At 48.6% G+C, this 141,756-nt stretch overlaps 3 protein-coding genes and 1 long non-coding RNA gene across 7 annotated transcripts in view; 2 read left to right on the top strand and 2 right to left on the bottom strand.

Annotated features, from left to right (window-relative positions):
• Nucleotides 1-1,400: 1,400 nt before the first annotated feature.
• Nucleotides 1,401-117,795, top strand: Adcy1 (adenylate cyclase 1). Its single transcript, XM_038310528.1, has 20 exons — nucleotides 1,401-2,036; nucleotides 15,429-15,578; nucleotides 32,397-32,515; nucleotides 41,324-41,435; nucleotides 60,080-60,207; nucleotides 67,723-67,881; nucleotides 68,732-68,873; nucleotides 69,986-70,141; nucleotides 77,089-77,283; nucleotides 77,412-77,509; nucleotides 79,055-79,139; nucleotides 85,879-85,968; nucleotides 86,310-86,563; nucleotides 87,011-87,137; nucleotides 95,968-96,084; nucleotides 96,541-96,687; nucleotides 97,128-97,226; nucleotides 101,059-101,173; nucleotides 103,929-104,053; nucleotides 108,963-117,795. The coding sequence occupies exons 1-20, from the start codon at nucleotides 1,401-1,403 to the stop codon at nucleotides 109,263-109,265; spliced, it is 3,357 nt and encodes a 1,118-aa protein (XP_038166456.1). The 3' UTR covers nucleotides 109,266-117,795.
• Nucleotides 71,990-87,938, bottom strand: LOC119800373. Of its 4 annotated transcripts, none has more exons than XR_005283011.1 (4): nucleotides 87,531-87,938; nucleotides 80,439-80,711; nucleotides 76,982-78,521; nucleotides 71,990-76,600 (listed from the first exon to the last, which is right to left on the bottom strand). It is a non-coding gene; the product is annotated as an uncharacterized LOC119800373 (long non-coding RNA). The 4 variants fall into 4 exon arrangements; XR_005283010.1 differs by having other exon boundaries at nucleotides 71,990-74,552; nucleotides 87,531-87,937; XR_005283014.2 differs by having other exon boundaries at nucleotides 71,990-78,309; nucleotides 78,465-78,521; nucleotides 87,531-87,933.
• Nucleotides 117,796-119,827: 2,032 nt separating the features above from the next.
• On the bottom strand, nucleotides 119,828-125,808 carry LOC119810836 (coiled-coil domain-containing protein 201-like). The gene is made up of 4 exons (XM_038324537.2): nucleotides 125,716-125,808; nucleotides 124,898-125,338; nucleotides 123,421-123,564; nucleotides 119,828-120,019 (listed from the first exon to the last, which is right to left on the bottom strand). The coding sequence occupies exons 2-4, from the start codon at nucleotides 125,279-125,281 to the stop codon at nucleotides 119,828-119,830; spliced, it is 720 nt and encodes a 239-aa protein (XP_038180465.2). The 5' UTR covers nucleotides 125,282-125,338; nucleotides 125,716-125,808.
• An 11,861-nt stretch (nucleotides 125,809-137,669) lies between these two features.
• The window catches only part of Igfbp1 (insulin like growth factor binding protein 1), a 4,648-nt gene continuing 561 nt past the window's right edge, over nucleotides 137,670-141,756 (top strand). Inside the window, exons 1-4 of the mRNA XM_038332387.1 lie at nucleotides 137,670-138,243; nucleotides 139,615-139,799; nucleotides 140,719-140,847; nucleotides 141,667-141,756. The exon at nucleotides 141,667-141,756 is cut by the window's right edge and continues 561 nt beyond it. Coding sequence (XP_038188315.1) covers nucleotides 137,865-138,243; nucleotides 139,615-139,799; nucleotides 140,719-140,847; nucleotides 141,667-141,756 — 783 coding nt within the window. The 5' untranslated portion in view covers nucleotides 137,670-137,864. The remainder of the gene's footprint in view (nucleotides 138,244-139,614; nucleotides 139,800-140,718; nucleotides 140,848-141,666) is intronic.

Raw genomic sequence — 141,756 nt, forward strand, 5'->3', positions numbered from 1 at the left:
CAGGCTGGTGCCAGGCAGGCTCTGCACTGGGGGTGTCTTCCTCGGGAGTCTGCTCTAAGCAGAGGGATTAGTAGGCAATCAAGTGATTCCAGAAGACCTTGGTTGTCAACTATTGGAAAGGTTGAGTGGAACATGTAAAAATGACGGTTTCATGTGGCTCAAACCAATACTAATTCCAAATGAAAACCGGAACACCTCAAATTCTAATCCTTGCACCCATAGAATAGGAGGGCAGTCGCTCTTACCCCGAGAATTCCCGGGGTCCTCTAAAATGGAGTAGAGTTTGAGCAGGATAGATTGAAACTGAGCATTTGGAAATAGGGCCTCCTGTAGGAGGATCAATGTCTGGGTTGCAAAATTTCGTGAGAGACATAGATCCTGTGCACCCATAAGATCCAGAGGTGGCAAGGGCTCCTCTCATCTTTTCTAATGTCTGGGTCCTCTGGGACCCTCTCTAAAGGGGAAGAGAGGCAGCGACCTCAGGGGTCCATCCTGAGCACCAGATGAAATTCTGTAAGGTCCCTTCCGTTAGTGAGTGGATGTCACGAGGGTGCAAACTAGGCATCAGCGGTGGATCTGTCCCTGCCACTTGTTCCGCAGAAAGAAAACGTCTTGCCATCATTTGCATGGCTAGCTCCTATTTAGGGAGTCAGCGGAGCTGTTTTATCTCTCCTTCCTGCCCTCACCCATCCCTAAACCTATACCTCACAGCTTCCCTGGACATTGCAGCGCTCTATTCTTGTTTAGGTCAACAGACAGAGCTACCACCACCCACCCAGGCGGTGGGCAAACCAGACACTTAGAGCTCCCTGCATGTGTGACCAGGGATCCACGGGGCTTCTCGGTGGGCATTGACTGAGTCTAAAGCGGAGTAAGAGCTCCTCTCCGGTGACCTGGTTCTGTATGGGGAGGGGACATACACCTGGCAGGGCTGTTCCTCTCTACTGGGAATTTCGGCTTTTTTTTTAAACGCCTCAAGAGACTCCTGGGGGTGGGGATGGGTGGGCTCCGCTGTGCATAGGTGGGGAAATCGAGGCTCGGAAAGGCAAGAGTGGTACCCAAGGTCACGTGGCCCCTCGGGCGAGTGAGACGTGGGGCGCAGAGTTGGGCGCGGACTCTGCCCGCCCAGGACCTGGGCTCGTAGGGCTCGCTTGTCGCAGCGCGGTCGCCGCGGAGGACCACTGCCGGGGCGCGGGCGGGCGCCAGTGCGCAGGCGCGGCGGGCGGGAGGGGACGCGCTCGGGGCGCGCGCGCTGGGCAGCCGGCGCCCCAACTCCGCCCGCCCCGCGCCCCGGCGCCTCGCCGCCCGCCGCCCGCCCGCCCCGGCGCCGCCGCCCGCGCCCCGGCGCCCCGGGCCGGCGAGGGGCGCGCCCGTGGCCGCGGCCGCTGCATGGCGCTGAGATGGCGGGGGCGCCGCGCGGCCAAGGCGGCGGCGGAGGCGCGGGCGAGCCCGGGGGCGCAGAGCGGGCGGCCGGGCCGGGCGGCCGGCGCGGGCTCCGGGCGTGTGGCGAGGAGTTCGCGTGCCCCGAGCTGGAGGCGCTGTTCCGCGGCTACACGCTGCGGCTGGAGCAGGCGGCCACGCTGAAGGCGCTGGCAGTGCTTAGCCTGCTGGCGGGCTCCCTGGCGCTTGCTGAACTGCTGGGCGCGCCGGGTCCCGCGCCTGGCCTCGCCAAGGGGTCTCACCCCGTGCACTGCATCCTCTTTCTGGCGCTGTTCGTGGTCACCAATGTCCGATCCCTGCAGGTGTCCCAGCTGCAGCAGGTCGGTCAGCTGGCGCTGTTCTTCAGCCTCACCTTCGCGCTACTCTGCTGCCCCTTCGCGCTGGGTGGCCCGGCGAGGGGTTCTGCGGGAGGCGCAGTGGGAGCCGCGGTTGCTGAGCAGGGAGTTTGGCAAATCCTTTTGATCACCTTCGTGTCCTATGCCTTGCTGCCCGTGCGCAGCCTACTGGTCATCGGCTTCGGGCTTGTGGTGGCTGCCTCTCACTTACTGGTCACAGCCGCCTTGGTCCCTGCCAAGCGCCCACGTCTCTGGAGGACGGTAAGTGCCATCACGCGCCCTCCATTGGGTTGGAGACACACCTGCCAGCGGGACTGGTGGTGCCAGGAGTTTAACATTCTTCTTTCTATGGGGAGGGTGGGGAAACTGAGGTTCTGAAGAGAGATACAAGTGTTCAAGGTCACTCAGCAAGCTGGGAATGCAGTCAGTGTTAGCACTTGGGATTTCTTCCGAGATAAGAGTCCACAGTGTCTTTAGGGTGGAGACGCGAGACCGTGTGTGTGTGTGTGTGTGTGTGTGTGTGTGTGTGTGTGTGTGTGTGTTAGTAACGCCCAAGGTCAGGCAGTATTTGTGTGACCAAGCGGGAGCCTAAGCCTGACCCACTGCTTTGGGTTGCACCCATCTCCGTTGAGGGATGAAAAGTGGGAGGATGCGCGGTCTCGAGGCTAGGCTTCTAGTCTGGCGGAGCGCTCAGTCCCTGGGCTCCTCTCCAGTTCACCTAGAGCAGCGTCGTCTGGGGCTTGCTTCTCAAATCAGCAGACCCGAGAGAGCAGTCAGTGGGAGGGAATGGACTTTGAACCCCTCCTATATCTCTAACCATCTTAACTCCTGCCCCAAAGGAGAGGAGTTTTCCAAGGTCACTCACAATCTGATCTTCACCATCGCTGCTCCTAGAAGCCTTGACCATTGTTCCACAAAGCCTAGAACTTTGTCTCTTTCAACTTGGGCGGGTGAGGTGGCTACTGGGACAAGGGCATAGGATTCCTCTTGAGGCTCCTCCTGGACTCCGGAGGTCCCTGTTCTCCCAGACCACCATTCCCAGACACGTGGGGGTGGGGATGGTGGACCAGGAGACAGTTCCCAGGAGTTTGGTACCTTCCTCTGCACTGGTCCTGCCCAGGATTGGCAGTTGAGGGAGGGTTGTGTTTTTAGATCTAGCTACAGAACAGCAGGAGAGAGATGAGAGGCAGATAGGTGGGGGAGCCCATATAAGGAAAGAAGGTAGCCTTAGGAGCACATGGGAAGTTGTGGGGGGCTGGGCTGCGCCATGGATCCAAATTGGGGGAGGATGGCTGGTGTGTGTGTGTGTGTGTGTGTGTGAGAGAGAGAGAGAGAGAGAGAGAGAGGGGGGGGGTTGTCAGGTGTACCTGGCGACTATAGGATGCACACCCCATCCTGATGTCAGGGAGCAGTACATGGTCCCAGAGGCCGTGATGACAGGTCTCATGCTCAGCATGTATTGTAGGGCTAGTGAGAGACATGGGCTCAGGTCCATGGTGGGTTCTCTAGGTGCCTTAAAAGGCTGTGTTGTTACCTTTTTAAACTGGTAATTTTTCTCCCTACACAGCCCCTAGGCATTCCTTTTAGAGCAAAGATGTAAAAGGCGAAAGGGAGGAGTCTACGAAGGTGCCACTGCCCCTCCCTCTGGGAGAGAGGAGCCCTTGTTACTCCAGTGCAGGAAGGAAGCTCACATGAAAACAAGGATTCTTAGGTAGCTGGTACCCAGGTTTCCCAGTGACTGACCTCCAATTTGATGTAAATCTCCCACCCCTCACTGAACTCAGCCATGCCCCTGCCCACAGGGGAAGATTCTGCTTCCACAGAGGCAGTGTGAATGTAAAATGTCCATAAGGAAAGCATGTGTTGAAAATCTTCTTCCATTTCGAAAGCATTTTATCCTCTATGATATTTGTATTCAAGTCTCATATTGACACCTAAATGGGGATCAAGGTAGGGAAACCTGTAGTGAAGGGAAGCCGGTAGTCCACAAAGGTTTCAAACATCTTCCCCTTATAGAATTCCAAGCACCCTACAGTCTGTCAGTGAACTCTGCCCCTCAGCGTTTGAGATGCCCGAAGAAGGTGGCACTTGCTTTAGGAAGTGGTGGTGTACTTCGCCGCCTTTCTGCCACCTCCCTTCAGCCCTTGTTACTTCTGCTGTGCAGCCTTCTGCTGATGGCGCTGCCTCCTCGCCTCCTAATTCTAGGCAGGCGGTAACGGGGAAGAAGGCTCGGAGTAGCTATGCAGAAGAATCTGAGAGAATGAGTCACGGTGGAAACCGTGCAGGTTGGCCCTTGCTGCACACACAGGGGATGCTGCTTTGGGGTGTTAGTTCCACACGGGAGTCCTTTGGAGCTGAGTCCTAGGAAACCTGCAGAGTCAGGTGCACCCCAACTTCAGACCTTCCGGCCAAGGGTAGAGACTCCGAGCAAACCTGCATTTTGCACAGAGGTTTGGGCTCCAGATCCTGTGCTGGGAAGAAGGTCCCTTTCAGAACCACTGCCCATCTTCAGAAAGGTTTTGAGAGCCATGGGGATGTAAGGCAGAAGAGCAGAAGGCCCCTGCCTTGGAGTGCTACTGAGGGGAGGAGGTTCTTGGGAAAAGTGGGCCTGGGCCGATCTAGCCAGTGGCTCAAGGCCTCCATCCACGGTGGTCTCCTGCCATCCCTTTCTGAGCCTGGGGTAAACGACACAGACAGGCTTGTGCCCACTGGCTCTAAGCTTTACCTAGTGTTTTTCATAGACCCCATGCACTTGCTTTTTGCCCCATATGAGTCTGTATTACTGTTATTATCTTTTTTCTCTTTGAAGTAACCCAGGTCTAATGAACTTGCGTACACTGTGTGTTTTCAACTAGGCTGCCTATCAGGGTAGAGGAAATGGACTTCAGTTTCTGTCGGTTGCCTGTGATGGAGATCAGGGTTGTTAAGGAATATGTCTGCTCTTGTTTCTGTCTATCGCCCAAGCAGTGGGCAGTGCCCTCTGGGGTTCCGATGGCTTCCCGTGTACTCTCTTTCCTTTAACATCCTTGCCGTCTCTGGGGTAAGGGCTGAGCTCCTTGGGTGCACGGGACTGTGTGCACAGAGCAGGGTGGCCCAGGTGCTGACTTATGTGGGTGCAGGTGGGCTCATGAGTGAGGGGTTTCCAGCACTTCAGGGGTGCTTGCAAAATCCCGTGAGCTGGGGTGTGGGAGGATCTCTGTGCCTCGGTTCTCCCACTGTCAATGGGACCAGTGTCATAAGGACAGCTGCGTTTTCTGGGTACCATGTGTAGACGGTGTCTGGCAGGCATTCCCTGTCCTGTCAACCTTCTGAAATCGGTGATGTGGATGCTGCCACATTAGACAGATGAGTGAAGTCAGTGATGTACTAGTTTCTCTCTGGCTGTGCGAGCCACACTTAGCCCGAGGTGCTTTCAGTGTGTTGAGATCGCCCATGGAAAGGGGCTCCTAGGATATGATGACAGGACACTCTGCCTGTCCTCTTCCTACTGCAGTGGCCCAAGCTGAGTGTGGTCAGAAGGGCCCCGTGGCTGTGGTGGGTGGTGTCCCTGTGACCCAGGGCCTTGTGCCTTCCCCTTGCTTGCAGGCCCTATGGAACCAGGACTGACAGCCTAGGAGGTTGCAGGAGTGGGACCCAAGCCTCAGTTTGGACAGGACTAGCAGAGGGGCGGTGCAGGGAGACTGCTCTATTCGCTCTGGGCACTTGTCTTCATCTCGGGACGAATGAGGCGAGGAAAGAACTCTGCTCTATAGGACACTGTTTTACTGTGTCTGGGGACATGAGTCATACCTGCCCCTCCTCTGTTCACCCTCACGTGCAAGCACACATGCCCGCTCAGAAGCACACTCACCCACTCCCATGCAGGCACCTACACAAATGCTTCACGTGCATCCGGCCATATTCTCCCACTTGCTCACTTGTGTTTGCATGTAGACACACCCATGATCCTATATGCCCTCCCACACATCCACACAAATACACCTCCACGCATACTCAAGCTCACCGTCGCCTTTGCATCCGTGCAGATGCGCATGGAAACACAAACACAAATCAGTGCACACTCAAGACACTTGATGGACATTCACATCCGCCTGTATATACTCTTATACCCATTTTCATGCTTGTGCCCACACACCAGTACATACATGTTCACCTGCACTTAAAACCTCATGTCTTCTTGTGCACACACAAAACATACACACATTTAGGAATGGATATACTCTTACACACACGTGTGTCACTCGTTTGTGCAAGTTCATAGACACTCAAGCCACAGGGATGTTCCAGTATATTTTCTTTGGGGTAGATGCGTCAGTGGGGGGAGATGTAGTCTCAAGGACAGTAACCTGGACAGAGTCCCAGCAGTACCTGGACAGTGTCCTGCACCCTTGCTTCTATGACCTTGGGTCACTTCATCGTCTTGACTGTAGAATGAGGAGTCCAAGCTCAGACCTTGTCTGGATCAGTGAGATTATGTGTTCCCCACTTCCCTTCTCTGGGACTTGTCCTCTGTTGTCCTCTGATTTTTTTTCTGAGACAGGGTTTCTCTGTGTAGCTTTGGTGCCTGTCCTGGAACGAGTCCTTGTAGACCAGGTTGGCCTTGAACTTACAGAGATCCTCCTCCTGCCTCTGTCTCTCGAGTGCTAGGATTTAAGCTTTGTGCCACCACCGCCCAGCTGTCCTCTGATCTTTTCAACATCTCCGTTGTGCTGGGACCTACTGAGTTCTTATGCTAAGGTGCCCCACCCTCTTACCATGTGCTGTGCTGAGACACCAGCCTCACTAGGAGGGTGGCAGTCAGCGTAGACCCTGAATGATTGGCCCTTGAATTGGAGAAAGACAGGGCCTGATTCGATGTCCAAGTTGGGTGTTTGCTCTGCCTTTAGTTGGGAATAAGAAGAAAGCTTGGAGTCATGCTGCTTGAAGCCCAGGGTTCAGAACGGAGGAGACCCTGGATGCCGCACTATGGGGATCAACCCCAATGTGGCCACCTTCATGTGTGTGCACACTCAGGTGTGTATTCATGTCTGTGTGTACATAGGTCACACACAGGTGCACACTCTTTTCTGTGCATGTATCCATGCTTTGGTGTGCATGTTTGTTCAGAGGCGTTGGCAGCATCCAGAAGATGAGACAGGGGAACAGGAAGCCACCTGTAGTGTGACAGGGCCCTGTGGTGTCCCTGTTTCAGCCTCCGAGCTGCAGATCCTCTGAGCAACATGTTGTGGATCTGAATACAGAGTTTACCTTTACTCCAAGAACACAGGACAGCTCACAGCCCTAGGACAGTGTTTCTGAAAGAGGTGCTCTGGCCTTCGGGAGTGGCCTCAGCCTAGAGCCGTGCTCGTACACAGTGCGGGGCTGGCCTGGTTCCCAAGTGCTTGCACCGCTCGAGTGTCCTCAGCATCGTGCCTCATCTGATTGCCCTCATGGCACATGCTGTGTGGCGCTCGTTCGCCTGCTGTTTTGTTCTCGGCTTTCCTGGAGCACTGATGATGCTTCTGATGGATGGGAGGGATGTTTTTGCACACACAGTAGTCTCCAAGTAAGGAGGTGTGGAGTGTGCATCTTGAACAGGAAACATGGCCAGTTCAGGGCTTCTGGTCACCTTCTGCTGTCTGTACATTATCATGGTCCTAGGTCAGCACTAGACCACCAGTCCCCAGGGTCCACTGGACCTTTTAACCCTGCATAGAGTCCTTTTGGTGCTGTTCCCCAGCAACAGACCTGAGTGCTCTTCATAAACATATATATATATATATATATATATATATATATATATATATATATATTTAATTCTTTGGAAGGTGTCTTCCCTCCTCTACTCATCAGCGTGATACAGAGCTCAATCTAGAGCTCTTAGCCTGTGGCTGGCAGCCAGCTCTTCCATGAGAGTTATTACTGTAAGATACTGCCCTGTCCACCTGCCTGTGCAGCCCAGGGTCATCTGTGGGATCCTCCCAATGACCGTGTAACCCTAGAAGAAGCTTTCTCTTGCTGGCTGTGCATTTGGTGGAGTCTCCTCAAGAGGGTATGGGCAAGTTCAAGACTCTGGAAAGTGGCAGGTGGAGAGAACCAGATGCAGGGGTTGCCCATTCCAGAACGTTCTACCCCTGCAGGGGAAAATTATGTCATCTGCCTTCTGATTGGTCATGTTGGAGGTGTGGTGGGCACCTGTGAGCATGAGGATGGTGCATTGAGGTTGCATGTGGCGTGTCATTCCCGGAATGCTTAGTATGCTTCGTGTCTTGTCTTCAGCCATGCCCTTCTCACAGGAGGGAGGTATGTCTGTTTGGGAGGATGGTTGGTTGCTGTCTGAAGCAATGCAGCCCCCAAAGGGCTGGAAAACTCAACCCTTGAACCATGGCAGGTGTTTTTCCAGCATTATACTCCCTGTGGTATGAGGGGTTAATTGAGTGATCGTGTATTAGGAATCATTGGTTGAGCCTAAAATAATACTTCACTGGTGTATACTTCAGAATGCTTCCTGAGAACTGTAGAGTGAGTGCCAGGCAGGGTCTCATCCAAAGATCAAGACTGGGCACTTAGCCAGCCATGTTCTCTCTGAACGACTTCTGCTGATGTTCAGGTCAGAGGTGCAGAGACATTCCAGGTACTAGGGGTGAGGATTGGGCAAGCCTGAAGTGGGGTTCTGGGGATCCAGTGGGTGAACTCGAGCCTCCCCTCTGGAAGGCTTAGATGGCCACTGTGGTGTTGTTCCCTGATCCTCTAAGCAGGGTGTCTGGGGCTGGGTGCTGTCTATGTTGAGAGCTGTCACTGCCATGTCAGCTCGGGCCTCACATCTGGCTCCTTACCTTCTACCTTTCACTCACAGAGTTCTTGTTGGTCCTGTGTTGGTCTTTCTTGCCTCCCTTATCGTCACATGGTATATGTGGTCTGGGAGGAGAGGCCCCACTTGCTTGGAGATGGGGACTGTGGGGGTGACTAAGTTCAGCTTCTATGTGGGTCCCTAAGACCCCCGAGAGCCTTTTGGCATTGAGCGACAAAGAGTTAAACAAGAAACACCAAGGATCATGCTTCTGAGGTCCCAGCAAGAGCCATTTCCTGGGCTGGTGACGACAGCTTTATTAGTTGGAAACTAGGTGAACAGAGCTTGTGTGGACTCACCATATCCTTGTTTTTAAGCTTGTTTTTATTTTAATCATGGAAAATTCAGACACGCCCAGAAGTAGAGACGGGTACCATGATCCCTAGATTGCCATCACTGCCTCCAGCCGAGATCAGCATTCTGCTGGTTCCCTTTCAAATGATGCTAATTCCGAAGCGTTTACTAATTCAGAACCAGAGAGCGAACAAGCAATTACATTAATTTAAAAACATACTTGTGTGTGGTGTTGAAAATGCAACCATGGTTGGAAGAAAGTGACATGCAATCCCCATCCAGGCCCTGTGGACACCCATAGGCAGGGACGGATCAGTGTCTAGCTAAGGATCCCCAGAAGGCAGGCGCCTAGAGGCTGACCAACCCCCACAGCCTGACCTGTGGGGATGCTGTACTAGGTGATGGCTGCCTGTGGATTTGCCACTAACTGTGTGGGATTCAGTTTCTTCTCTGGAATGGCAAAGATGCTGTAAACTAAAGTGAGGGAAAATGCAGAGCCGGCTCACGCCTCGCACGTCCTTGTGGCTCAGGCTGCCTGTAGGACTCTTCTGCTCCGACAGACAGTTTGAATGATGCCTGGGCTTGGTACTTGCTGCAGGGCAGCCCGGAACACCACGGCTTGACAGCTGGGGCAAATTCAATTGTCAGGTCTGCATACTAAATAGGGATGCGGATAAATATGGGGACTACAGGATGACAGAGGATCACTCAACCCCATTTAGGGGTCAGAAAGGCCTCCAGGTCATGGCTGCAGCTAGGGGAGCAGTCCTGAGAATGCGAGCTGCTTAGAGCCGTATGCTGCCCACGCGCCAGGACATGCATTGTGTCTTTGATGCTCACCGTAAGACACTGGGAAGTAGGTCTGGGCCAGGTCAGCCTCCAGCATGATGGCATTTTAAGGCTCTTTATAGAGCGTAAGATGTCGGGAGGGTCTTTTGAGAGACTGGTTCCAGTTAGCATAGGATATACTTGTGGTGGGGGTAGATAGAGATGGAAGGCCTAGAGCCCTAAGGGACAGAAATTGCTGAGATGAGGGGCAAGAGGGGACTCACAGCCTCTGGTCTTGACAGGGCCACCTGTGGCCCAGGGAGAGAGGCAAGTGCCTGGGAATGCAGGATAATGATGTCAGGTTGGGAGGTCCTTTCTTCAGGATGGTGGGATGAGGGGTGGCCAAGGCCAGGGCTTCCCAGGTGTGACTATAGTGACTTCCTGGCATCTATCCTGTGCCCATCCAGCTCTGATGATTTTTCCCATCTGTGGGGTACTGGGTTTTCAGCAGCAAGTGCTTCACCTCTGGGGAGGGGGAGCGTGGCTTGTCACTGCCAAGCTGCTGTTACTGTCTTGCTGAGAGGTGTTGCTGAGTGCCCTCCTCAGTCTCCCCATCAAGTAACCCTTTTCTGTATTCTTTGTTCTTGTACTCTTGGGGGGGGCACTTCCTCCCTTATCTGGGGAGCGGGGAATTTACCTTCCAAAGTGCAGGGTAGCTGTGAGTGGCTGGAAATGTTGCCAGTGTCTCCTGTCCCCCACATCCTGTTTTACTTAGCCATTGATTTCTGTCAGTATGACTCTTTTTACACTTGGCTGGCAACTAACTCAATACCACTTGGTTTTGATGCTCAGGTGGTCCTGGCATGGCTACTTGCAGCCTTTTCACGTGCTTTTGTGTGCTCTGATGTAGCCCCACCCCTCTGACCCTTAACACACCTCTTTCTTACTCTGTGACATGTAGGAATGCACCAGACTCATTACTATGTATTCCATTCCAGTCTGAGAATCATCCTTTTCATCCAGGGTCCTTTCTTGTTGTTTGACATAGGGTCTCACTATAGCCTGGATTGGCCTTGAATTACCGTCCTCCTGCCTCAGTCTCCTGAATGTGGGTGTATACCACCACACCTGACTAAGGCCTAGTTTCTCTCGGAGGTTCTCATTCGAAACCACCGTCTGGGCTCTGGGTACCCTTGTTGTTCCTGGGACCCCGCTGCTTCTGTCAGCAGTGCCAACAGATTCACAAGTGTACACATTCCTGTAAATATTGTATTCGAGCCCATCTGCTTCTGAGTTAAGCTGAACACAAGTTCATCCCGATATCTCTGACTCTAGTGTGTCACCCCAACTCTTTTGCTGAGACATAACCCCCTCCTGTACTGAGAGCTGGCTCTGGTGATGTTTTGAGCATGCTGGGAAAGCATATGGAGATGTTGCTCCTGGTCTCTTTCTTGGAACCTGCTGCATGTGTGGAATGTTCGAGGGATCCTGGGTCCCTGGGAGATCCTTCTGCTTTGGGTTCCACCTGGCCAATCAGGGACCATAGAGGGGTCATGAACTGATTTTCAGCTGGTCCTCTGGGTTTGATGCCAGTCTACCTTGCATTTTGATGGGGAGGTGAGTGATTCCTTGCTGCTAGTTTGCTTCTGATTTCTGTGAGGTGGACACTGGTTTGGATGCAGGGTCTGCCCCCACCACTGGGACGTCATTCAGGCAGGGGCCACTGCAGGGGATTGTGCACGTGTTGTCATCCCTGGGAAGCCCTTTTTTCTTCCTTGCCCTTATTGTTTCTGACTGAAGAACGGGGTCAGTGGCACAGAGTGAGCTGGAGATACAAGGATAATATGGAGCAGTTATTGGTGCTGGCCCTGTTCCCACAGACCCTGTTAGCTCTGCCGTGCCATGCACGGATGTCTGCCTGACAGGGTGGGGCATATGAGGAGTATTGATGACATTCTGTGAGATTAGCATGATCATTGTGTGTGGTGTGGAGTGTGCATGTGTGTATGGCAAGATTGGGGCTTTTGGAAGCATGAGACTAGTTGCGAGGCCTTGGGTGCTGCACCCACCCTTGCCACACCCACTCCCGAAAGAGCTGTGGAGCCCAGCATCAAGACCCAGAATCTTAGAGGGGATCAGAAGGGAAACAGTTACAGCTGAAGAGCAGAAAAGGTATAATTTAAGAGAGCACACATGACTGGGAGGAAGGCCAGAGAGAACACACAAAGACCAGGAGCCTGGGCCATATGCTGCCTCAGACCACCGTGGTCAGTGGCGGCTGTAGGCCAGGATGCCATCGGGAGTATGGAGGTAGAATGGGAGCTGGTCCTCTCCCCTGTGGAGATCCGGTAGCCTGTGGTCCTCTGGTCAGCTCATGATGACCCTAAACCACCTTCCTCTTACCATTATGAGCAGGCACTCAGCCACATCGTCAGCTTCATGTACTGGAGAATGTGTTTCCGCTTTGGCCAGAAATTGAGAGAGTTTCATGGGGAGAATTGAGAATCACTACCCATGGATAACATGGGTGGTGGGTTTGCGTTATTGAATGCTTTTGTATTTTGTAGCAGGAGTTCAAGGGTTAGCTAGGTGGGGCAGACCTGGGCAGGTGAGAGGTATTTATTGGATGTCCCTTACTCTTTCTGAGGGGCCACTTCCCCATCCCCCACACAACAAACCCTCTCCACAGTGCTGTCTGTGGGGGACAGGCTTGTTTGATCCACTGATATTTTCCCTTGGAGGGGCTCGCAGGAGGACGGCATCTTGTAGAATTTCGACTTCACTGAGGACGCAGCCTTTTTAGATGTCCTCAGGGTAGCTGGATATTACTCCTCTTCTGGAACGGGCAGACTTTTAGCTAGTGGACATGGAGAGGGGAGCTTCTCACTTGTGACCAGGGATTCCGAGAAGCGGGGGGATCGCAGGGCTACCCCTGTGCTTCGTGGAGATGGGCAGCCAGCCTGTCTAACAGCCCCCACAGCCTTCCCACTCCATATACTGTTCAGGGACTGGTGAGATCTTCCATTAGTGTCCAGCGTGCTATGTTGTCCTGAAAGATGCCCACCTGCCTGGTCTCTCAACCCTTCAGCCTTGGCTTTTGTTCTCTGTTGAGGGCAAGGGGAGGGAGAGGCTGTACCATTGATATCTCCATGTGGCCTTGAGAATCTCATACAGAGTCACCTTTGTAATGGCTGTGATGTCCAACCCAGTATGTGCTGAGGGTCCAGTCTGCCCAGTGTCCAGATCTAGAGATGGTGACTGTAACCCTGAGCTGGGTGTCTAGTTTTGCTTTTGGGACCCAGTGTCTGGTGGCTTTAGAAGGTTTGATAGACAGTGACAGGCCTTGCTCAGGGTTCTGCAAGCCCTACAAACAGCAGGCCTGGATCTTAGACTGAAGTAACCATGAGCCCTGTACCATTGGTTCCTACAGTATGTGTTTTCAGAGAACTCTACTGCCCTCTCTGGGAGGTGCTGGCGCTAGTTGTCTTTGTTGTTCATGTCATGTGACTTCACATGCTTTGCACATATTCTGCTGTGGCCTCTGTCTTCCAACTCCTGGAGCACCACCTGCTCGAACAATCGCCCAGTGTGCTTAACGACAGTGAAATAACTGGAATAGCCTGTAGCGCTCAGCACATGGTCCAGTGGGTCCAGTTACGCCAAGAGGAAGTAACACACAGCGGGGTGAGGGTTGAGGTTAGCGACTGAGGACAAGGAGGGACTCACTTGTTCACATCCTTTGTGAGTTCCATGATGTCCGGGTCACAGTGAGACCCTTTGGAGTCACGTGGTGAAGTCAGGGATGCTCTCCTCGATGTGTTTCTAGGGTACAGGTGACCACTACTGGTTTAAACGACTTTGAGATGAAAAATTTTGTTTATGACAGATGGGATTCATGAAGTTCGTGGTAGGTACCAAACCAGAAGGGGTCTAGTGTTGGATGACAAAGCCTGGAGTGTTGGTAGTCAAAGGATGATGGCAAAAGCAAATTAGAGAACTTGCCTGGCCACAATCCCACCATCACCTTCATAGATGCGACCCCTGGAAGGTCCCTGCAGCAACCTCTGAATAAACAGCTGCTTCCATTGCTTGAGCTTTGGCTCTAGTTTCCATCAGTGAAGGCTTTTGCAAGAAACACCTCAGCTTCAGGCTTGCCCGTGCTAGCACATCAAGTCAAGGTTAAGTCTACTCGTGAGACCCGGGAGCTTTGTTCCCAGAGTCCCCAGGTCTGGTCCTCGTTTCAATTGACTTTAAAAGAGGTCATCTCACACAACCTGAGTTTGAAGATGCCCAGAACCCTGTCTGATGCCCAGATCTGTCCCCTATGGTTTCCCAGGCTGGATCTCCCACCTATTACTAAGTCAGCATTCGGGAGTGTCTTGTCCCAAGGTTGTCTCAGGCCCACTCCTGGTTAGGACCTCTTCCCAGTCTCTCCTGGCAGCTGTAAGGAGATGCTTGCTCCAGCTTTTGATGTGCTTACTGACCTTGCTTTCCGTGTGTAGAGTGTAGCACAGCCATGTCTGGACTCTTCGGGGATAATCTCTGAGGAGCAGGAACACTCCAAGTCTGCATTCTCCCCCCTCATGTAGAAGTGGGAATGCCTTGTTTAATCAGACAGAAATTCCACACCTTGGCCGCCGACAGACCCACATTTCCTTGGGTTAGATGAGTGTCCCCTGTTCTAGGGGGGGGGCTGCCATGATGTGTGACTCATGGCAAACGCCTCTGTCCAACTCTGGTCCTGTGGTCCGCTAGGCTCTGGGACAAGAAGGGGGTAGAGACCTTTAGGAGGAAGTACTCACAGCTGATGTCTTTGGTCTGAGCTGAGTTCTTTGGCCATGGCCAGTCTTTGTTAAAGTCTTCTATTCCTTTGGGGTCTTGACTAGAACTGGGTCAGGGCCACAAGCTAAGTTCCCGCAAGTCTATCTAACCAAACAGATAGCGTCCTTCCGGCCTTTAGAAAAGGTTTAAGCGTCTGGGCTCCCCGCAGGCCCCCTCCTCAGCCTGGCAAGCGTGGTGGAAGAGGTTGTTACAGAGCGGAGCCTACTCTGCTTGTGCTACAGTTTACGCTGTGCCTGAATCAATGACATGAGTTTTATTTTTGTCTCCTTACCTCCTCTGAATCTTTCTAGGGTGTTCCATGTAGTATTGGAAGCAGCTGTTTCATATTCTTATGTTGTAGGTGTGTTGTTTGTACGGGACTGTCATAACAGAGTGCCACAGAGTGGGGGAAAATGGTTTATATAACAGAAATGTCTTTTCTCGTGGTGCTGGAGGCTGGGATCTACAGTCTGGGTGGGGACAGGGCTGGCTTCTTGGGGTCTCACACAGTCCTGCATCCTGGTCTCCTCTTATTGGCCAGGCTGGATTGGAGCTCACCCTAATGATCTCATTTTACTTTAATTACCTCTTTTAATAACCTGTTTCTAAATACAACTACATCCTGATGTCTTCCAGGCTCAATGTTTTGACATACAAAATTGGGAGGAAATAAAATTCAGCCCAGGGTATAGATGCAGCTCTCCCTGAATCCCATGACATGCTGTGGCATCGCTGTCTGATGGGAGGGCAGAGGTGTGTTTCTGCCACGTGTGACTCCTACGGTGTTTCACTGCAGGTCTGGGCAGGGCTTGAATGGCCCTGGGTGGCTATGAGTCTGGAGCTGGCTGAGGGGTTGACAGAGAGTCCCTTGGTGGCTTCTGTGGTGACCCGGGCCCTGACTGGTCTGAACTCAACACTCTGCCACTGTTCTCTCCCTACAGCTCGGTGCCAATGCCCTGCTCTTCGTGGGTGTGAACATGTATGGCGTCTTCGTGCGCATCTTGACGGAGCGCTCACAGAGGAAGGCCTTTCTGCAGGCTCGGAGCTGCATCGAGGACCGACTGCGGCTGGAGGATGAGAACGAGAAGCAGGTCAGTGTGTCCAGGCTGAGGTGGTCCTTCGGTCACCTCTGCCTCTTTCCCAGCTGTGCTGGGTTTCGCCATTTTCTGATGAAGGGCAGTTGTGGCTGTAGGGTGCCTTCCTTTTCTCTCCGTGAGCCTCAGTCGACCCTTTAAGGGCAAGGCTGTAATGCTCAGGGTTTCGTGGTAGTATCTGGGGAAGAGAGGATGTGATGGGCAGACAGCTGGGGCTTGCTTCTCTGAAGCAGCTGAACTACTTGTAAACCGTGGATGGCCACGGGGTGGCACGTGGGCGTCTCTTAACTTTCTGATGTGCCTGTAGTGTGTTGAGCCAGGCTTGGGAGGGTGAGCTGGGTCCTGGGCACACCTCAGCTGAATATGAATGTGCAGCTGGCCCTGACCCTCTGCTCCTAGGCATTCATCTTCCTTCCTGTGAGGCAGTGTAACTGTCACCCTCTTCTGCAGATGAAATAGGCTAGGAGGGTTCCCCACATCAGCCCCTTTGTCTCCTGTGGTTTGTCACCTGTGTGTCCTTGTCTGGTGGAGGGAGGAAACTGAGCCCATTGGGTGAGTCAGAGTGACCCAAGGAAGCCTAGGAGTGAGGCTTATTACACCAAGGGTGCCTTTGCTAGAAGAATCCAGAATCTTATCCAGGCTCGGGGCTCACAGGCACTCTGCGTACCTCTTGCTAAAGTCTCATATTGCATGTCCAGGCTGTGGACAGAGTACTCATTTCTCAACCGTTCTTTCCTTCCTTATCAGTAAAAGATATTATTATACCCACTGTTAATTTTAAAACATTTCTTTGAATGTCTAGACACTGTAATGCAATGTAGTATTTATAGCAAAGTTTGGATCTAATTGAAGAATAAATCACATAAGTATTTTTAGACCGTGTGTGTGCTAATGAGTGCACGGACACATGGATGGGCATAGTGGAGGGTGGTGTGTGTTTGTGTGCATGGGTGTGTCCATACCTGTAGAAATGTATAGATGAATGTCTGTGCATTTGCATTTGTACACATGGGTACATATGGGGCTGTGGGAATGTCTGTGTGTGTGTATGTGTTTGTGTGTGTATCCATGTGTAGGCATTTGTGCATGCACGTGTGTATGTCCATGTGCACACGGATATTGTTGTATGCCATATGTACGAATATGTGGATCAGACATCTTCACAGGCTTTTCCCTTGGCTTTTAGAGTCATCACACTGGTATTGAGAGTTCCATAGTGTTTTGTAAGAATTTCTTGAATGTGGCTTTTTTTTTTACCTTGGATACAGGATCTCGCTATGTAGCCCAAGCTAGCCTTGAGCTTGTCATCTCCCAGCCTCGGCCTCCCAGATGCTGGCAGCGTAGTCATGCACCGCTGTGCCCAGCTTGCCCTTGGCTTTATTAGCTTCACAAGGTCGAGAAGTGAATCTTTAGAAAATCTTCTTGTCTCAGAGCTAGAAGTATCCCGCAGGGCTGGAGCAGCAGGCTTCAGTGTGGGCCGTGCTCGTGTGTGTTTGTGAAGAAGCCCGTGGCTGACTCTCGGTTTTGTCTTCTGCTCCATGTTTCCCTACGTCCTTGGCTTTTGTCTGATTTCATTTCTCTCTTATCTTCCCTGCATTTTCTATTGATCCCCGTGCTTATAGCCTTTTTCCTTTCCTAGTTTTTCTTTAGGGCTATGGAGGTAATTTTATTTTTACTTACCTTTAATTTTATTTTGATTAGTATGTATCAATCAGGTATGCTGATTTAAGAAGTGCAGTGTGATATTTCAGCATGCACATGCAGTTTGCACCAATCAGGTCAAGACAGTTAACATTTCCTTCCTGGCCATTTTTTTTTATCCCATAGCCCCTTGCACTCTTTTCTGCTAGTTTTTCCTAAAGTGCAGTAGGTTGTGATAAAGCCACTCTACCCTGCTGGGACACCAGAATATACTCCTTGTTGTGCTTCGGAACCTACTACCCAACCTTCAGCTGTAACCCCATTCCCACACTCTGGCCATCGCTATTCTACACTGTGTTGGCTTGTTTTAGCTTCTGTGTATGAGCACGAACATACAGTATATAGTCTTCCGGTGTCTGGCACGGGTCTATTTAACTCAACCTCATGTCCTTTGGTTCCATTCATTTTGCAGATAGCATGATTGTGTCCTACTCCATGGCCGAATAATATTCATATTCCTCCAGCCACTGGCAGTCACTGAGGCTGCTTTCCTGTCTTAGCTCTTGTGACTAGTGTCGCTGCTTGAGTGTATCACCTCTCTTGGTTTTGTAGCAGCCTCAGGATCAAGGCCGTTTGCAGCCCTATGGATGAGGAAGGCAGACAAGGGGACCTCCAGTCTCCATGGACTGGATGGTGGTGGTGGTAGGTGGTTCTGTATCATCTGTAGGGAATGGTAGAAGAGCATTCAGAGGGTGTGAGCTGGTGGAACCTCGGGAGGAGCATAGGCAAGGACAGCAGTGGGTCACCACAGTGTTTACGACTTATTAAGACCTCCTGTGTTCTCAGCTCAGGGTAGATCAAGAGGCTGAACTGTTCCTGCCTGGCTGCTCGGGGAGGGTCTTGAGCCACACCAAGCATGAGGACCAGAAAGCCAAGGTCCCTGGCACAAGTAGGAGACACGGGTTAGGTAAGGGAGATCAGTGTCCAGGCAAGTTCTGGACGCAGTGGGGTGAGCTACCAGGGATTTGGAGGTCTTGGTTTCTCTCTTCCCTGGGAAAGAGGCTGTAAGTGAGGGTGCCAGGCAGGGGGAAGCCTGGGCTCAGTTCTCAGAGCAGGTGCTGCACTCAGGAGACCCAGGCATGTTGTGGCTGCCAGATGTACTGTGTGTCTGTGGTCCACCCTGGCCCGCTGGGTCTGTAAAGGGCGGAGCAGTGGGCTGATCTAAGACACAAACCTCCGCATGATTCTCCCTCATCACCATCCTCATCACCATCCTCTCTCCATTTGTCCCAGGGACTCCTGGGGCAGACAGAAATCACCAAGACAGTAGGACCATGCCCCAGGAGAATGCTGAGGGCTATGGCGCCTCATTCCATTTCCACTGTTTGCAGTTTGGTGGTCTTGACCCTGTTGCCATAGCTGTTCTTGTCCAAGTTCAGTTCTCTACTGTTCTGGCAGTGTGTGCGGCCCCTGCATCTTGAATGTCCTGGGTATTGGTACCATGTGAGAATGTGCTATTGACCACCGAGGTATTTGGTACCTCTTACAATGTGTTTTGGTCCCAACCTCATGAAGTAGGACTATTAACTACAACCACCGAAAACCTGTGCCCATTGTGACAGGGCTGTACTGGCATCTAGTTATGCTTCTGCTGCTGCTTCAAGCCTGACTCCTCACATTATTTTAGGCTGTGAGGCCTCCGTCACCTGAATCAGCAGAACTTATTTCACTCTTGCTTTAAAGGGAGTAAGAACATAGTTTATTTTGGGGCAAAGATGAGTGACCAAGGTCAAGATGGGATTCACTATGGAATGACCTGCTCCATCATGAGAGAGAGTACATGCACTGGTATTGCCAAAGGGCAACAAAGAGCCATTCATCAGTGATTCAGCAAATCAGTTGTGGACTGTCAGGTAGGTGGGCAACAGGCAATGGGGAAGGAAGTCTATCTAGCGGTTTCAGACATTCGTAGAGTATGCTTAGCGTTCAGGTTGATGGAAGCTAAGCTGCTAAACTTAGCAATACCTTCTGAGAGGTTTGTCTAACAATCATGAGTGTGTTAGTCCATACACAAGGTTAAAGGTAAGTTGCCATTTATCTAAAGAACCTGATAGTCCAGAGTAATTTGGCTTTCATTCTGCAGCATTCCAGCTCCCCATCACAATGCTCTGTAGTCTCTAACAGAGAAGCAGCAGCTTTGGAAAGCTTCAGCCCCATATGGAAGAATGTGCTAAGAGCTATTCCTGCCTTCTCTGAATCCTCCTTAGGGCGTGTGTGTGTGCACGCATGCACATGCATGTGCATACATACATGTGTGTGAGGGAGAGAGCATGTGTGTGAGAGTGTGTATGTGACTGTGTGCGTGCACATGTGTGAGCGCATGTGTGTGTGCATGTGTGTGAGAGAGAGCATGTGTGCATGTGAGAGTATGTATGTATGAGTGTGTGTACGTGTGTGAGAGCATGTGTGTGTGAGTGTATGTATGAATATGTGTGTGAGAGAGAATGTGTGTGTGAGTGTGTACGTATGAGTGTGTGTGTGTGTGTGTGTGTGTGTAGTATGCCTGAGGTTTATTATTTGGGGACGATTTCAGATGTAGTAAATGACCCATCTTCCTTAAAAAACAAATTGGGACCAAAACAAGAGGAAGTCTTGTCCTGTGGGATCTGCGAGGAATAGGAAGCCTGCTGTACTTGTTCATCCTGTAGAGAAGACAGAAGTTAAATCCATTTAAAATTCAGAGCTGTCTGCAGAGTGGCCTCAGCCGCATCGGCCTGTGGTGCTGCTTCTGTTTGATTAACCCAAGACCCGGGTCTCAGAGATTTTAAACAGCTTGGGGACGAGGGCAGAACCCTGGCCAAACAGAGCATCTCTTACCCGAGGGAGCCTTGGCCACTCCCTTCCTCCTGTCACTTTTGGCTTGCTCATGTGTTCACAGAAGTGCATGTTCACAGAGGACCGAGATGAATTGCTCCGAGGCTAGAACAGAGGCGTCAAAGTTTATTCTTTGAAGTAGAAAAATCTGAGAGAGATGGAGCAAGAAGAAAGACGCGCGTGAGGCCCGTGAGGCCTGGAAATGTGGTTACAGACAAAACAGCCAACCAAAATAGAAACCTGGGGCACACAGGGATCATTTGATGCCTGTGAGAACTTGAAAACTTCAATAGATAAAACAGGCCAATTCCTAGAAAAGCACCGATAACCAGAGGTGATCCTAGAAAGAGAGCTGAAACCCATGCAGCCGTGAAAATACCCATCAGAAATGTATTTATTTATTGTTATATTGTCACATTGTGTTTTTCTTACCTTGCAAGGCTGGGGATTGAACCCAGGACTGCACATGGCAGGGAAGTGCTCTCCCACTGAGCTGTGCCCTAATCCCCAAATGAGTGCAGAGGTTTGCAGATGAGTTCTCTGTATCAGCCAGGAAGTTAACAGCTGAACTTGGCAAGTGTGTATTCTTTGGGATTAGCCCTTCCTGGTGATTACACTGGGCCAAGCTCCAAGCTCTGAGGCTCAGCTAGGACAGGTGGGTTAGGGATGACTGTGGAAGCCTGTTTCCCTGTCTAGTTTTCATTAGCGACTCTTTAGGGGCCTTTGTGATTCTGGTTCCTTAGTAGACTGGAAAGGCGTTTATTGGCTGCTTGTCCTTTTGTGGTATCATTGTTAATACATGGGGTTCTAGGCAGGAGGCCAGTATGCTTATTGTTGGAGCGACCTGACTGTTAAGAGTTCTTTGTTTAACAGTAGCCAGGGCACCTGGCAAATGGAACAGAGACCTGAGTGGTTGCCCTGGCTTGGGTCAGCTTCAGTTCCTCCTGTCTTATGGTCAGATACTGGGCAGGGGAAGTGATCATTTCTCTCTCTCCCTCCCTCCCTCCCTCCCTCCCTCCCTCCCTCCCTCCCTCCCTCCCTCCCTCCCTTCTTCCCCCTCCCTTCTTCCCTTCCTCCCTTCCTTCTTCTCTCCCTTCCTCCCAGCCCCTTGGACTTGGACTTGGATAGTCAGCTGGGGTGTGGTGGATACCAGTTCCAGCCTGGATGCTGCCTGTTTATGCACATTGTGGCAGGCATGTTATATGGGGCTCTGCCAGACTCCTAGCTCTGTGATCAAGTCCACCCATGCTGTTTGTCCCCACGTGCTCCAGCATTTGGGCAGCAGAAGCCACAGGGTCCAGTGTCTCCCGTTTGTTTTTCTGTGGTGGTTCTCAGCATTGACAGGAAGGATTCAGTGCTAGTTAGATCCACTCTCTGGGAAGGAAGCTTCACAGCATAGCCCAGGAACCTCAAGAGGTGTATGTGGACCTTAGATTCCTGACTCAGCTGTTTTGTTTCTCATCTGCCTTAAGTCTGCATGACATTTGGTGATTTTGGCCAATGTGCTATCCCTGGACAAGCTAGTCCCCTTGGTTCCCCTGATGATAGTATCTAAGCATGGTAGCCACTGATAGCATATTGTAAAACTCTCGGGTGTGTCTGGTGAGGAAGGGACTCTTGATCCCACTGGGACCTCCTGCCCTGTAGGCGAGAATTGGGTGTGTTGTTTTGAGAGTACCCGGTGATCTGGAGGGAGTTGTCAGGTCTATGGCTGCAAGCCTAGGGTCTGCTGCATGACTTGCAGAGACTGGACAACCAGTCCCGGCTGTGTTCAGTATTTATGTGAAGTAACTCGTGGAAGGGGCATGGGGTCGAGAGACTACTGGCAGGTAAGGAGTAGGTAACACAGCTTCTGGGAATGACTGCAATTTCACAATGATTAGGGAAGAGCTGGAGAAATAGGAATAGGTATTAGGAACAGGGATCTCTCCAGGCCTGAGGATAGCTACCTTCTAGCTGTGTCTTGCTGTGGCTGTCCTTCTGTGCATGCACCTCTGGTGTCTTATGTTCTCAAATCTCTTCTAAGGACACCAGTCAGAGTAGAGTAGGACCCCCACCCCAGTGACTTTGTTTTAACTTAATCACTCTTTTTTTAAAAAAAAAATAGAGCTTTTTATTTTTTCATTTTTATTAGCATTTATTTTATTAACATTTATTACAAAATAATAGATTTCACGATGGCATCTCATCCATGTATATGTTTTGGTCGTCTTTCGCCCCTATTATCAGCATCCCTTCCCAGTGCCCCAGAGTTTCCCTTCCTGTCTCCAAGCCCTCCTTCCACTTTCATGTACATCTTGATTGTTCCTTTTCTTTTAGTCATTATTGTTGCATGTATACATATGTATAAATATGGAAACACAACCTTCTGAGTCCATTGAGTGTTGTTCATATGTAATACGTGTTTAGGGTTGACCACTTGGTATTGGGCATTCAGTTAGGGAGCTCATCCCCGGGAAATACTAGCTCTCCCTCTCTCGGCAGTCATTAACTGTCTGTAGCCCTTCATCTAGGAGTAGGGTCTTGTGAGATCCCCCCTCCTTCTACGTTGGCGTGTTAACTGGTGTTTTGTTCAGGTCTTGTTTAGGTGGCTCTAATGTTGAGATTTCATAGATGCAGCTTCCCGATCCTATATAGAAGATAGAGATTCTCAGCTTTGTAGAGCCTGATCTTCAAGTAAAGTCCCATTAGGGGTCAGGATTTTACCTATGCATGTTGTGGGGGACACAGTTCCATCCGTACTCGGCAGCAAGAACAAGTCAAGTGTGTGATTCAAGAATGGGGAAAGGGTGGCTGTGAGCCTGGGTGGGTGTGTATTAGGTGGAAGGTACCCATCTTCCCCCCTCTAGAAAGCCAGGCACAAGGAGAAGAAGCAAGCCTAGACTCCCATGGAGCTGGTGGAGAAGCAGCCCGGACTGGAAATTGGCCTCTCCCTGCTGGTTCTTGCCTCTCCCTTTGGTTCTGATCAGTGTTGCACAGCAGCCTGGGAGCAGAGCCCAAGCAGGCTCACCACCCACTCTGGCTCGTGGTGGCTGCAGGTAGTTCATTAGCTGTCTCTGGCTTGGGATGCACTACATTTGGGGATAATTGCAGGTTGGGTGTACTGGGTCCTCCTCTCAGCCAGATGTTGCACACCATCAGTTGGTCATTCTAAGGGTGATCCATCCCCACCAGGGAAACTGGTCTTTCTCAGCACTCTCATGACTGCAGAAAAAGTGAGTCTTTGGTGTTTCTTAGTGTGGATTCTACCACCCCCACATAGTGACCAGCAGAGGTGGCATCTCTAGTCCTCACTAAGAAATGGATTGTAAACAGATATGATGATAAGGAAGGAAGAGAGTTCTTCTTCTGGTCTTCTTTGTCCTCTCTGCTTTCAGATTCCATGTGCAAGCTGATGACCTCAGCAGTGAACCTGAGATGCTCAGGGTGAGGACAGTGGGAGACAGACCTTGAAATGAAGACAGGAGAGTCTGACTTGGGGTTAATGAGAAGGGATGGGCATGGTGTCAGCTAGTGGGGTGAGTGGGGCATCACTGCTGAGGGTGCTCTCCAGGCCTGGGCAGTCTGGAGGGCACTGGCTGGTTGCTACAGCTATGAAGATGCTTCCACAAATGGCCAGTTGTGGAGCTCAGGAAGGCTCTAACCTCATCAGGGAGGAGAAAAGTCAATCCTGTTTGTAGGATGTGTACGGTGTGTGGGCAGCCCTTGGGCACATAGGTGGCCAGTTGGCTCAAAGGACTCCCTACATTGTAGTGGACAGAGGGCCAAGTGCCCAGCCATTGAGATCACTGGAAGGGAAGATAGGCCGTGTTGTACTGCCGACCTATGGTGACAGGGAAGCTGTGTCCGGAGCCCATGTCCTTTATGTCTCTGCATCTGGTTCTTGCCTGTCACATCACCTTCCTTCCAGTTTCAAGGGAGCTTTGAGCTTACAGCCTTGCCCTGGACCGCAACCTTGGAGTTTCTACCAGTCATAGCTGGAGAACACAGGACAAGAGGCACCTGAAGATCACTGTCATCGCCTGGGTCTTCTTCCTGGTGCCCACACAATCCACCCAGAAAGGCACTCTCGAGCCCAGCTTCCCTTCTGAGATGTAGCCACTGGTTCCCAAGGGCCCTTCTTGCTCCTCAGATGCCACTACTCAATCAGAACCCTCCAGAAACGTGTAGCTATTTAAAGCGCATTCAATTTGTTATCTTAACAAGGTAAATGGAACAATCGAGTTCTTGGTATGTGGGAAAATTTATCAAGAAAAAGGATACATTATTTTCAATAATATAGTCTGGAGTTTTAGTTTAATTTAGTCAATTTTCTTTTTATTGAGATGGGGTCTCATGCATGCTAGGCTCACCTTAAACTTGCTATGTGGCTGAGGATAACCTTGAACTTGTGATCCTCCTGCCTCCACTTCCTGAGAGCTGGGATCACAGGCCTGCAGTATTATGTGGTTCTGAGGGTGGAACCCAGTACTCTTTGTGGCTACTAGACAAGCCCTTTGCCCACTGAGCGGCATCCCCAGGCCTCAGACAGAGTTTTAAATAGACTGATTTAGTCTCACTGCACTTCTCAAACCACTACAGTTGTTATATGAAGATTAACTGAGAGTTGAAAACAATTAAATGGTTTCTTCAGTATTCATACAATTATTTTTGTTACATGGAATTATGTCTTAATGCCGTAGGTTAATGTTATTTAATATGTTTATTATAACCTTAACCTTACATATTAACTTCACTTGACATGTGCATTAAGTGTGAATTAAATTAGCCTCAATAGTATTAGTATAGAATTATGATACACTTTAATTTTGGAATTTTTTTCTTACTTCTCCAAATACCTTTCTGCCCATTAGCAGTCACACCTGTTCCAGTCCACCTGTCCCTCCACCAGATGTAGATACATTATGAATCTACTTTCTGTCTTTATGGCTTTAACTATTCTGGGCATTTCATACAAATGGAGCTGTATAGAATATGACCCTTTGTCAGGGATCAGCCCGGACCTAAACCTTTTCTCTTACCAGAGTGGAGGGGTGGAAATAAATGAGGCACAGTTTACACAACAATATTGGGAGGCAATTCGGCCCCTACAACCCTTTGTGAATGACTGCGCACCCCCAGTGTGAGGTTTTCAAGGTATGTCTAGTTGGTTATATCTTACCAGTACTACATTGCTTTTCATGGACCATGTTCTACTCCTTTGTAAAGATGATGTGGAGGGGATGGGAGGATAGATCACATTTTTATTTAATTTAATTAAAAAAAATGAGATAGGGTCTCACATAGCTCAGGCTGGACTTGAACTCATTATGTAACTGAGACTGACTTTAAACTCCTGATCCTCCTGCCTCAACCTCTTGAATGCTTGGATTGCAGGTGTGTGCCTCTATGCCTGGGCATTTCAGTTGTCCCCTCACATCTGGCAAATAGTTGGGTTGTTTCCAGGCTTTGGTTGTATTGTAAATAATAGTGCTATGCACATTGTTTAGACCTTTGTGTAGACACACCTTGTTTCTCTTGGGAAAGTGGTAGGGAAATTCTAGCCCTGTGCTAACTAGCATTTTGAGGAACTGCCAGTTTCTTTTCCAGAGTGTCCGGCCATTTCCTGTTCCCACCCGGAATGTGTGAATACACCACTTCCTCCAAGCTAGAATCTGGTTTGTCTCATTTTATTATCACGAGTGTTTATGTGCACCATGTGTGTGCCTGGTGCCTGGAGAGGTCAGCAGAGCACATTGGCTGCCTTGGAACTGTAGTTACAGATGATTGTGACCACCATGTGGATACTAGAAACAGAATTCCGATCCTCTGCAAGAGCCATGCGAGCTCTTTGCCACTGAGCTGTCTCTCCCGCCCTGTTTTAGTTTAGTGCTTTGTTTTGCTTTGTTGTTCTTTTCAAGCTGCTTTTAGATTCATGTGTAATCAAGACAGAAGACAGAGATCTTATGTGGTTTTTTCCCTTATTTCCCGATGGCACTGTTTTACTGAACTAGTACAGTGTTACAGTGGAAATGTGCCTTCAGCCACAGGCTCAAGGACCCCTCCAGAGCTACACCACCCACATTCTCAGGCTGGTACCAGGAACCTAGTCTCTATTTCTATAAATTTGTAATGTCATTGTAAAGGAAGCATCTGGTTTATGTATTCTTTTATACTGAACATAATTCTCTGGAGATTCATTTAGGTTGTTGATTATATCAGTAGTTTATTGCTAAATGGTATTCCACAGTGTGGCTGTTACCACAGTGTGTTTAACCATTCTGTCTGTGAAGGACATCCTGGTAGCATTCAGTTTATGATGATTATGTTTTGAAGACCCTGTATAAGTTTTATATGAGCATAAATATTAATTTCTCCTAGAAATAGTGCTGAGGGATGTGGTATTTACAAAAAAATATTGAAATATATCAAAAACTGTTTTCCAAAGTGGTTGAACCATAGAACGGGAAGGTTTTCAAAGTGGTGGTCTCTGAGGTAACTCTAAATGGGCTGCATACTGGTCCTTCACTAGACGTGTGACTTGCAAATATTTTCTCTTAGACTGTGGCTTGTCTTCTCATCATCTCAAGAGACTTTTGTTTTGTTTTGCTAGTGAGCAAACGTTTTACCTTTTGATAATATTAATTTATCATTTTTTCCTTGTTTTCTGGCCCATTCAAGTTCTTGACTCGATCAAAGTTTCTTTTCTTTTATTGTTCTAAGTCAAGTCTAAGAACTCTGAGCTTAGCCCTGATTCCTGAAGGTTGTCTCTGTTTTTCCAACAGACTTTCAGTTTTAGAATTAATAGATAAACCTGTGACATGTATTTCAAGGTGATATTTAAACAAGGTATGAGGGCACTTTCTTGGTTATGGGATGGCTGCTTTGCGGTTTATTAAAAACATTATCTTTTGGATTTTTGTAAACATAATCTCGGTATACTTGTTCACTTCTGGATCTTGGACTTTATTACATCATCATCAGTATTCATTCTTTCCTGGACTTTATCTTGAGTATTCTTTCTTTGTAGTAAGTCTTGGGATTGGGTAGACTAACTGATTCTATTTTTTGGTCTTTTTTCAAATGTCAGCAGTTACTTTCCTTTTGTTATCCCTACCAGTTTTGGAATGATCTCGCCTTTGTCTCCTGTAAACATCGCTTGGCTTTTGACAGCATTGGTACTGTCGTCTAGAGAGAATTTGCATCCTTACAGGGTTGAGTCTTCCCTTAAGGAGTGAAGATTGTGACTCCATTTACTTAGCTCTTCTTTGATTCTTTACTCAGAGCCTTGATTTTCAGAATACAAACTTTATTAGCTTTACATCGTGAGATTTTCCTTTTGAGCACTTGTAAGTGGTATGTGTGCACGTGTTCATTGTTACTGTGTGGAAATGTGGGAGGTTCTTGAAGCTTGGTTTGCCTATGTGACTCTTTGACATTGGTTATTTGTCCTAGGCGTATTGGTTCTGTTTTTATAGATGAGACCACCATATACTGGTGCTCCTTCTTCTATCCTTTTCTTACCTCCCCATGCTGACTAGCTTGCCAGGTGTGACGTCAGATGCAAGTAATGAGAGTCACTGCCCGATTCCTTGTTTCGGTGGAAGCGTCTGAAGTTCTCCCATTAAGTGTGGTGTGAACTGTAGGCTTTCTGGGGCTTTCCTTTGTCAATATGAGGAAGTTTTTGGCTTCTCCTTTATAAAGATTTTCACCGTAGGTAAGAGCTACATTTCATTGTTTCCTTTATCAGTACAATCTGCTATTTTCTTTCTTATCCCAGTATAGCACTGATATTTTAGTACTGAACTAGCATCTCATTCTCGGATTAGATTTCATTTGGTAGGAAATGCAGTTCGTTTATGGGTTGGAAATTGCTTGCCTCTTGGTAAGGATTCTATCCATCTCTTTTCATTTTTATTGTGTGCTTATGGCATGTGTATGTGTGTGCGTGTGTACTGCACATACCTGTGTGTGCGTGTGTACTGCACACACCTGTGCGTGTGCATGTGGAGGCCAGAGATCAATGTGTCTTTCCTCTATTGCTTTCCAATTTTGATTTTTATGTTTTAAAAAAGTAAATTATTAATTTCATTATTTTATCTTCAATTCCTCCCCTAGCCCCCTCACCAGTATTTCCCCTTTTTTGTATTTGTTTTTGCTTTTGTTTTAAATGCGCTGAGTCCGGTGCAGCTGGCATGTGTATAGGGGTGGGGCTGTCTTCTGAAACATGGGTAGTCTTCAGTCCACATCCCTGAAGAAAATTGACTCTTGCTCTCCAGCAGCCATCAATTGCCAATAGTCCCTCAGCTAAGGGTGGGACTTCATAGGTCCCTCTTCTATCCATGCTGGGATTTGGTTGCTTGATCTGTGTAGGTCTTGTGTATGCAGTCATAGCCCTTGTGAGTCCGTGTGTGTAACACCCCATGTTCAGAAAACACGATTTCTTTGCAGTCTTCCGCTCCTTCTGGTTCTGCTGTCTTTCTGCCTCCTCTTAATGATCGCCACCAACTTGAGAGGAAGGGGGTGATATAGATGTCTCATTTAGGCCTGAGAATTTTGCAGTCTCTTAGTCTTGCATGCTGACCAGTTATGAATCTCTGTAATAATAACCATATGCTGGAAAGATAGCCTTCTGTGATGAAGGCTGAGAGATGCACTAATCTATGAGTATGAAAATAAGTACTTAGGGGGCAGTTTAATTCTATTTTCATTTAGCAAATAGCAATAAGCTCTACCCTAGAGACTGATCTACTAGTCACAGATTCTTGGCCTACTTCATGGTACCAGATATGAGTTTTGTCTTGTGAAGCAGGACTTCATTCCAAGCAAAAAAAAAAAAAAAAAAAAAAATGGTTGGTTACTCCCAGGACATTCATGCCACTATTGAACCAGTGGGTGTATCATGCCAGGCCAGTCATTATCATATCTTTCAGGGTTCAAAGCCAGGTGAGATTGCCTTTCTCCCCTGGCTGCATGGAGGATGAAGCTCTCATTTCAGAAATGTATTGATTTCTCCATGTTCTGTGACTCACGTGTGTGCGATCTTCAGCACTGGGGTGTCACCATCAAGTTCTGGAGGTTAACCAAAAACAAGGGCATTAGCCTATAGTGTTTGGGGGCATCTATGGAACCTCATTGTCCCCAAAAAGAGGTATCCTAGAGCTGGCACTGGGCTTTTTATTGGACAGCCTATGATATATTTTCTCCCTGTTATGGGGAACTCCCTTTAAACTATTCTTGTATGTGTGTATATTTTAGGAAACTCCTACAGAGTATAGTTCCCTATGGCTTTTTCAAAGGGCTTTCCTGTTATACCTCTGTAGACTCCCTCGTCTCCTGACCCTCCCCCACCCTTTAATCCTTCCTGCTCCATTATTCTCCTTCCTCCCTTTTGCCACCTTAGTTCTCTCCCCGCCCCGCCCTTGAAACCTACCACCGTGGGCCCTTACCATTTTTATTTTTACTTCTGTAGATATTTCAGTTTAAATGCACATATCTAAAGGTTTGCAGCTAGCATCTCCATAGGAGAGAGAACATATGGCATTTGCCTTTCTGAGTCTCTGTTCCTTCGCTCCGAGTGGTTATTTCCAGCTCCATAGATTTGTCTGAGAAGTTCGTAATTTCGTTTTTCTTTACAGCTGAATAGCATTCCATTGTGTATCTGTGCGGCGTTTTCATCGCCCATTCACTAGTTGATGGGAATCTGGGCTTTCCATTTCCTGTCTCTTGGGAATACAGCAACAGCGAGCAAGGGTGGGCAAGTGTCTTTGTAGTAGGAGAAGAGACCCGGGAGTTGTCTAACTAGATCATATGATAGATCAATTTTTAACATTCTGAGGAACATCCACACTGATTCCCACAGCGGCTGCATTAGTCTGTGCTCCATCAGTTTGTGTTCTGAAGTTTTTATTCTGAGTCAGAATTATATCTACTTGTCCACATCTAGCTGCTTGGGAGGTTGGAAAACCCTGGCAGCCAAAAATCCTGGTGAAAATAATGCGAGCAGCGGAGCAGGTGTAACAGGGACAATCAAATGGCCACTGACGGCCAAAATTACTTCTTGCGGCCACCATGCCATGGCTCAGCGTCCTGTGTGAAGGGTTTCACGGTTCCATGCTAGAGGCCGTGTGCTGGGTCCAGCAGCTTTTCTCTCTTCCTTCCCTCTTGGTTGACACGCGTGGCCCTGGTCCACCCAGTTCCCTGGAGGGCGGTATCCCTGTGTCTGACTGCTCCAGTCCTTCGGCCTGCAAGTCTGTACTGGCAGCAACTGCAGGCAGCATAATAGTGGTCTAAGGCCTCCCTGTGGGTTTGTGGTGAGAGTGTTGTGGGACTTTTAGGGGGGGATGTGGGAGAGGGTTAACTGTGAAAGAAGGGAGTGAATGTGAGCAAGCAGCCTGCCTCTGCGTCGTCAGCTCAAGGAGTCCTCCATTTCCCCCCATGCCTCTGGGGTGCCCCGAAGAGAACAGAATCTTCCCTTTTGGGGAGCCTTTCCCATAGCCTTCTGAGTGTGCTTGTTATCTGTGTTCCCACTTGGCCTGTGCTTTTGGATCTCCGGAAGGTCCAAGATTGGTGTATTGTTACTTTCTGACATACCAATGAATATGACCCCCAGAGGTTCCTTTCAAGCCAGCCCAGTTGGTGACTGGCAGCTGCCACATCTTTGGCTGCACCCCTAGAGGGCTGTAGTGTAGGAAGGGACCTGACGACTCCTCATCATGCTCTGCCTTCTGTTCTCTAAGCAAGACGCCTTTCTGTCCCCGAGAGTAGCCTGGGCAGTGTCCTCTTTCTTTGTGACCCAACTTGTAAACAGGTGATCCTGCCTTCTCCAGCCTACCTGTCTGTGTCTGGGTCCATCAGCAAGGAGATGCATGGGAACTGGTGTGGGCTGGTGTGGGGCTGCTGCGGGTAGGTTTCTAGACAACACTAGACCGTGCTTATACATGTGGTGTTGGGTCAGGACCCTGGTGGCTTCCCTCAGATGCACAGATTAGCCCTAATCATCCTCCAGTGATGCACCTGGTTTTCTTCCTTTCACCTAACTTAAGCTTGCTTGTATTAGCAGCTTTCCGGGGTTTTCCCAGTGTACCCATTGTGCTCTGTATTCATAGGATGAGCTATGCAAATTCAATACTGTCTATTGTGTGCAACAGAAGGGCGGGACTCTTACATTACTTCCTGGAATCTTTAGGCTCTCAGGGACTGTGGCTGCCTCTTAGCTATTGCCCTGATAGTCTCTGTGGACACAGAGGCTTAGGTCCTTGAGAAAGTCACCAGGGTTGCAGTTGCCTATAGTCAGAGATGTGGTCTCTCATAGTCACCGTAGGCCGTGGTCCAGGACAGACTCAGAGATTGTCAGGGAAGGAATGCACCCCATGGCATGACTGCTACAGCTCCCCAGAAGGAGGATGGCCAGGACACTGGGCCAGACTGGAGGAGTCAGGGGTCTGCAGAAAAGCCTGCAGCCAGTCAGAGCAGGGATTGAGCCTCCTCCCTCAACCTTGTCTTCCACAGTCACAGATTGTTCTTCCCCATTCTTGTGATTTAAAGACCTTTTTCTTGGTCTTCCTTTGCAAGGCAACATGGGATAGGGCTTGAGAGGCCTGAGGAAAAAGGGGGCCTTTACACTTCAGATCCAGCACACAGCAGCACAGGCCTGGCGGGTCAGAACAAGCTGGGGCTGAGATCAGGGCAGGTCACATCTGGAAGGTGAGAGACAGAGGCCAGCTCACAGACAGGAATCCAAAGCCAGGGAGGGTGCTGGTGGGTTCGCCAGGGTGCTTCGTCCCTTCAAAACAAACCATACGCTCATTCTTTTCTCTTGGGGAGAGAAAGAAAATGCTTACCCTACACAGATCAGGGAGGCATGAGAAGACAATGGCCAAGAGAAAGGGTCAGCTTGTCTCTGAGGCTTTATCTTCCTGTAACAAGGGGTCAGACTTTATATAGACCAGTCTTAAGGACTATTTCTGGATCCTGTTGGACCAGTAGAGGGAAGGGAAGGGGACCTAGTGGGGTCTTGGTAGGAGAAGGTGCTCAAGGTGTAGGTTGGAAGAGGGCTTGGAAACGTGTCTGTGAGGTAAGGCCCATCTGTGCTGGCTTAGGCTTCTGGAGTCAATTGCTTGCTCCGTGGAAGTCCATGTTTGAGTATCGGTCCATGGGACTCCAGGGTCTGGGCAGTGCCTGCAGGCCTGGACGTGTGCTGGCTTGCCTGAGCAGGTTCCGTGGACCCCCCCCCCCACCCGCACTTAACAGTGTCTCTCCTGGGCTAGCAGGAATGGGGGATGTCCTTGCTGTCTAACAAATGATGTTTCTCCTACTCAGGAGCGGCTGCTCATGAGCCTCTTGCCCCGGAATGTCGCCATGGAGATGAAGGAAGACTTCCTAAAGCCCCCTGAGAGGATTTTCCACAAGATTTACATCCAGAGGCATGACAACGTGAGGTAGGAATGGCACGTTCAGCAGCTTACTGGGAGGGTGATAAGGTGTGTTTGGGGTGGGGATAGAGGAGCTGGGAAGTGAATGAAGAGGTGGGGAGGGAGAGAGGAGGAGGAGGAGGACAGAGGAACTAGAATATCTCTGTAGTTTAGGGGGAGAGAAGCAATATGGTTGAGAAGCGATGGGTGGGTGTCCAACAAGGAAGCTGGTCCCATGTAGAGGAGGCTGTGGCTTCTTAGGTGGCATATGCCAGTTTTCTTTCACATTTCTTCTGCCAGTACTCACACTTCCTACATTGACAGGGAGACAGAACTTCGTCCAAAGAGTGGTTTTTTTTTTTTTTTTTTTTTTTTTTTTAATCGTGGACTGGTGATTCTCCATTTCTGAATCATGGCGGAGTGTTTCTCGAGATGGGGGTCTTACCCTTCTCTTTCTTCTTCTCATCACCCCTAAGAGGTCGGAAGTGTTGTTTGTATTTTACAGGACAGGAACCCGAGCCTTCCATGTGAACCAATGTGTGTGATACGTTGGCTGAAGTTTGCTTGCCTGCTTAGAGCGATTCTGTTGAAACCGTCTGTCTTAGCGTGCTGTTTGGGATTGCCACCTTGTGAATGGCACTGGGAAGTTGGGGTGGACACACAGCACTTTCTCTTCACTTCTTCTGTACCCTTCTGGGTTTTGGTGCCCCCTGAAGACACAAAACCATGCTGAAAAACTCTCTTACAAACGTAAGAGCACAGGCCTGCTCATCCCAGATTAGTTAAGGCGTGTGAACGCATCAAGGTACAGAGCGCCTGTGGCTAATCAGCTCACAGCTCTTACTCTGTGCATACCTGTGAATTCTTTCGCTCCCTGTTGTTGTGTGGTTTTCTAGGGACAAGTGCCTTCCTCCCTCCCGCAGAGGAGGATGCTGAAGTGGTGTGGAATGGGGGCCCAGCTGTTTGGAGAGTAGCCACAGAGCCAGCATGTGAACTCTGATGGCCCCAGAATTAGGACTCAGACGCTCCTGGCTCAGTTCCTGGCTGTTTGCTATCCTCTCCCTCCCGTGAGCAGCTGGCATCACTGCCTGCCTTGTGGGAATCAGGAAATTGAGATTCAGCCATGTGAAACGAATGTGCAGGATGCCCTGGGTAGGGGGTGGAGGGCTGGACGCAGGATTAGCTGCCATTCACATTTGATGTACTTCCCTTATCGCACCTGCTGCTCCTTGTTAGAAGGAAGAGACAGAATTCAGTACCCCAGCGGCTTGCCCTGGAGGCGCGCTGGCCACCAGAACCTGGGTGGCACAGTTGAGAGCCTTCTGGTAACTTGAGGGAGTAGGCAGCCTTAGCCTTCTGCTTGCTCAACAGAGCAGAGATAAACAAATACACAAACTAGCTTTGCAGCCTCCCCGTGTCTTAGTTAAGTTTCTATCACTGTGATGAACGCCATGCCCAAAAGCTAGTTGTGGAGGATAGGGTTTGTTTGCCTTACACCTCCACCATGTAATCCATCACTGAAGGAAGTCAGGGCAAGGAGCTGATGCCGAGGCCGTGGAGAGGCGCTGCTTACTGGCCTGCTCCCCATGGCTTGCTCAACCAAGACCACAGCCCAAGAGTGGCTCTACCCACGAAGGGTTGGACCTTCCCCTTTAATCACTAATTTGGAAAATGCCCTACAGGCATGCCTGTAGCTCCATCTTATTGGGATCATTTTCTTAGTTGAGATTCCCTCCTCTCAGATGGCATTAGCTTGGGTCAAGTTGACATAAAACTGTCTTTTGTTTTTGTTTTTGTTTTATTTAGAAAAACTATCTTTTTTCATTTTATATACCAATCCCAGTTCTCACTCCCTCCCCTCCTCCCATTCCCTCTACTTTCCTCCCACCCCACCCCCATATACTCCTCGGAGAGGGTAAGGCACATTGCTTTAAGGAAGGACCAAGGCCCTCCCTACTATATCTAGGTTGAGCAAGGTGTCCATCCAAAGAGAATGAGTTCTAAAACGCCAGTACAAGCAGTAGGGATTAATCCTGGTCCCACTGCCAGCGGCCTCTCAGTCTGCTCCAGCCATATAACTGTCACCCACATTCAGAGGGACTAGTTTTGTTTTCTGTTGTTTCCTTCCCTGTCAGGCCAGAGTTGGTGAGCTCCCATTAGCTTAGGTAAGCTGTTTCAATGGGTATTCCCATCATGGTCTTGACCTTTTTGTTCAAATTCTCACTCCTCCCACTCTTCGACTGGACTCTGGGAACTCAGCCCAGTGCTTCGCTGTGGGTCTCTGCCTCTGCTTCCACCAGCTGCTGGATGAAGGTTCTATGGTGACATTTAAGATGTTCATCAATCTGACTACAGGGCAAGGCCAGTTCAGGCACCCTCTCCACTATTGCTTAGGGTTTTAGCTGGGGTCATCCTTGTGGATTCCTGGGAATTTCTCTAGTGCCAGGTTTCTTGCTAGTCCCATAATGGCTCCCTCAATCAAGATAACTCTTTCCTTGCTCTCCGTCTCTGTCGTTCCCCCATTTCGATTATCCTGTTCCCTCAAGTTCTCCTCCATCCTCCCCTTCTCCTATCCACATGCTGGGAGGGAGAAACTTCATCAGTGTGACCAGTTCCCCAGCTGCTCTGGGGCTGCCCAAACAACCGGCATCTGCAGTTCAGTCCTCAATTTCCAAGAGGTCTAACATAGTCTTGGTTTGCTGGGAAAACAGGTGGAGTTTGAGCTGGAAAATGCCACAGCTCTCATGCATGTGTCCCCTGCTCAGGACAGAATGGACCCACAGCTGCCTACTGGGGACACAGAGAGCGTCTTGACTAGAATAAGTGATGTGGTTGCTCTCTTTTGTGAGACTGCTCTCTAAAGGTTGGGAAAGAAGAGACAAGCAAAGGCGTCCCAAACAAAGGAGGAAGGTAGACCTGCAGACACACTTCTGAGAAAATGCACTTACATGGATTGCTTCACAAGAGAATAAAAATAGCTCTCATGAAGATAGAAAAGAATTGTGCACGAGGAAAATGAGAATTTCAGCAAGGAAATAGAAGCACCAAGGAGTACAAAGTCAGAAAGCTTAAGACCGTAGCGACCGAATATAAAATTCCCTAGAGAATAGGGACTCAGGCAGAAAAAAAAGATTGGTGAACTGGAAGACAGGTCCCTGGGAAGTACCAGGCAGAGGGTCAGAAAGAGGAAAGAGAATGGGAAGGAATGGAGGAAGGTTAAGGGGACTTGAGACGCCAGCGTTGGACCAAAGCACATAGGGAAGGAGAAGAGTGGTAGAGGGGACCAAAGCTTTTGTTGTTTGTTCTTTTTCTTTCTTCCCCCTCTTTTAAAGACAGAGTTTCTCTGTGTAGCCCTGATTTTCCTTGAAATCAGATTAAAGGTTTGTCCCCATCACTTTCCAGACCATAAAGCTTTTATAAAATCTTTTCTGATAGACATTTGGAGACAGAAATGGGCTTCCAGAAATAGGAAACATATATGACACCAAATATATACAGATGAACTTAAAGAAATTTACATGGTAAAATTCTGTACAGTTGAGGCAAAGTGAGAATTTTGAAAACAGCAGCAGGAAGTGCCTTCCTGTAAATAACAGAATCCCCATCAGGTTGTCTGTGGATCTTTAGGCAGAAACCGTGCAGGGCAGAGAGTGTAAGTGACATATTCCAAATATTTAAAGCACATGGCAGAAACTCCATAGACCAGAGGTGCTGCAGGCCCCCAGAAACTTGTGGTAGACAGGCAAACATGTGACACAACAGGTAAACAAATGTGAAAAAGTTTAAAGTCAGAGGTTTTTAAATAACTGTAATGGGAAAATAATATGCGATACAAGTACATGTAAATTGTGGCGAGCAGATTATGGAAGAGGTGTTAAAATGTACATTTTCTTCTGGGTGACTGAAGAGCAGTATGATATCAAGAAGTTAACCGAAACAAAAAAAAGAGAAAATAATTGCAGCATTCTAATCCAGAAAACCAACAAACAGCAGCTGAACACATAAGAGAATGCAAACAAAAGGTCCACTGGCCCAAGAGGCAGTGTGAGCCCTTCTCCATCAGTACTCTATATGTAGCTGGGGTAAAATCCCCCATCACTCAAAAGACAGAATGGTTGATGGGAACATCATCGGTCAAACAGACACAAGTCAAACCAATGACCGAGCAGTCTTACTGTACCTCGTGTGCAGGAAGCTTGCTTCATGAGGAAGCACCTCCAGCTGGAGGGGACGAGGTGGAGAAGAGCGTCTGTGTGAACGAGAACCAGGGGAGAGCAAGGGTGGCCTTGCCCTCATCAGCTCAAGTACACTCATGCCAACATGGTCAGAAGAGATGGCATTTCATCATGGTTGAGGAGCCAGTTTACAATAACAGTCATAAAAGCACACACCCAACACAAGAACACTGAAATATGCAAAGCAAGCATCCGTAGACCTGAAAGGGGAGTTGTCCGTCAAATCAATAGTAATCCACTTTCTCTGATGATAAGCAGAGCGTTCAGACAGATGGGTAAAGAGAGAGAGGAAGACGATGATAACACTGTAGATTTGGTGCCAGTAGATGAAACAGACCGGACCATCCCACTCAACAGTAGAATCTACATTCTTCTCAAGTGCCTGTGACTCTTTCTCTATCACAGAACACACAAGGTCACATAAAAAATCCCAATGAATTAGAGAGGAGTAAATCATACTTTGTTTTCTGATCTAAAAGCACTGGATTTCTTGACTACAAATTATACCACAAAGCTGTCATGATTGAAACGGTATGGCATGAAAACAAAAACTTAGACAGGATGAAATAGAATAAGGAACCCAGACGACATGTACCCAACCAGTCCTCAAGAGTGGCAAACGTGAAATAAGGGAAGGATTATCCTCAGTAGACAGTGCTCAAAAAGCCAAACATCCACACATGGAACAAGGAAATTGGGCCTTCATCTGATACCATATACACACTCAACTAAAATTGATTAGAACCTGAAATGTATAAAATCCTAGAAAGAAAAATGGGCTGAGTTCTATGACATTGTTTTTGGCAATGATTTCATAGCGGCAAGCGCAGGAGTAACTGGAATTAGATCCAGCTTGGTGATTCATCAAACTCCTGCAATCACCCAGGAGTGTGTCCTTGGGAGAAACCGCTGGGCATCAAGACTGGGACTCTCTGGCTTCAGCACCCATCCCCCGCTCTTTCTCCTTAGTTCCACAGCCTCTGGAGGCTGAGAATGTGCCCCTTCAAAGCTCTGCTGTCAGAATTGTCAGGGTAGGCTGACCTGGGGATTCCCAGGGAAGCCCTCTCATTGGCCTTTGCCAGCAGCCCTGACTCAGCCCTGCCTCAGCCACAGCCTCAGCAGCTCAGCGCCTTTGTTGGAAACAGCCCGGGGTGAACCTTCAGCATTGCAGCTGCTTCCAGCAGTGGTGACAGTTGAGGCAGGCAGGAATGTGACTGGAAACAATGAAAGGGACAGCTGGGCACTGAATGAACATGGGGTCCTGTGCAAAGGTGGGAATTTCAGAAGACCAAGCCTATGCAGAATTAGTTCGCAGATCCCCAAAGAGCATCCAAACCAGTCGTAACTGGGGCCCTCAGATGGGGATGGGTGAGACTCATTTCTAGAGTTGCTGTCTTGTGCTCTCAAATATATGGGATATGCTGCAAAAAGAATGTATGGCTCATACATGAGCAAAACAAGCAGTCAGCAGAAACTGCCCCCAAGGAAGCCTAGACATTGGGATTCTTAGATGAACACTTGAAGTCAGCGATTTTAAATGTGTTCAAAGAACAAACTGTCTGTGCAATTAAAGGACGCCATGGCGATGTTTCCTCACCAAACAGAGGATACCAACAGTGCAGACTTTTTAAAAATAACCAAATCAAATAGAACTTCTAAATTTAAGATATACAAGTGAAGTGAACATTTTCTGGAGGGGTTCAGCGGCTGACTTGAGCAGGCAGCAGGAGAATAAGAGAGCTTAATGGTAGAGCCAGGAGCGTTGCCAGGCAGCAGGAGGGTGGGGGAAAATGGAGAAATAGGAAGGGTTTCAGAGCACTGTGAGGCTTATCAACACACACGTGTTGAGATTCCCTAGACAAGGGAAAATGACAGGACCTTTGAAAGAACAATGACTAAAAATATTCCTTAAAACAACAACAACATCCCCCACCATATTAATCTATTTATCCCAGAAGCTTGATGTGTTTTAAAGTAGATAAACTCAGAGACCCACACCAAGGCATATCCTGGTCAAAGTGATGTCAGCCAGGGATGCAGGCAGAATCTGGAAGCAACAGGAGAGAGAGGGCTATCTAGAATCTTGAGTGAGATGAAGCCAGCAGGAAGGTACGTTCAAAGGCTGGAGTAAAAAGAGAATTCTGTGTCCTCCGGGACACGGGAGCAGCAGCACTGCCCCTCCGCAGGAGCCCCATTCGCTCCGTGGCTCCTTAGCGCCCTGCTCTCTTCTCACCAGGCAAAGCCGGTCCACTCATAGCTGGCAGGACGGGCTCCTCAGCCATCTCCTCGTGTGTTTCCAACACAGATAAATGAAATGCCTTGACATATTTCAAATGTCCCCTTCCCCTGGCCAGAAAGAATCCTGAGGGCAGAGATATTTATTGGAATCTCCTGTTTATGGTCCATCCCAAGCACCTGTCCAGCATAGCTAGCCCTTAGTGAGCAGCCGGCAAGTCAATAACACTTCAGATGAGTGTGGGTGGGGGATCAGGAGGAAACAGCCGTTTTCCAGGCGCAACAGGACTGATGCCCAATTGAACTCAGACTGTGACACCACAGCAAGACCTGCACAGCCTCAAGCCACACGAAATCCCAGCAGGGGGAGGGGAAGTGGACTCGAAGTCTAAAAGATGCTAGGAGAGGGAAAATCAGTTTTCTTCAGTAGAGAGCCCAGCCTCGTGCTCGGAAGTATTTGACCAACACAAAATAGACTTCATGCATGTTTTGTTTTGTTTTTTGTTTGATTGTGGTGTGTGTGTGTGTTTGTGTGTGTGTGTGTGTGTGTGTGTGTGTGCATTCGTGCTTGAATTTTTTCTAAAAAAATTAGGTTTGGTGTTAGTTTTGGGTTTTGCATTTGTTCTTAAAGAGAGAGAAGGGACATGAAGTTAGGTAGATGGGTTGAGGGAGGAGCTTGGAGAGGGGAAGAATGTGATTAGAATATACTGTATGAAAGAATTTAAAAACAGAAGTGATAAAAATATTGTACATGGTTATGGACATGTGCACACTCATGTCCGCATCACAGATGAGAAGTGGGTACGAGGAAGGGCGGACAGTCTCTTCGCTGTAGCCGGTGGAGTGGAGCTGTCCTGCCAGAGCCCAGTGCTAACCCTGCTCCCCTCCAGTACTGTCCAGCCTGCCTTGTCCTTGGCGACACCTTCTGTTGTCCACAAGAGCGCTCACTTCTCTTTGTCTCACATTTGTGGCTCCCACAGAGGGGTGCAGGGGTGGAGCATCTCGCTTCTGGAAGTCATGAAATTATGGGAAAGCTCTGAATATTTGAGCAGCATATTTAAAGAGAGGCCTTAAAGCTAAACAATGTTTAAAGACAAATAATATATGACTTTCCATCTCTCATATATTTGCAGAATATTTTTTCGTTTTAAAAGAGAAAATAACAGGAAATACCTTTTAGAATCTTATCTTCTGTAGAAAATTGAGCAGGTGCCGTGTTCTAGAGGCTGACCCCCAGTTCTGCAATAAATAGCCACCTAATACTTGGGGGGTGTCATGTGGAGCTGTGGACCTTCAACACCAGTGGTTCTCAACTTTCCAAATGCTTTAATATATATCCTTTCTCGTGTGTGGTGACCCCAACCATAAAATTATTTTTATTGCTACTTCATAACTGTAATTTTGCTACTGTTAGGAATCGTAATGTAAATATCCATATTTCTGATGGTCTTAGGTGAGCCCTGTGAAAAGGTTATTCAACCCCCCCCCCCAACACACAGAGGAGTCACAACTCACAGGTTAAGAACCGCTGCTCTACACGGTGATTTAGGGCTTTGGCTCTGACACTCTGATGGGCACATGCATCCAGGTAGCAGAAGGGGAAGAAGATGGTTGGTGGGAATGGAGCATTCCTTTCTTAAAAGCTAGCCACTCTACTTCCTGCCCCTGGCCCCAGTGTAGATGCCCATGGTGAGCTCCCTGGAAGGGAGCTGGTCTATTGGGAAGCTAGTAAGAGCTCCCTATATGGGGTGAGGGGTCAGCATGAGGGATGGCAAGCTCAAGTGGCCCAGCAACTAACTAATCCCTCTGTGACCAAGAGGTGTGCCTTGCAGCTGTCCTAAGCTCAGGTCCTTTTGCCTATAAAAGAAATAAGAAATGCTGTGGGATAATGCTTTTGTACACTATAAAGGTTTGTCATTCATATTGGTTTAATAAAACATTGATTGGCCAGTAGCTAATCAGGACATATAGGCTGGGCAGTCAGACTAGGAGAATTCTGGGAAGAGGAAAGACACAGTTGGCAGCCAGATCCAGAGGAAGCAAGATGAGAATGCCTTACTCAGAAAAGCTACCAAGCCATGTGGCTGAACATAGATAAGAATTATGGGTTAATATAAGTTGTAAGAGCTGGTTAGTAATAAGCCTGAGCAATAGGCCAAACAGTTTATAACTTATATAAGCCTCTGTGTGTTTATTTGGGACTGAATGACTGTGGGGCCTGGCAGGATAGAAACTTCCATGTACAAGGAAGTCTATAAGTCAGCTTTGAGGAGTAAGCAAGGGATGGAAAAGGCTATGCAACTCTTAGCTCATGATTTCCTAAGTGACCAAGAAGAGGTGACCCTGGATCCCCTTCCTCTTGCAGCATCCTGTTTGCAGACATTGTGGGGTTCACAGGTCTGGCATCCCAGTGCACGGCCCAGGAGCTGGTGAAACTGCTCAACGAACTCTTCGGCAAGTTTGACGAGTTAGCCACGGTAAGCACAGTGTTTGCTGTTGTTCTCTTGATTAAGCCAGAGTGCTTCTGGAGTGGTGCTCTGCCCAGCCAGCCTCTGTATCTTCAGTACAGGGGCCTCACTGGTCAGTGGTTCTATGTTAGGCCTAAGTTTGGCACCTGCACTTCACAAGTTCCACTGGCTCCTTCCAAGAGGCGTTCAGATGGAATCGTGTCCTGCAGGCTGTACTTGGCCCTGGCCAGCCTGGTACTGTGCACCTGGGAATCACAGCCCCCTCTCTACCTGTGCCTCTTCTGGAGCTGGCCTTGCTCTGGGGTTGCCCTCCTTCTGAGCTGGAAAATGCCTGCTACCTCTTCCCCCAGTCCCTGCTGAAGCCCCTGCTCCTGGTGATTCTACTGCAGACTCCTCACTTCCCCAACCCCCGCTGATGCTAGGAATGTTGGGGATGCTCACCAGGCTTTCTGCTGAAATTCTTAACATTTGGCACTTGTGGTAGGTAAGCCTTGCTGAAGGGTGGCATTGTCCTTGGGCTCCATGTCTCTGTGTGAGAGCCTAGTGTATGGTCTTAGGAGACCTAGGAGACCGTGTAGGCTGAAATCCCCGTAGCTCACCAGTCTTGTAGATGGACGCTGATCCTGGCTCCCAGCCTGTGTAGGCAGGGGCAACTTACACAGTGCACCAGCTGTACCTGAGGAAGAGTGGGAACCACTGACAGTGGGAGGGAGGGAGCAGAAGGCAGAGGTGGGAACACTTGAGCGTGTAATTTATTGGGGTGCTACTGCCTGTCTTACATTCTAACCATCTTTACCCTTCAAGGTGATGAAGGGGTTTGTGTTGTGGAGTCACACTCTCTTTTTCCCAGCCTTTGCCCTGGTGGGGCATGGGTTCTGGGAAACTGAGGGGCATGGGTAGCCATTTCCTTGGTGAAGGTGGCAGGGAAGTTTCTTAGTGAAGTGAGTTGGGCAGCCAGGGCTGGTGAGACTTGTCAGAGTGGGGTGCAGGCTGGGTAAGGAGACTCAATGGGCATGGGTTAGGCCATTAGCAGACACCAGACAGCAGGTTTAATGTTTGACTGCAGGTGGAGTAGCCCCAAGATGGGCAGAGAGGAGATTAAGGTGGGATGGAGGGCAGCAAGGATTTTAGACAGTACTCCCTTATCTTAGTTATGGATGCCATTGTTGTAGTGAACACCAGAACCTAAAGCAAGTTGGGGAAGTCAGGGCAGGAACTCAAGCAAGACAGGAACCTAGAGGCAGGAATTGATGCTGAAGACATGGAGGGGTGCTTCTTAGTGGCTTGCTCCTTATGACTTGCTCAGTCTGCTTTCTTTTAGAACACTGGACTATCAGTCCAGGGATGGCCTCACTCACAGTGGGCTGAGCCCTCCCCCATTAGTCACTAATTAAAAAAAATGTCCTACAGACTTGCCTGTAGCCCCATCTTACAGAGGCATTTTCTCAACTGAGCATCCCTCCTCTCGGATGACTTTAGCTTGTGTCAAGCTGACCTAAAACTATCCCCATGACCCCTTTATGTAGTCTCATGTAACGTTGCTGGAAAAACATCTCGGAATTGGATGGTGAAGTTGCCGTCTGTCTAACGATCTTCTGGGAAAACCCCTCCTGGGGTACCCAAGGATGCTATAAAACCCCTAACTGGGAAAGGCTTGTCCTCCGTCTGCTATTTGTGTTGGACACTGGGCTGCCTGTCTGTGAGGTCTCTGCAGCCTTGTCTTGCCCCTGGGTCCTGTCCCTCTGAGTGTGGCTGTGCCTGTCCTCATGTGAGCTTCCCTTGCACTCTGAGGTGAGTCCCTGGATCTTGCTGTGGTGTAAAGGATTTCTGGCCTCACATGATGGAGGGCTGTTGTGGGGAGAGGAGAGCAGGTGGCATGGACAGCGTGCAGCTCACTAAGGCGAGGGCAGGTCTGAAGCCCTTCAGCGTCTGGGTCAGAAAGCACATTTTGACAAGGCACGACGTAGCTCTGAGGAGACTGCAGCCCGAGCTGTCACAGACGTAGCCAGTGGTGTTCCTAGGTCTGTCCTGACTTCTGCTCTTTACTAGGGAGCTCATTCTTCAGAGGCTTCTGATCAGAGGATCAAAGTTGACCCTACCAGGGCCCCCCTTTATTCCTTTCTTGTGCCCTGAGCTTGTGCCACCTAAAAGTTGGTGTGTGTGGGGGTCCACCATCCCCATCATGCAGTTCTTCCCGGAAGTCCCGAGGCCAGCATCTTCCCCCAGAAGAGCCACTTTCCAGAACTTGTATAGTCTCCTACAAGGACTCACAGTAGCAGGCAGAGACCAGATGTATCACCTTGGATACAGATCCTCAAAATCAAGATAGAACTTTAAGAGCATGGACTTTGGATTTGGTTGCACTTGACAATGTGAGTAGGAAATGGTGGCCCAGTTATACCCTGCGACAGGCGGGGCAGGTAACTATGCCGTGGTAAGGAGATGTATGATGAAGCCAGTTCCCCAGGGTCTTGTGGTTTCAAAGCCTGTTTCCTAGGATAGAACTAGTACCCATCCTTCAAAGTTCCAAAGGCTGTTCCTGTGAGGGAGGACTTGCTTACTTGGCCTCTGACCTTTGAGAGGTATAGATGGCCACCAGTTCATCCTGTTGCCTTGTGTGACTGTTTTTCCTCTAAGACGGGTTATCTATGGCCAAGCCACACTCGTTTCCAAATCAGCTCTGAGGTCCCGGTTATGACTAAGGAGTCTGGCACACAGCAGAGGCCACATGAATTTATCAAGTGAGACAATGCCACACCAAGATGTCTGCGTCAGTGGCCTCTGGACTCACTGGCCTGGCCTCTGACAATGCTAGACCTCTGAGGGTGCCTGCTTATGAGGAGAGTCAGAAAAGCCTGGCCCATTATCCACGGCTGCAACAGCCTCCTCTAGAGCTGCTGAGCAAGCGGGAGCAGACCAGCACTGATGAGAACCAGCATGCTTGCGTTCGCATTTGCTGAGGGCTCTGCTTCCCAGTTGTGACAGCCACTAAGAGCTGTTTACCCCTTCTTTCCACTATGACTGTGAGATCTTGGGAACTTGGCCTGGTAAGCACCTGGAGAGAAAGTCAGTGGCAATGTGGCTCACAGATGTGTCTGGGAAGAAGCGCACCTCTGACTGGCCTTTGTGGGTGATGTGGATGTCATGTGGATGTGGTGTGTGCTCCCAACCTCAGGTAGCCCTTCTGCAATTGCTCAGCCTTGCCAGAGGGTGTGGTAGTCCTTGGAAGGAAAGCTCTAGTCATTCCTGTCAATTCTCCTCCCAGGAAGGGTTTGTAGCTTCCAGGGCCTGATCCAGAACCAATCATCAGCATCCCAAATACCTGGAAATCTTCATTTTACAAACTGGATTTTGTGGCCAGCATCTGAGTGAACGACTTGCTAAAGGACATGCTTACATGCAGAATGCTGGGCCTGGGGGTGTTCTCCTACCCCTTACCTTGACCCCCTGAATCTTCCTCTTACCCAGTTGAGACTCACCCTCACTGCCCCAAGACTCTGGTTTCGTGCACCCCTCCTGGTCCCATAGTCTCCAGGGGCCCAGCACAGTTTCTGGTCTTCCTTCCTTTCTTGCATGCTCATGGGATAGCCCTGCCACGCCCTACTGGGACAAGAAGGTATGAGAGCCCCTCCCACAGCCCCTCAAGGAGTACCTTGTGAGCTGAGTTTGGGTATTTGGAGGAAGATGTTTGTTGAGAAAAGTCTGTCTTTTGTGGAAATCTTTGTGAACAAAGGAAAGGTTTAAACAATACGTATCTTTCTCTGCCTGACACATGCCACTCTCTGAACAAACAGGGACCAAAGTGTGGCTCTGGCTCCTAAGTACCTGCCCAAGACTGATGTCGTAATAAAGAGTGCCAGGTGTCAGGCTGTGTTCGCTTCTGGGTGCTGGCTACACCCCACACCTTCCTGCAGCAGCTTTCTCTTAGAGGCTATGCCTTCTCCAGAAGAAGGCTTTCTCTCTGTTCTGTTCTCGGCTCTCGTTTCTCGCTCTTCTAGTGGCATGGAGGGCCCTTGAGAGAAAATACTTCTATTCCTTCTCATTGCCTAGAAGCATCCCATTGTCTGGCTGAATCAAAGCTTGTCGTCTCTTCACAGCCCGATGGGCATCTGGGTTATTTCTGGGCTAGCTTATTCCAAATAAACCTGCCGAGAGCATTTGTGTCTAAGACTTCGTGCCGGTGAGTGCTTGCCGTTTTCTTGTGTAAATACGTAGGAGTGGACAGATGACAGAATTTGCTGAATTTACATTTGATGTTTTAAGAAATGAATTCAGTACTTTCCAGATTGCCTCTTGCTGTCTCGTGTCCCCAACCATAGTGTGTGGTACCAGTTTCTCTGCATCTTTGTATTCTGCTGTGGCTGGGCTTTTAAATGGTTGTGTGGTCTCCCTAGTAACAAGCCATGCACATCTTTTAATGGCTTTCTGGCCATCCATGTGTCATTTTTGGAGAAGTATTCATTCTGGTTTTTTGTTGTTGTTGTTGTGTTTTGTGTTTTGTTTTTGACCATTCTTCTTTATAAATTGGGTTGATCTCAAAACTGTGGGGTTTTGAGACTATGTATATTTTATTTTTAATTGTTTTAGTTGACTTTACACTGTGTTGTCTGAGCTGGCCTCAAACTCACATCACCCCTCTTAGCCCTGAGTGCTGAGATCACAGGTGCATGCTACTGTGCCCCGCCTAAGAATTCGTAATGGTCCACAAGCAAGCCCTTCTTCAGACGCATGCCTTGCAGGCTTTTCCCCTTGTATATTTTGCTCCTTCTAATAGTATTGTTTTAAGAGCAGAGCCCTTTAAGTAGTCTATCAGCTTGTTTCTTTTATGAAATTGCCATTGTTGTGTGGCGTCTGCAGTGTCCTTGCCCAGTGTCTGTCATTGTGCTGGCTTCTTAAGGCCGCGCTGGCAACGTCCCGTGAAGATCTGGAAGCTTGAAACAATAGGAATTTGTTCTTAGGGGTTTGGAGCCTGCAATCGGAATCAGTACTGTTGGCAGAGCTCTTCTTCCTTCAGGCACTCCAGAGAGGGTATCCTCGCTTCACACACCCTCTTGCTGGCTCCTGCCGGGTCTCCCAAGCCTCCTTCTGCCTCAAGTTCCTCCTCCGCTCCCTCGTGTCCCACTCTGCAGTGGACAGGTTTCTTATTTCAGATCTTTAACTAAATCATATCTATGGCGATTCATCTTTTTATTGCCTAATTAAGGTGATATCATTGACATTTCTGAGGGATACACACACACACACACACACACACACACACACACACACACAAAGATATATATACATAGCTCACTACACACTGAACTCGCTCTGAGTTTTGGTCTTTTGCTGAAAGAAATGAGGCTAGTTCTGCCTATTCCAAGGGATTACTGTAGCAAGAAGCTCCATAACAAAACTCCGGTAATATAAACTCTAAAATCTCCAGGCTGGTGCCTAGCCCAGGGTTGCCATGCAATGAAGATCGTGATAATAATCACCACCCTGGCCAGGGAACCCTGCACAAGCGAGGCCATCTGTCAGAGCGGCACAAATATCTGGAAGTTCAGTGTGAAAAAAATTAGGGTGTTCTCTCCCCAGATATTAGCTCATCTTTCTTTAATCTCATCAACTTCTTTAATTCATAAGCAGATAACGCTGGCTGCAGAACATGGCCATTCGCTAGCTGGGTCTGTTTTAGAGAACTGTCAATTAGCTGCTATCTCGCGGCCGCGGGCCGCGATGATTAAATCAGGCTCCACTCTGCAGAGGCTCCCTCAGTGTGCTCCTCACCAGCTGTGATTGCCCCCCCCACCGCTCCCCTCCGCCCCTGAGGTGAGCACATGCTCCTAACCTGCACAGAGAGCAACGTATATAGTCTTTATTTTCTGAGGCCTGTGTCCAAACTCGAAAAGAACCACCCTCAAGAGCCCAGGCAAATTCACCCCCAAATCCATTGTGTTCTCATACATTCTTCGTGTGCGTCCATTTTTAGTAACTTTACGAAGATGTTGTTCTTGGAGAAACACACGTAACAGTGAAGGGCAACTAATATTATCCCTTGCTTTGCTTGCCAGCTGCCTAAGCTGAGCCTGCACTGTCCAGTAGGGAAGCAAATCTAATAAAATTGTTGGCCTCAGTGAGGTCCTACAGATGCCCTGATAGTGTTTACAATACATTTTGAGTTAATTTTTATATATGAGGACAGGTACAGATCAAAGCCTTTTATTTTTTCCTGCAGGCCCTCAACATTTACCATATCAAATTTTTAGGGACTGCACTTTCCGCACAGAGCTGGGCAGGAGTCTTTCTGGACACTCTGTTCTGCTCCACTTCTCCACGTGTCTGCCTTGACACCCGGACTGCCCGTCAGTCCTCTAGCTTCATGGTGGTCTGTGCTCAGGTATTGTGGTCCAACAAACTGGGAAGTTCTTTCTCACGTGACGCTGGTGACTTTCTAATATACACTGAGAATCATTTCTCTGGTTTTACCACAAAGGCTGCTTGTTACAACTATACTTTGAATCTGGTGAGAACCAACACCTACAGATGTAGAAACTTCTGATTCATGAACATAGTTCATCCCTGCATTGATAGAACGTGTGTAATTTTCTTTTAGAAATGTGTGATTTTTTTTCACAACATACAAATGTTTTAAATCTTTTTCCTTTTTGTGTGTTTCATTTATTTCCTCAGATATATCTCTAAGTAGATCCTACTTTTAATAGCATAATTAACGTTGATTTTTAAATATTACCTTACAGTTGTTTTTATGAACAGCAGAATGTAAATTAAGATTTTATATTGGTTTATTGTTCTGAAAGTGTAATTTCCACTGGACTTCCCACATCAGTGGTCATGTTTGCACATGAGTGCATCTTAGCTTAGTTTGTTTACCATCAGGAGGCCTTTGAGTTTTTTTTTTATTTTCCTGCTTCATTTGACTGGGTAGAACCTCTGGTGTAATGTCAGACGAAAGTGCAAGAGCAGCATTCTTGGCTTCTTCTCGATTTCCGGGGCAGCGCTCTGCATTCTTCCGTCACTAAGAATCATATTAGCAGTGGGGTTTCTGTGGGGTTTTTTTTTGTTGAACTGAACAGTTTCCCTTTATTCCAAGTTTTCTCTGATTTATTTATTTATTTATTTATTTATTTATTTATTTATTTATTTATTTATTTTTTGGTTTTTCGAGACAGGGTTTCCCTGTAGTTTCTAGAGCCTGTCCTGGAACTAGCTCTTGTAGACCAGGCTGGCCTCGAACTCAGAGATCCGCCTGCCTCTGCCTCCCGAGTGCTGGGATTAAAGGCGTGCGCCACCACCGCCCGGCTCTGATTTATTTTTTTAAATCTGAAATGCCAGTTGTGTTTTGCTGGGTTTTCCCCCTCATGCATCTGTAGGGATGGTCCTGGTTTCCTGTGTCCTTCACTGCGTGAGGAATGCATGCCTGATGTTAGCTAGCCTGTAAAAACACCTGTGCATTCCTGGGGTCTCCGTACACTTGTGATATTCTCTTTCTTGTGTGGTTTTGGCTTTGATTTGCCGACATCTCTCTAGAACTTTCCCCATCTGTGTTAAGATCTTCGTCTGTGGCGTTTCTTCTTCCGTCTCTCCATGCTATCAAGTGTGATCTCAAGGCTGAGTTTGTTAATGCTTCCTCTTGTCCAGCTCTCGAGATGACTGTGTAAAGTTGGTGCCTTTCTTTCTCAATATGTAGTAGGATGGGAAATTTGCAAATTCAGAAGGGTCGATTAGGGTATGTTTCTCAAATGACTTTAATGATTTGTATTTATTTTAAGGAATTATTCCAGGTGTTAACAGTTGCTGAGTAAGGTTTTTTCACAATTCCACATCCTTTCCCAGTGGCCACCTTTGCAGCCCCCACCACTTTTAGTCCTGATTTGGGTAAATTGTATATTCTCTCTCTCTCTCTCTCTCTCTCTCTCTCTCTCTCTCTCTCTCTCTCTCTCTCTCTCTCTCTCTCTCTCCCCCTCCCTCCCTCCCTCCCTCCCTTCCTCCCTTCCTCCCTCCCTCCCTCCCTCCCTCATCCCTTCCTCTCACTCTCCTGTCCCCTTCCCACCTTTCCCCCAACCCCCCTCCTTTCTAATCATTCTGGTTGAACAATTTTGTTGATTTTCTTAAAAGATGTGCTTTCAATTTTATTGATCTCTTAAGTTTCATTATTTTTCTTCTAGGCTTTACTATTGTGTTTCTTCTTATTTTGGGTAGCATTTACTTCTTGTAACATTTTGAGGTGTAATTTGGACCATTATTTTGTAACTTTAGGGACTTTAATATCAACTTTTCATGTTGTAAATTGCCTCTGAAAGGCTATTTTAGCATCATCCCCAATACTCTGGTATTTGTTTGTTTATCGGGACAGGGTCTCTCTATGTAGTCCTAGCTAACCTAGAGCTCAGGCTCACAGAGATCTTCCATGCTCTACCTCCTGAGTATTGGGATTAAAAGTGTATGCCACCGTGCCTGGCCTGTTGTGTATTTATTTTTATTCAGTTCAAAATACTTTTAAATTTCCATTTTTTTTTTGTGTGTGTGTGAACTATTCCTTTCCACTGTGTGATTATACATTGCTGTGATTGATTTAATAAAGAAGTTGACTGGCCAATAGCTGAACAGGATAAACATAGGCAGGAGAGCCCAACTGAGAATGCTGGGAGGAAGAAGGGCGGAGTCTGAGGGAGATTTCAGCAGAGGAAGCAGGATGTGTAAAAACTGAGGTGACAAGCCATGAGCTACGTGGCAGAGAGTAGATAAGAAATATGAGTTAATTTAAAAGTAAGAGTTAGCTAATAACAGGCTTGAGCTGTCGGCCAAGCATTTGCCATTTATATAAGCCTCAGTGTGTTTATTTGGAAGCTGCTGGTGGGAAAGAAACTTTCACCTACACCTTTTGACTCTTTTTAGACTATTTTTTAAATTTGGTTTAACTTTTTTTTTTGTCTGAGTGGTAATCCCTGCTTTAACTGGATGTCCAGGCTGTACTCTCACTGGGTCTGGGTCAAAGGTTGGCCCTGCTGCTTCCGTTTCCCTTGTTTGTACTTTGTTCCCCCTTTCCCGACCTTATTACAAGTTTATTGAGTATGTTTGATGACTCCATTTTACTGTGTTTGTTTTAGCAACTTTTTTTCATCATTACTTTAGGGCTTAATGCGAATATTTATTTGGTTAGCAGCTCCCCATCACGTGACTTCTGATTTACAAGCTGTTGGGCTGAGGATGGCACGGTTATGGGGTGCCCCTACAGTCCTCATGAAGTTGTTGCCGTGAATGTGGCATGAAAAGTAAAATTCATGGCAACAATTGCATGTATGTATACATACATACATACATCATAGTTTATCTTGTATAGAATCAGCTCCATTTTATGTTAATATTTTGTCTGTGCACTGAATTCTCTTTTAACAGGTTGTAAATACCACCGAGTCTTGCTGTTTATTCATGTAGTTATCATTTCTGTGGCTGTGTGCTCGTGTGGTCAAGATTCCTGCGTGTTGTGTTTTCCTGCCTATGGGCTCTCCTTTAGCATGTCAGTGGTTTGCTGGGGCTGCGTTCCCTCAGTTCCTGTGTTTCTGAAGAGCTCTTTTTCTGGGCGGTGTATTTCTCCTCAGTGTAGAAAGAATCTTTGGCTTTAATAGTTACACCGAATTTAGAAATGATGAAGTAGTCAGATCACCGATTTCAAATAATCTTCATCTGTGGCTTCAGTTCTACCTGATGAGGTTCTCAGAAAGTGATCCTGCAGTCAGTGATGGTTTTTCTAAAACAATCGGGATGCTTTTTCTGTTGCTACTTCACTTTGAACGGCTTTCTTCTGCAGTGTCTGACATATTTTTCCCACTCAGTGTAGTTTCTCTCTTATGTTGTAGGTTTTAGCTAACAAGTTCAATTTTGATCCTTTCCCCCTGTTGAAGTAGGTGCTAGAAAGCTCAAGTTGAAATGGTCCCCTGGTGTACAAATTGTCCCTCCCTGTCTGTTCCCTGGGAGCATCCTGTGATCTTTAGAGGATGGTTGCTCTGATCTGTGTGAGCCCTTTTGGAGAAGCCTGTGTGCTTCCTCACAGGCACTTGCTTGCTTTGACGCTGAGTCCCTGACACTGTGACACAGGGTGGCCTCTGTGAGGTGCAGGCTTGGAAAATTGCCCATGCCTGCAGCCCCAACACCTTCCTTCTCTTTCTGAAGGTCTCTGCTGGAAGTTATGCAAACACGGGGCATGTTTGCCTTCATTTCAGTGCTAGCTGATGGTTTATTTGCCTTCTTAGTCACAGTTGATGCGATGCACCCAGAAGAGAGCAATTGTTTTTTACCTTTCCCCCAGTTACTGAATACTGCTGGATGTACACTGGTCCTGGCCACATCTTTTTGACATGATGGAAAAACGTGTCCTGCTGCCCACTGTTCCTCTATACCTGCTGCGGACAGGCTAGGACTCTTCTCTGGGTGTTAGTTTTCCTAAGGGGAACAAGAGCTGGTTGGATGTGCACACCACGCCTTTGACTGGAACCTGTAGGTTAGGGTGTGGCACGGTGAGATCACAGTATACCCTCTGCAGAGAGATCCAATCTAAGCATGGCCTCTTATCACCCAGGCTGCCTGCTACTCATTTTGAGCCATTGGTACAATTCAGTCTGAGCCCTTCCTGGAGCCCTTTGCCCCCAGGAGGAGACTATCACGGTGTGGTAGGTTGCCAGCTACTGGCACTGGCTAGAAGATGGATTCAGAGTTGAGGTAGTGGCTGCATTGATAGATACCGACTGACTCATGCCATAGTTCGCTGCACAGCATGGCGAGGTTATACATCTCCCAGGACCCCGCCTCGAGGTCTGAGCCAAGCTTGGGGTCTGCTGATGGCTTGTTGTAGTCAGAGTTTTCCTCAAACACAGATGTGTTTGGAAACTTTGTAATCCACAGAGATTCCAGAGAAATATTTAGACGGTCCTTTAATAAATGCTGCTACAGATCCAATATGAACTGTTCTTCTAAAGCAGTGGTTCTCACCCTTCCTAATGCTATAATCTCTTAATACAGTTCCCCATCCTGTGGTGACGCCCAGTTACACTCTTTTTCCATGCCACCTCATAACTATAATTTTGCCACTGCTATGAATTGTAATGTAAATATCCGTGTTTTCTGGTGGCCTTAGGTGAACCCTGTGAAAGGTTCGACCCCTAAAGGGTTCATGACCCACAGGTTGAGAACTGCTGTTCTAAAGGCTCGTGCATGGAAGACTTGACTTCCAACTGGCAGTGCTATTTTGGCAGTTTGCTGGGAAGTTATCTCGAGAAGTAGGCCACTGTGAACCTACCTGCCCTTAAAGACTTGATCATGTCTTGGGTCCCTTTCGGGCTCTTTTCCTGCTTCCTGGCATGACAAGTGGCCAACATGGCACTCCCTGCCTTCTCTACCGTGATACTCTGCTTTACTGGTCCACCAACGGCAGAGCGGTAGACACTGGACCTTCGAGTCCATGAGTCCAAGTGAGTATTCCTTCCCTTCTTCTGGGAGTTTTGTTGCAGAGGTGAGTGTGTTGATTGATACTCAAGCTTGTGTTAGGGCCACTTACGTTCATTTACTTTGCTTTAGGGCAAAATAAGACACTTGTACCAAGTTGAGGAATCTTCTTGCAGGGTGGTGGCAAAGGTTCATGGCTCTAGGATATGATATGGCCATTTTGTTTAACTTTTAGTTGCTAAGGGTTGATGTTACTATGGTTTGTGCTATTGAAATTATTGTTCTCCATTTTTGTGTCAACTCTGAGTATTTCCAGAAGGACTCATGCAGGCTAGACTAATCAGAACTATGTCTCTTAGGGTCAAAGAACATTGGGATTCTGCACACGGCTGTCCATTGTCCTGTGTCCTTCCTGGCCTTTGACCCTGTGCAACCTTTCAGAGGCTTCAACTCAGAGGCAGGACTCACCATACGGCCACAGGCATTGGGTTCCATCACCTTCACTTGTCATGCCTCAGTTTCCCTGCTTATAAAATGGGAAGGGGGCAGCAGAAGGAGCTTTACATGCCTTTCTGCTCCCACACGCTGGTTCTGTGAGCCATTTAAAACCTAAGTATCCCATGGAGGGCCGAACTGAAAGAGAAGGTCAGTGCCATCACTCCGGTTGTGTTCCTAGAGCAAACTGGCATGATCCATGTGTTGTCGAGTACAGACAGGGCTGCGGTGAGAGACGAAGGGAAGAGGAGCAAGTGCTGGTCCTTACTGCTCAGGGAAGAAACTCTGAGTCTCCTGCGAGTAATTGTGCAAGGCTGGCATCTGCGGAATAAGGTGGCTTCAGGGTATGAGCGGTGTGTAGATGACGCCTCCACGCGCCGCCTGGAAGGAGAGTGTGGGGTTAGATAGGAAACTGGACGTCATGGAGAGATCTCTGAGCTGTGATTCCGGAGCTGACTGGGAAGTGGGCGCCAAGGAAGTAGAGGAATCAGTGGGGAAGGTATGGCTGCCATGCCCAGGTGGAGAGGTTTTCACCCCTCAGTCCTTCAGTGGGGACGTGGGGAGGCCAAGGTGTCGAACAATGTGTTCTTCAGAAAATGGCTGCCACATCTCAACTGTGGACTGCACATATTTTTCTAGATTACAGGATGCTGTATGAATGGGCATGGCGTCATACCTCAGGATCCTAACGTTTGAAACCTTGTGGAAACAATGGCATGTGCTTCAGGCTAGAGGGAACGGTGTAATGAGTCCCGTGCACCCATAGTGTAAGGCCAACAGTGGCCATCTTTTTTGCTCTCTAGACATTACCCAGCTTCACAGACAGTTACAGCTTTGGCATTTTAGCCTGTTCAACCAGTGCCAACATCGTTCCATTACCTAACCCAGCCAGACTGGTGACGGCCACGTTGTTCCCAGCACCGCGTCTGGGTTTGGCTATTTCGCATCTGGTTTATTCAAATTAGCATGTCAGTGAGATGATAGATATTGATTGTCCTCCTAAATTTTAACCTAAGTGTGAATGAGTGCCAACACGTAGAAGCTAGTGCCATCGAAGGGTGACTCACACCCCCAAGATAGGAGAGACGATGAGCTGTTCTTTGCAGTGCCATGCTTTTGTTTTTGGGGGAAAAAGGAGTTATATTGATATTTCTAATTCATTTCATCCTCCTCCCTTCATTTACATATTTGTGAATATTCTAATGAATTTAAACATATCCCCCAGGTTCATATGTTGGGACTCAATGTCTTATTCAGCAAAAGAGGAAGCTGGGGCCTTTATGTGATTAGACCACAAGGGCTTAGTGCTGTTTTGTGCTGGTTCTCACAGGGGCAGGTTATTACAAAGCAAATTTGGTCCCCTCTTGCCCTCTGCGTCTCACGTGCTCTCTTGTCCTGCTTTCTCCCCCAGGAGCATGCAGACCCTTGTGGAACACGGGTCTCTCAGCTGGTTGAAGACCTATAAGAAATAAATTTCAGTTTTTTATAAGCCACTCAGTCTTTAGTATATCATTGTAACAGCTTAAATTGAAGGAAGAGAGGCAATAATTCTGTTTGTTTCTTTCTTGTCTGTGTAGTAGGTTCAGAACATCATTGTCAATTGTCAAGAATAAGACCGCTGAGTTCCCCTTAGCGTTTCCTAGTACTTACTTTTGTTTTTGGCTGAGGTTACCAGCTAGATAGTGAAGTAGTGTTTTCATGTGCTTTGAAATGATTCATCCCTGGGTGACCATCTTTCTCATGTGGTAACAGGTTTGGATTTTTTTAGACATCAATCATTCATTTTTTTTGTATGTATACTTGCAAAGTCCAGTTTCACAGTGAAAACCCTTCAGATGCATTGCAAGAAGCTACTTCCCCCTCCTCTGCCAGAAGTGGTTAGGTATCTGGGTTTGCTCTCGCTCCTTCTGAGCGGGCACGTGCACTTGTCCCCCACAACCCATGACTCCTAACTGCTGAGTCATCTTTCCAGCCCCCATTTTGTACTTGAAATGCAACAGTTTGGGTTTAAAAAAAAAAACTAGATTAAGCCTGTCATGCCTTCCCCATACCAGGAATTGGTGGCACTGGGCTTGCCTGTCTCTCTGAGTTGGACCACTTTGGTAGGTTGTTTTTAAGATCGGCTCTAGCGGAGGTTGAGCCCCTTAGGGCTCTGAACTCAGCAGCAGCATTTGCTTCCCAACTCCTGGTTTCTTCCTAGACCTGCAAATTGAAAGGTCTTAATTTGGTAGTGTGCATAGAACCATAGCTTTGCTGTGACCTCAAGACTGCCCCCTGTGCTTTATTAGTTGACGGGGCCTTGCGGGATCAGAGCCACTGTCAGAGGTATGGTGGGGGGGCTGACATCCTAGATTCTGTCTTATACTATCCACCCAGGCATGGCTAAGTTGGTAAGACTGTCTGAAGCCCTCCAGGCCTTGGAAAGCCATGCATGAGGCTTCTTACTCCTTCTGGCAGGCTTGTGCCTTCCCAGTTTGGGACAGAGGTGATAATCTCTAATCCCTGGTTCTTGGTCCCAGGAACTGAATGTGTCTTAAAGTCCCTTTCATTCTCTCCTCCTACCACCTTGCTTTGCTTCTCCTTTTTTTTTTCCAGTCAGATTGCGGAGCCTGAGAGGTACCATAGATGCTCCTACTTGGAGTTTCTTGCAATGATTTCATACAGAGACTTTCCATATTTATAGAGACGCTTCAAGAGATTTAAATCATGGATAACAACTAAAACATCTTTTTGAGCCCTTAAGATGGCTGGCAAGGCCTAGGACCTTTGATATTAAAAATAAAGCACTGTACCCAGCGAGTGAGTATCTGCTATAGGCTGTGTCTGCCAGCATGGTGGGAGCCAGGTAGGAATGGACAGGGAAGAGCAGGGGAGGCGGGAGGGAGAAATGCTCCAGAGTGATACTGGATGAACTGGGATCATACACTGACCTGTGCGCATGTTCATGAGGTTCCAGGTGGCACCGGCTGTTCTAAAATGAATATTCTGCCAGTTTCCCCAGAGAACACAAAGCTCTCATGCATGATGTGTGGATGTGTGCATGTCTGTGGTGCTCAGTACTCAAGGACTCTGGCCTCGGTCCCTGAGGTAGTCAGTCTCACCATATGTATCTTGGTGGCACCATGAGGTGACGGTCACATTCAGCATCCCTGTGTTGTCCCTTTGTTCTGCACAGTGTGGTATGTTTGGTCTTCTCCATATAACACTTGCATTGGCTGGGAACAGATTCCGTACTAGCCAGTCTTCTTGGAGATGTTCCATTTCTTTTGAAGCATCATGGGTGGAGGGAAGCCCAGAGTTGGAAGGAGCTGGTGTGGAACCACTTGCACGACGGATGGCACTCACTTCTCAGATTGTCATTGGTGGCTAGAGAGACCTCTTGAAGGCTTTGCAGCTCAGGGCCTTGCAGCTTTGAGCAGCAGTGGGAGTTAGCTGTCTCTTCAGCTCTGGTACCATCTTTCCATGGAGAGGCCTCGGGACCCCTCACTATCCAGGTGCAATGCTGGTTGCCTGCTTAGCCTGATGTTTATTGATTTACAGTAGTTGAGGAAGTTGCAGGGGACAGTTGATTGGTAAATTCAAGTGTAAAATTGGGTCTAAATGGTGGACTGTTTTCAGAGTGGACACTGTGAAGCTGTGGGACACAGGGAAAGTGTCTTATGGCCTGTGAAGTCCGTCCTCATTTGAGTGGCCTGCATGAGGCAAGAACATCTTCCTGGATACCCTAGCATGATGTGGACGTGGACCAAATCTTCTGACTGTCTGCTCTGAAAATTGGTATCAGAGAGCCCCAGGAGTGGTCACCAGAGGCAAGATTCTCGCTTGAGTTTAGCTTGTATTGCAGATGGTTTTTTGCAACTATTATCTTAAAAGACATTTGTTCAGAATTTCTCCGTGTGAGTGCTTCTGGGCAAATGTCAACAGCTGTAACCGACCTGTGCAAAGGTTTTTTGAGAATGCCTTGATTATTTCCAGATGTTAAGGGGACCCGAAATGGAGCTGTTCGAGAACTGAAGTGTTTTCAAAAGTTTTTAAAATTATTTTTTTGAAAATTTTATTTATACTATGGATATTGATCATAGCCACCCACCACTACCTCCCTCCATCTCCCCCTAGATCCCCAATACATTTCCATCCCAATTTCATGTCCCCTTTCTCATTGCTATTACTATCTCCAAATCTAATTAGTGCTGCCCATATGTGCCTGAGTGTGAGGCCATCAACAGCAGTATGGCCAACCTATCAGCTGCCATGTCCCAAAGGAGAGGGAGTCTCCATCAACACGGTTAACTGCCTATGTCTCTTCCAATAGGGGCACATCCTCTGGGGCCCTGGCCCATCACGCTGGGATTTCGACCTGCTTGATCTTGACAGATAACGGTTGCTGCTGTTAGTTGATCTGGATGCGGCATGACTCTTGTCTACAAGCTAGCAGTTCACAGATTTCTTCCCTATCCTGCAACTCTTACAATTCTTTCTGCCCCCTCTTCCGTGAAGGTCCCGAGCCTTGGATGGTGGCGGCTTGCTAGAGATGACCTACCCACCGTTGAACAATGAGTGCTGTTTGTCCTCAGCTAATGACCAGTTATGAATCTACGCATTCGCCAGTAATTAGCTAAATACTACCCACTGTAGAAGGAAGCATCTTTGGCCGAAGTTGAGAGAAGCCCGCAGCTATGGTATAAACATAAAATTTTAGGATATAGCGCAGTTTGATAGTATGACCATTTAAGAAAACAGCAACAGTTAAGTTCCCTGCTAGGGTCTATGGTCTCTCCAGTCATGCACTTTTGACCATGTATAGAGTACGAGGCATAGATTCCCTCCTGGGGAGTGGGGGGCTCATATTTAGCCAGAAAGCAGTTGGTGCCATGCATAACCATCGTGCCACTGTTGCGCCAGTGGCACATCTTGCCAGCAGGTCAGTATTGTAGTGTACACATCTGGCGTACACATTGATGTTTTTCTCCTCCGGCAGTCTGTATATAGCTCCTTGTGGCACTGTGGCAGCTAGCCAGCAGGGAGCGCTTCCTGGGTGAAGTTGATTTCTGGGTCCTGCTTCCAAAGTGAGTGGTGTCTTCAGCTATAGAGTTACTGTATAGTTGTTGTGGGCAACCAAGAGCAGTTCTCATGGCATGTGTTATTGTGGTGCCTTTGGGGCTTCTATGACCAATATAACTCATAGAGAATATCCAGTACTTGGCACTGAGATTTCCATTTAATTACTCATATCTTCTGGAAGCATGTTGTCACACTATACAGTGTGCTTCTGTTCAAATCCTTTAAAATATATAGTATATTTGAAAATTAATTTAGAAACTATTTGATTTCATATGGTTTGCTCACATAGCCTTAGTTTTGCTAACCTACCCACTACCATATCCTTTCCTGAATTTCCATATCCCCACTCAAGCCATTTATCCCCAATATCCCCCTCTCATACCACCTGTGTTCAACTACCCGTTCTAATTGAATTACTGTTTTTTGTTTGTTTTGTTTTTGAGACAGGTTTCTCTGTAGCTTTGGAGCCTGTCCTGGAACTAGTTCTTGTAGACCAGGCTGGTCTCAAACTCACAGAGATCCATCTGCCTCTACCTCCCAAGTGCTGGGATTAAAGGTGTGCACCACCACCACCTGGCTTAATTGAATTACCTTTTAAACTTTTGTTTTGCATGTGTATGGGAAGGGTGCCATGGTGTGTGCGTGTGTGTGTGTGTGTGTGTGTGTGTGTGTGTGTGTGGTGTGTGTGTGTGCGTGTTTGCAAGTGTGTGTGGTTTGAGGCCACTTGCAGGATACAATTCTCTCCTTACACTCTGAGTCCCAGTGTTCAAACTCAAGTGGTCAGGTTTGGTGGCAAGTGCCTTTACCCACAGAGTCATTTCCTTCCCTGGCTCTAGAATTGCAGAGTCTAATGATTTCCTTGAAATAAAAAAGACAGTCACAATGATATATGGATCTGTCAGTATGTGTCAGGTTTCAGAATAGTGTGTGATTGACTGACTTGATCCTTACTGAAATCCACACATGCTTCCTGGGTTGCAGTGTCTCTTATCTTCCTAAGGAGCTGTCCATGCCACCTGCATGGATGTTCAAGGGACACTGAGAATGATTTCCCTCAGAGGGGCCATCACAGTGTGAGCAGTCTTAACCTGAATATCCAAACTGTGAAATGCTTCCAAAGCTAAGACTTTGAGCATCATGTGACACTCAAAAACTAGGGACGTGATGCTTTTAGATGGGGCATGCTTGGCCGGCAAAGGCTATGCCCGTCTTTCTAAAGCCGACAATAGAGAAAAAGATCTGAAGTGCTCTGTGCCTCTGGCTTTTAGCGTTTCAGACGCGGGAGACTCAGCATGCGTTCTTCATGTCTTAATATAAATGAGAAAGTGTGCTCCAGGGTGGGAGGTTCGGAGCTGCAGAGACATCTCTATGAGTATGGCTTGGACTTTCTTCTGGATTGCGTGGTTTCCAGGAGGGCTGCACCATGGTTGGGGTGGAGCTTGCTGTGTAAGTTAAGTGGATGGGGGTATGTATCTAACAGGTGGCTAAATGGAGAAGGTGGGAGAGATAAACGATCTCAGTGGCAAGAGATGAAGGTATTGGGGGTCGTGAGGGGCCCACCCTTTTGAACCTGACCCTGGCCACTGAAGGCCATATGCACGCATGCTCACCGGCAGAAACTCTGTCAATGATCTTATGCTGTGCTTTGCCCCAAGGAAAACCACTGTCGCCGCATCAAGATCCTAGGGGACTGCTACTACTGCGTGTCGGGCCTCACCCAGCCCAAGACTGACCACGCCCATTGCTGTGTGGAGATGGGACTTGACATGATCGACACCATCACGTAAGTGTTGCACTGTTAGCACGTCTGTCTCAGGCTGCAGAGCTGAGGCAGCAGTAGGAGGGGGTTGGGTCAGAGTGACTCACCTGCATTGGAAGGTGATGCATTGGGGGTGATGCATTGGGGTGTGATGCATTGGAGGTGATGCATTGGGAGGTGGTGCATTGGGGATGATGCATTGGTGAGCCATCCTCTCAGTCTATGATGCATTTCTCTGTCCAGAGAAACCCTTTGCGTGTCTAGTGTGCCCCAAAGGGACCATTGTAACAGCTTGGTGAGGCACCAAGGAAAGCTGAGGGCAGAAGCCCATTCAAAGCCAGCCAGTGTTCTTCCAGGCAGTTAGTTGCCTCTGGTGCTCTGTGGGGAGAGAGGCCTGAGTCTGGGTATGTGAGTTCCCATGGAGTGGGTTCTCCTGTGAGACCCAGCCAACCTTTTTATGGTCTGCCTCAGCTGCCCTTGTCAGAGATGGAGATGTGTCCCAGGTGTGGGACCTACGGATGGAGGTAGATCCAAATCCAGACAGCTCAGCTGGAGTGGCAGGTCATCTCCATGAGATGTTTTGAGGGTTGGTGTGAAGGCCATGCTTAGAATGGAAAGACTAGCATAAGCATTATTCAAGGAAGACGTCAAGTGGCTGTCGCATGCAAGAATGCACACAGAGCGTCTGCACAGTTGGGGCTTTGGGGCAGGTGTAAGGAAGGAGCCAGTGCTGGGGTTGCCCTGAGCACCAAAGTTGGCTCTGTGGGGACTAGCTCTCCAGGACTGCTCCTGCCAACGCCGTTGGGAGCTGATCTGAGCTCCTTTCTATGACTGTGAGTGGAAAAATGCCCTGGTGTCTACCATGCACCCCCAGATGCTGAGCCATTGCCCTGGGAAAAAGCAGCTGGAAGAAGCGTTCTGCTGAAAGGGGATAAGGGGAAGATGCCTGGTGATGACTGGCTTTTGTTCCTGGAAGGATGTTATGTCATGTGCCACGGGTCACATCATCAGATCACTAATAGGGTTTGGAGAGATGGCTCAGTGGGTTAGGAGGACTGGTTGCTTTTCCAGAGGTCCTGAGTTTGATTCCCAGCAGCCACATGGTGGCTCACAATGCTCAGAAACTCCAATTCCAAGGGCTCTGACACCTGCTCCCTTCTGGCCTCCATGGGCACTGCATGCATGCGGCCCACAGATATACATGCAGGCAAAACACCCATACACATATAATAAAAAAAATTAAAAATACCTATTGTTATCATATATCATATGCGGCAACACACAACATATCTGCCTGTGTCCCACAGCTCCATAGCATCCACTTTGAAAACACTCCACCATTTAGACCCAATTTTATGCTTGAATTTACCAACCAACTGTTCCCTGCAACTTTCTCAACTACTGTAAATCAACAAACATCAGGCTAAGCAGGCAACCAGCATTGTACCTGGACAGTGAGGGGTCCCAAGGCCTCTCCAAGGAAAGATGGTACCAGAGCTAAAGGGACAGCTAACTCCCACTGCTGCTCAAAGCTGCGAGGCCCTGAGCTGCAAAGCCTTCATGAGGTCTCTCTAGCCACGTTCCCTATCCTGTCACATCACCACCCCTTGTTTTTATTACATCCTCTACCATCTAACTATGTTTCACATAATACCATGTATCATATTTTATCATGTGTGCATCAGTGTATTGTGCCATGTGTTGTATCTGGTATCACATATGCCGCATATCCAATGACACCATACTCTTACTGACTCCAAGGATGGTAATTTGGTGTTGGCCACGAGCCCAGCGAGTCCAGGACAGATGGCCAAGAAAAGAACAGTATGTATTCTTTAAGTCAGCACAACCAAGACGAGGTAGTGTCATCTCGTCTTCAGGCTCCTCTTCTCTTTAGTGTTTAAATTAGGAAACAATTGGAGAATTAAAGCATTCTGTCTACACATGTGTGAAATTGTCATAGTGGAACCGTTGTTTCTACATTCATATCCGCTAATGACAAAAGAGGAAAAGGAGGAGTGACTGGCGAAACCTTGTGGCTGGGAGCTGTGGATTTGACATGGGTGATTCCATCTCAGGCCATTAGTTAGGGCCTCGTGATTGATGAGCTGTGTCCTCAGAGGGGGTGTCCCTGTGACTGTAGGAGACAGGCCCAGCATAGCAGGGGGCCTGTGCTATCTTCCGAAGCCCAGCCTGGCTGCGGTCTACCGCTCTGCACTGCCCTTCACAGTATATATCATCTAAAGACAGAGCGCATATTTTACCAGGTCTGATGTGTGACCTGATTCGGATATAATGAGGCTTTGTAAAAGGAAGCTCTGAGACAGAGGGTTTACTGCGCAGACCCAGGTAAAGTTAGGAGGGTGCTCCAGCTGATTGGGGGACTGGGCGACTCGCAGTGGCTTGGTGCCCTGTGAGCTGGGTGCCCTTCCTGCCTGTGCTCTCTGGCAGCTTTATTTCCCACCCGGTCTCTCTGTGGTCAGGAGCCTGGTTCCTCACATGGGGCTCAGGCCTTCCCTTCCTTCTAGTCTCTCTTGTGAGGTGGGCATGTGCTTCGATTCTAAGCCCCTTCTGTGGAGTGCCACGTCTGCTTGCTGAGCCGATGTCTTGCCACCCTGCCCAGTGTGCTCTGTTTTGTGGTCTCCTCACTGTTCCTCCAGTATTTTAACTGGGACTCTGGCTTTGTCATGAGAGACTGGAGAGCCCGAGGCTGGGCAGTCTTGTCCTAGCCTTTCTAGACTGCTTTCCACTCCATCTGAAAATCCTACAGCCTCAAGATCCCATGAGCCCAGAGTATTTCTGTGACCTGAATTTCTGGCTCTGGACTGTAAGGAACAAGCAGCTGAGTTCATCCAAGAGACTCCTAATAGCCCTTCTTCCTGTGGGAATTGCAGAGCCAGGGATGGCCCATGTGCACTTGGCATTGGCTGGCCTCTGGATCTCCCAGGAAGATTCCATATGGCAACTGACACCTTCCCTGCTGGCCATACCAGCCTGTGTGTGCCCGTTTCAGAGGGGTGAAAGACACAAGACATAGCATGCATACCAAGAGGACCAGCAAGCCTAGGCAAAGCAGGGTATTCATGTGGTTTTGTTCCTTCACCTTGGAGGGGAGCATCGGGAGCTTTTGGGGAACACCGTGGTTTTTGGAGAAGAACTCGGGAGAATCAGGGAAGCGCTGGATCTCGTGCATGTGCTGAGTGCCATGCTGGGCCTTGCACCACATGCCCCAAAATGGGGGCAGTGCCTGTGCCCTTAGCTGCATCTTCCTTCTGTCTGGAGCCATTTGAACCAGGAATAACTCTCAGTACCTAGAGGATGCTAGCAGGCTTCAACAGTGTGGATTCTTTGATTCTGAAATGACCTCCTTTTCCAAAGATCCCTGAGTGATGGACAGTGTGTCCCAGTGACCAGTAAATAGCTGAGCCTGTGGGCCAGAAGTGCCATTTTCAGGGGCCACAAGTTTTCTGTTAAGTTTGAAAATTCTGACTGAACAGAGAGCTTTCTGAGACTCAAAGACCAGCGTTGGGCAGTGGTGGCACACACCTTTAATCCCAGCACTCGGGAGGCAGAAGCAGGTGGATCTCTGTGAGTTTGAGGCCAGCCTGGTCTACAAGAGCTAGTTCCAGGACTGGCTCCAAAGCCATAGAGAAACCTGTCTTGAACCTCCTCCCCCCCCAAGAAAAAAAACTCAACAACAACAAAGACCAGCATGGTTATTGGAAGATTCTGGAACTATTTCTTGCACATCTCTTAGATGCATGGTGTAATGATGAAGGGGGGTAGGAGGCCACTATCCCCTGACCCAGCTGGGCTGGGGCTCCATGATCAGCTGTTAAGTACAAAGGAGGCTTTGCTGCGGCACTCGCGCCGGGTCTGCTGGCTGTTGAAAGCATGGCGGTCCATTTCGACATTTACGCATGTAGGGTGGACTTATGCGGGGAAGGAGCATGGACTAGAGAAGGAAGGCCCACAGCCATGGCAGGCACTGGTCCTGTGCGAATGCAGATAGGCTCTTGCTAGACTGGTCCTGAATTTTCCCCAGGCTAGAGGATTCAGGGCCTTTTCCTTGTCCATGGCTGTGTAACCGTCCAGTTAGTTTGCATCCTAGACTCTTCATTCCTATGGGGAGAAGAGACACCGGCATTTACTTTATTTTTCTTTTGTAACCTTTAAACTCAGGGTATCTGTGCCTGTGTTCTTGCCACTGCTTGGTTCAGAGGTCAAGGGTATTGTTTGTCTGAGGCCTGCCACCACAGACAGCTCTGAAGTGACCCAGAATGGGATGGTAAGGGCGCATAAAGTGTAGAGAGAGAGCATTTGCTCTCCTCATCTTTCCGTCTCTGTGATGCACTACCTAAGAAGAAAGGGCTTTAGAGTCCTCTCCTCAGCTGCTGTACCAGGGCTGGCAGAGCGGGCTCCTACTGGATCCAGTGAGTGAGTCTACCTCCACCCTACCCTCGGCTGGGTGTCTCAAGGATTTCTGTGCTGCTCTGGCCTCAGAATAGCCCCTCCGAAGCTCTCTTCCCACATGTCCCTGAGAACAGGCTTTTGGGACAGAGGTCACTGGAACTCTTCTCCTGGTGGTGATATAGTATTCCTCCTCCCCCCATCCAGTGTGGTCTGTGCCTCCTCCCCGTTCTGATTATACCCCTTTCCTCCCACAATGGACCCTACCTCCACTTTTCCTGAGTGACCCCAGGACCTCTGGTTGTTGAGGATGTGGAGGAGCCTCTGAGTTCCTGGTTCCCAGCCTGGGTGATGCTTTGTTTTCCTTGAATGCTTCTTCCTCTGGTGGTGAATGGAGAAATGGTGCCTGTAAGGAGTAGCTGAGTGGGAGGATTTCAGCAGGGGATGACTCACTACTACCCAGACAGAGGGAGCCATCCCAAGAAGAGGGAGGCCCTCTGCGGCAGAGTTTCCCCAGGATTCCCTCCACCGTGCTGCCCGTGGTCCTGTACTAGTCTGTCCACGTCACGGGGAAGCCCCTGCTGGCACAAGTGGGATAGGAACAGTGACCTAATTATTCTTCCCCGCGCATTTCAAGTGCACAATGTTCTTTTTTTCTAAATAGATGTTATCTATTGGCCTTGCTCTTGAGCTGTGTGTCTTTCTTCTGCTATGCTAAATTGGGAAATTCACGCCCCCTCCCCTGCCCTCATGTGCCAGTGACCTGGTGAAGGGAAAGCTTGTGACATCAATAAATTATTAGTCTCTAGGCTAAAGTTCTCGTACCCAGGCTGACTCTTTGTGAACCACAGCACATGACACGGTTTCTCAGTGCATACTGACCTTGAGAACTGCTTTGTCTAATTATTGGGTTCTGGATTTTAGAGTCCGGCCTGTGGGTGTGTTTAAGAAGGAGTTTTCTCTGGAGTGGAGGATGCTTTATATGCTTCCAAATTCCACTCATGACAAAAATTCTGTCATATTGTTTTGGGGACCTGGGGATTCTAAGCCTGTATGTTATAACCAATGGTTGCCTTTTTATAGATGGCAAAGTCGAGTCCCCAGAGGGGAACTTAGGAGCCCATGTGTTAAAGGCACAAGTTTGATCCCATTGGGTGGAAGGGGTTGCTGTATTCTTCATCGTGCTAGGATGGAGGCTGGGGGCTGCCTCAGGCAATTGTGTTATTACTGCGTCTGGGAAATTCCGCCTAGAGGACAGCAAATCACCTTTTAGAGAGCCTTTTATTTTTTTCTGTTGTGTGCACAGCTGTATCCACAGTGCCTGGAAGAATGGCCAAGAGCAGCGAACTCAGTAAATTCTCCTTGAACAGAGCCCAGATTTGTCCTTTCATCTGTACTCCAGGATCTGTGTATCCCGAAAGGAGGATGGGGCCTGCACCTCAGGGTGGGCTGCTTCCTATTGGAATCCAGCACCAAATAGGGTCGGGACCACATTCTTCCTTCATAGAAAATACTTGTGATAAATAAGTCACTCTGAGACCATAAATAAGAAATATAGGGTAAAGAAAGCAGGCGAGGTCTAGAAATTCTAATGTCCTGGAAATGAAGTAAAAGCTTTGTTGGATCTGGGCAAAACATGCCTGGGTAGAAGGGAGCCAAGAGGAGCCCCAGCAGAACAGCTGGCTGTGCTGTTTCCTTAGCAAATGCTCTCCTGGGTGCTATGGATTCGGTGCTGCCAGCTTTGACATGCCAGATGCCAGGAAAGACCGACTGAGTGTTGGCAGGTGTTACATGCCAGACATGTGGGGCCTTGGGGCTTCGGCGGATCCCAGCTCACAGGGATCCAGAACGACTGGCTTGGAAGGCTCAAGATAATTGTGGACGTTTGTGGACACGGGCAAGTGCCTGTCCCGGCAGTTCCTAGGCTGTCTTACCTTCTGTGGCTGTGGAAATGGAAATGTTGAACATGCTCCAGAAGGAAGGGCAGGTGTCTGTCTGAAGGAACGTTGCTTATGTGGGTTTGGAAATGCCGACTTTCTCTTTAGGGTTTTGTCTCAGCGTCTCTTATTGAAGATTGGAAGACCACTGGGAAGGAAGTTAAAATTTTAAAAGTTTCACTCAGAATGTATAAAACAAAATGGGTCTTAAAAACTTAGTGTTATTTCGACTTCCACATGCACTTTTAGGGTTGCTGAAATGGATTTGGATTGCGTACTAGGAATTCAGGGCCTGGCCCATGAGCTGCAGCTGGCGCCGGCATTTTGCCTACCCAAGCACAGAGACAGGGGGCAGCTGTCCTGTTTGGAAGATGCCTCAGGGGAGAACCTGTGGGACCCGAGGGGAGGCCAGAGGGTATGGGGATGTGCTGTGCAGGTGTTCCAGGTGGGAGCAGGATGGCAGTTTGTAAACAGAAGTCAGGGTGAAGTTCAGCCAGACGCAGGGCGGGGCCAATGCACGCATGCTATTTTATTACTGAAAATGTGACCGCCAGCAGGGTGGAGCAGGCGGAGGCTCACCGAAGGCTGCACTGTTTGCCATGTGATCGTATGCCTGCAGTGATGAAGGGATGGTGTTCTTCCCAGAGTCCTTTATGGAGCATCCCATGGTGTTCTCTATCAGTGGAATAGAAAAAGCTGGCAAGGGGTGGCTTACATCTCCTGCAATGAGGTCCACCAGGACAGCTCTGAAGCAAAAGTCCAGAGATTGGCAGAGCTAATGTTGGCAGAGCCACACTCACACGCCAGGACACTTGTGTCTCTGTGACAGCAAGAGTAATGTGTCCTCAGTTGGTCACATCAACTGGTTCCACAGTCCTTAATTCCCTTGGCATAGGATCTGCCTTCAGCCACCTCCCCAGAGCTGTTTCCTTGGAGAGAAGATCCACATTGAAGTTCTTGGCTCATTTCCTTCTGAGGACTTCCCTGGGTGGGGAGGGGCAGGAGGATGCTATGTGGGGAGGCTTCACCTCCCAAGGGGGCAGAGATGTGCTGGTGTCTTCCGATCGGACCTCCACACACCTGCCACCTTCCAGACGCACGCAGTCTGTTCCCCAGTGGTGCGGCCATAATAGCCCCCTGGGGGAGCTGCCAGGCAGCCTTCAGCCCTGTGCCCTCTGCACGTGTGTTCCAGATCCGTGGCTGAGGCTACTGAAGTGGACCTGAACATGCGTGTGGGGCTGCACACCGGCAGGGTGCTCTGCGGTGTCCTGGGCCTACGCAAGTGGCAGTACGACGTCTGGTCCAACGACGTGACCCTGGCCAATGTCATGGAGGCTGCTGGCTTACCCGGGTAAGTTGTAGTTGGGGTGGAAGGTGGCTGAGTCCCTTTGTTAGAGTCCTCATTTCGGGCTTTGATCCCGAGGGGACTTGGGTAAGTTCTGCTTTGACCCTCTGGGGACCCAGCTGAGATCCAGTACACATCTGCAGAAAATCAATGCGGATCAGACCAGACATGCGTGGGGCCTTTATCCTGGTATATGGGGTATTTTCATGTCTTATTATTGCTTCTGTGTTTTATTTTCTCACACCTGTGCATGGACAGCGCCCTGACTTTTAAAGGCTCCCTCGTGGCTGTCAGTCATGCTCTGCCAGCTTGCCCGTCTTTCAGTCAGCTGCAGAGTTCAACCATGAACTCAAGGCTTTCTCCTACAGGAGATTCATAAAGCCTAGAAAGAGCTGGTCTAGAAAGGTAGCTGGAATTCTGTGAGGCAGAGAAACAAGGCAGGTGGGGGTTCCCATATCATTTCCCACTGCCCTCTGTCCTGGCTGCCAGCATCCGGGACCTGTAGCTCCTCACTGAGCTGGCTATGGAGGACTCCCATTTCTTTTTTTTTTGCTCTGTTTGGTTCTCATCTTCTGTATTAGAATCTTCTGACTATTTCCTTCTCTCCTTTGGGTCTCTTCCTGATCCTTCACCAGCCCTATTCTGCCTTCCTGGGTGTGTGCCCATCTCTTGGCTTGCCTGGGCCTTCCTTCCTTACCAGATTACCCATGCATTGGAACATGAGTGTGGATACCTCAGGATTCTTGCCCCGAGCAGAATAACCTCTGCTGTGACCCCAGCGAGTGCCTCACTCACCCAGGTCCCTGCACAGCCACACGTGTGAGTTCACACTCAGCTGTGTTTTCTTCTCTCACAGGAAGGTTCACATCACAAAGACGACCCTCGCATGCCTGAATGGGGACTACGAGGTAGAGCCAGGTCATGGCCACGAGAGGAACACCTTCCTGAGAACTCACAACATTGAGACCTTCTTTATTGTGCCATCCCATCGGAGAAAGGTGGGCAGCCAGTTCCCCTCATCCAGTCATTTAACAGCCTGGCTTTACAGAACAGAGATTTAAAGAGACGCTTATTCTCACCTCCTGCTCTCCTGACTGCTCCCCCCGGATGTGGGCCCAGAGATATTGGGTGCAGGGCTTTGCCTCATGTATATAGGAGGGGAGAAGAGACAGGAGTTGGTAGGAGTCTGGAGTCAGAAATCTGGGGATGCCTGACTGTGCCACTTTGGGTTCTTTTTCCTGTCTTTGGCCCTTCACTCCTTTGTATAGTGGCCTTGCACTTCCTGCAAGAGGCTGGGGTACAAATCTTTGTGAACTTACAGACGCTGTGCTGGAGGGAACTCTGACCATCCTGTGTTGGATGCTTCAGGTCACATTGCCAGGAGAAAGAGGATGTGGTTAGGATTGAGGGTGGCAGAGATGCTTCCAGGGCTGAGGTGACCGTTCAAGTTGATTAGATGGTATGGACTGAGATGGTACCGACTCAGATGAGAGGTATACTCAGAGGAGGGTGTGAACTCAGATGAGTGAAGTGGTTCAGGTAACTGTACTTGTTGAGGTAGTGGTGCTGGCTCAGTGAGGATGGTGTGTCAGTGAGGATGTGAACTCAGGTGAGGATGTGGGTTCAGGTGAGGGTGTGGGCTGAGGTGAGGGTGTGAACTCAGGTGAGGGTGTGAACTCAGGTGAGGGTGTGAGCTCAGGAGGAGTGTGTGTGCTCAGGTGAAGGTGTGAACTCAGGTGAGGGTGTGTTTTCGGGTGAGGGTGTGGGCTGAGGTGAGGGTGTGGGCTGAGGTGAAGGTGTGGGTGCAGATGTAGGTAGGTCCTCACATGACGAATTAGGTGGGTGGTGGTTCTCTTGAAGATGAAGGTTCTGGTTTAGGTGATGGGTTAGGTGAATGTGCCTGTTCCCATGAAGCTATGGGCTTAGTTGAGGGTGCAGACGCGTGTGACAGCGATTGTATAGTTTCCTGGATACCTGGCATGCAGGAGGTACCAAAGCAACCTAATCTCAGGGCCCGCTAGTTCCTATCACTGTTAAGGTTATGTTTCCAGCCTGGGAGTCAAGATCTGCTTCATTGACAATGTTTTCCCCTCCCCTTGTGTTTGGATAGATATTTCCAGGCTTGATTCTGTCGGATATAAAACCAGCCAAGAGGATGAAGTTCAAGACTGTCTGCTACCTGCTGGTGCAGCTCATGCATTGCCGGAAAATGTTCAAAGCGGAGATCCCCTTCTCCAACGTAATGACCTGTGAGGATGATGACAAGGTGGGTGTGACTGAGGGTCCTGGGGCCCTGCTCTCTCTCCTCCCGCCTGGTGCAGCTTGGCTAGGACACTCCTCACCGGTGATACCTGTCTGATCATGTGACGCAGCACAAGTCTATATGTTGATTCGTATTTTGTATGTATCCAAGTCTAAGCTCACATTCCCCACGTGCTGTCTAAGGAGCTCTGGGTAGTCCTTCAGGTCTGCTGTCTTAGCCTTCTAATCTTCAGCTTGCTCCTCCTGAGCCTTTCTCTTCCTGTCGCCATGGGCTTCTGTGGTCCCATGCACCTTACCTCTCACATTACATGTGGAACGTGAAAAGGGTACAGGAGGTGATTGGGGGGGGGTACTCGCATGTGTAAAAGGTTCAGCTGGCAGGACGCAGCCTTGATTTCTAGCTGGGTATGTTAGCCAGCCCAGCCTGCCACCACAAAAGCGCCCAGTCTGAGAGGTGTAAACCGCAAGCACTCACTCACTGGAAGCTTGATATCCAGGTCAGGATACCTGCAGGCCTAGTCTCTTCTTGGCTTGTAGGAACTGTCTTCTTGCTGTGTCCTTATGGTAGTAGGCGATTGTGTGTGTGTGTGGTGTGAAGTAATAGTTCAGCTATCACAGTTGGCAGTGCTTTCTTTCTCTCCCAGCGTGCTTCACTGGGTCCTGCCTTCCAGGGCCACTGTTAATTCAGAGCCCTTCCGGTTCCCTGCGATATGGTTCCTGTGTGCCCTTGTCCATCCTTGGTGCCCATCTTGTGTTCTGGCCACACAGCCACTTCCACTTAGGTCGCTTTGTAACTGGTACCCAATGTCCCCAGAGGATCTGTCTGGAAGTGAATTATGTTGCTGTTTCTTTTCCTCCACTTTCTTCTATTATTTTTTCTGGAAGGCTTATTATTTGGATGTTGGAGCTCTTGAACTGACTGAACTCCTCCCTCCCCTGAGCTCTTTCCTTCTATTTTCTGGAAAGTTTTTTTTTCCACCTTTGTCATCTGTCTTCATTAGGGCTTCTATTGCTGCGATGAAACACCCTGACCAAAAAGCAAGTTGGGGAGGAGAGGGTTTGTTTGGCTTACACTTCAGCATTGCTGTTCATCACTGAAGGAAGTCAGGACAGGAACTCAAGCAGGGCAGGATCCTGGAGGTAGGAGCTGATGCAGAGGCCACAGAGGGGAGCTGCTTACTGGCTTGTTTCCCCTTGTTTGCTTAGCCTGCTTTCTTATAGAACCCAGGACCACCAGCCCAGGGATGGCACCACCCACATGGGCTGGACCCTCCCTCTTCAATCCCTAATTGAGAAAATGCCTTATAGCTGAATGTCATGGAGGCATTTCCTCAGCTGAGACTCCTTCCTCTCTGATGACTCCAGCTTGTTGTTGGAGGGAGGGAGCCCACTTGTTGGTCCTGGCAGCCAGCTAGCTTAGACCCGAAATAAACACACAGAAACTGTATTAATTAAATCACCGCTTGGCCCATTAGCTCTAGTTTCTTACTGGCTAACTCTTTTTTTTTTTTTTTTTGATTTTTCGAGACAGGGTTTCTCTGTGGCTTTGGAGCCTGTCCTGGAACTAGCTCTTGTAGACCAGGCTGGTCTCGAACTCACAGAGATCCGCCTGCCTCTGCCTCCCGAGTGCTGGGATTAAAGGCATGCGCCACCACCGCCCGGCATGGCTAACTCTTACATATTAATTTAACCCCTTTCTATTACTCTGTGTATCACTACGAGGCTGTAGCCCTACCACCAAAGTCTCAGCACATCTACCTCCGGTGGCAGTTCCATAACGTCTCCCTGACTCTGCCCTTCTTTCTCCCAGCATTCAATTCAGTCCTCCCGCCTACCTAAGTTCTGCCCCATCAACAAGCCAAGGCAGTTTCTTTATTCATTAATGGCAATCACAGCACACAGAGGGGAGGGGACTCCCACATCAGCTTGTGTCACGTTGGCACACAAAACCGGCTAGTACGTCATCCAATGCTTCCATTGAGCTTTTTCAATTCTTAAAAATTCGGGGTACTCTTTATTTTATGAGTAATTCCCTAGTGAAATTGTATTCCATGTCAGAGACCCCAGGTTGACGTGGAAACTTGCTATGTAGCTCAGGATGCCCTTGAACTTCTGCTTCTCCTGCCTCTACCTCCCAACCTTGGTATTACAGATGTGTGCCATCACATCTGGTTTTAATGCAGGGGATTGAACCCAGTGCGTCACAGGTGTGCCAGGCAAGCACTACAACCCCAGCTTCCATCACTCGCTGAGATTAATTTAATTTATATAATACTTGTGGGTGGGTGTGCATCTACATGCCTGTGTATTATGGGATGCAGGTGGACGCCTGTAGCCGCTGGCTTTCTACTTCCAAACTCAGCCATCAGACCTGGTGACAGATGCCTTTCCCTGCTGAGCCATCTCACTGCCTCGGGATTTTTAGTCTATTTTTTAAAATGTGTGTGTGGTATGCATGCCTGTTGTGGGGGTATGTATGTGTATTAGGGGGGTGCACTTGTGCACATGTGCTTTTGAGACTGAAGGTTAATGTTGAGCACCTTCAATTCATCTCCACCTTATTCTTTGAGGCAGGGCCTCCCCCTGGAATCCAGCGCTCACCCAGACTGCTACTTTAACTAGTCAGCTGACTCAGAGAAGCCCCTGACCCTGCCTGCCTATCTCTGAATGACAGGTGGGCTGCCACGCCCACCCGACTCTGGCTTGGGTTTAGGGAGCTGCCTTCCAGTCCTTACTCTTGTGCTAGCACGGTAGGCACTTTAGCCACTGGCCCCTCATGGAGGTTTTTAAGAGAGAATTGCTGGTCCTGGAAACATCTGTTTTCTCCGAGCAGCTGTTTTTATGTTTCCCTTTAGCATGTCTGTCGTCATCTGTAATCCCACAGACACTGGAGCCTTTTCCACTTTGTTCTTGAGGGAGTGGACAGCAAAGCCGGCTGCAAGTGCTGAGCTAGGGACGGCGCTCCAGTGCCTTCTGTGGACGCCAGGGTTCTCTCTCTTGGCTGATCAGGCCGTCACTTGTGGGTCTTCAGATCTTCTGGGCATGTGGCGGTAGTTATGATGGTGTCTCAGGCTTCACTTCAACCACACAGAGCCAGAGACCCTAATTCCCCTTCTGGAGAAGACCACACATTGTTTCACCAAAGAGTGTGGGGTGCACTTTAGGTTTCTAGTGCCCCCTTGTGGATGGCTCTTGACCAGAGCCCCTGTATCCACTAGTGCTTGAGCCTGAAGGTGCCTGGCCCCACGTTGCCCACCCTGTCCAGCCCTCTGAGATTACACTGAGTTTACCTTGAGTCTGTTTGCTCCACCCTGTTGCTGCCTTCCCCACCGTTGTTTTCCCTGATGTTACTGGTTTTACACCTTTTAAAGAAAGTGTCTTCCTGGTGCAGTTAGAGGCTTTTCGGGACTCTTGCTTATAGTGGTTCCTTGCCACAAGGATTTGTGTATGTGAGTTCCTCTGTGCTGGAACTTTTTCCGAGAATATTCTAAGAACTTCATTCATCAGAATGATGGATCGCATCGGAGAGGATGATTAGCTTTTATGTGTGCCCAGGCAACTGGAGGTTTGCATTATACTAAATGCTTGGCTTTTGTCACAGATAGTAGGAATTTTAGCCCCAATGACACAGACAGCAGACAGACAGACAGACAGACAGACAGACAGACAGACAGACAGACCCACACACACACATGTCTGGTAGGTTCCTCATCCCATCCATCCCCTGTCCTGGAGATGCACGATCAGCCAGAGCGATCTTCAGCAGGGATCCTGGTCACCTTAGCCAGCATGCTTGACCTCCGATGTCTACTGAAGGTTTTCTGTCCATAGAGCCTCTTTTCTTCATGACCATACACCCCCAGTTGCTGTGCTGCATTCACAGTTGAATCCAGGAGCCTGCCATCATGGCCTCTGTGCCTTCTGCAAGGTCTTGTGTAGCGCCTGCCCCATCATTGAAATGATTTCCTTTTAATAACACAGAGCCCCAGTGCGGTGTCTCTTCTACCATACCTGTGGTTTCGAGCCCTTGCTGCTGTTGATGTTAGCACACCAGGGACGGATCCTGATAGTGTACCCCAGCCCCCAAACACATTTGCTGACGTTCCATTTGTCCTTCGAACCCTTTCCTGCCCATGAAGGTATTTATTATGGATGACATCTCCAAATACAAAAATGCACAAGAAAGGCAAATGAAAAACGTTTGTCATCCACCACCCCAAGATGAGAGCTGGCACTCTGGATCCTTCAGTGTCCTAACTATGGGACCTGGAGTTTCTCTAAGGATCTTCATTATGTCTCACAGGCAGTTCGGCTGCTTGCTTCTCCTTCTCTTGTCTCAGTGTATCATACAGTTGTCTTTACATCATTAGCTGCCCCTCAGTCTGAGTTTTCCGTCTTTGGCTTAGGTTTTAAACCTAAGGAGAGATGATTTATGTGGCATTGATACTTGGGACTCTTGTTTTTACTAACAAAGGCAGGCCATGGTACCTTTGTTTGTGGAAGTACAGTTTTATCTATGGGCATTCTGTAAACTGTGTCTGGCAAGTATGGGCTCTGCATGCCACTGATCAGAGATAACGACATTGTCACCAGCAGAGGCACTGAGGGGCACAGCCAGCGTGGAGTCACCGGCAGTGACTGTTGAGGGGCACAGCCAGCATGGAGTCACCAGCAGTGACTGTTGAGGGGCACAACCAGCTTAAGATAAGGGCCTTCTTTATTCTTGTTTTCTGATTTTTTGAAGCGTATTTGTTCCTCTGTTCTACACTCAGAAACCTCCCCATCTTCATTTATTCATTCTCTCTCTCTCTCCTTCCCTCCCTCCTTTCCCTCTCCTCTTGTGTATTCAGCTTTAAATCTAAGCTTATCAATTTAAAGCAACATGAAATCCACTTGTGTGGGCGACACAGAAGTCAAGTGCTCTGGATTGTTCCTGTTTCTCTGTTCCCTTGTGGAAATCAGCTTGTGTATGAAGTGGGTGGTAACCAGGCGAACTGAGCTTTTTCCACCCCAGAAACGCCTCGGGCATTTGGAGGCCCACACTTATCCCAGCCTTTTCTTTGTGGCTGAATGGCCTCCAGGTATAGGCACAGGCCTGACTCCCCTAGGGGCTCATTGGTCAACAGGAACTTCATTTCTCTGTATCGCGTTCCTGGGCACATCTGATTCCATGAACATCTTAGTGAGCAGTGCCAGATAGCCTGGGCTTGGGGAGACTCCTGGGCTAATGGGGTGCTCTCTTGGACTATCTTGGGATATCTTGGATTGCTATCTTTGGCTGCTGCTGCCAATCTGGGCTCTTTCTAGCATCTTATTCTGTCCATGATGTGTGCAAACCCTGGCTTCTCCAGCCGCTCCAGCATGGCAACTTAGCAAGGCTAGGAGCATTGCCAGTGTGCTGGACACAGTGTGTTTTCTTCCCTGTTTCCACATCTCCTGAGCCTTTTGTTTTAAAATTATGAGGGATGATTATCATCTACATGAATTTACTGAAGAGAACGCTCAGCTTGTTTGGTCCTCGCTAATTGAAACCAATTGCAGTGACTTTTTAAAATCATCTTCAGTTTTCTTGATCAGTAATAATATCTACTTTAAACAGGGTTATTGTTCTTCTTTCCCATGTAATAATTAAACTAGATAATAGTAATAAGGGTGGGCATTCTTTCTCATTCTGACTCTTAATGAAGATGCATAGGATTTTACCAGTCATTGTAGTGCTTTGAGCTAGTAATCCTAGCCTCCGGGTGGTCTCTGTAAGTTAGTGTTTACATTTTGGGAGTATGATAACTGGATGTTGTATTTTAGGAAATACTTTCAAGTGTGGATCAAGGTGATCTGCCAAGGGACGTTTGCCTCTGCTGTCCTTTGGTATCTCAGGGCCTCCGTCCTTACAGTGCTGTGGGGTGCCATTTCCTTATGTAGGTTGAGATTGTAGGCTAAGTTTGGGGTAACTGGGAAGTTGGGGGTTCTTGGAAAAAAGACTTTCACGTGGTGGTCTTTAGCTGCCATTGTGTGGTTATTTTGCTTTTCTGGTTTCCCATTCTTGATCATTATGCCAAGAGACAATAGCTTTCTCGTGGCCACTGCTGTTTTTACCTGCACCCATTGACATTTCCGATTGTGGCTTCTCTAGCTCCTGGCCTGAGATAGATGTGGCAAAAGATGCCCCCGGGACCCTTGTCACACACAGTTCCTCTTTGAGTCCCAGAGTTCTGCAAGCCTGCTGCTCTCCTTTTCCACCTCCCATAACGCCAGTGTTTATTGTCTGTGTTTTGCTGGAACACGGAGGGGTCTCTTTATTCTGACCTTTCTGCGGCTGCACTGCAGTGCATCCTAATAGTCCGTCCTCTGCTGGGGCGTGGGAAGCATCAGAGTCCCTGCTATGAGTCCTTGGCTGAGAGACCACAGCAGGTGCCTTCAGATGACACTGTTTTCCTTTCCACAACCCGGTCCCTTCCTGCATCTGTCATGTGATGTACAGAAGAGGACTCACACCCTGGTCCTGCCAGCCCAGGCTACCTGTCACTTCTCACCATTCCTCCCTCAAAGACAAAGGCTAGCTGCCTTTGTAGCAAACTTCTAGGCACCCCTTTCTACGTATGTGGACTTGGTTACCCCATCCAAGTCTCCTTCCTGCGTCTGTGGGCTAGTGGGTACAGGTGACTGCATGTCCTGGGCATGTTTGTCATTGAATCCATTTCCTCTCCTCACTGATATCAAACAGACATTCTGTGATTTGCAATACAGACCGGGGAACTTGAATACTGGGTGTTAGGGCACCGCATTTCCAGCTCTAGCCAGCAGAGGGCAGCACTATGACAGTGCCTCACAGTTCTGAACCTACCCAGACTGCAGCAAGTAAGGATGGCCGACAACCAAGTGCACATGGGTGCTTTTGCTCAGCTGATGGAACATTTGATGCTGTTTTCTCTATTTCCGTGGCGACTGCAGCGGAGGGCGTTGAGAACAGCCTCGGAGAAGCTCAGAAACCGTTCATCTTTCTCTACCAATGTGGTCTACACCACTCCGGGCACACGTGTCAACAGGTACATTAGCCGTCTTCTTGAAGCCCGCCAGACAGAGCTGGAGATGGCAGATCTGAACTTCTTCACCCTGAAGTACAAACACGCTGAACGAGAGCAAAAAGTGAGTGACTTGGCGCTTCGTCCTAATCCCTGAGGAGTTTGTGTCTTCCAGCTGATCACTCTCTTGCTCTCCCTCCCTCCCTCCTTGACCCGTGCTCCTTCTCCCATCTCCCTCCCCCTCCCCCACAGTACCACCAGCTTCAGGATGAGTACTTCACCAGCGCCGTTGTCCTCGCCCTCATCCTGGCCGCCTTATTTGGGCTTGTCTACCTTCTGATAATTCCACAGTAAGTGTTGCCCCTGTGCTGATCAGTCATGTGGGAGGGTGACCGAGAGTTCCGGGTCTCTGCGGGTTTATGTTTCTTGTTTTTGTGACTGAATAGCTGAGGAGAAGCAATTGAAGGGTAGAAGGGCTGATTTGGGCTGATTTGGGCTCACAGTTGGGAGGTACAGTCTACTGTGGCAGGGAAAATGTGACAGCAGGGGAGACCTTCAGCCTGGGTGGTAGGGGCATAAGGCCGTTTGCTCACGTGAGGATGGATCTCGAAGTGGAGTGTGTGTGACCTGGGGCTCATGCTCCGTGACTCTCTTCCTCCCATTGTGCACCATATCCTAAAGGTTTGACAAACTACCCAAATAGTGCCACTGTCCAGGGACCAAGTGTACAAACCCATCTCACTCTGAAACCAAACACTGGGGTTGGACCTGGGGGTCTTTATGGGCTCCAGGTCCCCTCCTCAGTTACTCTTCTGTTGGGCCTGGCATCTGAGGAGGGCATTGGCCACCTGCCTTTCTTCTTCATGCGCTCAGGTTGGTATTTTGACAAGCCTGTTGGCATACAACATTCTTACCATTTTTAGTACTGAATGCCAAGACACTCTCTCTCTCTCTCTCTCTCTCTCTCTCTCTCTCTCTCTCTCTCTCTCTCTCTCTCTCTCTGTGTGTGTGTGTGTGTGTGTGTGTATGTGTTGCTTCCTCATTGAAATGGCATGTACTGTTGTCCTCAGAGGGCCTTCTGAAGAGAACACATGGCCTTTCTGCCTCCTGGGTCCACATCACTTTAAAAGACATTAAAATAAGAAGTAGACTGTGAAAAAGAAAGAAAACAGAGCCGTTTAAATGACATTTAAGCATCCTGTGAGTCAGTGTAAGCTTGAGGCTTTTGTTTGGAGGAAGACACCAGGAAGTTTCTGGTTGTCCATTTCTTTGGGTACTGGGTACTTGTTTCCCAGGAGGACCTACCTTCAGGGCATGATGTCTCCTAAGAGTTTCCAGAAAGCACACAGAAGTTCTCTATACCTATGAAGGACAGGAAGCTTCAGCTGTGGGCTGCACAGACAACTGTGAACTTGGCAGTCTCCTGGATGGTTTTGCTAGGGGTTATGTTTTTTTTTCTAGAAACATCTTTCCCAGACAAGTATCAATAGTACAGCTCCCCGAAGTCAAGTACTTCCTCCAGTAGGAGGAAAGGCCTTCCAGAAAGTCATGTGACCTGAAGCCAAGCATTAACTTTGGGGTGAGGTAGTAAGGATGATGATGGTCATGGGACCCTCATCCAGAAGCCCCAAGTGTCTTCACTTCGAGACAACCAGGCCAAGTCAGTCCCCAGGGACATGTGTCAAATGGATAATGGCAGTGCTTCCTCCTGAGATTCTGGGCATGGGGGCCAGGAAGAGAGGCCCAGTTCTGAGGCATTTATCTGATACATTGTACCTGGCCCAGTTCTGTGGTATCTATCTGATACATTGTACCTGGCCCAGTTCTGAGGTATCTATCTGATATACATTGTACCTAGCTCCCACCGACCAGTGACCTGTGTCCTCTGTCTCCAGGAGTGTGGCTGTCCTGCTGCTGCTGGTGTTTTCTATCTGCTTCTTGGTGGCCTGTATCCTGTACCTGCACATCACGCGGGTCCAGGTATGTTTGTGTGTCTTCTACAGGTGTCCAGGTATGTGAGCCTATGTCCAAGACCATGTACCTGAGTATTCAATGTGTAGGTAGTCTCATGGCAAAGCGGTTCTATCCTTCGTTCTCAGTGGCAAGTAGAAGACATCTGTCCACGTGGAAGGCGCTGGTTGAGTCCAGTGTACTGCGCCTTGCGTCATGTTTTGGGGGCTGCCTTCTTGGCCCAATCAGTGGGAGGTAATACTGATGAAAAAGGACCTTGAAGTATTTATTCCCTTTGCGACTTGGTCGGAGTGCCCAGGGTAGTTTGTTTCTTATATATCCATGCAACTGGTCTATGTGGGTGTGGTCCAGGTGGGCTATCTGTGCTGTCACGACTCTGATGCTCAAGTGCAATTTGGACTTTCATACTCTTGTCTCCTCACTTCCCATTAGAGGTCTGTTTCTGTTGGCCCTCTGCTCTTTCCTTATAGGCTCAGCCTATTTTCCAGTGCCCCATTTCCCACACACCCCTACTGGGGATGTTAGACCTGGGCTTACTTTTGTATAATTGTTGAAAATTGCAACCCCTTGAGAGGATTTAGTCTGATTTCACTTGTTTAACTCCATCATTATTCCCAGGTACATCTTGTTTTTTTTTTTTTCTAATTTAAAAGATACTCTATATTAAGACCACATTTACAGCTTGTTGGCTTCCATAGGTTGAGTGATGTTTAGTTTGAAATTTCTGGCTTCAGAACGAAAGCATGACATCGGGATGGTAATTTTTGAAGCTGTCATTTTGTCTGCATTGATGGGAGCCAGTGTGTCTGCCTGGTACATGCAAAAAATGTGAAGATGTGTGTGTGTGTGTGTGTGTGTGTGTGTGTGTGTGTGTGTGTGTGTGTTGGGGGTTGGACATAGTAGCTCACAGCATAGCTGAGGAACACAGGGCCCCTGGAGCCCAACCCAGCATCTCATCAGGGGACCCCAGTTCCTCGGGAAACAGCCACGCCATTCTTCATGACCAGCACCTCATCAGGAGACTCCAGGACCCCTGGGCTGAGTCACACAATTCTTCATGAACCAGTATCTCATTGGGGGATCCCAGTTCCCCTCGGTAGAGTTACTGACCTAGCATCTTGCCCATAAAACTAATATTCAAGTCCAAACACCACCTGGCTCTGTAGAACGCATGTTCTGTGAGATCAAATTGTGATGGCCTCCCCGAAACCACCCCCTGTGAAAACACAGCTTCCCTCCTGGGTGGGGACTCAGGCCAGAATAACTCCTGGATGTTAACAGGCAGGTCAGCAGGCCCCGGATACTCACCCCTAGCCTCACCAAAGAGCGGCACGGAGGATTTCCTAAACTGGTGGGTTTGAGGCGACAGCTCCCATGGCTTCAGGGGCCGGCCTTCTCTGGTGCCTGGATTCATGCTGGCAGGCACCTGCACTCAGCTGGAACAGAGGCAGGTGGGACTCAGCTCCCAGGAGGATGCCCCAGGTCAGGGTGGATGAACTAAGGGCCACATGGTGACTGGTATCCACCAGGCTGTGTTGAACTCTGTGCTTCAGTTTGGGGCTGATCAGGCTATGGCGGAGGCTGTGGGAATAGATGGTGCGGTAGGGGCTTGGGGGTGGAATAGCAGGCAGGTCAGCAGGTGGGAAGTCAAGCCAAGCAGGAGAGAGTCCAGCATGGCCAGCCACACAGGTGGGACTACGGACAGCTGCCGGGATGTATCTCCAAGGAGACTGTGGTATTGATAGTGTAGCTATGCTTTCTTCCATGGTGTCCATGGGGACAGTTGCACTGGTCCCCGTTCCTAAAGACGACTCCCTTCCTACTTATTTCATCGAGAACATTCAGAGAATTAACACTGAGCATGAGCCAGAAAGGACTGGAGGGAGAACTCAGGGTTGCTTCAAGCCAGGTGACTATTTCATTTTGCATGGTCTCTCTGCCACTTGGTGCTAGTATTGGTCCAATGCTGGCCTCCCTTGGGGTGACCAAAATATGACAGCAGTTTCATCTTTATCTCTACCAGATAGGAGCATGCATCTAGAACAGGGGACTCTGCCCTCCATGTCGTTCAAAAGATCCATTTGCCTCCTGCTCGGGGTGTCAGCCTCAACTGGGTGCACTCGGAGGGGTGGAATGTGGGAGGCGTGCATATCGTCAGCACAGGGAGTTTCTTTGTAGGAACCTGACTGTGATGGGGCTGCTGTCAGCCTCTGGAGTTTTAAGTTTGCAGACCCAGGAGAGAGAGAAAGCAAGGACATCTCTTCTGGCCTGCTGTTTGAAAAATTTCCTGTTTGTTCCTCCTGCTGAAGTCCTTTCCAAGGAAAGGAAATCAGCGCGAAGAGGCAGCCGAACTCCAGTGTTTGCTGACAATAGCCAAGCTTCCCTGATTGAGGAACAGCAGGTCAAAACCATCTGAGTTTCCTGTTGCTTCCTGACATAGCCGCAGCCATCAAACACAAAATCTCATCTGTGTGTGAGCTCCCAGCTCTAGAGAGTGTAGTCCATGCTTGTCTTTTGATATCTAAGATATCAAGCCATGGCTTCTCAAAAGGCTGTGGGGAATGACTGACTCCTGGTCCATTATGGTGGGTAGAATTCAGTTCTGGGCAATTGTGAGACTCACTGTTTCCTTATGGGTTGCTGCTGCACCGTCCCCCTCCAGACTCTCAGTGGCACAGGGAAACTCACTATCAACTCCCCTCCATTCCCACCGTCCAGAAAAAAGAAGAGCTCTGCTTTTCTTTTTCCCATTACATTTTTTTTATTTTAATTAAAAAATGGTAATCAAATGTATTAGATGCAATATGATGTTATACATTATGTTGCAGACTGATTAAGTCAAGCAAGTGAACGTACTTGTCGCATCACACACAGTGGCTTGTTTGTTTGTTTTTGTAGTAAGATGATTTAAAGTCAACCCCTAGCAGGTTTGAAGCATGCACTGTGTTGGCACTCACGGTAGCCCCTCTACTGTGCAGTCCGTCTCACAACCTCGCTCCTCCCAGCTCACTGAAGTTTTGCAGCCTTTTCCCATGAGCTCCTTACCGGATCTTCTGGCACCTACCGTTCTTCACTCCCCTTCTGTGAACTTGAGTCTTGATTGATTCCATGCCTAAGTGAGACCATGCGGTGCATTTCTGCACTGGATTTACTTTATTTAATGTAACTCTCTCCAGGGTTATTAAGGTTTGGTACAGACTGAAGGGTTTACTTCTTTTCTGGGGCTGAGTAGTACTCCGCTCTTTGTCTGTTCGTTGGTCAGCAGGGTACCTTTGGCTAGGCTGGCCCCATCTTGGCTTCTGTGAGCAGTGCAGAAGTGACCATGGGACAGGGGAGCACAGCTGTCTCTTCAGTTCTTTCCTGAGATATGATCTTCCATATCCCAGAGAGATCTCAGACTCGTTATGTAGTCAGGGAAATTCTGAACCTCCTCCTACCCTCCTGAGTGCTGGGATTTCAGGGGCATGCCTGCAGCTTGTTGTATGCAGTTCTCAAGGTGGAACTCAGGAGTTTGTGTCTCCTAGGCAAACACCCTCCTAGCTACATGGCCCGTCTTCTCTTCTTCGTATTGATTTCTTTCTTTTGGATGTATATCTGGCAGGAGAATTACTGGATCACATGGACGTTCTGTTCTTAGTTTGATGACAGACCTCTACTCTGTTTTCCGTAATGGTTGTGTGAATGTCCATTCCAGCCCCTGCAACTGTCAGTTGTTTAATAAGTCACTCCAGCTGGGCCATGGACATCTCATTTTGGTTTTAGTTTGTATGTCTCCAATGGTTTGTGATGAATGTTGCCCATGTATCAGTATTGGACTTTGCTATATTGACTTGCGAAGTATACATTATATTCTTTGCCTGCTTAAAAAATAAATTTTCATTTGCTTGCTATTGAATTGCCTGTATTCCATATATATTTTGAATATTTATCCCCTCATCACCTGTATATTTTACAAATAATGTTTCCCAATCTGTGAGTTATTTATTAATTATTAATTAATAATTAATTATCTATGATAATTATTAATTATCATAGATGCCAAAGCTCTGTGGCATTGGCCCAGCTTCTTTCTTTGGATGTAGCGCCAGAAGCATGGGGCTGGGGAGAAAGGGCAGTGGGGTTGCCTCCAGCTAAAGAGCTTTGGAACGGCAAAAAATATCATATGATCAGATTAGATGCATGAGTTACTCCCATCTGAATGACTTGTTACAAACCTAGAATCCCTTCTGCAGGGGTGTAATGTCATGTGATTCCAGCCATATGCACTCATAGTCTTTGGTACAAGAACTGGGGTGAGAAACCTTAGGGGCCGTTAAGAACCATTGTTTATACCAAGTATGCTAAATAAATGCTCATTTTGTTATATTTTTATTTTTGCTGTAGTTCATAACCTGAATAGAAGTTTTGACAGTCTAACAAACATTTGTAAGGGTTATGAGAGAATCCTAGTCTTGCCTGTTAATTACTGAAGTTACTCTGTATGATTTCTGCTTATGTGGCCATCCTTCTGGCCCTGAACTAGCATGTGCGGATGCACATCTTGTATGAGTTGCTAGTTTGGGGTATTTAGAGAGTCCTGGAAAACCTGACCCAATGCTTGCAAGATACTGTCACCTCCCTGGCACTGTGAGCAAGTTTCCAGTAGGTCCTTAAACTGTTCTGTGGAGCTTGCTGCATTCTGGAGCTCTTGTAAGGCTCATGAATGGGACCCATTGTTATGCCTAGGCTGTGCAGAGGCTGACCAGGCTGGCCCTGGTGAATGGAAGTCTGTGTTGCTGAGTCTTGAGTTCAGTGTTGTTGAGTACACCATGTCCATTTGATGACGAGGTGCTGTCGTGTGCAGCCACTTCTGCCAGAAAACACCCAGTTCATGATAGAAGGCTCAGGGCTTGTGGCAATCAGACACTCCATTTCTACCAAGTCTTAGTGTTACCATTGCCAGGGGCTGGGGCAGATGTTTCCAGGTTCTAGGCTTACCCAAAGAATTGAAAGTAAGAGTTTGCACAGGTTTGCAAAGGAAGCAAGATTATTTTATTGGAGCAAGTCCACAGTTTAAATTAAAAAAGGATACACTCTCTGGTGGGCCACATGAGTGGGTTCTCAATGCTTCCTTACATGGGGTTCGAGAGAAGAAGGGATTTGGTTACTAAGGATGTAAAGTGGGCAGTTCTCTGTTTTTATTGATAGATTAGCTCATATATCGACTTTTTCTACTGAGAATATCCCTTCCCACAATACATCTGATTTTAATCATACGCATGTCCAATTATGCACAGGCATGAAATGGTAAATAGGTGATTTTCCCGGGAAGTTTACTGGACAACATAGCTTGCCTTATACATGCAGGATACTAAAATCTCTCCTCTGCTGGCCTGCCTTCATAGCATCGGGCAAAGAGCTCTTCTTAGGAGTCATTACCTATAGAACATGCCAGGACCTTGCTCCAAGGTCTCTCTCCTGGGCCTGTGTGGACCGCAGACTGGGATGTGTCCGTCTCTCTGCATGAATTCCCAACCATACCAAGCTAAGCTGTGACAGGAACTGGGGAACATTCTCTGATGATTAGGGACTTGCAGCTGTGTCTTCCCCAGTGGCAGAGATCAGATCAAGAGGGAAATAGAGAGAGAGAGAGAGAGAGAGAGAGAGAGAGAGAGAGAGAGAGAGAGAGAGAGAGAGGCAAGATCATAAGAGTCCTTAGGCTTCATATCAAATGATGCCTCTTTCTGAGGTCAGCCAGGGATCTTATGAAGCACTGTAGGGTCTGGACTTGGAAACCCAAACCAAAGATCTGCCAGCTACATATGCTACCTACACCACACTATCCTGACCCCAGGATATATGGTCCTGGGCTTGTTTTATTGGTGGCTGTTGCCTCCCAGTTTTTAAACAAGAAAAGCCACACTTCCAGCCTTGTGGGAAGGATGACAGAAACAGCTATGTGTGTTGCCATGGAGTCCCGCAGACCCAGGCTCTGTCTGCTTATGTTACTTTCCATAAGGGGCAGTGGGTGTCCATTGTAATCTATACTCTTGTTTTTAGGACTCTGAGAATAAAGAACCTCCTACTTCATCCTTGATAGCATCTGTTAATGATTTCACACCTTAGTCAAAGTAAATAAATTGATTAAAAATAAAAATTCTAGTAACTGAAGAATTATGTTAAACCTGTATGTGATGATAAACTTTGAGAACATGAGACAGACAGACAGACAGACAGACAAACAGACAGACACTGAGAGACAGAGATGGGGGAGAGAGAGAGATAGTAGAGAGAGGGAGGGAGGGGTGTATGGAACTCCTGAGGTAGGAGAATGCATTATAATAAAAATACCCAGTGCTTCTACTCAGTTAACTTTGTTGCCAGTCAGGGTGCCTGGGAGAAGGAGATGGCTGTTTATCCTTTAAATGCTTTGGGTATGTGTGTCTGTGTGTGTCTGTGTTATGAATTATTTTTGGCAAGTTCTTCACATGGGGGATAATAGATAAAAGTAATCAAGACCGTTGCATAACGGATGGTCTAGTAAGCCCCTGGGGTTGGCAAAGGGCTCCACACCCCGCCTCGTTCAGAGGACTCACTGTGAACACCGAGTACCTTCACACTCACAGTGTACTTTTAAAGCTCTCCCCCTTTCCTTCTCCCCCTACCCCTTGTGGGTCACTGGGGTTACCTCCCAGAGCCTTACATGGGAGGCAACATTCTACCGCTGAGCTGCCGCATCCCTAACCTAAAGTGAGGTTCTCTTCTTCAGTGTTTTCCAGGGTGCCTGACGATCCAGATCCGCACTGTTTTGTGTGTATTCATAGTGGTCTTAATCTACTCAGTAGCCCTAGGATGCGTGGTGAGTATCACTAACTTTTGGCGTGCGCAGGGGCAGGAGCAACAGGCTGGAGAAGCTGAGTGGGGAACTAGGAGTCATAGCGGGAGCGGTAGGAGTAGAGGGAGCTGCAGCACAGGATAGAGTTGTTTGGCTTGGAGACCCGACAGGGGCTGGTACTACGTGGTCCACCTTTCCCGCCTCCAGCCTTTTCTATAGATACTGGGAGGCTGCAGCAGCGGAGGCAGTTTGAGGCCTGGCTGCTGGTATCATAGGTGGGGGAGAGGCTACTGCAGAAGGCTGGGTGGGGGATCGGTGAGGCCAGACACTGGGCCTTCCTAAGCCTTCGTGCCCTTGCTCCTCAGGTGGGCTGCCTGCCCTGGGCCTGGAGCTACCAGTCCAACAGCTCCCTAGTGGTCCTTGCAGCTGGCGGCCGGCGCACTGTGCTGCCTGCCCTGCCCTGTGAGTCTGCGCACCATGCCCTGCTCTGCTGCCTGGTGGGCACCCTCCCACTAGCCATATTCCTGCGGGTGTCCTCCTTGCCAAAGATGATCCTGCTGTCTGGGCTGACAACATCCTACATCCTTGTTCTGGAGCTCAGTGGATACACCAAGGTTGGGTGAGTGTGGCGCCCCGAGGGAAAACTCTAGACAGGGTGATGTTAGTTATCACTCTCCTCTGATAATAATTTGCATGAATCACTATTATTCTTGATCATCGCCTCAATTACTAATTCTATAGTCATAGTACTCTCTCCCTCTCTAACACACACACACACACACACACACACACACACACTTGTGCATGTGCACCAATTAGCAAGCCAATGTAAACCAAATATATACATTTTTTTTTTTTTAGGTTAGTGGCTTTTCTATTTCTCTTCTTTAGTCTAGACTCTAGCAAAGCCTCTAGCTTTTGGCTGAGATGAGAATCAGGCCTGGGGTCAGACCCACGAGCCTTAGGCCTCTCTATCCATAGATGGCTTTCTGCCCAGACCTAGGCTTTGATGGCCCTATATTGCCTAGAAACCGACACTAATGGGGTTTCTTCTCCACCTTCCCAGGGGCGGTGCTCTCTCCGGGCGTAGCTATGAGCCCATCATGGCGATCTTGCTATTCTCATGCACACTGGCCCTGCATGCCAGGCAAGTGGATGTCAGGCTGCGGCTGGACTACCTCTGGGCAGCACAGGTAAGTTGAGCCCTCTGTCTCCTGGGGCATGAGCTGGCCATGGGGAAAGTAGCAGAGACACTAACTGGCCATGTGGCCAGCCAGAGATCACGCTCGGTAGTGCAGAAGAGCTGCTCAGGGACTTACTTGGGTCTGCCCTCGAGGCTTGAGTTCTAGGATCGGTGCCTATGGGATGACTGTAGCTATGGCTGTAGGATGCATGGGCTGGGGACAGCAGTTAGAGTGACTGTTTTCTTAGGGCCTGGATATGGCCAGGACCCCATTAGGGTCCCTTTGAAAAATAAGCATGCCAAACCTTGCTCCGCTCACCCTGAACTTGGTGAATGAGAAATCCTGTTGATATGAGCCTTTTCCTGGGGCTGAGTTGAGCATGCCAAACCTTGCACCACTTACCCTGGACTTGGTGGAATGAGAAATCCTGTTGATATGAGCCTTTTCCTGGGGCTGAGTTGAGCAGCAGCCTGGATGGTGGAAGGAAGAGATGGGGCAGTAGCAGCAGGAATGGCAAGGGCTGGGCGTGGCATCAAGTAGTCCTGGTTGCGGATTCCAACAGCTTCTTGTAGTGCCAATACTGGTCAGATTCTCCTCCTACTAGCAGTAAAGTGGGGTGAGCACCCATAAAATGGAGTGCTGTTCCCCTTCTTGGCACCCTGTCCCCAGGTCTGGCATGATGAAGCCTGCCGTGTTCTCTTAGCTTGGTTGTGCAGATGGCTCTGTCCCTGGGCTGCGGGTCATGAATCCTGTTGGGTGGCCAGTTCTTGTGGCCCTTACCATTGGACTCGCCCCATGGGGAAGCAGGAACTAAGGAGCCTATTGGTTCATAGCGTCCAGGTGTGGGGGGTGCTCCTGATGACGGCATTCGCAAGCTCCTGGCAAGGAACCCTGGCCAGTTGCATTTTGCCCGAGTCACACCAGGTAATGGGAAAAGCCTCTATGGCAGCTGTGGTATCGATCGTGGTCTCTGTTGAACTCAACTGTCTTTCCGGCGTAACCCAGCTGGCTGCCCGCTCTGGCCTGCTCTGGTCCACTGACCCTGCCTGCCATCAGCCAGATACTTGGGTTTCAGATCTCATAGTGAATATTTACTAGAGAAAAATGCACACTAGATAAAATTGGAAGGCCAGGACACTTCACAACAACGAAGGTGGCACAACGAGGTGGGGGTCTATAAGGCTGTTTACTAGGGAGAGCATCCAGTTGTTCTACAGTCTAAGCAAGGGGAAAGGGGGCCTGGCTGTGAATTCCTTCTCAGGGGGTGATCACATCACCCGTTAGGTAGACATCTTTGTTTCTTGTATGGATTGACATGGCCTTCCCTTGGCTTTTATTATTAAATCGCCATATTTGTTATTAAATGTAGTATTTACTGTTATTAAGTCATGTGGTTCTCCATCTAGCCACACCTTCTACCCCCACCCATTCCATATAGGTTTTCAGGAAGTGTGGGGCACAGATGTGTTCCCTTGAATGTGTTCCTCATGCATGCATGGCATGATGGCAGGGTTGCTAGATGGAACATACCAACACCTTTTTTTTCCATAGACAGGTAACAAGAAACATCCCTTTGCTTTCCCGTAACCCCAGCAAAACATGGAACTTTCGGGACTTTGTCTGTTTGCCCTCTGGATATTTAGTCAGGTTGTAGGGACGTGAGAGTACCTCAAACTCTTGCCTCATTGTCCGGACAAACACTAGCTGGGTTAATTATTTTTAGATACCACGTTGGCCATACAACCCTACATAAATAAACAGGCTTCACTTTGCCCTTGGGGAAATTCTTTGGATTTTCATCTTTAACTATTGGCATAATTCCATTTCAACATTATTTTCTTCTTTGGTTTTTTGAGACAGGGTTTCTCTGTGTAGCCCTGGCTGTCCTGGAACTCGCTCTGTGGACCAGACTGGCCTCGAACTCAGAGACCTGCCTGCCTCGTGGTGCCTCATCATGCCCAGCAACTCATATTATTTTCATTGAATTAGTAGACATAATCCTTATGGCAAACATAATTCTAATGTTTATGTTCATTTGTATGGATCCTTTTAGCTTGCTTACCAGTAAATGGTTAATCTCGGGCGAATCCCCACCCTGTTGAAGCCATCACCAACTCTGAGGAGGGTTGCCTGTGGACTGCACCCATCAGCAGAACTAGATCAGACCCTGTTGCCTTTCTTCCTTCACCCCACAGGTTCTTGACCGTGCTTTCTTTTCTGCGCATATATAACAGTAACAGGGACTTTACATGTATGAAATTAGGGTTCTTTTCCTGGAACTCTGAAATGCTATAGGACATATCTTTTTTTTCCTCTGGTTGGCACACACTTACTTCAGGGCTGTGAGTGGGCACATAGAGCCAGACGATTCCCAATTGTCTCACACTAGGCCCCACCTCTTCAAACTTTCTCACTCGTATTACCATGCCGTAAATGATGTCCGTGTTTGGGGGCAGTGAGCATGCCACAGCACATATATGGAGGCCAGAGGACAGCTTCGGGGAGTTGATTCTCTCCTTCCATTTTTCACTGGCTCTTCTGCCAGCCATCTACAGCAAGCACCTTCCCACTGAACCAGCCCACCAGGCCCATCCTTCACTCCTGATTGGTCCTACCACCTCTCAACACCACCACACTGAGGACTGAGTTGTGGGCCCCCCAAAACACACATAAACACACAAACCCTGGGAACAAATCACATGAGTGGGGAAGTCTTCCATTTGTTGTAGTTTTCTGGGAGACTTCAGTAGAATTAGAGTTGTTTCTTCCATAAATGTTAGGAGGAATGAAATGAAGCCTCCGAACTGGATGGTTTATCTGCTGCCAAAGGAGGAGACGTTAAAGTAAAATTCAAGTTCCTCAAACCATGAGGCCCTTTAGGCCTCCCATTTGCATTGCTTGCTGCACTGGCTTTGGGAATTCAGTCCTTCCCTGACAACTGCTCTTTGTTGACTTAAAATTGGCCATAGCAGCCCTTGCTGTTTCTTTCATATTTGTGAAGCCTGATTGTATTATTTAATTTCTTGTGATGAGTCACAGCTGTATTTATTGTTGTCTTAGTGCCATTTAGCGGTGACTCGAGAGGGGCGTGTCCTTTCTGAAGTAAGTGCTCTGCTTGCTCGGTGTTGTGGACCCCACGCATGGTTATAATGGTTCTGGGAGTGCTGGCATGTGGGGTAACTTCATCTTCCTTTGCTCCAGAGTATTTTCGGATTTTCCTCTTCATTTCTCCACCCAAAGAGGAGGAGTGTGTACTTTGATCTGGAAGATTCTACAAAGATCTTGTAGTTAGTAACTTCAAAATTAATTTTCCTGTAGTCAGAGGACTTTCATGACTTGAAGCCTGTTAATTTCCTAGAGGTTTGCTACACTGCCCATGTTCCGTGTGTTCCTAAATAGCACGTATTTCCTGTAGCTGTTCAATGATGTTTTGTAAGACTTTTTATGGAAACAGCTTCAGAACTGTTCATCAGAACACGATCTGATCCTACATTTCAGAACCCTGTTCTCGGGGAAAAAAAAGGAAACAGAAACCCACCAGTTTAGACCAGAACACGATCTGATCCTACATTTCAGAACCCTGTTCTCAGAGGGAAAAAAAAGGAAACAGAAACCCACCAGTTTAGACCAGAACACGATCTGATCCTACATTTCAGAACCCTGTTCTCAGAGGGAAAAAAAAGGAAAAAGAAACCCACCAGTTTAGACCAGAACACGATCTGATCCTACATTTCAGAACCCTGTTCTCAGAGGGAAAAAAACAGGAAACAGAAACCCACCAGTTTAGACCAGAACACGATCTGATCCTACATTTCAGAACCCTATTCTCAGAGGGAAAAAAAAGGAAACAGAAACCCACCCGTTTATATAGACTAGCTAGAAAGGATATGATCATGGTCATTACTGATCAAGTTCTTTGAACCCAGTGTTTGGCTAGTCAGGGCAGATTATACTGCAGTAGCTACCATGCCCAGCCTGTCAGTAGCATTGCCTAGCGGAGCTTCATTCTTCTTCCTGTTACATACATGTTTATGCAGGTTAGCCATGGGGTTACACCATCACAGTCCTCTAGACAACAGGCTGGATGCACCAGCCGACAGTGCACCTTGATCTCCTTTGTCTGTAAGGGAGGCACGTCCACCTGCCACTGGCGACTGGAGGTCGGTGGAGAATATTAAGAACATCTACCTCAGAATGTTCAGAGAGGATGGAGAATATTGGAGTCTGTTGTGGGTAGGAGGGCTCACATTGCTCCCAGGCCCCTCTGCTATTGCATAAAAGGGAGATTTATAGGGTCAGCTATTCCAGCCCAGTCTACTTGGCCTGAGCTACCCTGATCTAAGAGGTAAGTGACACCATGGAGTGTTGGAGGCCCTGTCTGATCATCGTTATACCGTGGTCTTTATGTGTGCAGAAGGGGTGTGTGTTACAGTGTGCCCTAGTTTGTGTGGCAGTTATCAAACAAAGGAGGGTTAGGGTTGTTCCTATGATCTTCTAGATGAGGTCTGGGGGTGGTACCACCCACCATAGGCTGGGCCCTCCCTATCAATCACCAATTAAGAAAATGCCCTATAGCTGAATCTTATGGAGGCATTTTCTAATTGAGGCTCCCTCCTTGAAGATGACTCTAGCTTGTACCAAGTTTATATAAAACTAACCTGCACCCTGTACATGGATAGTTCATTTCCCTCTCTGGGCTTGCTCCAGAAGGAGGTGGCTCCTAGAGCTGGGGGTGTCTCCAAAGAAACATACTAGGAAAAGAGGACATCCGAAAGTGCCTTTGTAGCGACCATAGGAAAATCAAGTAGTGTGCTGTCCTGATATGAAAGAATGAAGTGGTGAGCCGGGTGGTGGTGGCGCACGCCTTTGATCACAGCACTTGGGGGCAGAGGCAGGTGGATCTCTGTGAGTTCGAGACCAGTCTGGTCTACAAGAGCTAGTTTCTAGGACAGGCTCCAAAGCCACAGAGAAACCCTGTCTCGAAACAAACAAGCAAACAAAAAGAATGACGTGGTGGCCATGCTCCGGATAGGTGTCTGTGACTGGCAGGACTCACAGGGGAGGGTGGGGCAATTGTGTTGGCTCTTGGTTGTGAGGAACACACTGTTTATTTCTGGCACTACACTGGGGGTTGCTGGTGTTCTCTGACTGAGAATGTTCTGTCAGGGCGATGGGTGAGAGTCACCCGTACACACGTCAGCATCCCAGGGAGCTGCCAGGTCAGGACATTAGTTGTTCCGCTTGTACTTTATCTAAAATTACAAGCACACCAGCTCTGACCTTGGAAATGCTTCGTCATCGTTGGTAGATGTGCTGGGCCAATCAGTTCTAAAATGGAGCACACATGAGAAAGGGAACGCCTTTTGAAGAAGTGCTGAGAGCATATTTTGGAAACAGTTCAGTGTGTTTCTCATGCGACCTTGCTGACAAGAATAATGTGTGTCACTCAGTAAGCTATTCCTTAAAAAAAAAAAAAAAAAAAAAAAAAAAAACCAAAACTGAGTTTCCTGACTGTTTAAAAAATCTTAAGAGAATTTCATCTCGTTAAAAATATAACAATCATGCTTGATTTCTAAAAATAATTGCTCTGGGTAGATTGGACATTTGTCAGTCATATTTCAACAACAGAAATCTTTTGACCTGTGCACAGAGTAAGACACATGCGAACATAGGAAGAACAAAGGCCCTAGCGTTCCCTAAATCCAAATGCTGTTGTAGGCAGAACCTAGAATAAAACCTTTCAGTACAGTGTGCTGAGCCAGGGATAGTTTTCATTTTAGTGCTTTTTTTTTTTTTTTTAAAAAAATCCTGTTTCTAGTCTTTGGAAGTTCCATATACATGCATAAAGTATATTAATCATAACCATAAAAGAAAATTTAGACTTCCTTTTTAAGAACATATATAACACTTTTATATGGGGCTGGGTGTAGAGGCGTACACCTTTAATTCCAGCACTTGGGAGGCAGTGGCAGGAGGATCTCTGTGAGTTCAAGGCCAGCCTGGTCTACCTCGTGAGCTTCGGGTCAGTCAGTTCTTACAGAGAGCTCTGTCTCGAAAACAAAACAAACAAAACAATTAATGCATGTCTTCTTTCCCATTTCCTACCCACGCTTAAACTTTCGGTCTTTACTGTTTCCCTGTCTCCTGTCATGTTCTGCGCTCACGTCTAGCTGAACTTTTCCCTCGGGTTGCAGGGCTGTAGGTTTCTGTGTGACTCATTCACTCGCCGTGTCTTTTGGCTACACCGCTATCAGCACTTCATGTCCCCATCTCTTCCCCACCTACACGCGTGACCCTTTCCAGCTCCTCTCTGTTTTGATTTTATCTGACTTCTACTGTCCCCTCTCCCTTAAGACATATGCCCCAGAAGTCAGGGGTCATTACAGCACATTATTTTTAAGCAAAGAATATTCAATTATTTTGTCTTTTTAATGAAAATATTACTGATAGTAAGAGTAATTATTTTAGAGAGGATAAATACCGTTGTGCCATTAATACAACCAAGCTATTATTTTTTAAAATATATTTTTTTCCATCTTAATTCTACCCTTTACAGGCTTTTGTTTGGGGTCCACTTAGTATGCAGCAAGTTAAATATAATTAGTAATATATTTCCTATGGAGAAGAGGGTGTTTGCAATGCTCTGTTGACAGGAACGGGGGATGAACAGACGGAGGCCGGAAGTCGGAGGCCACTGACCTTTGAGAGAGACCCAGAATAAGTCACAGAGTCACTCAGAGCCACCCCTGACGGTGGGTCAGGACAAAAGCATGCCCAATCCCCTCATGTTGTTTTTCTTTCCAGCAGAGGTCATGGACTCTGAGCCCCCTTCAGAATCACCAGTTACCGTGCCCCTCTGTTTGCAGAGTGGGCTCCAGCCTGTCTGGGTGGCGGTAGCCAGTGTCACCTCTGGTTTGACCTGGAGTCTGGGGCCCAGGACTGTCTTTCATGTGTTTTCATGCTCTGCAGTCTGCCCCTTTCTGTTGGTTTATGCTAACTCATTGATCTTGTGTAAAAACAAAAAAACAAAACCAATACATATGACTTAGGCCCCCCTGCACTAGGCTTGGACTTTCACCCTGTGATCTCTGTGTCCCCATCACAACACCTTGACTCAAACCTTCCTCTCCTTGCTCCTTGAAATCATTACTTCTTGGCTTGGCTGGTAATCTAGAATTCGACAGGAGACCTAGCAACATGTAGCTGGTAAAATCATCTCTAGGGAGAGTAGAGTAGCCCTCCCCAACGCCTTTGGCAAATGCAGCCCTAGGAACCGTGGTTTAAAGGTGGGATGGAAAGGTGTTGTCTCATGGACATGTGCCTGTCCTGCCCTGTACGTCACTGACAACCACATGGGATTGGCCCATGGATGGCTTCCATGGCAGGCCCCAAGCGTCAAAGGCGCTGTGGTGGCATTTCTACTGTACCAGGCGTTTGATGTTCATGAATGGCGTAACACACATATTTAGACTATGTCTCAAGCCAAATCCTGTAGAGGGCCAAGTTATGTAGCAGAAATATACAACTTCTATCTCTGAGAACTGTGGCATACCATAGGCCACTGGCCCCCACTGGTAGCGTCCCTTGAGCCTCATGGGACCATCCCTGACATTGTATTTTTTTTTTTTAGCTCTATGGAGCTGTAGCTCACGGTAAGCAGGCTACGACTGGCTGGCAGTCCTTAGTGCCTCATCTCCTGCTTCTGGTTCAGAGACTGTGCCCTCACTGGGATGAGCTGGATCCTCAGCAGACCAGATCTCATAGCGTTCTTGTCATAGTGCTAGCAGGATGTGAGCTCTCATGGAGGCCACAGAAGTTCTGGGAGATGGGAATGTGGTGTCCTGGAGAGACGACAGCCACTTGGTGCTGAGTTTTCTGGTGAAGGCAGACTAGAGACCTGCCTCAGGCTGTTGCTGTCTAGAGTGGGCACATAGGCTCCCAAGAGTTGCTCAAGAGACAGGAACGGGATCTGGGGGGTAGACCCTGACAATGGGAGAGTCATTATCCACCACTCAAAGTTACAGTGCGGGGTGGAGAATCCTTCAACCCCACAGTAAGGCCCCGGTCCTGTGTCTGGGATGAAAGAGGAAGAGTAGTCATGTGGACCTGTGCATCTAGAGTCCTGCGTGGGTGCTTAGTGAGGTTGGAGCACCAGTCTACCCCTCTAGCCACTCGGGGAACAAGGGAAAAGCCCTTTGACGGCATGCAGCCTGTTCTGGCTAATGCACAAAGAGAAACCAGCCATGAACAGAAACCCTTAACATAAAGTTTATATAGACTGTAGGCTTCAACAGTCCACAGATACGCTTTGATCAACTAAACAGACAGAACGCTTCAAGTCTGGACAATTAGGACACATTGGACATTTTACAACAATGATGTTGTCACAGCTGCTTCTAAAGTAGACCAACATTGTTCTTTCCCAGTAGTTGTTACCTGGGTCATCCTGTCTGGCAGAATTATGCTAGATCTAACCAAGATCTAGGCATGGTTCTCTGGTATGGACATAACGGTCTAATTGGTGGCAATCCTGCCAAACAAATCTTAGCAAGAACATATTCCCAGCAAGCGTGAAGTTCGGTTATGTTAGAGGTACACATATCTCCTCCGGTCCCTAACAAGCCTGTTCAGCGTGCTGTTTATCTTCCCGGTAAACTAGCGGCGCCGGCACTCCTTCCGCTGAAGTCCACTTTGTGTAACTTACTATTCCCCAGGCAAGCTTATTAGTCGATCCTTCATCGCATCATCTTACCCTCCCCAGTCTTTCCGGTGTCGAGGTGTCATGGTGGGAGGGGGAGGGCAGCATGCGTGGCTGGCGTTCATGACCCCTGACCTCCAGGCGGAAGAGGAGCGTGACGACATGGAGAGGGTGAAGCTGGACAACAAGAGGATCCTCTTCAACCTCCTGCCGGCCCACGTGGCGCAGCACTTCCTCATGTCCAATCCCCGGAACATGGTAGGTGGGAGGGCCTCGCGGGGCCTGCTGGGTGAGATTTTCTTCCCCTCCTCTGTGCGCACTGTTTGGTCAGAGCTCCTCACAGCCCTGGCTGCTGTAGTGACTGCAGCCACCGGCACAGCACAAAGGAGATGCTGGTTAAGGCCACGTTCAAAAGGAAAGATATCGGGGCTGGCTTTTAAAAGGTTCTAAGGATAGGAGCAGCCTGGAGGTTCAGCCTTAATCTGCCCTGCCGGAAGCAGCAGCCGGTGTCTCTGTGCAGTCAGCCGAGCTTTAGAGCCATGGTCCCCCCCTTCCCTGCTATGCTCTCACCTCGCTAGGCTCAAGTCCAAAGCCGGCCACTAGGGATTTGCCCGTGCAGTACACGGCCTGTCCTGTCCCCCTTTCAAGTGCTATTCCTGCTGGTTGACCATACGTGGCATAGCATTGCAGGGCTGACCCCTTCTGTCTCTGCAGGACCTCTATTACCAGTCCTACTCCCAGGTGGGCGTCATGTTCGCCTCCATCCCCAACTTCAACGACTTCTACATCGAGCTGGACGGCAACAATATGGGGGTCGAGTGCCTGCGGCTCCTCAATGAGATCATTGCCGACTTTGATGAGGTTAGACTTTGCAACGTCATTGACTTGCAGGGGATCAGGGATGATTCTTCGTAGACACAGATCCTTCTTGTCTCTGCTGTGAATCCATTAGGGTCCAGGGCAGCTGTGATGGTTAAGACGGAGCCTAGTGTCTCTAAGATAGGGACCAGGGCAGGGCAGCGTCCACTCTGAGTGTGCAGGTGGGACTTAGCCCCTTCCCCGACCGGGCACTGGGCTTGCTCCACTGGAGATCCTTTTCTCCCCAGTGACTGTGAGTTTGGAGGCAGGGACGTGGATGTATCCTATGCTGTACCTTCTTGGTGTCCCTTTCACAGACCAGAGGAGCTAGCTGCTGTGCCCTATTTGAAGGCCACCTCCTCTGTTGCCCCCTAGTGGATGATGGCTGTATGACACCTCTCCAGTGTTCTGTGATGTTTAACTGGTTTCTGTTTTAAACAAAGCTCATGGACAAGGACTTTTACAAGGACCTGGAGAAAATCAAGACCATTGGGAGCACCTATATGGCTGCTGTGGGGCTGGCGCCCACAGCAGGAACCAGAGTAAGTAATTCTCTTGCCACTTGCTCGGGCAAGTAGATGTTTCTGGCACCCTGGACAGGTCCCCATACTGGGCTTGGTTTCTCTGTGCTAGGTTAGGGGAGAAGAGCCTAGGCTGTCTTGCCGTTGCCTGGTTCCCTCTAGATACCCAACCTTAGGAAAGCCTTCAGCCTTGAACCCTCCTCCTCACCATCTCCCTTTGCTCCCACCCGTGGAAGGCTGAAAACTGTAACCCCCCACCCCCCAGTGGAATTGTGAAAATGAAGTGCAGCTACCGAGGAGATTGATTCATAATTAACAGTGCCCCGGAGCAGGAGTCACCCCACATTTAAGGCATAAAGGAAGCTAGTCACCTGTAGCCTCCCTGACCCCTCCCAGGTGACACCCTCATACCAAAGCTAGACAACGACACCACAAGAAAGGAAGACCACAGATCAGTGTTTGTTTATCATAAATATAAATGCACAATTTCCTCATCAAGTATAGAAAATTGAATCAAATAATAAGTAAAACGAATTCTACACGAGGGCCGTGGATTTATTCCAGGTATATAAGACTGCTTTAACATTCCAAAATGAATTTTTGAAATTTGCCCTATCAATACAGGATCTTAAAAAATGATGCAAACAAGGTCTATTTGCTTCAACACCTGTTCCTCAATAAAAATTGTTAAACTCAGAAAGAAAGGAAATTTCTAATTGGACAGTGACCATACATAAAAGCCCCACAGTTTAATATTATATCTAATGTAGAAAAACTCCCCAACGCAAGATCAGGAGCATTGCAAGGACATCCCTTCTCTCCAGCATCGATATTAGCATTATCATTAATTATTAAAGGAAGGATTTTGCTAACTATTCTGGTTGGAACCTGAACCACTATGTAGCCCAAGTTGGCAAGAATCCCAATCCTCCTTCCTCCAGCTCCTGACTTCTGGGATCGTGCACACCATACTCCACTCTCCCACCACTAATAGTTAGCAGTGTTCTGAAAAATCTAGCTAAGGCCATAAGACAAGAAAAGGAGATAAAGCACAAATGGACTTCAAGGGAAGAAAGAAAACTAGCTTTGTGTGCAGATCACATGAATATATATATATATATACATATATATATATATATATATATATATATATATATATATATATGTATGTATGTATCCTGAAAGAACCAATGATGGGTGGGTTGGGGGATGGACAGTACACTACAGGGTTCATATGTAAAAGTCAGTCCTGTGTAGTAGCAAATGACACTTGGTATTTGAAATTACAAACATGACGCTGTTAATATTAGTGCTAAAATATGATGCTGGGTATAAATACAACGTGGCATATACAAGATCTGTATAAGGAAAACTATTCTGTGCCCCTGCACAGAAAGGATGATGACTGTCAAGATATCAGAGTGATCATAAATTTGATGAATAAAATTAATCCAGTCTCAATCAAAATTGTATCAGGATAGCTCATAACGTGACGAACTGAATTTAAATTTATAGTGACAAGCAGAGGATCCAGAAGAGCCAAGACAGTGCTGGAGAAGGAACTAGAAAGCTACAGCAACCATGGCTATGTAGTGTCCTGGGGATGTTTCAGATTGGTCAGGGGAACAGGGCAGAGTGCCCAGAAAGAGACACGCATAGCTGCGCTCAGTTGATCTCTATTTTACTATAATAATTGCCTATTAATATGAAAAAATACAACTAAGATAAAGATTCTGCTTTTCATAAGACTAACTTGAGTCAAGTGATTAGCCCAAATGTAAAGATTTTCTAATATATATGTATGCGTATGTGTTTATATATACATACACACACATATAATTTCTGGACAGTAGCATGGAAGAATATCTAGACAATCTTGAGTTTGAGATGGTTCTTCTTAGATGTAGCTCCCACAGCATGACCCCTGAAGGAAAAGATTAGAAAAGCCCCTTATCTGTAAGCAGGATTGTTGAGAATGAGCAGTCACTTTGCAGGCTGGGAGAAGATTTGCAAACCACCTATCTGATAAAGGACTTATATTTAAAATTAAAAAAAAAAACCTAAGGTTAAGAAATAGGAAAAATACCAACCTAGTTTAAAAGTGGGCAGTCTGGATAGATGCCTCATCAGTGAAGCCCCACAGAGGCAGGAAGCACGTGAGAAGATGCCCGTAGCCTGTGTTAGAGGCAGGAAGCATGTGAGAAGATGCCCGTAGGCTGACAGGAAGCACGTGAGAAGATGCCCGTAGCCTGATTTCTTAGGGAGGAGATTAAAGCATTGGCCTAGAACTGCACTGACTATTGGAACAGCCAAAATCCAGAACATTGATACCACCAAGAGATGGGAAGGATGACGGACAACAGGAGCTCTTGCTCCTTACTGGTGGGAATGCAAAATGTTCTAGCCACTGTGGAGACAGTTTGGAAGTTTCTTCCAAAGCCAATTAGACTGTTACCACTGCCCATACAGCCCGACAATGGCAGTCCTTGGTACTTACCAAAATGAGACGCACACCCACATCCACACGACACCTATACATAACTAGACATAGAAGATCTACCCATAACCACTAAAAAAACTGGAAGCCATCAAAATTCCCTTCATTAGGCGAATACATAAAGAATTTCTGACATGTCCATAGAATTAAATACTACTGTCATAAAATAGAAGTGTGCAGGTGGCAAAGAGACACAGCGTGACCTTAAGGTACTTGTGGTCCTGCCCGAAAGAGACAAAACTACAGAGACAGAATTAGTGGCTTCTGGATATGGGGTGGAAGGAGGATTGGCTCAGCAGAGCACAGGGGATGTTGAGGGCAGCTATTGCATGACACTGGTGGCTGCATGACATTAAACTTTCCTCAAACCTGCAGAATATACATTATCAAGGGGGAGCTCTAACATTAACTGTAGCTGTAAGACAGTGGTCCTATGCCAGTAGTGGCTCGCCGACTGTAACAGATATGCCACTGGCATGTAAGAATTTAGCAACAGTCAGTTGTGTGCAGAGGAGATTACTACAGGGAGACTCCGTCATCTGCTCGGCTGCATATAAACTAAAGTTCTTTGAAAAATAAAGCGTGTTCAATGTTGTTTTAAGAATGTTAGTTCTGCTGGGCGGTGGTGGCGCTTGCCTTTAATCTCAGCACTCAGGAGGCAGAGGCAGGTGGATCTCTCTGAGTTTGAGGCCAGCCTGGTCTACACAAGAGCTAGTTCTAAGACAGGCACCAAAGCTACAGAGAAACCCTGTCTCGAAAAAACAAAAAACAAAATCAAATCAAAATCAAAAACAAAACACAAAAAGAACATTAGTTCCCTGATGTTGAGGACGGTAAGTCTCCTGGAGAAATACAAATTAAAAACCTTCCTGGCCATCACTGTCTGACAAATGAAGGGACTTTGTGCACCAGTCACATCCACACAGATGACAGATGCAGCTTCGGTCTCTAGGAAGGGAACCGGTGCCCCTCTCTGACCGACGACGTATGCCTCTGGTATTTATTTAGTTTATCTTAATACGTATTGATAGCACTGCCCAAGTAGGCATCTGGGCACCTGATATCCTGGTCCCAGGAGCTGTTTCCCATACCTCCAGAGGGGAATGATTAGGACTAGTATGGCTTCGGTGGTTTCTGCCTGTGTCTATCAGAAGCCATAGTTTGAACAATATCCTGAGTTTTCTACCCATAGAATAAGAGGATCAATGTGTCCCCAGCCAGATAACAAGAGTACCTGCTGTTTCCAGGAGTGCTGTTTTGTAGGAGTTAAATCCCAGTCCCAGGACCTGTCCAGGCAATCCCTGACCCCTCCTCTCTTGGCACTCCGCACACTACTGTTCTCTTTTTCACACCTAGGCTAAGAAGTCAATCTCTTCCCACCTGAGCACACTGGCAGACTTTGCCATCGATATGTTTGACGTCCTGGATGAAATCAACTACCAGTCCTACAACGACTTTGTTCTCCGAGTCGGTAGGTGACTCTGGACTCGTCCCTGTCACTGATGGGAGATGCTGGGGGCAGAGTCAGTGTAGGCCTGTGGGATCCCAAGAGATGGGTCTTGCTGGTCAGGAGCACATGGGGACAGCATCGTCTCTGAAGGGGACTTGGAGCAGTGCAGCGCTGCAGAAAGGAGTTTAGGAGTAAGGATGCATTGTGCAGCCCAAGGGACACAGTAAGCCCCTTCATTCATTGTTACAGTCACTCAGAGGCACCTCTGTATCCTTGGTCACCTGGGGACAGGCTGTCACCGCCCTGGCTGCTGGCAAGGCTGGCTAAGAGGTTTTGGAGGAAGGCCAGCAGCAGAGCCAGGCAGCTGCTCTTTGTTGGTGACTTGAGAGGTCCTTGTTTGATACCCAAGACCTTTTCTCATGTTTACAAAACCCTATTAGAAATTCCGCTTTGGGGGCTGGAGAGATGGCTCGGTAGGTAAGAACACCGACTGCTTTTCCAGAGGTCCTAGGTTCAATTCCCAGCAACCACATGGTGGCTCACAACCCTCTATACTAGGATCTGATGCCCTCTTCTGGCATAAAGTCATACATACAGACAGAATACTCATATACATAAAATACATAAATCTTAAAATAGATTTAAAAAAAAGAAAAAGAAAATAGAAATTCAGCTTTTACCTAAATGTAGACTGTCAGACCAAGTCTTACTCATCTAGAGTCCAGTTGAGTTAGAGGTAGATAATTTCTGTTTTTCCCTTTCTATCTCTTTGTATCCCATACCCCCTTCTTCCTGTCTTGTTTGAGATACAGTTAACTGGAGGTTTATGGCCACTCCGCTATGCAAACATCCAGTAGTCTTAAAAATGGCTTTTTAAGCCATCTGGTTTGTGCTTGGGTGCAAGGGTGATGGGAGGTGAATGGTTTCAGAGCAGGTGTTGTGTCAGTGCCCTTAGAAGCAAGCTGTTTCAACATGGTGTCCCCTGAGGACAGGGACAGAGCAGCCCTGGCCTCTTTCCTAGTGGCCAGTCTCCTCCTGGGCCCCAGGCTCTGATCAATGCCAGTGCTAATGTAACAAGGCACAGACTGGATCTGCTGGAGATCCCTCTGCCCCTGCCCCTGGTCCCTGGATTGTTTCCGCAACGAGATTGGATGCTAGTCCCTTATGGCTCTACTTCCCAGCTGGCCAGTCCCTGCCCAGGTTCCCCTACCTGGCTATCGGTGGCTGAGATTCACAAAGGTAGCTCCTAGAATCCTATCAGCCATTTGCCAAGTGTCCCTCAGGTGTCCTTCCTGGGTTACCCATGAGCCTCCATGTCTGTGACGTCAGAAAAAGTTCAGGAACATTGCTTCACATGCCCAGATAGACAGGCAGAAAGTGGCATCTACGCAGACCCCATTTGCAGGGGCAGCTACCTGTAGGCTGTCATGAGAGTGTGCCAGATGTCCCACTAAGGGCAGACCAGGACAGGATGGCACAGGGCATTTACAGGGAAGGAAACCCACGCAGAGAAGGTGAACACCTTGTCAAAGTTCTCACAAATGGTAACCCAGATTTGAGTGTACCTGGACCAGAGGGGATGTTGCAGAACCATCCAGGTCCTTGAGGCCAGCTGGACCCTGACCTGTGGAAGGAAATGGGGTTCATGCCCTTCTGCCTGAACATCTGAATTTGTACATGGTGCTAGGACCCCCATTCTGAGCAACATCCTAGGAATCTCCGGCTACTTTGGGGGGGGGGCAGAGGAAATGTGCTGGAGGCAAGGAACACTGTGATCATCAAGGCTATTGAGCCAGAGATCCTGGTAGCTCCGGAGCAGGACTTTGCACACGGGACAAAGTGACACAGAAGTATGTCCTAGCGAGAATCCACTCCACACACTCAGGACAACTACGATCTTTACCCATAACGTGTGTCCAGCTCTGGCTAATGCCCGAAGAGCAGCCGGCGATGAACTGAAGACTTTTCCCTAAGTTATAGAGACCTTGGGCTTGTGCACTGTGTGTGTGCTGCCATCCCTCAGTCTCTTCCAGATCCCAGTCCCCAGTTACACTGAGACGGGAGACTGTAAGTCTGGCCACTCGGGCAGATGGGAGATTTACACACCAAAGATACAGCCGGAATTCTTTCTTTGTTCTACCTTGGCTCATCTGGCCTACTTGGGGCAGAACTAGGCTTTTCCTGATGAGAGCACAGGGGATTTAAAGGCAGACCAGGGCTTAACCAGGGTTGTGACTCTGCACCCTTCAGCGGCCCTCAATGCTGTTTGATGTGGGATGGTTGTAGGTTGGGCTTGTCCCCTTTTGTTATGGGGATGGAGCCTAATTAGAGGTCAGTCTTGGTGAACAACGGTGAACAGCAACTTTCTCTGCGACCCTAATCTTCAACTGAGGCACCAACACTTCCGTTCTAAGGAGCCAGTTCACACAGTACTCACCTTTTAAGTAAGTTTATTAATAAAGCGTTTTTAGCATTGATTTTACCTCTTCGGGTTTCTCCTGCATCCAGGCCAGTGCTGCTGCAGGTATGGTCGCTAATGCTGAGTGGGCTGCCTGCTGGCCTACCTGGGGAGACCTGGGCTGGTTTGGATGGTTGATTCGGATTGCCGCCACCTGTGTTAGGCTGGAGGCTCCTTTAGAAAGGGACCTGGCTCTATGTGGCCCTCACACTGAGACTGAAGGGTGCGTGCCTTCTCACCAGGAACAGCACCAGCACCCGGGCTGCCCAGTCACACTTTTCCCAGCTGCCCACAGGCCATTCTGTGACTGTTTTCCAGGCATCAACGTTGGCCCTGTGGTGGCCGGAGTGATTGGCGCTCGCAGGCCCCAGTACGACATCTGGGGAAACACAGTCAATGTGGCCAGTCGGATGGACAGCACTGGGGTCCAGGGCAGAATCCAGGTAAATTACCCAGAAACCCCAAAGACACAGGGATCCATTCAGCAAGTGAGGAAATTGAGGCATTAGGGATCCAAGGTGAGCCTTGGGTTTGTGACCAGTAAGAGGCAGGGCAGATCAAGCTTAGTGTCTTGGTGTCCTCTGGGAGGCTGGACAACACTGTTAAGGTTGGCAGATTGCTTTTGCAGTTTGATTTTTTTCCCACGCTTCCTTTGGGCCACTCCTGAGTGAGCAGATGTAAACTTGAGGATCAAGTGAATCAGGGGTCCCTAAGTAACCTGACATCCTGGCTTCTCAGTGTTCTTCCTTGTTCAAAACCATGGGCACATCTGGACTTGGTGACACATACCTTTAATCCCAGCACTCGGAAGGCAAAGAAAGGTGGATCTCTATGAGTTTGAGGCCAGCCTGGTCTACAAAGTGAGTTTATGGACAGGCAGAGCATAGTGAGATGCTGTCTCAAAAGCAAAATGTAAACAGGCAAAAAAAAAAAAACGAGGGTCAGTACTCAGTTGTTGTAGGAGATAATGGGGAAGAGATGTCTCTCGTGTTTGGAGAGCAGGATGGTGATCATGCCCACTGCTCCTGAGGAGCTTCATCCTGATAGGACGAAACTCAGTGGCGCTATCTTCTAGGAGCCACTGAAAGGCGGGCATCTGGTCCTCATCGGTGTGGGAGACGGTCCAGCTTTTGGTATTTGCCCCTAGAATAACATGAGAGCTGTCGCTTAGATGTAGTCCTGTGGCGTGCATGGGACCTATAAAGGTTGCCCTGGCCTCCTGCCGTCCACCAGAGAACTGCAGCCTTCTGGGGTTATTACTCTGGTGTGTTTCCCCTAGTTTCAGGACCTGTAGGAACAGGGCCTGAACACGGACAGCTGAGATAGTGCAGGTCCCCTACTGTGGTTAGGTCGCTGTCACAGCCAGGGTTTTCTGACTCTGTGGTTATTATATATAGCGTAGTGCCCTACCGGGTATTGATCCTTCAACTTGCCAGAAAGTCTACATCATCCCACAGCACTGTGGGGTACAAGTGCGCCCCAGTTTCTAGTTCCAGCACCAAGTTCCTGTGCCCCTTAGTGGCTCTACATTTTTGCATTGATGACATTTCTTTAATTTTTTTGTCAGATTTCTTTTATTGTGGTAAAATATCCACAAATGCACTGTCTTCACCATTGACACACATTACTTTGTGCACCAAGCATCTTTATAGTAGTGCAGCTATCACAGCTGTCCTGTCTAGGACATGTAGTCTGTGGTCACCTGGGAGACTATGCTTACACCCCACATCAACTTCCCCGGACCAGCCATTCCCAAGGAAGGCTTTCCGCCTTTTGTTACTGTGTAAAGTGTCCTGGTGAGAGCAACTCAGCGGAGAAAAGGTTTAGTTTAGCTCAGAGTTGTTCTAGTACGGTCTGTCATGACAGAAGTCAGGCCAGCGGAAACTTGCTGGCATGTGCCACAGTCAAAAGAGCTACGATGTACGCATGCTAGTGCTCGGATAGCTTAGTCCAGGCTCCACCCACAATTGAGACGGGTCTTCCCATACCAAAACAGCCCCCTTCCAGGCAATTCCCAGAGACCCTCCTCCCAAGGGGTTCTAGACTCTGTCCAATTGACAACACTAACTAACCCCCCAACTAGCAGTATTCCTTGTCAACTTGAGGCTCACACACAAACCCCTTTTAAGCCATAAACTTCCACTCCTTGGTCCCATAGGCTCAAAACGATCTTAAAGTCTATTCCAGCCAAAATAAAGATCCTCCATAGTCGTTAGTAAATACAATGGCAACACTGTAAAAGTCCAAATATCAAATTTTAAAAATTACATTCTTCCAACATATACTGACACTTCTAAACATGCCTCTTCTAAAATGGAAGAGCCAGGACATAGCTAGAAACAGTTGTACCAAAGCACAATCAAAATCCAGCAGGACGATGCTAAATCTTGTATTGAGTATTTTATTTATGGCTCATAATGTAATCATCTGGGTCCCAATCCTCCTTGCCCACAGCCCTCCTTGCCCACAGCCCTCCTTGCCCACAGCCCTCCTTGCCCGCAGCCCTCCTTGCCCACAGCCCTCCTTGCTCACAGTCCCAGCCTGGCTTCTCTGATATCCTGGGTCTCCACAGCCTCCCAAAGCACACAGCAGCCTCTTGGGACCTCTGTTCTGGGACTCTGGCCCTGCCTCCTATTGCCTGGCTTTGGCTGTACTCCTGACCCCCTCAGTCTTGCATCCTCTATGCCTCCAAAACCAGCACTAACCACACAGATGCCACTGCCAAGCTCTCTCTGCCACTCTCCCAGGATGGAGCCCAGACTCCTTGGACCATAGCTATACCTGTTTTCTCCTGACCCTAGAGAAGCACTCTTTTAGGCGGTTGTGTTCAAGGAACAGAGAATGCCATTAGCTCAGGCTTTCTTTCCCTTTAAATAAATTGGGATTTTTCCAAGATAGCAGTGTGGTGTTACCCTCAGGCCATCCCTCTCACTGCAGCGTGCTGCAGAGGCTTCTCTTCAGTCCTGCTGAGCTCTTTAATAGTAACAGCTGCCTTCTCAACACCAGGCTGATTGCCTTTATCTCCTTACATTTCCCCTGCCCATCAGATCGGTCCATTAGCTTGAAATTCTGCTCTGCTCAAGTTCTCAGGGCACAGCAGAATGAAGGCAGATTGTTGGCTGAAATACCACACAGATGGTGGTTAGCCCAGTGCCTGATGGAGTCCTCGATACCCCTGAAATATCAGGAGCTGGCCTCCATGGTCCACGTTTCTCTCCGCATTCCTGTTTTCCAGGTTCCAACGAAATGGCCCAGTAAGCTCCACTGCCAACATTCAGTGGCTTTTTCTAGCCCAGAGTTCCAGACTCTTCCACGTTCCAGCTGGGGGTAACATCCCAACAGCTTAAGTCCCGCACAGTCAGGTGTATCGCAGCCACAGCCCCACTTCTTAATACGCGCTTCTGTCTTAGCTTCTTTCTGTTGCTGGGGTAAAATATCCGGATAAAAGCAACTTGTTAGTCAGGGTTCTCCGGAGGAACAGAACTGATAGGATGAATATATACTACAGGGGATTTCATTAGATTTTTTTTAATATACTGTATGGATCTAGGGAGTCTAATAATGTCTGCCTTCACATTAGAGAAGCTGAGAACCTGGTAGCTGCTCAGTCTGTGACACTGGATTTCTCAGTAGCCCCAGGCTGCTACTGATGGCCTGGAAGGTTCCTGGAGAGCTAACTAGTCTTCATTCCACATTGGAAGGTCAGAGAAACAGCGTTCCAAGGTCAAAGAAGCAGCGTTCTCATGCCAGCAAATGGCCACGGCAGACGCAATAGGGCAGATGCTCTCACAGCAAGATGCACTTAAGGTAGATGACCCTTTTGGTGACTTGGAGAGCAACACCAAAGCAAGCAGCAAAAGCAGAGCACTCCCCCTCAGGCCGCCTTTTATCTGTCTGCCACTGGATGACGTCACCCACATTGAGGGTGGGTCTTCCTCCTTTGCATAACCTGGTCAAGGAAACAAAATCCCATATAGGGGTTCCCACTAACTTGCCTCTCAGTTGATTCTGGTTGACAACATCACAGTTGACAGCCAATATCCACCATCACAGAGACCGTCTCCTATGCAGCTGGGCTGTTGCTTGAAGCCAACATTGCATCTATTTCTAGAATTTGCTCTGAGCTTGACTGTGACTTGGCTCCTCTGCCCCAGGCATGGCTTCTCAAATTGCCTTCCCTGTAGGTCTCCCTGCTTCATCCAATGTCTCTGTCTTCCTTCCCTTTTCTAGGCATCCTAGAGTCAGATGTAAGGTCAGGGTTGCAAAGAAAGAGACCACCACTCCAAGTGAAGTGTCTGGGCAAGGCAAACTTAACTCTTGATCAGAAGGGCAAACGCAGAAACAGGACGTGCATTTGGATTTTATTCTAACTGAGGTAGTGATGGTGTCTTTGGCTAGGGTCTCACCTCACCGTTTGATTTGATTAGTTAGTCTGAAATGGAAAAAACTGGCTCAGGGAAAATAAAGGAGGAAGGGAAAAGGTTTGCTACTCTAGGCCATCAAATTCTCAGAGACAGCAGTGTTTGTGTAGGCAGACGGTTTGCAGGGTTTGAGAACTGAAACATTTGTGTAAAACTCTGAAGGGTGAAAGAGACAAAAAGATTTGAATTCTTTGCCCTGAACACACAACTTCTAATATCTGATAGAAAAGGCTCCTGTTTGATATCTCTTACACTAGTGCCCAGTTTGATGTGGAGGGCCACCCTACCCAGCTCTGCCAGAGTGTGGGAGGTAGGTTGAGACAATTCCATTGTTCTAACATAAAATAGGAGATGTGAAGCCAGGAGAAATGGAGGTAGAGAGGCCTCCTCTGCTGGCTTAGCGTGATGCCACGGATCAGGTAGATCTCATCCTTTATCTTTTTGCTGGTTTTGGGAGGCAGGAATTCTTAGAGCCAGGACACTGGTCTGAAGCCTGAGAAAAGAGGAGTTAAGGGATGGCCATTTTCTCCTAGCTTTCTTTGCCCTCTGTGTGTCATTTAGTAGCTGTACCCCAACCCCAACAACTAAGTAGTGGGGTAAAAGCACCAGACTACTTTGCCGAGGTTTCTGGAGGCCCCAGCCAGAGAACCTGCCCCAACCCCTCTATCCATAACTTTGAGGCTAGTCCCACATAGCCCTGACTGGTACACAAAGCGGCTGCAATGGCTCACCCAAGCCCTGCTGGATCCCTAGCCCCCACTGCCTGCATCTGCCTACATACGGAGTAGCTTTGTCCAGGTACTGCCAGAGCTGGGCAGCCGGGATGGAGAGTGAGATGCAGGGTAGACATCACCCTGGGGAGCTCCTGGCCTCCAGAGGACCCCCTCATAGGGCATGATCAAGAATATTGTTGGCTTCTTTCCATTGGCAGGTGACTGAGGAGGTCCACCGATTGCTGAAGAGGTGCTCGTACAAGTTTGTATGCAGAGGCAAAGTCAGCGTCAAGGGCAAGGGAGAGATGCTAACGTACTTTCTAGAAGGCAGGACTGAAGGAAACAGTTCCCATGGCAGGACCTTTCGCTTGGAGCGGAGACTGTGTCCTTACGGGAAAGGTGGAGGCCAGCCCAGACGGCCCCCACTGTGTCCTGCAGCTGGACCCCTGATCAGACCGGGGCTCCCCCCAGCCCCTACTAGCCAGTACCTGCCACCCACAGCAGCAGGGAAGGAAGCCTAGTGGCCATGGGCCACTGGAGATGCATGCAACGCAAGAGTGCTCTAGGGTGACACAAGCCACCATGGCTCCAACCAAGACCAGCCAGAGGAGCAGTTGCCAAGCGACTGGGCTGGAGAAGAAGCATCGTTTAGGTGTGGCCTGAGGCCAATGGGAGATGTGCCCAAGACACCCACTTGGGGCATACGGAGCCCTGTCTCTTCCTAGTGACCTGGTGATGCCCGGCTAGTGTTGGCATGTTGGGACCTTGGGAATATCTTCCACGGTCATAGCAAAAACTATGAATATCCAGCTGGCAGAGGAGCCCACCATGACTGAGACTCAAGTCAACCTGACTGATGGGTACCGCCAGCCCTCATAAGCCCTGGTTTATGAGTGGCTCCAGCCCTCGTAGGCCCTGGTTTATGGGTGGCTCCAGCCCTCGTAGGCCCTGGTTTGTGGGTAATTCCAACCCTGGGTAGCAGTTTTGAGTGCCAGACTGGGAAGATGGCCCCGCTGGGCAGGGCCACGACAGTTGAGCTATTCGTACCATGGGCACAGCTTAGAGCTGGTCAGGTCTTGGACAGGACAGTACAGGAAGAATTGAAAAGCCACCTCTTACTGCATGAAGAGTAACGTTGCTGGCTTTCCTCAAGAGTAGGCTTTTGCTAACAGCCAGAGGCAGGTCTTCTGGAATCCTTAGGGGGCCCTACAGCCCCACTTCTAGCCTCCTGGCCTGTGCATTCTCTTCCAACCCCACCTGCCTGCTGGATTCTGACGCCCGTGACAGTGGGCCTCCCTCTTCCTGTGCCATCGCTACGCATTCAGAGAAGAGGGGCGTATGCTGACTTGCCTTCTCTGTGGTGTCTTGGACACTGTGAGCGTAACAAGAATCAAGCCTTCGATTATGCTAAGAGTGGTTGACCATGCTCCCCACAAGCACTTTCCTTGCTGGAAGACATCGTTTCTCTGGTATATCCATTCCTCCTCTTGGGGGCTTCAGAGTTGGCAGAGTGTGTGTTCCTGAGCCTTAGGTGTGGTGTCCCTGCTCCAGAGTGAAGGGAAAGAGTGTCACTGTTGACACGGGGTGGGGTGGGGGTCTCCCATCTATGCTTCTCTGTGTCTGCAGCTGAGATGAAAACCGCAAGTGGGAGGGACAGGAACCTGGAAGCAATGGGCAAGAAATAGCTGGATGAAATCTGGAGACATGCAGCCTCACTCACAGGAAGGGAGGCAGCCTGCAAACAGAGCAGGTGGGCATAGGCCCTGCCTGCCCATGGTTGTGGAGGCCCATCTTCTCATGCTCCCCAAAGGCTTTTCCCCTTCGTTAGGGTCTTGTCTTCTTAGACTGAGGCAGAGCAAAGCCCAGCCTTCGGTGGCAGGGCGCATATGTGGTGTCCCTGGTCCTCAACTCCGCACTGGCTCAAGTGTATGGCCCTGCCGGGGCCTGGGTAGGTCAGCCAGCTATACATGGGAGACTCAGGTCGCGTGTGGGTAGGAAGAAAGTGTCAAGCAAGGAAGAGCTGGAGGCTGGCTGCAAAGTCTCCAAGCATCTGGGATTGTAGACTTCACTATAGGCGTTCTTGGTTGGGAGTGGGGCAGCTCTGGAGACTGCACATTCTCTCTGCGCTGGAGCTTGTGGTTGATGCTGAAGGGAGCCTCTGGCACTGTCTGCAGAGGAGCTCTGACCTGTGCCCACACTGCTTTGTTGTCCTTCTGATGATACCAGGCAGTGTGGCCATCCTTTGCTGCCTTTCTGACACCCTACTCTGGCTAGACCCCAGAGCGGGGCCCAGACCCACCTCAGCACCCCACTGCAGCCTTCAGGGCTGGAGAGCAGCTCGCTTCACCCTCTTCCGGTGGTCATGTCTGGTTCTGGGGACTTGGGATTTGGGTATAGCATTGCTGGGGGATGCTGACTCCATTAGAGCAGAGGGCAGGGAAGAGTCTTTGCGTTTCTCCTGTGGTCCAGAATTCCATCAGAGATTGCATTTATAGGAAAGTTTCAGACTGTTGGAGGGTGGGGCACTGAGGACAGATTTCATCTGAGCCAGAACCTGGCTAGGACAAAGTACTCACTCTCTGTAGCTCCTGCCTCCTGTCTGCTCTCTTGTGGGCCTGTCATTGGTACAAATAGTTTTTTCTCATGGGCTTTGTTTTCACTAGGACTTTCTTACCTGTCTGTCTGTCTTAACCAGATTTGAAGCAGTCAGCTTAGACAGGAGCACTCAGAGCAAATGAGTACATTGTGGCCCTGGTTCTGTGGGCTGTGGTGCTGTCCCCAGCCTTCTAGGTCATTAAGGATGGCAGAAACCCTCGAGCATGGCCTGGGTTTCCTCAGAGTGGCTTCTGGGCCTCCTGAACTGCTGTCTTTCTGGGTTGTCCAGGTAATGGACAGAGGGGTGGTTCTCAAAGATGCCCATATGATAGCTCCAAAACCTGTGTGTTTGTTCTGTCAGCCAAGGGGCTTCACAAGGGGTCTTAGGGTAGCCGCTGAAGGATGAGAAAGGATTCTAGACTGTACCAGTGGGGTTGGTGCAGACATATGGATTCTCAGAAGTCAACAGAAGGATGGACAGGCTGAGAAAGGCATGGAGCACACACTGAGGAGACCCATGAGGAAAACACAGCTCCAGCCAAGCAAGAAGCCAGGATGTCACTCCCACTACCACAGGGGGCTGAAACTGTCCCCGAGTAAGCAGCAGGCAGAGCGTCAGAGCCATCAGGGAGGAGCCCGGTGACACCCGGATCTGACCTCTAAGACTCTGAGCAGAGCCAGCCAAGGCCGGTAGCACCACACTCACACGGAGTGTGCAAAGTGGAGGTTACACGGGTGCTTGGGCAAAGCTACCCACGGCGTGATCCGAGCAAGAGAAAGCAACCATAGAGGGTGACATTGCCTTTTCTGGGCACAGGACCGTTCTGAAGTAGACCATACAGGAGCCTTGGCTGGGTCTCTTCTTCAGGGGGGACATCTCCATCATCAGCAGTTCCAACCCCGCCTACTTCTTGTGAGGTCAGGATCCACACCTGCAGCCATAACGTTCCTCGGGGTTTGGTGATAAACGACTTTCTTTTTATTTGTGATAAAAATGTATTATATTGCCTTATTTATTTTTAATCTTGTACAATATTCATGTACAAATGTTAGAGCCATTTGGGTAGGATTCTCTCCAAATTATTTATTTTAAGATGCTCTGTAAATAGTGCACCAGTTACAGGTGCTTCCTGATCACTTGTACCAAAAACGAGGAAAAGCCTGGCACCCGTGTCAGCCCCTGCTTGTGATGCTTTGGCCCTTGGGAAATGACCCCCTTTGTGTTCCCTTCTCAACCCCAGCATGCCTCCCGTGCCTGACATCGTAGAATAGAACACAGCCCCAGAATGCTTCCAAATGCTTCCACGGGCTGTGCCAACCTGGGACAGTCTATTCCTGGAGCGTCCATACCTTCAGGTGTGTGTCCCCACATATCCAGCAACCCAGTTGTTTCTCAGACTCCAAAGCCACCAGGGCTTCCGGAGACCCTTCTGTCATAGAAGCAATAACCATAACTCTATACCACAGAGACAAGTTTGGCCCAAGCAGATTGATCCTTCGGAATCTACCCGTGCATGTGAGTTTGCTGTAAAGGACTGGCATTCCAGGTCCCCACCCCTCCCAGAAAAGGCCCAGCTCTAGCTTCTTGGTTCCTAGAGCCAGGATTGGTACCCCAGATAGCTGAGCATACTGAGCCAACCACCAGTCCTGGGCCCCACACTATTACTCACTAAGGGATAAAGCTTAGGGCAGCCACATTATCCTGGATCTGTACCTCTCCTCGAATCATGATGCTTCGTGTGATGCTTCGTGTGACTGAGCGTAATGGTTTGTTTCAGCGGTGTGAGCATCAGATAGAAATGGTTTGTTTCAGTGGTGTGAGCATCAAAAGGTGACATTTCCAGGCACTTGTGGAATGCCGTTTAAAGAAAACGGTGACATATTCAAGGCTGCACTTCTCACCCTTATCAGGCCATCCTGGTGGGAGAAGAGGTCTGTGTTGGAGCGGGCCCATCCCTGAGGGCATAAGAGGAAAGGTTTAGGAAGGGAGCCCGGACTAGCATCGTGGATTCAGGCTGTGGGCTCAGCTGGCAGATGTGATTAGCCTCCAGAGACTTCACCTTTTATCTATGTGCAGTCTGAAGGACACTCGTGCCATAGTAAGCACTAGCAGCAACCTGCAGAGGCTGTGTGAATGGCTAGCTTCAGTGGACTGGGTATGAGGCGAGCAGTTTGGATTGAGTCTCCCAGCTATCACCATTCTCAACAAGGTAAGTCTAGGGCTCTCTGCGTCCCCAACATCTCGTTCACAGCCCGTACAGAGCTTCAGTCAGTGGGTGTTGGGGGTTGTGGGCTACAGAGCAAGTGCGTACCTTTCACAGCAAGCAAACAGCAGCAGGGACAGAACATTCCTACATATCCTGCCCTCGCGTCAACACCACGAGAGGCTGCAGAAGCGATGCTGATGTATTACTTTCTTAAATGGCTATACATACATGACCCCCAGAAATGGACTTGCTCATGCTTTTCAGTGGCTCCAACTTTTAGAGTGCTTTCCCATGCAACGTGTTTGTGCACTCACATGCACATATAAACAAAGCAGAAAACAAAACCCTCCTCCTCCCAGGTGTTTGGCTTGATAAAACTAATAAGGAACAAATCTAGCAGCTTGATTGTTATGTGGGCCCTGAAGCACCTTGCTTCTCCGACTGTCATTGGCCTTGAATGTTTCCATTTTGGGGTTGAACCAATAGTTCCTCATTTCCATTTACAACTACAGGCTTGGACATAGGTTGATGGTTAAAAATGTGTGGGTGTCGGTGTGTGTATGCGTGCTTTGGGATGCTCACAGCTGGCAGGATGAATATGGTAGAAATAGGTGCGCTTTGGCACTAAGCAACTCCTGGTGCCTATTTGGTCAGCTGGTACCACATGACACCAGTGTGGATCCAGAGTTACAAGGCCTAGAATCCAGGAACCTTCCTGGGTGCCTGGGAAGGCAGAGGGTGTGAGGCCTGGTCAGAGGGTCTCTGCCAGAAGGGTAGGGAGAGGACAGAACTGAAGGGCATGTTCAGGAAAGCTTCTGCAGCTCACTGGAAGGAGAATTCTGGAGAGTTTGATTTCCACATCTGGATGATCTGTGGGGGTCTAGTCCTGCTGCTGGTTGGCATCAGCTGCACAGGGTTCTCTCCTGCCTGGAGACCATTTGGGATTCTCTATGGAGTGAGGCTCTATGTCAGAGGCTCTAGCCTCTGTTTCCTCCCACAGAGTCAAGTACACAGCGAACACATCCTCACAGACACACTGGGTCAGGCAAGGCAGGTGTCGCACCCTCCAGGTTCTGTCTCACCTCCAAGAATTCAGAGAGCCCTTTGGGATATATCTGGGGTCTCCGGCCTTGCCCTGTTGTGTGTTCACTCCTTGTAAAGGCCGGTCCAGTAATAAGGTATGAGATTTGTCATCCTGTGGTCCATTTCATAAGCACTTCAGATCCAACTTCAAGTGCCACATTCTATCACTAAACGAATTATCTAATCAACGGGTCATTATATAATGACTCAGATGTGTGAATTTTTTTTAAAGTTTTATTAACTGTTTTAAGCCATTCTGTTCCACATATACTAGATCTGTCTAGTAGCTTGAAAAACAACAACAACAACAAAACAACACTTGGGGCCACACTTAGTTCAAATCAGTGTGTGCTCCTGTGTGTATGTGTAAATGTGTGTGCATGTCTTATACAGCATAAAATTACTTCTCCTAGGATCAAGTGATTAACAGAACCAAAACTAAATTTGAATAGTCAGCTGACTATCCTTTCTGACACTTAGCATCCCACAAACCACAGCAGCACCTGCCAACCCCCACCTTGGGGGGGGGGAGTTATAGGATGGGCACGTGTCCCTGAACTAGTAAGAACCGCTCACTCTCTTCTGCAAAGGGACTGCTGTAATAGCAGCTTCAGGCCCGGGTGCATTGAGGCAATCTGTTGCTCCTATTTCTTTTGTCTCGTTGGTTTGAGGGTTAGGTTCCATGCGGGACACTGTGCAGAGAGATGCCAGGGGGAGTGTCCATTAGAACTCTGAGGGAGGAGCAAAGTGGTGCATGGGCCCTTCCCTCCAAGTTATAGGAGCTGACCACGTCGTCCACCTGTTGTGCCAGCTGCTGCCTGTCTGGCTTGTACAGTGGGAAGAACAAGACTCAGGAAGCTATCTTGGGCTGTGGTTCAGTAGTGGCTAGGAAAAAAAAACATGTCTTAAAACTCAGAAAATCGACCAGAGTTGTGCCACATCCCTCTTGACAAGTGTTGGGTCGTTTAAAATCTAACAAATGTACTGCGCTTTCTTCAGCATGTTACTAGACCTGCTAAGTCCACGGTCAACCACAGGGAGGTCAATCATCCTTGCATTGTCTTTCCATTCGTTACCATCTTGGGGGGGCTTTCATTTGACCCTAAATTGATTGAACACTCATGACTAGTATTCCCATCTAGTTTTGCAATTCCTGGACACCTCCTGTGGGCTTCTCGTCCATGAACAACCCGTGGAGGAAGTGGTAGGATAATCCCCAATGCATGTTGTTCTGAGGCTGCATGCAGAGAGGGAGGGGCCACGCCTCAATTCCTCATCTGTTCTGGCCAGCCTGTGTGTTTCCTCTTACAGTTAGGGTCTCTGCTAAGCACACTGGAATCTGTAAGAACCGGGTGGCTGTCGATGTGACCGACCATACAACAATGCTTACTGTGGTGCAGGGCACCTCATGGAGGCTGGTCCCTTGTGGGCAAGGCTTGCTTATGCCCCATATTTGGAGCATGTAGCCGAGTGCTGTTTGGTTCTGTAGTCCTTGGCTTCTTGCTGCTCAATTAGAGCCATCCGGTTCCTTTCACATCGGTTACATTCCTCCAAGGTTACAGACACCCAGTAAGAAGTTAGATGCCTAGCTTGAGCGAACCTTGTTTTGTAGCCCTTGAAATTCTGAAACTTTCTGAAACACAGACTGTCATTGTGTTTAGTGGGAATCTTCTGGAAACACTCTTTCCTGCAGAACCCAAGCCCCACTCTTGTATCCTCCTCCACACAGCCAGCCCGGCTCCAGTTAAGCGCTTACCTTAACGCTCTACAGCCATTTCTGTGGCATGCTTCCGGCAGGCACCGCACTGAGGATGCCTGCCCGGGATTAAAGGGACGTTTAGAGAAGGTTCCCCAGGCTTGTAAAGAAAGCGGTGAAGGGGCTAAGATGGATGGCAAGAAGTCTGTCAGCCTGCCAAGTACAGGAGCCCCACATGCCTTCTAAGTGTGACCTGCCGATGCCCGGCGACGTCCACTTCAGATAACATCCGTTTCCAAACACATCCAGCCGCTTTCTGAGAATGAGCGTTTCAGTGGAGATGCTCTCTGAGACTGATTCCAGAAATCTCTTAGGCAAGGACAGTTGCAGGCCACTCCATCTGCCTGTGGGTGATGCCGCATCCCCCGTGGCACTGCAGTGGGAAGTGGGCCTGACAGCAGCCAGAACTTGTCTCTTACCTCCCACCAGCAGCCTCCACTCGGCCCCAGGCCCATGAAGCACAAGTCTCAGGAGACTGTTCCCATCCTCTGGGGACCCCAAGGAAGCCCCCGGCATCTCTTGCATACGCCACTGGCAGTGTGGGCACAACTGGTCACCAGGAGCACACATGCCTGGGGAGGAGGGGTTTGTTCTGTTGCCTTCACCCCTGTTAAAATTGAGTATATGCAAGCCATTTGCACTTTGGAATTGCATGCCATGAAGTTCCTAATTGTATGCACCTTAGTTTCAATTTGACATTATGTCGCATGCCCGAAAGAATGGATGGCTTGGGCTTGTCTTCAGGTCACCTCTACTGCTTGATTGGGAGCACACAGTGTTCCCCTCTGCCAGTCAGTTCCACAACCCATGTGACTCCAGCATTTACCGTCCACCCTCTCCCAGCAGCCCATGCTCCCTTTCCCACCATCCTCTCACTTTAAGCTGACTGCTCACCAGTTTGCACAAATGGGAATGTCATTATGATCATATCTTAGCAGTAATAACATCTCGATTTCAAGTCCTTACTTAAAAAAAAGGAAAAGGCATGTAAGCACCTGTGTCCTGTGTTTATCAAGAAAGCTTCGAGTCCCTTAGCGGGATGGAGGGGGCATGGACAAAGGGGGCATTTCCTCCCACACAAACTCACCAGATGCGTCCGTAGCTGAGAGAACGCCATGATTATAGTCACAATAACTCAATACCACTGGGTAACCTCTCACAATAGATTTGTATAATCAATACGGGTCTATTTTTATGTCAACTCTGTAGAGCACCTTCCAGTCTTTTTCAAGATTGTTAAACGGAGACAAGTAATTGAATAATTTGTCCTATTTTTATTTGAAACGTGAATGAACTGAAATGTTAATGTGAATGTACATTTCTTAATCGCAACTTTTCTACTGAGTGTTTGCACTATACTCTCTGGAGTCTTATTTAACAAAAATAAAAGAGAAAGATTGCTTGACTAAACCCTGGCCCGTCTCACTGAAAGACAAATGCTTTGGAGCCATTCCTGACTCGTGTTCCTTCGTGGGCATGGGGGCATTAGTATTCAAAATGTCACATAAGGTCACGTTTGTTTTTGCAGCGCCACCTCTTCACTTTTATTGCCCAGATCTTAGTCATAGACTTCTGTGAACCTCGGATATTTCTCTGACAACATTTAAATGTTAATATGGATTCTCCAGGCTTAGTCTGTCAGTAACATTACATCTTGAGTATTTCAGAACTTCCTCTAGCTAAGGACTCTTTTTTTTTTTTTTCCATTTTGCTCTCTGTGATGTCTTCATCATCTCTGTACATGTTAGGCAAGCGTTCTGCACCTGGACTGCTACTATATATCTGCTGCTCTCATTGTCCCTTCTTAGAAGATAAAAAATAAAAATAATCAACCAACCAAGCAAGCAAACAAAAAACAATAACCTGAGCACGGCACTAAACTGGTATTAGGTTTCTTTCAAAAGTGGGAAATGAACCCATCGCGGGTTACATGTCCACAGTCACACTGTCACAGAGGCATTCCCTTTGTATGCTGTTTTAAGTTCTCTGGAGTGGTCGAGGAACAAGAGGGAGGGCAGGAGGGTGTGGGTGTGTACTCTGGTGTCGAGGAGGAGCCCCAAAACAACAGCTTAAGAGACTGGCTCACATGACTTGGGGAGAGGGGGCTGGCATGTCTGAAGCCTGCCAGGAGACTGAGGAGAGCTTAGTTTCCAGCTTGCATCTGAAGGCAAGAAGCCACCCTCGCTGTGACGGGTCACCTGCTTTAAGTCTTTTACAAATGGCAGTCCCATGTTAAAGTACCTTCATGTCAACAACTCCATGGAGTCTGGACAGACAGCCGGAGGGTGGCTTAATCAAAATGACCCAGAATTAACTATCAACATATATGATGTACAGTTTTTCTCTGTTAAAGACTGCCTCTTTAAGGCCAAATAAAATCATGTTTTAGTAAAAGGATTTTTTTTAAAGTTATGGAATGACTATTCCAGTAGATTTTAAAAAGGCATATATGGAATTGTGGAAAGTCAGAAATTAAGAAATACACCCTAGCAGAAACATGGTCATTGGTTGAATTACTAACTAAAGGAACACAAATTGAAAGCATTATCATGCCATATCCACCCTTGCCAGGATGTTTCTGGAAAGATAACCCATGCATCATCAGTAAAGATGCAATGAGATCACACTTCTGCATTCTGCACTGAGAGTTAGTCTTCACTCTGGAAAATGTCACAGGGACACTCCAGGATTTTAGCAATGACTAGCTATCCTACCAATCCTAGTGGTTCCCCAACCCCTTCCAGCCTTTCACTGTGCTGTTGAGGATGGTGCACAGCTGGGAATACATCGTGGTAGACAAAAGTTCTAAGATGTCCCTGCACCAAGATCCCATTGTCATCACTTGTAATGGTATGATGTATCACACCTAATTGTGCCAGGGGTTTTATGATCTGATACACAGGCCTCCCATGTTTCCTGAGAGCAGAAAACTGTCTGGTTGGCAGCAGAAGCATAAGAGATCTGAAAGATGGCAGTCAGTAATGGCTTAAAGCAGCGGTTCTCAACCTGAGGGCCATGACCACTTTGACAAGGCCCTAACTCCAAAAATATTTACATTACAATTCATAACAGCAGAGTTAGAGTTATGAAACAGCAATGGAAATCATTTCATTGTTGGGGGCAGGTCACCCCAACATGAGGAACTGCCTGAAGGAGTCATGTTAGGAAGGTTGAGAACCACTGACTCAGAAGGTTAGCTAGCTGCATGACTAGGAAGAGGAAGACGGTCAGCATCTTGGAGCAGGGAACAAAACCTCAGACCTGCGACTACAGGGGAGCAGATTGGAAGGCCTTGCCCTCCCTTAGTAGGGGCTAAGCTGGCCTTCAGTACTGCAGAATGGTGACATCACTCTCAATGTTCATGTAGGTGGTTTTGAAAATAGCACATCTTTTACATTTTAGATTCTCTTGGATAGACTTTGAGGACCCAAATTCTAAGTTGTTAGACTCTGCCCTGATGTCCCAGCTGCTTGAAAACAGGATTATCAGCCCCAGAGAGCAAGACTGCCTTCACTCCACCCATAGAGCTCAGGAAGTTATTTGTTCCTGTCTGCCTGAGGGTCCCAGTCTCCAAGTCCTGCTTGAAAGCTGTCACACGAGTGGGCACTCCTGTGGCTGCCACTGCCAGCCAATGCTAATGACAACAGCCATAGCAATAAGCCTATAATCCCATGGCATGAAAAATGGTCTCTGACTTCTAGAGCCTGGAGCAACAGTCCTTGTTTTGGAGCTGGCTGGTTGCCTGCCCATAACAAAGGCACTTTGTCTATCCACATTTCTGAGTGCAACAGAAAGACCCCCACCAGTTATTGGTAACCCAAAGGAACGGAATCAGCCAATTTGAACAAACTTGGGGGTAGATTTCTGTCCAGTCATTGCAGGTACAAAGTTACCTCTGCCACGCACTGCGCTCCCCCCTCCCTCCCCCCCCACCCTCCCCCCACCCCCCGTGTCTGTGCTCTGTGCGCTTTTACCCAGTTACCGAGCTTCGGGCAAGGGGCTGGAGGTTAGAAAACACAGACACACAGTGACATGGGTCATCCTTGAATTCCCCAAGAATGCCCCCTTTATTGTGTTCAGGGGCAGATTATTGAGAGATAGCCACGCCCCAGCCAAACCCACCAGAAACCACTCTCCTGCCATCAGGAACTCATTGAAGGTCTTGTGCTCAGAGCAGCTGTAGGCACTCAGATCGGGGGATTACAAGAAATTCAGGATCTGGGGTCTCACTGCTCCCAACAACCTCAGTCTCACTCTGGGACCCCAGAGCAGGGCCATGGTAAAGGGGCGTGCTTGTGAGTCTCTGTGCTCCAGGTCACTCATCCTACAGCCGTGGGAAATGGCAATGCAACAGGAAGCGTTATGCCGATCCATGATTTCTAGTCATAACAAAGGAGATGTCCCTCCATGAGGGAACTCAAACCTAAGACAGGCATGTCATAGGATTGGAAATTTGTTCCCCAACAATACTCCATGAGAAATGGGTGCCAGTGTTGAGACACCATGTGCAGACAAGTGTAACTGCAGATTAGCTAGAGGGAAAATCCTCTCAGAGACTGAGGATATTGCAAATTGGAGCTACCAGGAAGCAGACTATTTCTATTTTTTTTTCTTGTAAGTTTTAGGACTGCTTTGTTTTGCAAAACACGGTCTTGCATACTCAAATTAATCCATGCTTATCTCTAAGCAACCATTGTTGACCACATCACCAAGGACCATGACTCCTTAATTTTCACGGGATTGTTAATTTAGGAATCCTGCTGTTTGAACAGCCTGCTCTAGGGGCACTCTTGCCACTGCAGTCTGGGAGTGGCCTGTCTCTGGTCTGTTTCTCTCAAGCCAAGGCCTCCTTGTGACCCAGAAAGTATCAGAGTCCAAAAGGGACCTTGCATTATCTGGATTGCCCATCAATATCTTGCTGCAGAGGAGTGTGGACGACTTATACTGCCCGGTTGGTGAAGCGTCCTCCCAGATGGCATGTTTTAAATAATTTTTTTTACATTTGTTTTGTTTATGTGAGAACACGATCAGGTGTTTTAGGTCAGAGTCAGAGGACAATGTGTAAGAGTCAATTGTCTTCTACTATATGGACTCTAGGGACCAAACTCAGGCTAGCAGATGTGGCAGCAAGCACCCTTACCTCACCGAGCCATCTTGCCAGCCCCAAGAATGACATTTTAATGCCTTCAAGCTGAGTGTCTGTTAGTAAAGTATACTCTAACCAGGCAAATACACAGTAATCCAGAAAAATAACATAAATGTCCAGAAAATATCTGTCACCTAAGCCCCACCTCCGAGGCCTGCAATTCTTTCTACGAACACACTGCCCCAAACTGCTTCCCTGAACTCATCCTGTGTTTGAATTTCAGTCTTTGAAAAGTGAAGTTGAAATAGAATTCTCTTGGCTACACAGAGGAATTGATTTGCATTCAAGCCGCAAACTTTGGAAATAGTTCTCATGCAAAGAGTTTATTTTTAATAATGAAGATTGGAAGGACTTTTCTCTGACGCGTTCATCTCCAGCTCTATGTTACACAGTTCTCATCAGGTCTAAAAATAGTATTCTGTCTTATTTGAAAGATTAATAAAGCCCTGACACTCAAGACTGATTTTATAACCAGATAATTACACAAATGAAAATAGAGAATTATTTTAATAGGAAGTAGCTCGAAAACTATGCAGAGGTTTAAATATAAAATAAATTACAACTCATAGAGAACATCACACGGAATCCGAAGTTCCTGCCACAGCTGCAGCCACTGGCCTGCTCCTGAAAGCAGACAATGCAACCTGTTACCGGTGGCTGCGAGCGAAGGCCCTGGACCCCACATACACCTTACCCTACTTTTGTATCATCGCTTTCTCCTTTGAAAACATTTCACTATCGTGTTAACTGTTTATCTGCAGCCACTGTGGACAGGACAGGCGGGAAGTGGAGTAGACTACACTAGGGCTAGAAACACGTCTGTTTTTAGCAAGAAAACAGCAGACATCCAAGAGTAAAATTGATCTCTACGTTTAAGTAGCCACAGCATGTCTACATGAAGAAGCCAGCCCGAGAGTACTTGGAGGCAGTCTGGTGTTAACCGAAGCTCCAGGGCTGTCCATCTAGTGTCTCCTCCTTACATCATCTGGAGGTACATCCATCGGCTAGGACATGGGGAGAAACTGGGCAAGGGAAGCAACTACCCAGGCTACCACAGGGCTGGCTCTATTCCCCCAGCCCTGCCCACAGCATGGCCTTGAGCAGTAGCTGCAGCTCTCCAGGTGTCTAGAAATCGGACCTTTCTAACCATGCTCCCCTGAAGACCGGTGGGAAATCAATCCCATCCATTTCTGAGGAAACTAAAACCCAAATCCTAAACTGTACTCTTTCCCTGTTTCTTCCATCCTCCGGGGACACACACCAACCCCCTTTCTCCATTGGCACATTCCTGATCCCACCCAGATGACCTCGCCCTCTGTCTGCCTGTATTCTCCACCATTGGGCCTAGCTCAATTCCAAGGGCAAGGTCGGAACTTGAGGCCAACCACACTTGCACTTGGCCTAGTATTTCAGAACTCTATGGCCCATTTCCTTCTGGTCCCGCCTCACTTGAGGCCTGAGTGAACTCAGCCCAGAGAATCAGGAAGTCCCCAGTGCACAGGGCTTCCCCAGGGCAGAGGGAGCCAGGCCAGCCACAGATGGGTCCATATGCTTTGTATTGCACCTGATGTTTTTGTCAGTTTTCAGATAAGGAAAACAAGGGTCAGAGGAGCAGAGCAATTGTCCCTGAGGTCACAGCCAGGCACTAGAGGGCACAGGGTTCAATCAAGCCCAGTGACCTTTTCAAGAACATGAAGAAGCTCATTCTCTTTCAGACTGCCAGCTCTGTCGCTTGATGTGCCCTTCAACCTCCCCCAGGCCTAGGCAATTCTTCCTCACCTTACAGTTTGGGTAACAAGGTCTGTTCCCACCTTACCCACCTGGGCCAGCTGTAGCATGTGGTGTAGATGATCCAATTATTCCAAGGTAGCAGGGTCCTGGGCTTCTACCCTGACTGTGCCAAAGCTAAGTGGACCCTGGGTTTGGTCAGGGAACTCAGTGCTAAGGATCCCCTCTTGGATGGTAAGCTCATGATGAACTGCCTCTTCAATTTCCAGAAGCATCTGGGCCTCCCATTGCTGCAAGCGTTGCATCTGTGTAGAAGAAAGACAACAATCTGCTGTCACTATTGGTAACCAACATGCACAATGCACTTGGGGAAAAAAAAGTACCAGCAGGCCTGGAACCCTCGTCCAGGTCTAAGACAGCAGCCAAACCCATAGGGCTCTCCCTCTTTGTCTTCTGTGTGTTCCCCCGAGTATAGATCCCAGACCTAGGCTTTTAGTCTCAGAGGAGGTCAGCACCTGAAGTTTATTGGATTGATAGTCTAAAATCTGCAGATGGTGGGTAGAAGGCAGAGGCCCTTGAAAGTGGCTGGCTGTACTGATATTGCTACCCTAGAGGTTAGCATCCTCAGGAGGGATACAAGGGAGAAATGAATTGAAAGAAAATTCCTCCAGAGCGTTCCTATACAGCCCTTTCACACTGCAGGCTTCCAGTGGTCAGTTAATAGAGGTGAGAGCTTAGAAGTGGGATCTGTGGAAAGGAACTGGAAACCGGCAGATAGCATATGTTTGCTGAGATGGTCTCCCTGATGTAGCCTAGGCTGGCCTCCTGCCTCTGACTTGCACTGTTGTGGTTACAGCGTCCCCCACACCTGGCCTAAAGATACATATTCTTAATGGTCTGTCTGCTTTGGTCACTGCTCTTGCTCTTGTCAGGATGCTTTCTGGTGCTCATTTAATCATCAGGGCTCGGGTAAAGAGTGCCCTGGCATCCAGAGGGGCAGAAGCACCTCAGAGCAGGGGTTAGGGGTGGCATGGGCACCTGCTGTGTGAGAGTGAGCCATCTCTGTCCCAGTACTGTGGCAAGGGAAGGGATTGGGGCAGCTCAGCCAGGCCCAGAGAACTCAGGACCCTCTCAGGCAGCAACAGCATCCTGTTGTGTCTAGGCACAGATCAAAGTGCAGTAAAGAGCCTAGATGGCCGTTTAGGAGAACCTATGTAGTGAGGAGACAAATGGGACAATTCCTGTCAACAGCTCCTCTACTGAAGTCTCAGCACTGGAGACAGACACTCATAGCACCTATATGCCCATGAGTTAGAAGCCTGGGACAAAGAACAGCCAGAGCCTGCTCTGGGGACTAGGTTTGCAGAGACCAGTGCTGGGAAGTCATGGTGTCCTCGGGCAAAGCCTCCCTTCTGAACAAAAAGCTGTCTTGTGATATCTGAGCATTGGGTGTCAGAAAGCTGGAAGGCCTTGTGACCTCATGTGCAGAGGTGGGTATACTGTGCACAGCCCCATGCTTGGGGCCAGAGGAACCTGAGTGATGGAGGGTAAATGCCCCCCTTCCATACCACAGCTGGGAAGCACACAGGGACCTAGAGTCCTTAGGGACAGGGCTGGGGTAGGAGGCAGGAGACCTACTGCAGCTGCCTGCTTCTTTGGGTCTCGTCTTCTCTGCCAGGGGCTGTCTGAAATTCCAGGCATCCTTGGGTTCCTTGGCCAGCTCATGTCCTGCAGGGCCTCTGTCTTCTGACACTGCTCCTTGTTCAACAAGGCTGACATGCGTGGTTCTTCCTCTGCAGCTAAAGGGTCTGGATGGGGCTCCGCCTGCTCACTGGAATTCTCCAGGTCTTCGATGGTCGAAAGCCTCTTTTTTCTGAAGGTGGTTGTGGGACTGGACCCTGCCAGCTGGGACCCAGGATCCTCGGCGGAGTCTTCAGATATCAAGGACCAGCGGTGTTGGAAGTTCCTCTCTGGGGGCCTTGGGCTCCAGCCCATAGCCATCTCCTGAGGAATGTTGTGCATGACAGGGTTCTTCCAGCCTGGCCTGTTTGTTGCTAGATAGGAGCTTAACTCCAGAACCTAGAGACAAAGAACACAATATGGGTCCTAGACAGTTGCAGCATGCTTCGGGAAGACATAGTACATTCTTATCCAAGCACAACCGCCCAGAGACACCTATCCGGTGGCCACAGAGAAGGAAACATTAAACACTGAGGGTCTGTGCCCATGGCTGGAGTTCAAGCCACTTGCGTGATGGGACATTCCCACTCACCTGTCCCTTTCCATGGTTAGTTAATGAGAGCACAGTGAGCCACAGCTAGAGATGGGTCTCAAGGACAGGACTGAAGCACAGAGAATGTCCCAGGAAACTGCCTTCCCCCAGGGAAAATAGTTAAATGTTATTAGTGAAACATTTTAACAGATTTGTCACAGAGGAAGAATTAGAAAGACAATACGTTTTGGCAAACAATGAAGCCAGCTGGGCAGGTGGCTCTAGTTGAGCGGTTCTCCACCCTTTTGAGTCAAATGACCCTTTCACAGCAGCGCAAGACTGTCAGGAAACACAGATGTTTACAGTACGATTCATAACTGTAGCAAAATTACAGTTAGAATGTAGCAACAGAAATAATTGTCCGGTTGGGGGGGTCACCACAACATGAGGAACTGTGTTGAAGGGTCACAGCATTAGGAAGAGCGAGATCCACTACTGTAGCTGGTGGGACATGCTGTTTTTAGCTATAATATTCCCAACCCAGCCATCTTGATGACATTTCTCCTCCAAGATAAAGCCTAGATTAAACCAAAAATGTTCCCGCATACATACTCCTTATCTTAGACACCAATGATGGATGCAAAAAGCCATCATATCCGCAGGCCCTGCATCAGTGGATTTAACTGAGTACAGGGGGAAAATGCTCAAGAAAAAAAAAACTGTTCAATTTAGATATTTTCAAAGTAGCAGCAGCATGCACAAGAGCATGCAGGGTTTTGCTCATGGTTATTTCAAACACAACAGAGCCCAGTGGTAAATTCCACACTGTTTGAATTGTGCTAGGTTACGACAAAGCAAGGTGTGCCTAGGTTCTGCACAGACACTGTCATGTTTGATGTAAGGAACCTGAACATCAGTGGATGCTGGAATCTGAGGAGGCTCCTGGAACTGATCACCTGGAATTAAACACATCTGTGTTCACCCACCATAGGGCGACTCTCCTTCCCATGCCAACCCTTGATGTGAAATCACCGGGCAGCAACTCGTGCTGTTGGTTTGTGTTTTCTGTATTTCTTAGGGCTTTAGACAAATTCAAGCAGGCAGCACAACCATGCACCGACTGAGGTCACTTTGAGAGTTGTGCCCATTGTCCTTCTTGCTTTACTCCTCCTTTATGAAGCAATGAGGGTGACAGTGTCCACTGCAGGTCGTGACAGCCCAAACTGTTAAGGAAGCCATTGCTACTTGGAGGTAGGGGGACTGAAATATTCCAAAAGTAAATGTTATAATTTTATTTTGTTTTTCTTTTCCAAGACAGGGCTTCTCTGTGTAGCCCTGACTGTCCTGGAACTCACTCTGTAGATCAGGCTGGCCTCAGACTCAGAGATCTACCTGCCTTGCCTCCTGAGTGCTGGGATTAAAGGTGTGCGCCACCGTTATCTTACAGTTTTCTTTCTCTTTTTTTCTTTCTTTTCTTTTTTTTTTTTTTTAGAAAATGACTTTGACACTCCTTGAGGCGGAGCATTGCTGTATAATTTAGGAATCCAGATTCTCTACTACATAGAGGTCAGGGATGTTTCTGAGTCTTCTGCATCAAGCTGGGAAAACTCTGGTCTGACCCTAGCTAGGAAGAACTAGCAAGAAGTCCAGAGCTGCCTAAGGTGTGTGGCACTGGGGCTCCAGGCCAGGCTACTGGGCCATGACCCATCTAACACAGAACATATCAGGGTCTACGACAGCTTCTCAAAGGCTAGGAACTCCTTGGGTCCTAACCCGCAGGCAGCCTGAGAGCAATCTGCAGGACTACGTACGCCATTCTGCTGGACTTCTCCTCCACACACCACACGCCACTCCTTCCTACTCCTAGACACACCCCTCTCTATACCTACCTGTGCTGTGTCCAACTCCACCCAGTCTTCCCTCTGAAAAGGGTGTCCTTGGGCAGTTACAGTGCCTGGCCCTCGGAACAGAGTGCTTGGAAATCCGCCCGGCAGGAGTTCCCCCTCAGGCATGGACAGGTGCAAGCGTGAACACCTAATGAGCACGCAAGCACGTGGTTGTGCAGGGTTCGGGCGGGGCGTGCTCACCACCTGAGGGTGTTCACCTGGCTGGTTTCTCCCTGAGTGTAGCTTAGAACGCTGCTGTATTCTCGCAACACAAAGGACTATCCAGTCACCTAATCAGAGGTACTTCTGCATTTAGACGTGCTGGCTGAGAGCCACTCTCTTTCTTTCTTTTCTTTTCTTTTCTTTTCTTTTCTTTTCTTTTCTTTTCTTCTCTTCTCTTCTCTCTCTCTCTCTCTCTCTCTCTCTCTCTCTCTCTCTCCCCCTCCCTTCCTTCCTTCCTTCCTTCCTTCCTTCCCTCCCTCCCTTCCTTCCTTCCTTCCTTCCTTCCTTTTGTTTGTTTTTCGAAACAGGGTTTCTCTGTAGCTTTGGAGCCTGTGCTAGACCAAGTTGGCCTTGAACTCACAGAGAGTCTGCCTGCTTCTTCCTCCTGAGTGCTGGGATATTAAAGGCAAGTGCCACCACCGCCTGGCCCTGGAAAGTGCTAGAACCTTAAGCAGGTCTGTGGCACAGGACTCTTCCCTTCAGTGGCTCTCAGATTTGAGTTGCTAGAGCCCAGAGCACTGGGCCAGCCAAATCCCTGGTTAAATTGATGATCAGCCTTGCTCTCCTAGTCAGGTTTCTAAAGATGACACTGGGTAGAGCCAGGATGGCAACTGAGTCAATCCCAGCCTGCACCAGCACTGAGCTCCCAAAGGGATTATAACATCCTGGAGGGGGACTTTGCATGAAAGTAAGACCCGGGTCTTCAAAACAGGCAGGTACACTAGTAAGTCTCAGCATGGCAGGGCCTGAGGGGAACGGAAATAGAAGGTATTTTTATGTTTCCCAGACTCACCTTGAACTCCTAAGCTCAACTCGCCCTTTAGTCCCTGAGGAGCTAAGATGACAGGTGTGTGTCACTGGGCCTAACCAACTATTTTCAGTTTACCTCCTGCCTCCCAGTACCCTAGATATTACTCTTTTGATTAAGCTATCTTTTTATTTTTTAGGGTTTTTGTTTGTTTTTTGAGACAGTGTCTCACTATGTAGCCTTGGCTAACCTGAAACTCTCTGGTGCTGAGATCAAGGACTGGGCTTGAATCTCTTTGGGAATATGTGATTAGATATCTACTTTTTATATGATAGCACATTATATGTCTATTCTATAACCTTTCTCAATTGACAAATAAGGATCCTGTCTATAGTGTACGTTTACCTACATGTGCATATGTACAGGAACAAATATGTACCTGCCCACACATTCACACACAAATTTCTACACAGTCTTCCTTCTTTAGATATATCCTGATTTTCTCCATCTGTGTCTTTTCCAGCTGTGCACGCCATCTAGTTGGGCACTTAAAAATAACACCCCGCAGAACTAAGAGGTAGCTCCGCCCATGGCACATTCGAGCAAGTAGGATTGCTGGTTCCAAGTCAGGCATACTTTGAGACTTACAGCACATTAATGACAACTTGTACCCCCAGAGGGCTACACCTCCAGGCCCCACCAGCAAGATAGCGCTCTCCAGCACCACGCAGTGCTGACACCTGTGGCAGATTAGCCCGCTGTGTTCTGTACAGGGCAGGTGAGCCCCCCAGTCTCTATCATCTCCCATCTTACCGTCTTGCTCTCTGAAGTCCTAGGAAGACCTGTCTTGAGGGATCTTGGTCTCTCTTGTCATAGAGGGCAGTCCCCCAAGTGGGCCTGGATGGTTGGTGTGTGCATCACAGCCTCAACTCTGTCCCTGCCCACAGGCCAGGTGCTGAGTCCATGTGATGCCCCACAGCTGTCTGCATTCATAGGGGTTTCAAGGCTGGAAAAGCTCTCGTGGGCCCCCTTGTTTCCCTGAGGGAGGAGATAGCCACAGGAACACTCTACGTCTTAGTGACAAAGCTCAGAGAAGCAGTGATAGCCCAGCACACACGCCCAGAATTGCGAGGGCGGGAAAGCACATGCCAGCCTCAGATACCCCAGGGTCTTAACTTGGTGCTGAGTTTCCTATCATTCTCCAGCAGCATACCCCACCCCATCTCTGACCCCTTCCCTCATTAAGACGCAGAGGAACTGCTTTGCTCTGGAGAGTGTTGGGTTGGGAGACAGATTGTTTCTAAGAACAACCTGTCATGGCTAAATCCCCTGGATGGTCACTAGCCTCCGGTTTTCACGGTCACATTGGTCTTTATGTAAATAATGTTTTGAAATTGCCTAAAGGTGCTCTTCTGGGTTGTTTCCATAGAGGGGTTTTTAACTTTCTGACTGCTCTCTTTAGGAGCAGTGGGAGAAACATAGTAGAACCACCCTTCTGAGAGGAAGAAAGGAAGGAAGGGAGGAGGGAGAGAGGAAGGAAGGAAAAGAAGGAGGGGAGAAAGGGAGGGAGGATGGAAGGAAGGAGAAGAGAGGAAAGGAAAGAAGGAGGGAGGGAGGAAGGAGGGGAGATAGGAAGGAAAAGAAGGAGGGAAGAAAGGGAGGGAGGAAGGGAAGGAAGGAGAGAGGGAGGAAGGAAGGGAGAGAAGGAGGAAGGAAGGAAAGGTAGGAGAGAGAAAGGAAAGAAGGGGAGGAAGGAGGGAGGGAGAGAGGGTAGGAGGAAGGAGGGAGGGAAGGGAGGGAGAAAGGAAGGAAGGTAGGAAGGGAAGGAAGGGAGAGAGGGAGGAAGGAAGAGAGAGAAGGAGGAAGGAAGGGAGGGAGGAAGGAAGGAAGGAAGAAAGGGAGAGAGGGAGCGAGGAAGGAGGGAGGGAGGAAGGGAAAGAGGGACTAAAGGAGGAAGAAGAAATAAAAGTTACACCACTTAGTTCTATTTCACATTTCCCTAAGAGATCATGTAACGAGCACACACTAATTTTAAACGTAAAGCTTCCTGTCTAGTAAACCAGGTCTGGCTTCCCTGCCCCCCAGGCTCTGCTACCCAACGTGACTGAGTGCTGTGTTTCCGGATGTGTCCTTGACAGCACGTGAGTTTCCGACAAAGCCACTGTGTCCACCACAGGCCTTAACAGTCCAAGGCAAGGACTGGTCAGACCACATGACAAGGGTTTGTCACAAGTATGACATGTGGCCCCAGAACTGGCTTTTAGAGATAGCTGTGTCTTAGTCCCTCCAGCTAAAATCTGCATGCAGAGGGACTTTCCAGGAAGTAAGAAGTGTCTTCAAAACAGGCAAGATATTAGTCAGTCTTGGCACGGTAGAGCCTGGGGTGCCTGGAGAGAGCAGAAGACAGAAGACGGAGGGAGAAGGGGCGCAGGCGGCCCATCTGCACAGGTCTACCAGGGTGGGGCCTGCAGTCTCACAGGGGATGAGAAAACACGATGACATTTCCTAAGACTCATTTAAAACAGAGTCCAGTCTGGACTACCACAGCCACCCCTGTTTTCGGGAAGGTGAACATGACCTTTTAGGGTTTAATCATTTTCTACCCCTGCTATATATTCTCATGTAGCAGGTATTGGTCAATTTGCCAAAGGAGAAATTGAAGAAAAGAAATGTCAGATAATTTGTCCAAGGTCATAGGGATGTTAAGACATAGCCCAGCCCAGCTCAGAGTCCCGGGTTAAGCACAGGCTTAACACACCAGGCCACGCAAGGACCTCTCAGTCTCTTCTGGCTCCATGGTTTCTTTCCTTGAAAATACAATTGACATATCAAATAACATAATAGAATGATTTGACATAGTTTCAGCAGAACTGGAAAAAAATTTGACCACTTTTTAAAAGTGGTCAGTATAGCATGTACTCAGTGGCTAGTCATCCGTAATTCCTACTGCACTAATGGCTAATGGGACTGAAAGCAAGCCTGGCTTTCACACTCACTGCCTGGAATGAATAACATACACCGAGTCTCTTTAGGAGCGGTGGGAAAAACATAGTAAAACCACCCTTGGTTTTTGTTATTTCAATACCCAGAGAGTTGAATTCACATATCTCCCCTGAAGAGAGAAAAACCTATGAGATATTTGAAATCAGGAATAATCAGCTTGATATTTTTTCCCCATGAGCTGCAAGTCCTTCTCCTGCCTACAGTAGGTCCATCTCATCACCGTGCTCCTCTAGATTGTTCTAGAATTTGTTTCCACTCTCATTTACGTACAGATATGAATACACTATAGGCTAGGATCCTCACACAGGGAGGGTACTCTGTTTGTTACCATCCCCTCCCAACACCCAACCTTTAGCCACTATTGGGAGTTGGGGGCTGTTCCTTACCAAGCATGTCCCTTATCCCTGAAAACTCCACTCCTCCCTCCCCTAAAGGGGTGGCTGTAAGGGAGAATGGGATGAGGGGCTGTGTGAGCTGCCGGCTCCACATGAGCGTGCATCAGACCCCTAGACACTTGTTAACAGAGTGATAGGCACTACCCTGGAAATCAGGCTTCAGGGGCTGGCCTTGCTACCCAGCTCCTGGTAGCTTTATACTGACTAGACCGTGAAATATTATGTGTGTATAGTCTCCTTGTGCCTGGCACGTAATATCTGCCCTCTCAAACTAACCTCAACACAGTCTTCAAATACACGGGGGAAAGGGGTGCCAATGATGAGATTGAAGTTGACGTCTTATGATAAGGTCCCTGAACACTGGTAGGAAGCCTGTTTCTCTGACTCTGTTAGAGCCTGGGCTCTTCACATCCCTAGGGAGTGTAGGGTGAGCTATTCCCCACACCCAACCTTGCTTCCAGATGGCAGCTCCGCGGTACCTTTCTTCTGCTCAGGAGATGGGGGCAGCAGGCCAGGCCTTTCCATGGGTTTACATCATCCCAATGTTGATCATGGGCTGTGGCCAGAACATCTTTTTGTGTTTTCCCTCAGGTTCAAAACAACCTCTCTTTTGGTGGTTTCCCCTGGATTGCAGCACTTTCCCCTTTGAAAGTTTCCCCTTTGCCCTTGACTCTTGGATCATTTTTCCGGAGCCCAGATTGCCTAACTTTGTAGCTGCTTGTGGGTGAGCGGTGCCCGCCATGAAGGCAGGACTGGGAACAGCGTGTGATGGAAGAGCTTCCAGCTTTCATCATTCCCAGGCCCCACAGCTTCCCCGCAAGAAGCCCCCCACCCGGCAGCTCAGGGAGTTATCAGCCCACATTAATTTTGCAGCCACTCTGCCAAGGGTCCCTTCAGCTCCTCCTCACAGCCTTGGCTGTGTGATGCACTGGGGTGAGGAACCCGAGGTGAAAATGCAGCTATTGCTCCCATATGACCCCCTTTTCTGGTGCTAATAAAACTGTCAGAGCTGAGGTTTCGCATGTGATATGCAGCAGAAGTTGTCAAAACAAAAAGGCAGAGGTGTGAAGAATCCTTGAGGGAGATGCTGAGAGCTGCTGGCTCCCTCTGGAGTACAGCCTGGGATTGCCCGGCGAATGTCTCTGCCTACTTTGCTTAATACCTTTTCTCTGTAGCACACTGAGCTTACCAAAACAGAGCAGGAGGAGTGTCTGTGTGTACAGGAAATACATAGGCTTTGATTTGGAGAAAGTAGGAGTGTCACCCTAGCTGCTCACACTGAGACCTGCTACTGCCTAGGCACCGTGGTCAGCACCCATAGGACACTGGACGGGCAGGGTGGCACATCCTCAGAATCACAGTTCTTGGGAGTTGGTGGCAGGAGGATCAGGAGCTTCAGGTCAGAGTTGGCTATATGCAGCATACAACGGCTGTCTGCACTCTATGCGCTACCATACAGTTCACAAGCTTCGGGCAAGGGGCTGGAGGTTGGATCACACAGAGAGTCGGGGACACGGACCTCTAGTCACTGGTAAGAAGCACCATGGAGGCTCTTATATACCCAACAGTCAAGTGGGTCAACAGGTGAAAACCTTATCCTCTGATCCTCAAGGATAAAGCAACGTGCTCGTGAAGCAGAGCTGGTAAACAACTTTGACACAGCTTTCAGTAACTCAAATCAGAAGGAAAGTAAAGATCTCTAACAGGGAAGAGCAGCTGGAGGCCAGGACTCCAAATGGTCCCAACAGCTATATAGTAACTTCAAGGACAGCTTGAACAATGTGAGACCCTGGCCAAAGGAAAGAAAACAATGAAAACAGCAGCAACAACACTAAAACCCAAAACAACAAAACAGAAACATTGTTCTCTTGTCCTGATAGCCCTGGTTGCTCCCAGCCTGTCATTCAAGAATCTTAGCTCTTGGAAGTCACAGTTGCTTATAGGACGCCCATCACATCCCTAGTGATTACTCCAAATTTAAGTTTTTTAGCCCATCTTAAGGCTTTCCCACAGTCAGCATGCATAGACACTTAGTATTCTGTGCGTATAGGCAGAGATAATTGCTGGCTATTCTCAGGGCACACTGAGCTTGGTGGCTTCCCTCACCTTCTGCTATCTCTCTCTGTCATGTCACCCCCACCTTTGCTGCTTGGAGAATCTCATTTTCCCTCTAAGGCCCGCCGTGCATCACCTTATCCTCGAGGTGTCCAGACATTCTGGATGCTCTCTTCCTTCCTGCCGTGGGTAGCAGGGGATGAACTTAGGAGCCCTCCAGAGACTGCCGGCTTGCTGGGCTGTGAGCATGCTAGATTGTGTCTCTGCTTGGGACAACCTATCATTCTATGCCCAGCTCTGTCCCCCTCACCCAGAAGACAGTTCCCTCTGCTCCACTGTGGGGTTAGGGAAGGCATGCAGTCATGGGGCAGACGTCTAAGAAGCAGGGAAGAAGAGTCACCTGCCCTGTGAAGCTGCGGGAGTCCCGAAAGACAGTTTCTGGGGGAGACAAAACACCATGGACAAAGGTATAAGGTTAAAGGGACAACAGGAATCCCAGTGTGAATATGCGGAGCTCGAGTGTGAAGGTGAAACTGAGGCATTGGCAGCAGATAAGCAAGGCAGCATCTCACGGATACGAGCGGGTTTCCCAAGTTCAGGATCAGAGCTAGGCATGACAGGTGGCTGAGTCAGGCTGTGACTCAGGAGAAAGGCAGTCACCCCACCCCACGCAGCACAGGCCAATGAAAGGGGCTGTCTACACAGGCCTGGGGTGGGATGGGGGGCTGGCTTCATGTGTGTTGACAGAGTTGGGAATCAATGGGGAGTTTGTGTGCCTGTGAGGTGATCAATGGAAACATTGGGGAAATCGATTCTTGGACAGAGAGCAGAGCCACTATGTGCAGGGGCAGGGGAGGACCAACTGGATGTGTACTGGGCAAGTGTGCAGCAGAGTAAACTGACCAGCATCCCGGCTCCTGCCTGGCACAGAGTCCCAAATATTTGTCAGTGTGTCGCCTTCCCTATGTACCATCAAGGCAACATTTCAAGTGTGGACAGTGATTACAAGTTGAGGAAGTCAAAGGGAAACTTTGGTGTACAAATTCCACTTCCAAAAATAAAATTATTTAAGGACTTATATCTAAGCTATTCATTTAAAACAGTTTACAGTGAGATGTTAGGGACTGGAGAGATACGGTGGACTGTTCTTGTAGAGGACATGAACTCAGTTCCTAGCACCCATGTTGGGTGGCTAACAACCACCTGGAACTCCAGGGGGATCCAACACCCTCTTCCATGATCCGAAGGCACCTGCATCACGTGGACACAAACCCTAATGCCTTACACAGAATCAGACATAAACTCTTTAAAAAAAGGAATGTTTATTTAAAATAAAAAATGTTTTAAAATGGGAATTATTTGTTCAACTCCTTAACAAGGTACTGAAGTTAGGCACCTTCATCAGAAAAAAAAAGGCATAGCTGGGCATGGTAGCACACTAGTGTGACCCTAGTATCCAGGAAGCTGAGGCAGGAGGATTGTTATGTGTTTGAGCCCAGTCCAGCTTCTATAGTGAGACCCTGTTTCAATTAAATCAACAAATAAACAAAAATAACAAGAGGCACACTCATGAGATTCTGAGTGTCTGGGAGCAGGTTTGTCGCCTGACCTTACTCCAGTGACTGTGGCAGATGTTGAGCCAGCTGCGTTTCTTTGAGACTGTCCAAGTTGAACAAAAGCCAGCTTTGCAAACTTCAGTCACTTTGCAAAGTTCAGCTGGCGATAGGTATCAGGGTAATTCCATATACGTTTTTTCAGGCCTGGGGAGCTGAATCCAGGGGCCTTGTGCATGTCAGGAAAGCCTTCTATCCCTCGCCTATATCTGCAGCCCAGTGTGATAATTTCTTTACATAGCATAAGCACATGGTACAGATCCAGAAAGGGGATAGGAAAAACCAGTGTGTCCTCAGGCTCCTAAATCTCGCCCTGCCCCAGTAGATACCCTGCCCCGTGTTCTACTTTCTTCTCAAGACATTCACTACATTTAGAATCACAGGGCCTATTATGCACTGACGGCAGCAGATCTCATACCCTCCCAATGTGTCTTAGGATGGAGGTTTACCTTAATTGAAGAATGTCTTATTGTAAAGGCTTTCTACCAGGAAACACAGAATTAGCTGTCTGGTTGTGGACATTCAGGCTGTGTGGGGGACAGCTTTAGAGTGAGCTCTCACGCCCATTTCATCATCTGTAGCCACGGACTTGCACAGACGTCTGGTGTCTCAGCTTCAGCATCCCTTTCTCTTCCCAGCCAGCTCCTTCAGTGATGTCCATGGGCAGTCCCTCTCTGGTGAATCAAGAAGAGTGCTTCTGTGGTTGGATGTGAACGATCAGCCTGCACCTGTTGCCTATTGCTGTGTAGTGGAGTTGAGTTCCTAAGTTCTCTACTCCTTCCAGAAACCTCCCCCAGCCCCTTACCTAGCATAATCCTCCCCATTCCTCAATGCCTCTCCATCCCCCATGAGTCCTCTCTCCTGGTGACTGTTCTGCTGCTCACTGTGTCCATCTCTCTGGTCCTGGACATAGCATTCCTTATCTGTCAGGGCTTTGGCTGTACCCCAAATTCAGGAACTGTCAGTCACCACGGGCACCTCCCCCCATTCCTGCGTGGTAGCAGGGCACCTAGGCTGGTTCCTTTACATGTAAGAATCACTGTTAGCAGGTGATACGTCAGTGTGCATGCGTTTAGAGTACTTTAGCCAAGCCGCCCAGAAAGCCATTTGTCCAAGGCTCAAAGACAAGCAGTACTGAGCTGCTGGGTAACAGGGATGTGAGTTTTTGTACAGGATGTTCCATGACAGTCTCTGTGACTTTGACCTGAAATCTCCTGCAACCTTTGTCTTCAATGTCCTCCTCTTGAGCCAGGAGCTAACATTGAGATCTCCAAAGCCCCAGGTCTGAAGTACCACTCTTACAGACCCTGAGGGGCTGGAATGGCAGATGAACACCGCTAGAACACTTGGGTGGTTTGTAGGGTTCCATGCTGCTCCAAATCAGTACCATGAAGAGCAGACAAGACTGTCGAAGCTCTTGCTAGAGGTTGGTTGCTCTGAGTTAGCGCCTGGGTCAGGAAGTAGAGGTGAAGGTGGTTGGAAGGTGAAATCTAGACCTGGGGGGACACAGAAAATACTTAGGGGCAATGGGGGTGCTGGTCAGTTTACTCTGGGAGGTTTGGGGGGAGCTTCTGGGGTGTGTCCCATTTCCGATTGTCCTTAAAGATTTCTGAATTTCCCTTGTAATTTAAAAGGATGAAACATGGTGAAGAGAAAGCTGCCATACTTGATCACTGACAAGCATCTCATCCAAGCTAGAATGTCAGACTGTTAGAGATAGCGTGGGTCTGATTCCACAGCCACACAGAACAGGTTGCTAAGGCCCTGGGCCTTTTTCCTCTTTGTAGGGCCATTATACTTTTGGAATTACAGCCATGATAGCATCCTGAGGTGAACTATGGATTTCTTTCCTTGCTGGCTAGGGGCTTCCTTGTGAGGTGGGAGAAACAACTGTGGGCTTTGTCACAGAGAACTCTACTTCTGTCCCTCCCTTTGGGGCCTGAAGCCTTCTTGGCTTAACCTGTCCTTCCTCAGTCTCTTAGGCTTTCATTGGGTCCCCTTAAAGAGCCTGTCGGCTAGGTCTTTGATGCCCCTTGAACAAAAACAAGTGCCCTCCCCCATCCAGCAACCCGTTTGCTGTCAGAATTGGACTTTAGCTCCTGTCCTAGGTCATCACAACAGGACAAACATAGTAAGAAACCTGATCCCTTTGCCCCCCTTCCACCCACAGTTTGCGCAGAGCTCACAGCCAAACAAACTTATTTTGAACACTGGGATCCTAGCACGCTCCCCTGATAATCATTAACCTGTGCCTTCGAGCCAACCCTTCATAAGGCTCTGGGTACAATCAGCCAGCATCATCCACTGCCCGCCATCACACACTCAGCGAGCACTGAACACCGCACACGGCCATCCGCTTGGAGAGCTGTGACCACCGGCTGTTACTACCCCTTGCCCAGAGAGTTGTGAGCACCGGCGCCACTGGTGCCTACCTAGAGGCTCTCAATCACTGTCTGCTGCACTGGGTTGCGATGCCTGAGTTCCTAGCTGTTGCTTCCTGGCGGTTCCTGATCCTTCTAGCCTTCCAGGTTGGCGTGACCACCGGAGCCCTCCAGCCGTGGCGTTGTGCGCCCTGCACTGCTGAGAAGCTGGGCCTCTGTCCACCCGTGCCCGCTTCGTGCCCTGAGATTTCCAGGCCTGCAGGCTGTGGCTGCTGCCCAACATGTGCCTTGCCACTGGGCGCCGCTTGCGGCGTGGCCACTGCACGCTGTGCCCAGGGACTCAGCTGCCGTGCGCTTCCTGGGGAGCCTCGTCCCCTGCATGCCCTCACCCGAGGCCAGGGAGCCTGTGTACCAGAGCCCGCTGTACCTGCTACAGGAACCTTGTCCAGCACTGAGCGCAAAGACGAAGGTACTGCAGCCCCATTCTGCCTTTAGATCTCTAGGCTGGGACACACATACTGCCTAGGCCAGCAGAGGCCTTTCCGGAGCCTATGCTAGGTGGGACAAAGACATTCCAGGCCCACGAAAAGCATTCAGCTGTGATGGGCAAACAGATCACCCACTGAGGCTGATCCTTGCTTGGTCTTGGGGGGTGGGGATAGCCGAAGAAAGGGTGGTCCAAGCGCAGGGTGCTTAGCTGGGAAGAACATTCACAGACTACTAGTAGTACTTGGTCTCACCCTGGGGTGGAGGAGCGATGGAGCTGCCAGGTGGGTGGGGTGCTGGCCCAAGCACCTACCGCCTCCTCCAGTGGGTCCTGCCCTTGGCAGTTCCAGTGACTGGAGGATCCAGGAAGGTTTAGGATGGGAGCCCTCCCACTGCCCCCAGGAGGTTTGCAATGCTCTTTGTAGCATATATCCTGCCACACAGTTATGTGCTTCCCAGATGTTTACAGAACATAATGTGAAAATCTGGGCCCGAACCTTCACTTCCATTCATTGCTATAGACAAACAGCGTTTGATGTGTATGTTGCCTGCTAGGAGTCTGACAATCAGGCGCTTTCCTGAATTTAAGCACTGGTTTGTTTGTAGTAGGAAGCTTGGGAAATGCCTCTTCCTCTGCTCCAGCCCCTATCTCCCCATCTGGGCTGCATGCACGTCCTGTGTGGGTGTGGAGGGGCCTCGTGGCTCCATACTCTGATGGGAAGCTGTACTGCAAGCATATGACCCTTTTGAGTAAATGAAATTAGAGCAATCCCAATGGTCCTCTGAAATGGACTTCCCCTGGGTGGGGCCGGGTTCCTTCATTGTTCCTCCCCTTGAGCCTTTATGGGCTCTACCTGCAAAGTGTCTAATGATGTGCTCCTCTGTGAGGGGGTGCACAGAGGTGAGGGTGTGTGGGAAAGCAGGGTCCCCAGGAGAGAGGAGGGTGGTGGTTTGGGTAAGGAAGGTTGCATTCTAGATCTTGCTTCTCCCTGGGGTCTTAGTATTAGAAGACTCTTGTGGAGCAGAGAGGAGAGCCAAGGGGCCCAGTCTCACCACTAATAGACTCAGGCATTGATCCCAGTCCTTGGCTTCTTCAGGGTTATATTCCTGCCCCTCCCCCACCCAATTATGTATGAGGCTCCCTCTGCCACGGGGCTCCCCTGCCTCACCCTGGCATATACTATTTTCTCAGAAAAGAATTACTATTGCTGTCTGGTCATAATCACTCCCAAACGCCGCTGGTAAAAAATCCAAATCCGCCAGGCCATTCTAGATTGGTTCTAAGGAGAAGAAGTGACCGGGCACAGGAACAAGGCTTCCAGGGGCTCATGGGTCTGTGGTGCTTGCTTTTCAGAAGCAAAGGCTGCTGTGGCCCCTGAGGATGAGGTTCCCGAGAGCCCAGAGATGACTGAGGAGCAGCTATTGGAAAGCTTCCACTTGATGGCCCCCTCCAGTGAGGACCGGCCCATCCTGTGGAATGCCATCAGCACCTACAACAGCATGCGGGCCCGACAGATCGCCGACCTCAAGAAATGGAAGGTGAGACCCTGCACATGGACCCCCCAGGTTTATCTCTAAGTGAAGGTGTTAGTCTAGACAATGTCTAAAAGGCACTGAGCATGCTGAAGCTGAGCACAGGGGCCACAACTGCCCCCATCCCTGCTGTATTTTTGCCTCCTTAAAAAATATGGCAAAATACACAGAGCATAAAATCGGTCATTTTCAGTCTAGGTTTCTTTGTCACTAAGTACATTCAGCAGTTGTCCCCACCAGCCAGCTCTCTTCCTTCCTCTCCAATTCTCAATCCAGCAAGAACTTCTCTAGTTTAAATGGCTGGCTTTAATGTGACCACTTGGGGGCGACAGAGAACTGAAGTTAGAGATTAAATTACTACAGAGGCCTTAAAAATTACAGGGAAGCAAGAGAATGAACATATTTAGGGACACTTTAGAATTTTATCTAGAAATTATGGTAAGTGTAAGAAATCTCATTCTGATCTTAAGCCATCCAGATGAGTGCCTTGCTCCACAGTGACGATGGTATATGTCCATCACAAGGACAATTGTTTGAAAATCTACGTATTTCTGATGCTAAATTCCATAGACAGAGATTGAGCCCACTGTCATTCCTACCAGAGTGCAGGTGCCCAAATTACTCAGCAGATGGCAGGGGTCGGGAAGCATTTGATACCATTGGCCAGGCTTGCCAGGATGTCACTAAGCAGGTCTTTAGAAAATATCACCCAGTGAGGATGTGGATGGCGTTCCCATTCTCCATCCACACAGCTCAAGCCTGAAACCAACCTGTCCCGCTCACAGTGGGAAACAAGGCCTGGGGATAGCATATGTTTCACCCACAGCCCTAGAATATCATAGCTGTTCCTGCTCTGTCTCCGTCATTGTCTCAAATGACAAATCTCTTTTCTTGTATTCATGCTAATATAAAATTATTCTTTTAGGAGCCCTGCCAACGAGAGCTCTATAAAGTGCTGGAGAGATTAGCTGCAGCTCAACAGAAAGCAGGAGATGAAATCTACAAATTTTATCTGCCAAACTGCAACAAGAATGGATTTTATCACAGCAAACAGGTAGGTGGCTTTGCTACTGTGTGGTCTCACATGCTAGCTCTGCTCTCCCACATCCCTGTTAGAGCCTCAAAATAGACAACATGGGTGACTTTCTTACGGGAGGCCCATCGCTGCGCAGTTGGGAGAAGCTAGTCCTTAGAAAGAGATAGTGTGATGGGCGAGGAGCACTTCAGCCAGTAGGGAGGACTCCCTTTACTCAGATCAACAGCATGAAGTCAGTAGGGAGGTGTGCCGTCACTCAGATCAACTAGAAGAAAGAAACACAGTCACCTTGGGAAACAGAAATCTCACGTTCTCTCTTCCCACAAATTAAAACAAACTCTGTAGTAAAGTACAGTAGGCTGTGTGCTATGCCCAGTAATAAATGAGATCCAACAAGTCAAGGCTTAATTTTGAGGAGCCTCTAGGACTCAGAGAAGTACAAGTTCTGTGATTTCATTGAGAAAACCTGAGATCTAGGCCCAGCTGAGTGATAGAGGTGGTTAATCAATGAGACCCATTGCTGGACGCCTTTGTCAGCAGGGCCATGAGGAGATAATTGTCAAAACATTGCACCATTGAACAAATGTGTGAGATCGTTATCACTTGTGCCACACAGTGTCTCCATTTTATCATGGCAACTGGAAGGGCACTGACATTGCTGAGTCTTAGCTAGCAGGTAGCTGTGCAGTGCTCAGCTTCACTCAGGGACAGGGTGGCCAGAGCCCCCACCGCCTCACTCAGGGACAGGGTGCTCAGAGCTCCCACCATCTCACTTAGGGACAGGGTGGGCAGAGCCCCCGCCACCTGCTGCTCTTGACCTTGGTCCTGTCTTTACAGTGTGAGACATCACTGGACGGAGAAGCGGGTCTCTGCTGGTGTGTCTATCCGTGGAGTGGGAAGAAGATCCCTGGGTCTCTGGAGATCAGA

This window comes from Arvicola amphibius, chromosome 1 (genome assembly GCF_903992535.2).
Source record: "Arvicola amphibius chromosome 1, mArvAmp1.2, whole genome shotgun sequence".
Taxonomy (NCBI): Eukaryota; Metazoa; Chordata; class Mammalia; order Rodentia; family Cricetidae; genus Arvicola; species Arvicola amphibius.

Excerpts from the sequence above, each read along its gene's own strand:
- Adcy1 (XM_038310528.1), top strand. The coding sequence starts at position 1,401 with ATGGCGGGGGCGCCGCGCGGCCAAGGCGGCGGCGGAGGCGCGGGCGAG. Across the intron at positions 2,037-15,428 it reads GCCCACGTCTCTGGAGGACG|CTCGGTGCCAATGCCCTGCT; the intron begins GTAAGTGCCATC and ends CTCTCCCTACAG. Across the intron at positions 104,054-108,962 it reads GGGTCCAGGGCAGAATCCAG|GTGACTGAGGAGGTCCACCG; the intron begins GTAAATTACCCA and ends TTCCATTGGCAG.
- LOC119810836 (XM_038324537.2), bottom strand. The coding sequence starts at position 125,281 with ATGCACAACATTCCTCAGGAGATGGCTATGGGCTGGAGCCCAAGGCCC. Across the intron at positions 123,565-124,897 it reads CAAAGAAGCAGGCAGCTGCA|ATGCAACGCTTGCAGCAATG; the intron begins GTAGGTCTCCTG and ends TCTTCTACACAG. Across the intron at positions 120,020-123,420 it reads TTAGCTTTGGCACAGTCAGG|CATTGGCTGGCAGTGGCAGC; the intron begins GTAGAAGCCCAG and ends TGTTGTCATTAG.